General features: G+C 41.9%; 1 protein-coding gene and 1 long non-coding RNA gene across 3 annotated transcripts; one reads left to right on the forward strand and one right to left on the reverse strand.

Annotated features, from left to right (window-relative positions):
* Positions 1–28,329: 28,329 nt before the first annotated feature.
* LOC135579050 (uncharacterized) lies at positions 28,330–36,048 on the reverse strand. The gene is made up of 2 exons (XR_010471356.1): positions 35,912–36,048; positions 28,330–30,094 (listed from the first exon to the last, which is right to left on the reverse strand). It is a non-coding gene; the product is annotated as an uncharacterized LOC135579050 (long non-coding RNA).
* A 25-nt stretch (positions 36,049–36,073) lies between these two features.
* RSPO3 (R-spondin 3) lies at positions 36,074–97,981 on the forward strand. 2 transcript variants are annotated; one of them, XM_005507427.4, is made up of 5 exons: positions 36,074–36,571; positions 72,445–72,636; positions 74,088–74,234; positions 76,619–76,816; positions 96,937–97,981. In XM_005507427.4, the coding sequence occupies exons 1-5, from the start codon at positions 36,475–36,477 to the stop codon at positions 97,128–97,130; spliced, it is 828 nt and encodes a 275-aa protein (XP_005507484.1). In that variant the 5' UTR covers positions 36,074–36,474; the 3' UTR covers positions 97,131–97,981. The 2 variants fall into 2 exon arrangements, with proteins under 2 accessions (XP_005507484.1, XP_021150172.1); XM_021294497.2 differs by lacking the exon at positions 36,074–36,571 and adding an exon at positions 36,613–36,847.
* Positions 97,982–116,486: the final 18,505 nt, after the last annotated feature.

The following is a 116,486-nucleotide window of genomic DNA, read 5'->3' on the forward strand; positions in this document are numbered from 1 at the left end:
ATTGTGCGAGGGGCTCTCGGCGGCCACTCGCAATTGTGCGAGGAAATAATTTATACACGTGCTTATATTGGGCACGGAAAGTTACGCGTGCAAGTGTGCACGGAAGGAAAATACACTCGCGATTGTGTGAGGAAATAATTTAAAGTACGCGTGCAAATGTGCACGGAAAGTTATATGTGCATATGTGCACGAAAAGTATAAATATACTCGCGGTCCTGCGAGAAGTTTTACTCACAGCCATGGTGGCACGGCAAGCGGAGTCCCCATCCCGGGGAGGGGGGCTCTCGGTGGCAGCATCTTGCTCGTGCTCCGAGAGACCCGCGGCAATGGGCGGAGTCTCGACGAGAGTCCAGTTTTTATACTGGCTGATCAGATCTGACTGTAGGCATTCTAGAAGCTTCTCTGCACCCCCACACTGTCTGTGGGTGCCCCTGAAACCTCCAAACATCCCCCACACTGGGCGGGGCTCAGTGTGCCTCGGCACTCCCTTCTCCTAATGGCCCTGGCCAGGGTGCTCTGGGGCCAGACAAAAGAAGCTGTTAGCCTCAAGTAGCAGAGAAAGAGGGAGATGTGCCTACTCCTTCCATACTGAAGGAGGGAGGGGGAGAGAGGGGTGGGGTTGCATTCTGCCACAAGTCATCTGGGGTCAGCTGTTCCAGCTGTGTCCCCTCCCAACCTCTGGTGTACCCCCAGTCTATTCACTGGCGAGTTGGGGTGAGAAGCACAAAAGACCTTCACTCTCATAAGCCCTGCTCAGCAATAACTAAAACATCCCTGTATTATCTGCATTATTTCCAGCACAAATCCAAAGCATAGCCCCATGCTGGCACATATGAAAAAAAATTAACACTATCCCAGCCAAAACCAGCACAAGAAGCTACTACCACCTCCTGTGCTAGCACACACTCCTGGAAGTCCCCTTTCACCATTCCTCCTGCATCTATCTTGTGTTTCAACTTGTTATGAAGATTTTGTGATATATCACCAGGGGTCAAGAAGACTGTGCTAAGACATATAGCTAGAAATAATGAAGTAGAAATAAGAACAAACAAAATAAGTATAAGGAAAAAAAAAGTTTCCTAAAGTTTCCTGACAGTGAACTCTCAACCAGCATAAAAGAGAAGCAGCTCACTACTTAAAGGCATTTTCCTCAGTGTCTTCAAGCCTGACCATCAAAGGCATTATGCAGCAGACAGACACACAGTTCTCTCACAGATTCCCAGACTGTTGTAATCAAAAGGTGTGAGGCCCCTGACACTTCTGAAAATACCCCTGCAGATTATCTGCTTCTTTAGGTGCCTTAATAACTTTAGATATCTAGCACTGTGCTCCACCTTTAAGCTCACTAATGCACCTGCACAACTCTCTTCACAAAATCTCCTGTGAAGCTCCATTAGATTCCTGCTTTCCACAAAGTTACCAAGATCTGAACAAAGATGTCCTAACTCTCATGTTTGCTGACTCTCTGACTTATCCTTCCCTTTTAGGAAAGCTGCCTGACTGAAGCTATTGGTTTAAATTATGTAGACCAAATCTGCTAAGCTTTCAAATAGCATTTTATAAGTAGATGTTGTCTTCCTGCCACTTGGAGAACACCACTTTGATATTTCCCTTGCTTTTTCATCCTGATTGTTAAGGTTAGGCTATGACTTAATAGAGATTTTTTCAGACCATGTAAAAAATTAACTGCATAAAGCCTATGAAGGATGGAGGAGCTCCATTGTAGAATATGATGCTGAACTGACACAGAATAGATTAAAGTCATAGTGGCCAAATCTGGGCTTCTGTGGGCTGCTGTGAGTTATTCAGTAGTTGGCAGTGATTTTCATGTGCACATTACAGCAGCAATGTATCCTACAGGTGAAGTGAGGAGAGAGAAGATCAATCCCATCCTTCTGGGAGCACAAGAGTGCATTGAGGATGGCAAAGTATGGATGGGAGAAATGGGATGGACCCATCAGTCAGGAGTATCAGGAGGTTCAAGCTGCTGGCCCTGCTCCTCATCTCCCCAGCTATATAAGGAATCTGAGATGTTTAGGAAGGAAGGAAAGGAACATCTCAGAACAAAAGAGTCTGCAAAATGTTCACAGATGCCAAAGAAGTCCTTAGGGAAAAAAAGTCTATATTTAAAAAGAAAAATAAAGGTTTTCAGTCTGGTCTGAATGATTAAGCAGCTTTTTCCATCTCTGATTTCTATGACTTCATACTTGTGTGTTGAAATCCAGACTCCACTGAAACTGATGATGAAACTCCCACTGAATTCCAGGAGCCAGGCTTTTATCTGCAGTGTCTGAAGAGAACTTTTGCTTATTCTGAAAGTCCTAAGTGCTATTTGAGGAATTTCCAGCTGCCATAAAAGCTATTGTTGTCTTCCTAGTACTGCAAGCACAATTCCGTTTAAAAAGAGATATGTAGAAATATAAGTATTTGTGTTAGTATAAGGCTCCTTCTCTGTTTCTCATTGTCTTTAACAAAAGATTTTTCCACTGATCAGTCAGAAAGTTGAGAACTAGTTATCTTACAGATAGATAACTAAACCTTAACGAGATCAAAGATTGGGTCTCCAAGTCTATATGGTTTTTATGCTGCCTGTCAGGATTTTTTTATGCTGACAGTTCCTGCTACTCACAGCTGACAACTTGAACTGAATCTCCCAGGCTCCACTGGTCTATAGCAACAAAAGGAATAAGGGAGATTTGCATGGAATTTGGAGAAGCCTATCTGTTCCCCACAGACGTGCCCATTGCAAATACTCCAAAATGTGGGAAACAAGATGATACTTTATATGTATCATCTAGATTCTCTCCTCAGCAACACTGCAGCACACATGTCCTTCTGGGTTTGGTTTCTTCCTCTGACTGAAAAATGGTCATACCATGTCTCCCATGTTCCTGAAATTCATTCATTTTTTTGGAACTAGTGAGGCGAATGCAACATATCATTTCTTTTTAGCTGCAACAGTTTAACTTTTTGTTTTAGAAATTAAGTATTCATGAACACAGTAAGAATGAAACACTGTGATTGCATCTCTGGTTTAGTGCCTCTTCCTTGGTGATGGAAAGTAGAGTGAGAACCTCCTCAGGAGCAGGAGGATATTCAATATTGCTTTCACTTCTTGAATGCTGTCAGTCACAGTATGTTCTCTGAAAAGGGTGAGAAGGTCTTCCAGTTTTCATGAAGGAGAATGGCAAACAACACTGCCTTGCACAGACCTGATTTCTGTATGTATTTTCACGCCTTATGGTGAGGAAGGTAAAACAATGTTCAGCCTGCGGGTACCAGGATCACTCAGAACATCAGTCACTTGGGCTTTCTGGGCTTTCTGACTTTCTCAGGACTCATATCCTTTCATAGTGTTTCCCTTTTCACGATGGCAGCAGGCACTAGAGTATTTCCAGTCCATGCTCTGGGGCTGGAAACGCTCAGGCTTCCAGTTCTGGAATAACTCAGCTGTTGAATGGACCAGCATCAGTCCTGAGAGCGAGGGCGAGCACATGTTTCCTCATCTGTGCCCAGGCTTCTGCCTCCTCCCATGCCACCTGGGCAGCCTTATGTAAATGGCCAATCTCAGTTCCCAAGAACCAGCAAATGCCTAAAGCAAATTAAAAAAAGGTTAGGTGTTCTGAGTCATCCTAGTTTGTAAATAAAGAGAATCAAAAATATATGCATAACAGGAGTGACAGTTTGCCACAGCTCAGCTCAGCACCACATGGTTGTGCTTGCTGTTGGCCTTATCCAGGAATGGTTATTTGGTGGGCCTTCTTTCCACACAATCTCTATGGCAGAACCAATGTCACTTACTGCCATTTCTCACTGTGGTGACTTGGATAGTATCTGCGTAATATAATTCCTACAAAATACTAATGGTTCTCGACATGGATTCTTTGTAAGACACTTTTCCAGGTTCTTTCATTTTTAAGTCATTCTCTTCTCTGACTGCCTTGAATGTTCCCATGTGGTTATAATTGCTTTTAGTGATTCCATGTTCCGTAAAAGAAGCATACAAGTCAGTATGCTTGCGTGGCCCACAACAGACAGATTGCAAAGATGTGTTCAGGTTTGTTGAGGTTTCTTTCATTACTGACAAAACTGGAGAAGGATATATGAAAAGAAAAAACCTAATTTTAGAAAATCCTGGTGACAATTGTTATGTCCAACAAATTTCAATTTAATGTGCCATTTTGATCATCTGATGTGTAAAATGGCAAGAAAAAAACCAGATTTGATCAGAACCATGTGCACAGCAGTATGAATAACAGTTTATATGAATATCATTAATAATCTTCCTATAAAAGGTTTGGGGGCTTTTTTTTCTTCAGTTTTCCGTTTTATATAAATTACCATTATTGCCTGGGTTTGTTTGTTCTGAGTTGTTCTTGCTGTTGTTGTTTTTTTTCCAGACATCAAGGCCTCCTAAAAAATCCTTAGATAAGGACTGAATTTAGCAACCATAAAGTAAAGCAGATACTTATTGATGGTGAGGTAGAAGAAACACTGCTGTGCAGAGAAAAATTTTGTATGGTAACCAGCCTTCCATCTACACTTCCCAAGATAAATAACTGTAAGTCTACATTTTTTGGCACCTCTATATTTATTCCTGGATCTCTCTTCCTTAGATATTAACATGAGACCTATGAATTGATCAAAATGGTACATACACACCAACCTTCCACATGTTGTGAAATAATTAAGCTAAAATGAATCAGATTATCACCATATAAATTAGGAATAAGTCATTGTCTTAGATGAATTCATGTCAATTTCAGTGTGCTGCAAGTCTGGCCAAACAAGCAAAAATTCCCTCCTCTGGGAAGTTCCTTGCCATAGGGTCTACCCATATTCTAAGAATAAGCAATTAGTTGCTTGTGTTTAAAACAGCAAAGAAAAAAATCATAGAAGCAAGTAGATCTTCCCCACAAATGCTTACAGACTGCATATTCTGAGAGAGGATCTTTGAGATCCTAATAGTAAAATAGCATGAGACAGAAGAAATATGTTTGACCAGAAAAGTCAGCAAGAAAACAACCCAGATGAACTCTTGTATTCAACAGAAAGCAGAAGTGCCAGGGAAGTTTTTTGCCATATAACAGACTGGTTTCTAGCAAGAAGGAAGAACTGAAGAATTATAGTTTATGCAAGTCAGTCAAGAAAATAGAAACTAATAAGTTAACTTGCATTAACACAAAGTATAAATATATCCCATGATTATATCTGGATGATGAAAAAAGTACAGACACAGAAATTAAAAAGAGCTTTTCCATTGCTATCAGTACTACAGTACCTTAGCAGATTGCCTAGAAAATCACCCAAACAAGGCAGAAAAGCCTGCTTGTGCTTGCTGAAATAATATCTGCTGGAAAGAACTAGGGTCACAATAATAAAGAGAATAAAAGCTACAATAGAAGGTTTAGTAGCCAAGCAGTAGAGAATATGTTGGAAATGTATAGTGTATTTGTCAGCTAGACTGTGGCTTTCTGAATACTTCCAAACTACAGACGTGGAAAAAAGCTTCCAGGAAATAAGATCTCACTATACTTCCCAAAAAACCCAGACAAAATATGGAAAGACATTTATGAAAGACTTCGATTTCCCTTTTTTGTGTATTAGTGTTTGAACTCCAAACACATGAGAAGCCCCAAAGAATGTATACCTTACAAGCTAATATGCCTTGCTTGCATGCAATGAACTATGATATGAATAATTTTTGCAAATCCCTGTACAAGAAAGTGTGCTGTGATGGAATCAAGGTTGCCTGGGAGAACACTTGGCTTGCTTTCCTGTGAGAACATCCTTAACCTGCAATCTCCTGCCATATTCTGCAGCAAAGGAGCCAGGCAACTCAATGGATAAAACTGTATTCTTACCATATGATTCTGCTTCTGTGTCAGCACATGTATTAGGGCATGCTTAACCTCTTGATCTGGTTTAGCGAAAAGAGCAGGAAGGGAAAGAGGAAAAATGAAACAATGAAATCATGAAATGAAATCAAATGAAATTAAAGAGTAAGGGAAAAATTGGGACTTCAGGTAAATTCACCAGTGCCTTCTTTAACAAGCATCTTATGGAAGAAAGCAGCAACATGTCTGTGAGATGTGGGGATTTTTCTTTCCTTGTTAAACACTTTTGTTTTAATTGAGATAACTTCACAGTAGCTTGGTTTATAGCAGATTTCCTTGGTCTACCTGAAAGACCATGAGCTGCAGTGCAGAATAAGAAGGTGTAATGAGGTAATAGTGTGGGAAAAGAAAATAAGGAATGAATGTAAACGGCCTTTGCCGATGAAGTTGTTGTTGATATGACTGTTGTGAGGAAATACAATATATTCTAACTATACATTTCAGAGATCCTCAAAAATTTTCAGAAAAGGCAGTTGTTTGTGCTGTGATTTCCAGTTCCATTCTCTTGGGGATTTCCAGAGCTACAAGTAAACCCATACACAACCTTCTGGAAAACTTGGAATCACCTATTTTAAATTATTCCCATTCTTGCTCTAATGAACAAAGCTGAGGAAAAAAACCATGGTATTTCAAGACTTCCTATAAAACCTGGAGTTACTTCACTGGTTAAAGGAAAGATAAATACTGAGTTCTGTTCTCAAATATGTTAACACAAATTTGGAATTATTCCAGTTAGAGTCAATCAAATTATTTTAGCTTCCCTAAGAAGTTACACTGTGATACAATTGATATCATCACTTAATTTTCACTCATGCGGAACGTGAGTACTGTCCACAATCTGAAAGCCTCCTCTAAAAAAACTATTAATACAAATCTATACAGAAGTGAAAAGATTTTTAGGCTTGCATTTAATCATTTTGCTCTCTGAATTGTGAAGTTTTCCTGCATTGTTTCATGGCCATGCTTTGCATACCAAGTGATATTAGCAATGGCCATTAAAGTATCCTGTCATTAAAAAAAAAAAAAAAAAAAAATCATCATGACATTTGACAGGATTACCATTTGCAAGAGAATTACACAAATGCAAGAAGCTTTTTTCTTATTTGCTTATTTCTTATTATTTACTTCACTGGATATTAATCTTCCTACTGTGTTTCAAACACAGGGAATTATGTGGGGGAGACTGTCAAAAGTGTTTTCTGTCTGCTATTAATTGGCTTCTGTTGATGCCCATGAATTTAGACATTTACTTTAATAGCAGACTTTGTCCAACATTAAGCATGTTTGAAAAGTGCTTCTGCAAGTTAGTAGTGACTGGGAAAAATGTTTTCCTCAGGCTGAGCCCTTCTTTGGTTAAACAGTCTCAAAATAGATCCCACAGAGGGACAAATGTGTTTGTTGCTTAGATATGGTCTGCCAGATTTTCATGTGGAATATTTCAAGCCGAGGAGGAAGAATGACCTGTATCATGCAAGTTCTTCATGGGTGTTTAACACCCACAGTTTGAAACTCTAGCTCTGTTTATTTTCTCAAATAAAAACCAAGTGCTTGTTTCTGGGTCCTAGGTTTGGACCAGACCTCCCTGCCAGTGAGGCCTGGCAAGAAAGACTGAATAAGAAACTGCTTTGGGTCATGCTAAAGTAACCCTGGGTTACTGGCTGGACAGAGCAGCCAGAACTTGCAGTTGCTCCTGGGCTGGCTGACAAGTGAAGCTTGTTGTTGCTAGCCCTTCCACTGCCCTTCAGCTTGGCGTTTGGCTACTGACTTTGTTTTGGTCCCTGAATCCAGATCTTCATCCTAAACACTGTCTTGGACCACAGACAAACTATTGCTTAAACAAAGGTCATGTGACCTGTTTTTCAAGTGTGGAGAGTAAATCTTAAGTGTCTCATGTCTTCATGGAGTGTTTCAGAATATTCCACCCCTGGTGAATTTAATTTGGGTGCTCCCTTGGCATTAGCTGTGTGCGGATGTAAACAGCTACAGCAGAAAGCCATCCTCTCATTACTGCATCCAGATGTGCACACCTCTCATATGAGGTGCTAGGACTCATAAGGACATATCCTGTGACTCACAGTGCTCTATGAAGTGGCACCACTCTGAATTGTTTTCATTATGTGTTAGGAGAGACCCTGTACCTTTCCAGATGCCTACACTGAAGTGCTCACAGCCCACCAACTCAGTAACATTTCCTTCCTATTTGTTATGCTCCATATTTCTGTGCAGGATTTGTATTCTAACAGATGGCAAGACACAGACTCTGCAGACCTGTTCTAACTGTTGACATTAATCCAGCTTTCATTTTGTAGCCCCGAAGCAGATTTTGTGACGTGAGGTGTATAGTAGAGCAACCTGGCATCTGACAAAGGCAGCTTGGCTTTGTTAAGAACATCACAGAGATTGCAAGTGGATTACAGCAGGTTTTAATAACTACAGCATTTCCTCATGCTGATTGTCAGTATTGGAACACAGCGCCAGGACTGTATCATGGTGCTTCCTGGGGCAGCCTTTAGGAAGTCGCATGAGTGATATGCTCCAACATAGGTAAGGGTACACATATCAGAAAGACCCTATCAAGCCAGAAATTGGTTGTTATCAAACATCTCCCTCTAAATTGACCTTTAAATGGACAAAGGCTTGTGGTTTACAACAGCCTAAAGCTGACAATTAGAGGGATTGTAATGAAAGGTGAACTGTAACTGCAGCATTGGTACTGTCGAAGACATCTAAAATTTCTGGTATTTTCAATGAAATCAAGTATCAGGGCTTCTGTCTGGTTTGCTGAGCTGGGCATGATGAGGGAAGAGAAAAGACATACTGTGGTCTAATAATCTCTTATTAGCCTATAGTGCTAACATATTCTGAGAATGAGGTGGCACTGCAAGAGCTGAATTTAGCTAAGGAGTAGGACCTTGGTAGGAGTATATTTGCCTGTGTTTGTGAACCTTTTTTGAGCTTTGGTGACAGAGTAAGGAAGACTTTGGTGAAGACTAAGGAAATTTGTGTGTTAATAGTAAACACTAGGAGTTCATTCTTCAACACACTGCCTTGAAATTTCTGCTACAAAGGAAATTGCCCTGTACCACTGTGCAAGCAGGGATTGAAATTTGGGCTAATAGGAACAGGATGCTAAGTAAGGTTGCAGGTCCTCTGTTCATGGCAAGCTGTTGTGGGATCTGTGCACTTTGCGAGTGCTTGGGGCTTTAAATTATCTCTGATCAGCCAGTAGACTGAAGTTACACTCTGGGCTTCCAGCTCAAATTTTCTTTGAAAACTCAAGTGAGGTAAAAACAGAACATATGGATCAATACACCTGTGTTTGTGTACCCTGTATTTTCATCCATAAGAACTGCTGGATTTCTATCACTAATGCTTGCATTGTGCTGCATTTTATACTGTAAACCACTTGTGACGTATCTGAAAATGTGATTCCTCTACTTAAAGGCTGTCCTGAGTCACATCTGCTAGGGACCACAAGTGAAATAAATAAAATGCAGGTCCTACCCTCAACTAAAGCTTTATATGAAAAATCTCACTTTAGCTCAGGGAATATTTTACACTCCAACAAATGACTCATCAGTGCTATGCAAAAACTGAACCAGTTAATGACCCCAAAGTACTAGCAAAGACAGCTCTCTCTGGGTTGCTGTGTGGCTGGCTTTTCTCTGTTGTCTGCTCCAGTTTGATCTTCCTTCTTGTCCTTACGGAGGTCAAAGAATCCCAGTTTGGGGCTGGCTGGACTGAAAGCTGCTACTGACTGTTCCTGTTCTTCTTGTCTTTCTGTTCCTAGGTGAGTTTTAGTAGTTCTCATTTTTCAGGAAGAAAATGGTTTTTCTTCTTGGGGAAATGGTAAACAACTGGTTCAGCTTATCACAGTATAGACGGGATCTTAGTGAGCTACCAGACAAAAGCACTAGTCAGGCTTACAAAAATCAAGAATGTCAGGTGTGACAGATTTGCAGGGACATACTGGGGCAATTCCAAGTGCAAGATGGTGCAGACAGATTATTAGGAACAGCTCTGAGAAAGTCTTGGATGAAGTTCAAATGACTGGAATGACTAATGCATTTCAGCTTTGGCCACGAAGCAGCATTAAGCCTTCATTTTCAACAGGAGGGCATCTACCATTAAACGTGTTCTCTCAGACACATCACTTTTTACCAACCTCACCAATGCAGCAATTTAATCACTGGTTACTTTTATTACCAAGGCAAACTGTTATATGAGTTTTGTGTGCAGATAGGATTAGTTTTGTATGTCCAAAATATGTTTGCTGCAGGCTGGGTTTGCTGCTAAGTAGATAAACCACATCTGAAGCACTAATGCTCTCATAAACTGTCTTGTGCTTTCTGATCATTTCTTTTAAACACAGCTTCTACTCAGCATCAAAAAAACATTAGCACTTTTCAGAGAAACCAGATCCCTCAGCTTTGACACATGATTTAGCACTCTGATCATTACACAACACATGGTTTCAAAGTGTCTGTTGCAATTTTAAACATGTGTGATGCTACTTGAACTACACTGTCTTTTTCACAAACTGCCCTGGGGATTTTATTGAACATATTTTCAATCGGGTTTCCTGGCACTTCAAGTACAGTTTTCTCAAATAGCAGGGAACATTGAAGCACTACATGAAACAAAATAATGCAGTGTGGACTAAGCAGGTGTCTTATCCCATTTTGGCATTTGGACAGAGTTTAAAAACAAGTATAACACAAATGCCATGACTGCTGGAAAGCAACAAGAAATTGTTTCCTGCCACTTTAATTTTATCCTTTGGTATCCTGAGCCATTTATGGGAGGCAAACTCCTAACAGAGGCAAATCAAGCTTCCGAGGTAGCACTTGCTTATACCAAGGTGGAGTTTTTCATGGTCACAGGAGTGGATGAAACAGTTTAGTCTGCAGAGGGATACTCTTTGATCCAGCTCACCACAGGCCCACATAAGTGCTAGTGACAGCACTAGGGAGGGCCGTGGGAGTGAAAGACGGAGGCCACAGGGCAGGATGAGACCACCGCTTTCAGCAGCATATTAGATTTATACCAGATTCAAGTGATCCTGGAGGTACAGCATGAGTAGTATCCATTACTCACAGCCACCGAAAAACCCAAATCAGCCCAGGCTATGGTTATTACTGAATCAATTCCTTTCTTACGTCTTCAGAAACACAAGGCTGTGCTGCCTGCCAGCACTAGGAAAGGGCAAAGCAAAAATCAGAAAGTCCAGCCTGCGAGAGGATGAAACAAACTGAAGCTCTCTGTTCTCCCCTGAGCACCACTGACTTCAGCACACCGGGAAGAGGAGGCAAGGCATTAGGACAGATGGGAGCAGAGCTACCTTGTTGATGAGCAAGTGTTTCTGTATTGGCTGTCTTGACTGCTCATCCCTCCTGGTGACAGGTTTTGTGGATCCACAACAGTGTGCAACAACTCCCAGGCTGCAGGCAGCTGGGGCAACAACCTTGCATCCCTGCCCCAGTCAGGGGGGACGATTGGCACAGTGACCCGGTGTTGCCTCCTGGTACGCACCTGCCCCATGGCAATGGCCTGGCTGGAGCTATCGGAAAGGGAGCTGGGTATTTCACAGCTGTGTGTTGGGCTTTTCCAGCAAAAGCTGTGTTCTGTGAAGCCCTTTGACCACGTCAGCCTTGCTCGCTTCAGCCAAAGGAAATGGTGGAACTTCTGCAAAAAACACTTTTCTGTGGGAGTGCATTCAGCTCCCACCAACTTCAGTTCCAAAGTCTGCTCTAAAAAAAGAGGCAGAATTCAGTCCTATCTATGTTAATTTGGGCAGGTGCTATTTCCAGGGCTATTTCAAAGTAAATGGCGTACCTGCCAAAATATGGACCCCTTTCACCTTGTGTTTGGTCCCTGGTGTGTGCCTGTTTCGGAAGGAGCAGGTTATTAAGGTAATGCCTGCTGCATTACCTTAACCAGCTGAAAGAGGGATATGGTGCCCTGGGGGCTAGCTCCAGTCATCTAAGTTTTCCTGCAGACACTAATACTAATTAGTCATGGAAATGAAAGACATATCTATTTTGAAATGTAGCTTATTGAGATGAGTAAATCACCATGGGCTGCTTCAAACCCACTGCTCCAGATCTACAGGCTGATGAAGAAAAACCTCTCCCCTGAAGAAAAAAAAGCAAATCTCGCCTTGTGGGGGAAAGGATGTAATGATATAATTGTCAGTGGAATTATATTTTAGTAGATGGAGAGTTTTGTGTTGTGAACACTCAACTGGAAGACATATACTTGCTTCTTTGGAGTCCAAAAAGATCCATTTTAAAATCACACAAGAATCAAAAGTTTCAGAAAGCTACACAATTAATTAAATCCAAAATTCGCAAACATAGAGAGTTGTTAGTTTGCCTACACAAGTACAACAAAAGGTTTAATCTCAACTGATTTTACCTTTTCTTAGGCAGTACATGTAGATCAGGGATCTGCCACTGTGAAACTTGGACAAAAATTGTATTTTGAGTCATGACAATAAAGATTACTGATCAAGATAAGTTCTGACACTTTCTAAACATGATTGCCTGACCCTTGGAAACAGTCCTTGTCACTCTAAAACTTATCCTACTCGCACTGTTTTATTCTCTTCTGCTATTTGTCAATAAGGCACATATTACTATCACCAGTTCACATACAAGTTGAACTGGCATTTTCTTTCTCACATGGGAGAGATGTTTCATTGTAGGCAGTCAGGGTGATATAAGACGATATGGGGTTCACAAGATAGCAATCAAATCAATGAAATCATCATCTGGTAAATGCAGAAAGCAAAACATATGTGAAATAAATTTTAAGACAGCAGAAAGAAAATCCAGTGCTGTCATCACTCCGGTACTCTATCCCCTGTACAGAAACAGTGCGTTCGTGCTGGGTGTTCTTGGCACCCACCTCCTAAAATCATGTGCATGCTGACCTGTCCTATCATGCTATCATAAAACAGAATTTATGCATGCTACAACAACTGTGGCAAGAGTGCAAAACGTCCCCATCCAACATGCCCTCAGAGAATATGCAGGTGAAACAATCAAAGGCTTTGGAAGGTTTTGGGTAGAATTTCTGAGCAAGCAAGAATCTTTCTTTCATGAGGGAAGCATACTTTGATATAAATAGCTTAATATCTCTGGAGACTGCTTCCCACCTTCATAAACCACTTATCTGCTATTGAGGACTGCTACTGTTCTATGGGAAATCCAACATCTGTGCAATGGGCTTTAATTATGGAAGAACTGCCATGTAATACAGAAGCAGCTATTTTTGTTATGCTTTGGTGTCTTTTTTATTTCTTCTCCCCACAAGGGGTGTCAGAGGATGATTGCAAGGCTGGAATTTCCCCAGTTAATGTAAAAGCCCTGACTGAGTGAGGCAGAGGGCCAGCGGACTGAGCAGCACTGAACTGGAACTGGAGCCAGCTTCTGCTCCTCCATTCCCTTCCAAGCTCCTGGCCATGGGTCCACAGTGATAACACCACATCTGAGCCCTCCCAGCTGATCCAGATACATAAGATACATAAAGTTTGATCTGGATACAATGTGGACACACAACCCTTCTTCCAACACATGAACCAGGCTACATTATATTAAATTTGTTCATTTTATGTTTCCAAAGTAGCAACCACAGAACGGATGATATCAACCTAGCCGATGGAATAATAAGCCAATGCAATTGACTCAACAAATGGGTACTAGTAAAATGAGCTTATTCACTAGCGAAGTTGATGAGTACTTTGCATCATGTTTGTGGTACCTCTTGATCTGGTAGGAAAAGCTCTTCAAATGGAGTTCCTGTAGTGATGAACCCCAGCCTCAAGTAAAGTACTGTGGTGCCCAAGTCATAATAAACCCTTTGAATCCCAGTATGCCAGGAGTGCAAAGCAGACTTTCATTTTGCCCTGCATAGAATCAGAATAAGCTTGTCAGGTTTTATTAGCCTGGACAATATTGGAAAGTGTCTGAGTGGTCTTGGAAGTACCATAGCTGACTTGTGTATTGCAAAGCCTGACTTAGTAAGTCCTGCTAAATTGGAATTAGTGATGCATGAATCTGCCCTGGGGTTTCGGCACCCATGACATGGCTAATTAATACTCTAAATAAACCATCCATAGATAAAGACTAACGAGGTCAGAAGTACATAGTTCAAATGTCTGCTATCTCTACCTTCCTATTTATCAGTTTCCTGACACTTCCTCTCCCTTCCCAGTCTCCTGCATTACCAGTGCAGGCATGTGCAGCATGCAGTGTAATGTCTTTGGAATACTGGAGAAAGAAGTTGAGTGGGAAAAGACAGACAGGCAGCACACGCTTCCTCTCCAGCACACATCTTCCCTGAGAAAAAGGAAAGGATTACTTTGGTACATGCTGTATTGGCTCTGACTACATGCTTCTGGGAGGTGAGATGAAACTTACAGGCCAGATTCTGCCTGTAAACCTCTAGCTAAGTATCCCTGCTCTACATGTTAGAACAGTGCTGAAAAGCAGAAGCTTACTAAATAAAGACTTGGGTTTTATCTAATGAAAAGGAATACAAGAGGAGAAAGGAAACAAATTCCTCTGAATCCTACAGCAAAGATTGTTTGAAGTCCCCTATTGATTTGGCACTGGCAGCGATGATGGCTGTTTCCTCTACAGTTCTGCACTGGGAATGGCTACTTCCAGCCAAACCTTACATCCTTACATTACCTCAGATCACACTTGCAATTCTGCACGGTGCTATGCAGCAGCATATGAAGAGATGAGCAATAACACCAGGAACAAGATAGGCAGTGAGGCGCAACACTGCACCGAACAGCCTCTCCCAGCACAGCTCATTTGCTTGGGTCCTGTGCCATACCCATGTGGTGACATTGTTTCTGTTCCTGGAGCAACCTCATCCAGTACCAGCCCAGACATCTGGCACAAAATCTCATCATACAGGCTTGGGTTAGCTAGTGAAATTTATGAATGGTAATTACCAGTCCGTTTCTAATCCCCCTTACTACTTGTGTCTACTGAAAACCAGGGAGAATTGACCATACACCCTCATGGGAGGGCTGAAGTTGGACTCATATCTCTGAGCCTGGAGTATGATGCATACCATGAAGGTTCACAGCTGTTAATGTCTCTCATATTTATTCTTTATCTCTTCTTCATCTCTTCTTCCTTCTCCCAGCACGTGCTGGCCAGGTGTTCTCACATAGGCACAAAACCACCTCCAAGAGGTGTCATTTGTTGCTGGAATTTGCAAGGCTGGCAGCTTTGTTTGCTTCTAGACACAGCAGTAACAGCAACCAGTATGGTCACTGAAAACCTATACCAGCCTGGACTATCTCAGCAGCTCCTGTTTCTTATGTCTGGGGGCTTAATAACACACACTCATTTTACCAAGACATTTTAGAATCTTTTCTCCACAACACCCACCGAAAATGCGTCTGTGCCCAGTAGGATACTCAGCACCATTGTGCCACAAAACACATCCCTAGGGGGTTTTCACATCAGTAAAGGCTTGAAAGCTGAAAGAACATGCTCCTTACAACACCACCTGTGTGGTAGCCTCCCTGGTTTACTGTCTGAGGAATCCAGAGACTGCACAACAAGCCCAGCTGAAGCAGCAGTGTTGAGGTGGCCTCTGTCACCAGAGCTTGCTTTCCCCTGTTGATGGTAACATGACTCACATGTCCTTGAAGCTGAGGGTAAACAAGCTGTGAAAACCTCTGAGAAATCTGGAAGTGGTGGCAGTGTTTTGTGGCACTGCATGCCAGCACACAAACTCATCTCTGTAAAATGTTTCAACTTCATAACATTTCAGCTACACACTACTAGAAAGCATCTAATATTAAGCCATACATCACTAGGGACAGAGGTTTCTCATTCCTTTGCTGCAAAGGCAAAAGTAGGTAACTTGTGTGTGATTTATAGGGAAAACTCTAACTAGATGAGTGCAACACATACCCTGTGCCAGCAGCAGTAAATCCAAGCCTTCTGTGCTCTCAAGGGAACATTTCATGCAGTAGCCCAAAAAATATGTGCAATGCTTTTGACAGTCCTGCGGTTGAGGTTTGGTAGAAAATTTTTCACCTCCATCCTATATGGCTACCTGCCTGTGCTGAGAAGCTACTGCCACAGTAGCAACTGCAAAAAATGTCTGGTATCAGACTCCCCAAATCACTTTTGCATGTAGTCAGAATGTTTAAAAGTTTATCTATGCTTACAGAGTCTGTCTTGTCAGGAAAAAAAGAAAAAAAAAAGAAAAAAAAAAAGAAAAAAAAAAAAGAAAAAAAAAAAAGAAAAAAAAAGATATTGTTATAACTATCTAGCCTTGAAAAGAAGAACACTCTAATTGCAGGACTGAAGTGTTTAAAAGTGTTTCTCCAGGACTTTGGAAGTAAGTGTCCTGAGAATGTAGGACTGATGAGCAGGCAAAGTGGCTGGAGCAGGCAGTGAAAGACACTTAGGAAGAGGAGGAATTCAACTGGCTGTCATCAGTTTAAAGTTATTTTCCACTTTTATTTCTGGTAATAGGTTAAAAAAAATGGTTTTAATCTCTGCTCAGCCCTGGTTAAGAAAAGGACCTCATCCCTTGCCATATAAATAACACCCACAAAGAGTGGAGGGAAACACGGGAGGTGAATGACTTGCCCAGAGTCAACCTGTGGGATAGCAGAAGAGCCAAGGGGAAAGCAGATCCCCATGGCACAGTGCTGAGCATCCTGATGCAGGATGTGTCTCCACCACTTCCAGCAGCCGGGCTGCAGGTGTGCACGTTGCCCTTGGGATGGGGAGGCAAAAGAGCACCTGCCTCCTAGCCGCCCCAAAGGAAAGGTCTTCAGGTGGACTGATCTTGTTGGGTTCAGAGGCTGCTGTCTGCATCTCCTGCTCCAGAAGTGAGGGTTTATTTCTGTCTCTGCTCAGAGCAGACTGCTCCAGGTACACCCTCCTGGGAAGATAAAATAGACACCAATGTTTAAAGTAATGACATTTGCCCCCACCTGGAGCAATATAATCACTGAAGAGAGGAAGGAAAAATTAAACCACTCTCAGAAATCTGGGAGATGGCAGGTGTTAGCCTCTTTAATAGAGGTAATAAAAATAATGACTTATATTAATATTAGGTGTCTGATTTCCAGTGTTGAGCAAGAAAAGTGCAATACCTGCCATTTTAAATTACTCTGTCATGTTTTCATTCCTTCCTTTCCCCCTGGGATTTCAAAAATCTTGATGAAATGTGTGTGCACTCTTCAAATATTTCCTGAGGCCAGTGGTGTCCATATGTTCTTAGACACAAGTTTTTCACTCTGTGGTTCATTCCCGATGACATTTAGACTTTCTGATTGGTATATATGAGCATCACAGACCTAGATTTGGATTTCCCCTTGCAAATATAATGCAGTATTTTATATAGTTTAAGGGCAGTACAAAAATACTATAGCTTTTTACTAAGATTAAGCAGAACACTTCAGTGTTTGCATGTTGATTACAACCATGGCTCCTAAGTTAGAGTGTCTTTGTCAAAGTAAGAACGATATTTTATTTAAACTGCTGCTGAACATATGGTGTTATTTATGCCTCAGACATCCACAGCAGAAAGAATTTAGTAAGTCTAATTTATGCTGTTAGCGAGTAGCCAGCAAAAAGATGAGACCTCACTGTTTTTACTAGCTAACAGATTGATGGTTTAGATTAAAATAGTTAAGGGATGCATTTTTTTTAAGGAAAAAAAAATTCTACACAGATTTGTACAGAAACCATGACTAATGTAAATGTAGATCTGTATCCTTCCTCTGCTGTCAGATCTTGCCCATGACACCGTCTCTGGTTGTCTTCAACTACCCATTGTACATCATCATATCCTGTGACCTTCCCCTCTATCAATAGTTTTTGATGAAAGTATTATATGAATAGGTTGGGGTGTGTTATGTGTGTCAGGGGATGGACATGTTTGTATTCATCTGTGCACATGCAGAGAATCATTTACTCTTGTGCTTATATGGAAAATGAAGACAAGCTAAAGTCAAGTTTCAGGTCAACTTTACTCCCAAGTAAAGGTTTTGTGAGTCAATGAACTATGAGCATTTTTTTATTCTTTTTTCTTTTTTCTTTTTTTTTTTTTTTATTTTAGCAAAACAGGAAAGAAGAGAGCACTTCAGAAAGAGGCTTATTTTTTATGAACTATTTAAATATATCTCAGTTCTGAGTCCTCTCTCCCTTCTTCACCTCCCAGTACCACAGTAGGACTTGAGCCCATATATTTCACCTTAATACATTTATTTTAACTCAGCTTTATTAGCTGGCCTTTTGAGCTAAAAAAGCTCACTTCATTCAAAGCCTAATTGACCTAATCGCTTCCACCAGAAAACAGATTTATTTTGTTTAAATGTTATCACTTGCTCATATTAGAGAGTTAGATAGGGATCTGCAATACAACAGACCATGCTAAAGAAACACTTGGTGCAAATTTGTGGTATTAATCATTTGAAGGGAGTTGTGAAGGATGCAAACAGGTTGGAAGGGACATGAGAATTTTACTTTTCAGTCAGATTTTCTAAAGTTTATCTGATTTGCTTTTTTTTTTTTTTTTAATTTTAGTTATGTAGGAAACATGTATAATATATATGCATATATTGAAAAAAAAACAAACCACAAAGTTTTAGTTTGGGTTGTCCACCATACCATTCATTTGCATTATGCAGCTGCCACCCCCCTGCAGCAGGTAGAGGCAATGTGTTGAGGAGTCTCCACAAAATGTCCTAGTGTACTGGGGAAGAGATTGGCAGGGGGAGCAGCAACACAGACGTCCCTGAGCCGGCCATGACAGGTGTCCATGAAACCATACCTCCCATGGGGCACATTACAGGTCAAGAGCTGGATGTAGCTCTGTCCTTGTGCTCCCAGACCCCCAGATATGGCCCCAAGCAATGATGTCCAACACTTCCTTACTTGCAGGATCACTGACAGGTCCCAGGGAAGCACCAGCCTTGCAGCAGGACACTGCCACCTCCATTCTTGGCCAGCATGGAGAAAGGTCAGTGGGGACCAGCCAAAATGACCAGTGGAACAAGCAGTTTGAGGTTTCAAAAGTACGTTTTGTCAAGAGAACCTGTTCATAAAAATCAAGCATAGTGTTCTTGCCTGTTGTTTAAAAGAAAACACACGTTATTGTTACTTATTACAGCTAATCTTTGTAAAGTGCTTCAGTTTTCTGTTCAAAGACATTAAGCACATGTTTACAACTAATTCAACACCATTATTAAGAATTTTCAACAGGATACGAGCAGAGTCAATAAATATGGAAAGCAGCCGTTTGACAAGTCCTACAATTTGCAGTAAGGACATCCAGTAAAAACACAAAAAGGGGCTGTGATTCTTTCAAAGGCCGTATACGGTAACACCAGACTGCATCAGTAGGTAGTGTTATTACTCCAACACCCACATGGGCCAGTGTGCTGTCACACAAGCAAGCAGAGATAAGGACTTTATTTCTCAAAGTGCACTGCTGAATGATGTGACTTTGGGCTAAATTCTCCAGTTCATTTCTTAGTAGGCTCCCTGTTCCACGAGAGGTGGTTTTGCTCAGGTACCAGGGCCAAGAAGTGAAGGACTTGACTTCCCATCAGCTCTGAGAATGAATCCAGACCCAAACTTCCTGATGCGTTTTTACATTCTTTTTTCTTTTTCCTGTTTGCCCCTTTATCCTCATAAGTCTTCTTCAAAGCCTTATAAAAGGGTCTTTTGATTTATTCTGAAATCTTCTGTGCAAAATTCTAACGCACAGGATGTTTTTTAAGACATTTATCCTCAAATTTGGTGTGTACAGAGCAAGCGTGAGACCAGATTTGCGCCACTGCATGAAGCATATGTGTGCTTACAGACTCAGCTGGAGTCTCCAAACTGGTATTTCACATACCGTGTTCCTTGTGAACTGGCCAAATTTCATCAGAATCTGCAGTTTAGGCCAAGGCAACTACATTTTAAAATATTTGATTATTTTAAACTCTAGCATTTGATTATATTTTTTGCTCTCATTTATGCTGATGTAAACCCCAAATTACTTCACTGAGTGAGACATTGATGTCAACCTGGGATAGGTCGGATCTGTCACTGACAAACCTCCTTGGCTCTCTCAGTGAGTAACAGTTTAATTCTGTCATGAGATTACGATTCCTCTATTTGTTTCCCTTGCTTTGAAGAGTGAAGATGAATCCAGGGCTTTGTTCTGACAGCAAAGGCCTGATAGTGCTAAAGCCATTTGCAAACAACCCCCGACTTGTAGCCTACAAAAACTGAGTTATTCTCATCATAAACTTCTTCCTGACAGATTCTGCCAATCATGACAAATTGTGTGAAATTCGTGGTGAATTTGTGATGTAGAGAACACTCCACTAGGGACTAATTTGACACCATCAGGTGCAATTTTCTTTTATTACCCTAAGGCAAGATTTAAACTAGTTTCCAGGGGTGAGAGGTTACTCCATTAACCCATGGCACTCTCTCTAGCAGGCTGCCTCCTAGACAGACCAGAGCATCATTAAGAGAATGTATTTCTCCTGTTTCCTCAGTCTGTTCTGGGATTTTCATTTTTGGGTAACATTTTTATTCTTAGTCTTCAGATGCACACCTTTTTTGTAGTCAGACTGATCACCACCAAATCCTTTTTCTGCAGTCTATTTTTGCAGGAGGAAACTAAGATTTAGGCTCAGTTGTTCCAACAGATCTGGTTAACCCTGTGTTATCTGGAGAGTGGAGCGGGGAGTGAGGAGGGCAGGGATGTATAGCCCTGGGTGAAGCTCAGACAGCACAGGGAGGCAGAGATGGAGACATTGGAGACATGAAGCACAGAGCCACCCCAGGTACTGTGGGACACTGCCAGACAACCCAAGCCAGAGCCGGCCCTGCACACACCTATCCTATGAGTAGTTGGCCACTCCACAGGAGACCAGAGCTTTTGTACTGGTTCATGCTTCATCTGAGCATCTGCCTTTGCCTGACCTTGTGCCTGAGGCACCACACTCCTGGTGTCCTGGATCAGTGTGAGGCTCTCCAAGCAGGCTCCCCACAGCACCAGCCCTGGCTCAGCAAGGCTTCCTAGTTTGGGGTTCACCCTCAATCAAAGTAGCTACTTTGCTTCTGGATCCCAGCAGGCCCTGGAAGAGGTACAGCCCTGTTCTTTTGAAATCACCCCCAAGTTACAAATCTTTTGCTTGGTGTTTTCTCCTGTGTCTGTTTGTCATAGAATCGTAGAATCATAGAATCATTTCAGTTGGAAGAGACCTTCAGGATCATTGAGTCCAACCATAACCTAACCTAACCTAACTTTAGCACTAAACCATGTCCCTAAGAACCTCATCTAAATGCTTTTTAAACATCTCCAGGGATGGTGACTCCACCACTTCCCTGGGCAGCCTGTTCCAATGCCTGACAACCCTTTCTGTGAAGACAGTTTCCTAATATCCAATCTAAACCTACCCTGGTGCAACTTGAGGCCTTTTCCTCTTGTCCTATCACTTGCTACTTGGGAGAAGAGATCAACACCCTCCATGCTACAACCTCCTTTCACATAGTTGTAGACAGCGATATATTCATGGCGCAGTTACCCTTCTATCTACATAAAGAGCACACCAATAACAAATAACTGTGCAGATGTTAATGCTAATACCAGTCGAGATTCCAGAATCATGTCTAACACCCATCTTATAGTCATTCAGGACCCAGTTCCACCAAAGTCCACCATAAAAAGTCAATACCATAAATAAGAATGGCATTTGTAAAAGAGCTCAGATTGCATATGCTGTTTTTTTTTTTTCCCCCCCTCTGTGAATTCAGGGTTTTTCCTTCAACTTCAAAAAAGTTGAGTTTAATGTAGTTCTGTGTCTTTGTGCTTCTCCCCTTCACACAGGCTCTGACTACCAGGGGACATGTTGCTTATGTAAGATTTTGCAAAAGACAGAAGGAGAGTTCCTCAGTGTTTTCAGTGATGAGTCAGAAAAGTAAGGACAAAAAATGAGAACTTTCCTCTTTAAGCCTAGACATAAAACAGACTCTTCTTAGGATGATGTGTGTAAGAGGTTTAGTTAAACCACAGAATTCTGGTGTGGCAGAGACATATCCATCCTGAATTTGCAAATATTGTAGTGTTTGTCTTTGGCAATAATTTGGAAAAGGCACTGCAGAGGCAGGAACAAGAATCCCCAAGAGGAGAGATGCAACATTCTCCATGGTTTTAATAAATAATATAAATCCCAAATGGTGAGGTAGTTCTGCCTATTTTAAAATGTCATTTTAATTGTCAAGAAGAGCTGTTATGTGTATTAAAATGAGCTAGTTTTAATAAATGAAATTAAAATATTAATATAGGTGCTTGGATGGGCTTGACTTCCCCTCCTTATCTAAATTAGATGGAGGCAAAATGTTTGGGACTGATGATTATTGCAAAATAATCTGGATAAAGACTGGTTATAAATCTAAAATTAATTAGCTATCCCTACATAGTTTTGTATATACATGGACATTCTTGTCCTGAGGCAGACAACTGGAAAGACTCTGCAGTCTGGATCACCTGAGAGCAGGAATCTGGGCCACAGTACTTCTGCTGACAGCATCGTGTTTCTACCATTAACTAGCACTTCATGGGTCTAATGCTGCTCACTGTCCTTCGAGAACTGCCTGACATCCTTGATTTTTGCCACGTGGCCTCTGCCTTTTCCTGCTCCAAGGCCATGTGGGAGGCAGGCCTTGTTGCCACATAAGAGTGCTTGCAACACACTCCTCCAGGATGGAAAACACAGGCTTGAAGGCATCTGCTTTCAAGATCAACAGGAAAAGCCATTTAAACTGAATTACTGGCACTACTGTTTACACCTCTCCACAACCTAGCCATGACTTACAGAGCATCCTGAGTTAAGAGCTCATAATTCCAGCTGAACATAATGGGAGTATTTACACAAGAATTGTGTTGCAATAGCTAATAGGCTTGGTTGTAGGCAAGTCTGTTTTGCTGTGTCTATACTGATTTTGGTCCAAAGAACATTCCTACTGCTACAGTTCCACCAATAGATAGGAATAATTGTAGCACTACTGTGACTGATCACTGTTAATTCAACAGCCATATCATCTAATAGTGACCCAGGGCAGACTGTAGTGTCTGCACAAACCATGCTGATGGCTGCTGCTGGCTTGTCCACACCAGCTCCCACATCATCACTACCACAACAGAAGTTTTGTTGCTGAGCAATTTATAAGGAAACTGTTATTTCAATCAGGTCCTCTTTGTCTCCGCTTTCTTTATGAGCACAATAGCAGTGATGATATTTCTCAAGGTTACTACAAAGACTAATGAGTAAATATGTATAATGTGCAGTGAATATGAAAAGTGTGAAATATTCTGTTTAGTTATAAATGCATAGATGAGGCAAATGCAGGAGCCAATAATCTAATTTAAATAAAATGTCCTTTTATAACATCTGGTGATGCTGGTTTTTGAATGTGACAGAGGGTAGTCAATCTCTGCACATAAACAATGACATCAGGAGATGCACTTACTCTTCATGAACTTTGGAAAACCCGATCTATCTCATTTAATAATGAAAAGAATAATAAGGGAAGGAGAGAAAAAGAGAGACAGAGAAGGAAAATATGTTCTTTGAGCCAATGTGAGGTGCAGGGCAATGTTTCATATTAACCCCGGCTTCCACTTCATCCAGCTGATTTCTTTGAAAAACACAGCCATAGTTCATCCACTCATCCTATGGCCTGTGTTTTTCCTCAGGGAAGCTCAATGTTATGGTTACAAAGATCTAAAGGAAAAATATTGCTGAAGGAATTTAACTAGATTTTTCAACCCAGCAGCTTTGTAAGAAAATAGGATGCATTGAAGCTGAAGTTTCTAATAGAAGTCGCATTTTTATATTGATACTGTCAGGAAAGTTAGGATAATTTCCAGACGGGACCAGACAGAAACCATTGGATTGCACTGGACTGGATTCAGTTGGATTGGGTTAGGTAGGGTAGGGTAGATAGGTCACCTTCTGAGGATATGGAGAGCTAGAAATCAAACCCCTGTCTCTCCTGGCTCCAAATAGGAATACCAAGGTGACTCTCCCCTGTTGTAAACAGTAATTTATGATAGATTGCTTCTTTTCTCCAAAATCACCTAGGACTTTTCCAACATGGAGACAGTCATGGAGGAAGGGAGATCCTCCAGCCTACAGTGACAGGGATGCTCAGCTGCTATGCAGAGACCTGGTCACTGATCCCTGGTGTTGGTCAGACAAGCAGTGAGAGAAACATGAGTAACGTTCTGAAGCTCAAAAGCTGGGAAGAATATTGATGGTAAACTGCAGATGAAGGGCTGGAAAGCCTGTGTCCACATGATGAAAACTGTTAGGTAAGATGTCCCATTAAGTCTCTTGCTGCAGTGCCCATAGCAAACACAATGGTGAAGAAGGACACAAGCATGGTTTTCCCACAGAACAGACAGATGCCCTCATCACCCTGGGTAGCACTGGCATGAGAGGGGAAGGGAGTAATGCTTTCCAGAGGTTTCTCCAAAATGCCTCAGGCCTCTGTGAAACAAAGCCAACAAGAATAATTTTGGAATTCGGAAATATCAATAAGCTAGGATTTAATTTCCCACACTCTACCAGTTGCCTGACCTTTCCTCTACATGTTTCTTTGTCTATACACAACAGTGCAAAAGAGAAGTTGTTTCATCTAACTTCAGGCATTTACATATTTTAGGAGACAATTCAATTCAGCTTTTAGACATCTATCACAAAACAAATAAATCAGTTATAACGTACTCTTGTCTTTCTACTGACTACAAAAGCAGTCTAGATGACAAGTTCATCTGCAGATATGTGGTCAGATCAATTTTAACCGCATAACTATTCCCCTCACATCCTTCCCATTTCCCCTATGAAAGAATATGTATCCCCTCACAGCACAAGGCTCAGCACAAGCATGGTTCTGCTTGCAGAGTCACACCAGTATGTGCTCATTGATGAGTGAAACCAGGTTGAAATTCAACTACCAGCTCTGGCCTCCCACTCATTATCTCTTTTGGGTGTTTAGATCTTAGGGAATTTGTGGAGTTTCTGGGTTTCCAGATACCAGATAGTCTTTTCAGTGAGGCAGTGGGTGTAATTCCTTCGTTGATTGTGGAGGAATCTCTAGAAGAGAACCTCATGAGTGTTGCTGTCTCTCTGTCTTCTGAGGAAATAAATTCAATGCATGGTTTTCTGATAAATGCTTGTTTTATGCTGTTGTCAGAAAGCCAAGAGACATTTAGCAGCTGTATACAGTAGAAGCTAAAATTTCCACTCTGCTGCTACACTGGGTATGTACGCAAAGCGAGGTTAAAGAGAAGTAGCTCTGCTCCAGGAGAAACTGTCACCCAGAATAATTTTTGAAGTGGCACAGCTCTTCCTCCCCTCCCACCTTGATATATGTTTAATTCTTAAAAAGACATTAAAAAGACAAAGTAAGGATAGTTGCATATTCAAAGAAAAAAAACAGCATTAAAAATAGACTCACTGTTTCAAATAGAATGTGTCCACAGCGTTCATCCAAGATACTAGTGTGTAATTGATGGGATGTTGTATCTGATTTAGAGTTACATTTCTAACATGAAGTTATCATGTAACAGACTCAGTGTGTCACCAGATACTGAAGTCATACTAAGCACTGCGGAAAATTATCTTCAATACAATCAATACCTCCATTTCTTTGGGATGTGAAACTCCTTCACTTTCTTTTCTGCTTTTGTTTCCCAGGGCTCTGTTTCCTTCAAAGCTAAAACTGGTATTTGCTGGTTTCAATGGCTATTTATTGGTGTGACAGTGACACATGGCTCCAGGTAATGCCTCTTAAGTACTGTTAGCACATATCTGATCTGAAAATGTACAAACACATTCAAAAATTCTGTATTAACAGACAGGCCTAAAATAAATCAACCGGAAACTAACAGAACATTTTTCAAAGAAGAAACTGTAGTTGAAATACTTTAAAGATAAATAAACTTTTAGATTTGACTCCCTCTAGAGTACTTTTAAGGAAAAGCTTGATACAGGAGATTCCTGGTTTTTGTTGCAGAAACTCTCTCAGGGCAGTCCCACCGAAATGCACTTCTCTCCAAATGCAATCGTTCCTCTGCGCCCAGCATCCTCTCTTCAGCAGACCTCTCTGGTGGGTGCTGGTCGGACCCAGGCCCTAGCAGGGCCCAGGCCAGAGTGCCTCAGTGCCTCATGGAGACCACAAAACAAAGGAAGATATACTTTTTTAATAAGAGGCCAAAGAGCCATCATGGTGCACACCTGCATTTTCCAGAAAGGGAACAAAATCCTGCCTGTCTTCGTCACCTAAAGGCAGTTAGACAATTTTCATTTGGTCTGTAGTGACGAGTCGGAACACAGCAGATCCCTGTCTGCAGGGACTTGTTGTGGTACAGTTCTGTACTGTAGCACAGTTCTTTTTGACCCTTGGGAATTCAAACAAATTCAGCACAGCGTTGCAACATCTGCAGATCCCAAATGCCTATTTTGGTTTTTTTTCTAGAAGAAGGATCAGTTACCTATTTCAAGATGAGCAGTGCCAATGTAGTCACTGCAGTCTTCATAAATTCTTTCAGTTAAACTCCCTCAGTCCCTCTGTGCACGACACAAGAACCACTGATGTTCAACCATGCACTGTATCCACTAATGCTGCCACTGGCGCCCACGCTGGGGGGAGCCACAAAGGATTCCAAGTAGTGGTGAGATATTGAACAGAAGAAAAGGTAGCACAGAAGCAGCAACAGAATTTTCAAGAAAGAGCCCAGTAGAAACAAGACACAGGGTCTTCCAAAGCATTTGTATCTATGTTTCTAATGAAAACTAAACATAACATCAAATGCATTCTGCAAGTTTCCCACGTAATAACAAAGAAGGAATAAAGGACATGCACAATTTTTCTTCTCCCTTTGTCAGGCAGTGAGATGGAAAGATACCTGGAGGGAAAAAAAAAAAAAAAAGATAAATAAAATAAAATAAAATAAAATAAAATAAAATCATATATATATATATAAACACATACAAATATACTGTAACTGCCTGGATCTGAAAATACAGAAACTGGATTTCTTGCTAACTAGCTCCATCACTCCCTAGTATGTGATGGATTCCCAGTTATTAGTTTTCTAAAGCCACAAAAGAAAGGAAAAAGGAGAAAAAAAAAAAATCTAGTATTTTTTAATTACAGAAATGCGTAGATAAATTCAATCTAACTACAACTCATGTACTGCACTGCAGTCCCTCCAGGAATAAATTTGGATCGCTATGCCATAGACTCCAAAGGGTCAACATGACATATTGCATCATATCCCCCTACACGAAAAAGAATCCACTAACAAACATCACTTCCAAAAGTTTTTCTTTATTCCCCTTTCACATTATAGTTTCTTGTGAAATGTTTTACTGGATTACTTTCATGCTTTGTCACATTTCTCTCAATCTATTTATAAGTGTTTGGTTAGAAAGAAACTGAACATTACAAGACAAATGCTTTATAAACCTTTACTATTTTCAGATAATACTCGAATTGGGATTGGTTTTGCTTTAAAAAAAATCCTGAAGTGCTGTGCAGAACGACAAAATGTCCTACGCTTATTAAAATCCAAAAAGGAAAAAAAAAATCAATAAACTTATTTATATCTCATCTGAGAACACACAAATGGTGTTTTTCATTAAAAAAAAAAAAAAAAAAAACAAAAAAAGGCCGGCCAGGTAATCTCTATCCTGCATAGTATGTAGCTGGTAACAGCCTTCGGGGAAATCGTTGTTTAATTATAAGTAGGATTGACTAACGCGGCACTAGAAAAGCGGCAGCAACGATGAGCGTGTGAGTTGCGCCCCCGCCCCCGCCCCCCCCCCCCCCATCGCTCCAATAATGGATTAAACAAATGTTTCACACTTGAGGGCTATGGCTGCCTTTGGAAAAACACAACTGGTTTCTCCCGGGCAGAAAAGCGCTGGCCGACGTGCACGTTGCCGTAGGGGTGGCTGCTCACCCACCCTTCCCACCCCTCACACCCAGCGACTGGCTGCTTGTTTATTTAAATGACACTGTTGTTTGAAATGATGGGGGCTTCTTATCCTCTTGAGTCATGCATTCTCTGTCTGGGATCCTCTGTTTAGGCACTTTTAGCACCTCATTAATTACTAACTGCAACAAAGTCATGCTGTTTTGCAACTCTATTGCCTTTGTTAAGAAATCTCAATCCTGTGTTAGAATGTGAAAGGGGACTGTTATCTACCATATGCCCTGCTTGACTCCATATTACAAAATTACATATACATGTGCTCTTTGTAGCCGTACCCCATGGTTAAACGGACTGACTTCTGTTAAATAGCCTGCCAGTAACTATTGTAGAAGCTACTGTTGCAGATAAAAAACACTATTAACTCCCCACATTATAAATGAATGTTTTATTCAGGAAGATACATTTCTTAATCGTTAAGTCCTACTATAAAATGCTACTTTAGATGCCTTTTTATGAATCTGAGGGTACTAAAACTCTCTCGAACAATTAATTATTAAAGATAATTAACTAACAGATTAAGCAGTTGGAGATTTTATTTCACTTTTAGTTGACAGGTTGGTGAGACAGTATCATGTAAGGTACCATGAAACTCTTCCCTGCAATGTCCTAAATGTTTATTACTGTATGCAACTCTGCAGGCACATTAAAGCAAGTTAGTATGAGAAGTTTGATCCAAACAGGGACTTTGATGGATGTGTGGAAAGCTATGATCTAAGAATCATATTCAGAGGCAGCTTAGCCTGGAAGCACCTAATTAAATTCAGTATCTTTCCTTGTTTGGGGTGAATGCTCCATGGAGCTCAGCTCCTGCAAAGACCCAGAGCCAGCCCAGGCAGGACTCCTGGAGAAGCAGCTTGTGGGCCAAAGCTGAACTTATCACATTTAAATCCATTGAGGAGCTAGACCCAGCCACCAGCTGGACCAGACCCCTCTCAGTGTGCTATAGTTGCTTTATAAAACAGAGGCAGAAAAAAAGAACTGTTAGTGATAATGCCTTCTCATAGTGATTAGGATATATTCAGCCAGGAGACACCAGTTTCTGCTCATAAATTTCTGTTTAATGTAAAATGTGCAAGCAATCAAAAGGAAAAGAGGCAGAAATTAAGACTTCCCTTCATGTGCCTTAAAATCAGTTCCTTCTTATGGTCTAACACCAAGAATCTGATTTTTGCTAAATGACTACAGCAAGCAGCCCGTGGAGTGACCCCAGATGAAGATTCCCCTAACCAGGAGCCTGGGGCACGGAGTGTGCTTGCACTCTAAATCACACTCTCACTGAAGGTACACATGGATCATAGTCCACACTCTGGCCAAGTTTCATTGCCATTGGGCTTTTATACTAAAGGAGGCTCTGAAAGAAAAGAGAAAGCTGACTCAAGTATTTGAAAGAGAGGATCTTAATTTCTCCCCTGATGGAGGAGGCTGGCTGGCTGTGGCATGGCAGACATTCAGCTGGGATGGGTGATTCCTTCTTATTGCCAGCTCCTGCTGACTCTCAGTTCAGGATGAATGTTGATTCTCACAGCAGTCTGAAGGGGTACACCTATTCCCACATTTTACTTAGGGGGTTCAGGCAGCTAACTGTTGAGTGTCAAATGTCGCTTGCAAAGTCATATGCCTAAAATAAAGGAATTCTTACTCCTAGATTGAAGATGCCACCGTTTATGTCTCAGCTTTCAAGTTGTAGCTGTTTGATGCCTGGCTTGTAGCTTGTTCAGTTAAGTAGAAACGGATACTAGCTCAGCAGAAGCTCCAGATCACTAAATAATCATTGTTCCAATATCAGTCGTAAGCCTCATATGACAAAGAACCCAGTCCTGAATCAAAATGCAGAAGGGTTCTTTTCAGTCATAAATAGTGAGAAATAGTCAGAAATATGCTGGAAAGTACACAAAAATTGTAAGGTTCTGACTGAGGAATACGTGTCTCTTCAGACAAGTGCAAGGGCTTATTTCATCTCTGACGACGTCAGTGCAACATATGCATCTGCTTCACGCTCTCCAGGCATAGGGACTGACATCAGCTTCTACTTAAAAGTTCTCAACAGAAGACCTTGTCTCTGTACCATGGTTAAGCAGAGAACATCCTTCTTCAGGACTACCATTTTGCAGTCTTTCGGGACCTTCATTTATGCCCTGAAATAAGCAACAAGAGCATTTGAGTACAGAAGTGCTTCTTGATTGTTCAGCATCATCTACCTAATACAATTATATGTTACTCAAATACCTCATTGAATAAGTATCGGGGACACATTTACCAATGTTCAGTGAAGGACCATCTGTTGCAACATTTTAAATCACAATGTAGTTGTCTTCACTTGAAAATAATTCTAATTAAGTGCCACAAAGTATGGCCAGTGGAACAACTTTTACTCCTGTGCCAACCTTGACAGCTTGTTTAGGAGGGGCAGTGCTGCTGTTTCACTCTACTGACAGGACACTCAAGACCCTTTTTGTGTAGCTCAGCCAGATTCCTGCTGCACTTCCCCGCTAGCACAGGGCAAAGCACCCCACGCTTGCACATTCTGTGCCTCCTGTTGTGACAGTGACCACCCAGTCTGTCACCAGAGCCCAGCTACTATCAGCTCTATAGTACCTCTTCTGATGCCTTCAGGTCACCAGAGCTGAATTGCTTCAGAACTAACTGGCAAGGGGATGTGGTTGTTGCGGACAGCTGGTACTGCAGTACAAGAACTCCATCCACACTGTGCACCACTGTCCTTCTTCATGCCTGCCTGTCCCTCTATATGCACATGAGACAATCTGCCCTTCACCCATGCTGGGGTGTGAGCACACATATTAAGAAAAAGGTTACTTCTTTACTCCTTGCTTTTGCAAAGGACTCTACATCTGTAATTTCACCTTCAGAAGTGAGAGTGCTTCACTTGTGACACTCTTATTTTACATCAGGCTTTTCATTCTCATTTCCTCATGGTGAACCAGATCAGGGAACTGAATCTGCTGGAAAGAAACATTTGTTTTATCAGGTTTCCATTTTTTCCAGCCCAGTGTTTGCCTAATCCAGTGTACAACTGCTAATGTTTGGACCAGCACAGCCCAAGAAATGGAATGAGCACATCACTCAGGCAAGCACATGATCTACTTAGGGTGATACTGCCACCAAAGAAATTCACAGGAAACACTGCCAAAGTGAGAAAACAGCTTCAAATTTAGTTGTTGTGAATCGCCCTCCCAAATACTCAAGTTGTAGTGAAGTCAATGCCTAGACAAATGGATGTGTCAGAGTCCTGTGAAACATTTGTTGTTGGCTACTCACATCCTCCATCTTTACCCTGTTATATTCTGCCTCATGGGCTATCACCACAGGAGAAGTATACTTGGACAAACTGATGTGTGAATTCAAACCAATGCAGTTATTCTGGTATTGCTTTCTGTATGGTTAAAGTTAGCCTAGATCAAAAGTTTTCTTTTTTTTTTTTTTCTTTTTTTTTTTTTTTGCAACTTAGCATACACTACAAAAATATTTATGCTAATCACTTCTGTTCTAGGTTGAGTATTTACACCCAAAATACACAGATACTTCCATGGCAATGCTGAGATTCTTTCTTGTAGATACAGTTGCTCTAGGCAGAGATTCTGCAAACACAGAACAAAATGTTGGTCTGCATCCCAAAGGTTTTACAATCTGATCTCAAGTCCAAGAGACTGCCAACTGATAGACGAATACAGGGAAACAATGACTTAGTGGGGTTTGATCATCCTCATATTAACTGCTAAAACTTTCTCTGTGCCAAAAAGTTCTCAATTTCATTTTGAGGCTTTCCTGTTGGACTTTCTTAACTGAACTGCATCTGGAAGGCTTGTACTGCAGAATTTACCCATGTGTTTTTCCTGCAAATACGTGCCATTTTTTTTTCTACATAAAATAAAATGATTCAGCTCCCTTCCATTGTGATCCAGAAGACAAGATCCAAACCTCTCTTGGATTGATGTAGGTTCAAGATGACAGCAGCAGGATCTGGACTTGACTCAGGCTGAAGAATAGTCCAGACCAACATGCTAATTTAGGGCCTGATCCTGCAGACTTTGATTAAACTGGGATTTTATTACAATGACAGAATTGCACAAGTCAGAGATGGGAAAAATCTATTAGGTCATCTAGTCTATTTGTTGCCAGTGTAGGATTGTTCCCTACTGCACATTTTGTTAATGTTTGGACATTACGTATTTCAAATATCTGAAGCATAAAGATATTATTAAAGATATTGGGACCAGATCTTTAGGAACCAGTTTATTTTTTTAAAAGTACACATACTGTCATTGGTTCAACTTATTGTGAGTAAAGGAGTTGTCATCACTCCTTTTGGTTTACTTAGGCTATGCAATTATAATCTGTTTGTGACACTAACAGCTTTTGAGAATGCTCATGATGTTACAGGAGATTAACCTAAACTGAACATAACTAAAGCACAAATGGGTTATGGTAGGAAACACAGAGAAATGTAACAACTGTCAGATTTGGAAGTAAGGAAAAGAGTAGCAATACAGGCACACACATATGTAAGTGTGTGTGTGTTAGGTAGTTTATTATAAATTTTTGCCTCTGCATGCCTTACTCACTCTGTGCCTGCTTCTTATTTTGTACAGAAAAAAAAAAAAACAAAGCAAAGCAAAACAAACAAACAAACAACAAAAAAAACACAAACAAAAACTAGTGCAAAGACTTTCATGATTTGGGGTCCTGAGCAGTGCCAAGAATATTGTTGGTGTTTAACAAATAGTAGATGTGTCGTATTGTGCAACTTTTTCTCAGGATGACTGGGTCAGTCACTTCAGTGGACGTTACTGACCCAGCTCTGTAGGGTGCTGCTTTGGATCCCTCCTTGGTGATGAAGTCTGACCTGTGCCGCCTACATCCTGAGCAGCACCCAAAAAATAAGGATATTGTCTCAGACATAGTATGCTTAATTTTCAAGCTATGTATCAGAGGTAAGGCAAGGCCTTTATTTCTTTACTGTGTTTCCCAAGTTGAAAAGGCAAATTAGTGACCCTTTTGTTCACTTACACAAACTATTTCCAGTCTAGAGAAGAATGACAAAGGGTTAGCATTCAGCTGTCCTGTTCACATGGCTAGTTTTTATGGCTAGAGTACCACTTTAAGCAAGCATAATATCACCTATTAATTGAATATTATTATCCTATTTTGGTAATAATCTGAACACCTTGAGCCCATCTCCTTCTTTCCCCTATTTTTTAGCTATTCTGAGAACTGAAATTAACATTTTCTAGCTATGGAAAGTTGCACAGAGAAGTCACTGGGCAGGAATTGCAATAGTAAACCATCACACAGTATTCCTCTTTGATCAATTATTTTCTTTTTTTCTAACTAAAAAAAACACCACAAACCACCTAGCTGATTTTAGTTTCCTGCTGCTGGTTTTAATGTAGTCCAGCAAAACAGAGGGCTCAGACATCTTTGACTTCCCAACGACAATACAGACCATCAGCCATCCTCCCCCTCCATACCCTCTTCAACAAACCCCAAAATAGAGAGGTGCACAAAACCGCCCTGGGAGCTGTTTCTGATTAATGGGTTTCAGTTGCAAGGAAATATTACATCCAGCTCCCTCCGCCGTGTGTGCTGCTGTCAGCTCCTCAAGTCCCTGAGCCTGGCGAGGGGAGGCTTTTTGCCAGCCCAGTCCCCCCAGTGCTGGCAGCCACTGGCCGCAGGGACACGGGCAGCTGTGCAGCCCCGCACAGCCCAGCCCGGCCTCTGGCTCTGCCTCCCTAGGCCTGATGTCAGCCTGAACTTTGCCACCAATATCTCATCAGGATGAGCGACATAAACAGGGAATTGCACACCAGGGTTTTGCTCTGGAACAAGCTCCTTCCACACATTTCAGCAATATAAACCTTATCCTTTTATCTCAGAACAGCAGTAACTGCTTACGGGTTCGGTTTGCTATTGTTTTTTTTTTTTTTTCCCTGGTTTGGGGGAGTAACCTGGCTCTCTGGAGTCCTCTCACCCTGCCTCTTTTCAGAACCTATTTCGAGTGAAGGCACAGCTTTTGTTTTCTCTCTGGTCTATGCCTCTGTCCCTCTTCCACTGCAAATAAGCGACCTCTCCCCACGGCTGCTGGTCGCTCATGCATACCCTGCCATTCTGCTTGGCCCTTGGTCAGCACACACCCCACAAGCTGGTTTTGTCAAGGTTCTTGGGTGACCCATGAGGTTGTCAGGACTGTCTCGCAACACATCTGCCCCACACATCCTTGCTGTAGCAGGGACACATGGAAGGGAACAAGCCGGAGAGGCAGCAAGCAGAGTTTCTCAGCCGTTCTTTGTCAGGGCAAGGAGAGGGAGTGCACTCCCCGTTTGTTTAATGTTTTCCTTATGTTTCTCACGAAGCGTTTATTTTTTGACATGATTTCTCTGCCCACTGGTGCTAATGCTTCTCGAGCAAGCTGGCTGGCTGGCCGCAGGTTGGCTCACACGTGTGTCCCGTCCTTTCTCTGCAGCCTTGTTTATTTATGTCACTCGCCTGCCCTGCTCAGAAATTTCCACACATACACTTAGCACACAAGAAGTCTCAGTCTCCAACAAAACAAAACACTGAGGCGAATGTGCTTTCTTGTTGTCATTGTAGCCCCTCGGCTTGTCTGCTGAATGACTTTTTATTTTATGCCTCTCTGGCAATCCCACCCCATCCGGCTCAAGTATCCTGGATTAGAAAGACTTTCCCCAGAGTCCTTTTCAAAGGGAGCCTCCCACAGACCTTTAAATCCCCCACATTTTATGGTACAGATATTTAACAGTTCTGAGAGGGCAGCGGGGGGAGAGCCTGAGGAAAACAGTTACAAATAGAGTTGCTGCTCCTCACACCACTGAGGTTCCTGATGCGATCAGCACCGTTTTATCCGGCTTTCTCTCTCATCCCAGCGATAGCCACTGAGATAAGAAGCGAAGGAAGAAAAGGTTCAGTGAAGTCGCCGGTTTTCCCCTGAATCAGCCTCACCTCCTCCTTTCTAGCCCTCCCCTTCCCCCAAAAAAAGTAACGCTTGCCGGAGAAAGGAAACGCGATATCCTTCTGTCAAACAGCCTGCTGCTGTGCCTCCCCTAGGTGCAGCAGAGCTGCCCCTTTGCTGCTGGGGAGAGTCCCGGCGGCGGTAGCTGCGGGGACCCCCGGGCGCTGAGGCTAGACTCGGCTCGGCCCCGGTCCGCGGCCCAGCCCCGCGCCTCCCCTGCTGCCAGCCGGCCGTGGAGGCTGCCCCCGGCCCCGACGGGACACGCGGCTTTGCTCTGCCCTGTCCCACCGGAGAAGCCACACCGGAAAATGCCGATCCCACGGTAAAAAGGCAACATTGAAGAAAATCCCGAGGAGAGAGAGAGAGGCTGGAGACCCCCTCACCCCCCTCCCATGTCCCTATCTCCATTTCGAGCAGGGCTGTAGGGGGCAGATTCAGGCAAGGAATGGGGGGTGCTGTGCTGGGGAAGGGGCCGAGCATACCGCCCCGTCCCCCCGGCAAGTGGGGGGGCTGCTCCACACGGAGAGGCCGGGGCGCGGGGCGCAGCGGCCGCTCCGCGGGGGCCCCGGGAAGGTCGGCGGCGGAGGGAAGGCGAGCGGAGACCTCCGGGCGGGGGCTGTCAGCGAGGCTGCAGAGCCCCACCGCCCGCCCCGGCCTCGGTCCCGGCCCCGGCCCCGGCCCCGGCCCGCCCCGCCCCGCCGCGGGTGGCAGCGCAGCCGCGGGACAGGCGCGGAGCGGGCCCCCCGCCTGATCCCGCCGCTGGAGGATGCTCGGGTGCTAATGCCCCGAGGGGGCTCGATCGGGCTCGGGGAGCTTCCCACCACTGTGCTGGGGTACTGGGGCTCGCCTCCTCCCGCCCCGCTCCGCCCCAGGGCTTGTCCCGTGGGGCCCCGCTCCGGAGCAGCTCCCGCATGAAGCCCCGGGACTCCTGGTCGGTGGGAGGGAGAGCCAGGGGTGCTCGGCCCACCTGCGCCCGGCGGCTGGCAGTGCCCGTGGTGCAGAGCGCGGCTGCTCCGGAGCGGCGGCGGCGGGGCTGGGTCCTCCTCCTGCCCCCCCGCCGCTCCCGCCCTCGCACAGTCCTCTCCCACCGCCATCCATCTACCGTTGCTGTCGGCACCTCGCCCGCCCGGCGCACACACGGGCGCGCACAGCCGCACGCACCCCGGCACCCCCACAACATGCTGCCGGCCGCCGGCCCGGCATGGACCCCGGCGGCGGCTGCTCAGCTTCTCTCCGCTGCTGACTCCTCTCTGAGGTTTGCGGCAGGTAGCGGGGCCGACTGTTGGAAAGTGTAATAGCAAAAAAAAAAAAAAAAAAAAAAAAAAAAGAAAAAAAAAAAGAAAAAAAAGAAAAAAAAAGCAAGGAAAAAAAGCCATCAACCCAGCCAAGCCCTGCTTTGGATCTCAGTGCAGGTATTTCTGCTGCTGTGTTCATCCCTTGCCGCCTATCATCCCCGTTTATTTTTTTTTTTTTAAAGGAAAGAAAAAAAAAAAGAACGAAAAGGAGAAGTCGAACTGTCAAAGGGTTACTATGCAATTGCGACTGATTTCTTGTTTTTTTATCACTTTGAACTTTATGGAATACATTGGCAGCCAGCACGCCTCCAGGGTACGGCGACAGGGAAGAAGTAAGTGCGAAGAGATTTATACTTTGATAACTTCTACTTCCTCTCGTTGTGCTGTTCACCTGTCTGGGGGGTTCTTGTGCCTCCGGTGCCTTTGTGAGTGCGCTGGGAAGCAAGTCCCGCGTCCGCAGCGCGGCCGAGCGGATCTGCAGGCAGTTTCACTGAGTTGGAGGGATGAAGGCGACTTTTGATCTCTTTCTGCTCTTCTCTCACCTCACCGGGATGAGCAGACCTGGCTGCGTGAGGACCTGCGTCTGCTCCTTTATATTTTAATGTCTGGTAAAGGGGAACGTTCTTTCTTAACTCTTTCAATTTCCTAAAAGAAAAGCGCGATGACGCGACAGGTAACTTTTTATGCCTTGATGCCCTAAGCGCCTTTCTCCACCCAGGTCAACATTTAGCGCCCTGGGGGAGGACGGAAAGAGAATACCTCACCCCAAGAACCAGCAGTACAGATTATCGCTGTAGTTAAGCCTGGCACCCGCCGATGCGGAGTGAGGGTCTGGGGTGCCGCGGTGCTGCCTAGCCCGCTGACTTCCAGCCTCCACTCGCCACCAGTCATCTCGGTGGCACCGTCCGGGGAGCTCCTGGATCATCCATCGGCACTGCTCCGGGTCTGTGGCCCTTGCTTTTGTTAATGTTGTCTGGTTGGTTGTTTTGTATTTTGTTTTTTAATCTCATGAAATGGAGTTCGTCCCTTCTGACTTGGCCAGCGCCTGACCGATGTAGCCTGGATCTGGGGTGGAGGCAGGAGGGAACCGGGAGGGTCGGGGCATTCTGACAAACGGGGGGGGCGAGGGACAGTACCCGGGGATGGTGGCAGCAGCTCCTTGGGCGCTGCTGTCCGGAGGAGGTGATGTGGGAGACCAGAGGCGAGGAGACCTCCCCGGCATGGAGACAGGAAGCAAAGTGAGGCAGAAGCGGGTCGCCCCTCGGGAAGGCGCTGTCCAGGTCGCCGGGCGCTGCAACGCGCGGACCGGCTCTGGCTCCGGCGTGGAGCTCCGGCGTGGCCGGCAGCACCGGGCAGCTCCGAGGACCCGAGTCCGCGGTGACTCCCCCGGCAGGGTCGCCGAATAGAGCCCCGCCGGGGCGCTGAAAGGAGTCGCCGACGGTGGCGGGATATGGCAGCGGGTGGCACCGGGACGTGCCCGCGGTCCCGCTTCGCCACCCCGCCTGCATCGGCCCCGTCGCCCTTTCTGCAGAGGGGAGGCATTTTCTACGCACCTATCGCGGAGGCGCTGCCCATGCCTGTCCTCTTTCCCTGACAGCTGCAGTTACCGAGGAAATGTCATAAACCACGGCAGCCTGCATTTAATCAGCGAGAAGTAACGAAATTACTTTCCCAGGGAGGGGGCGGGGGGCTACTATTATTTTTTTTTCTTTTTGCTCAGCACTCTGTCTCTTGCCCTGCTTGGCATGGCTAGCCCTTGAAAGCCTCCTTTGTATGGTTTGCCTCCTGCACACAATGTTTGATTCACCTAAAGTGCCCCTAAAGCAGAGGACCAGAGAGACCGGGACTCCAGCCCTCCCATCCCCACGGCCGCGCAGCGAGAGAGCACTGAGGGCTAAGTAAAACATGTCAGGGCATCCGATTTATTATCCTTGGCAAGGGAGGTCTCCACAGCCTCCATCACTTCCCACCCACTCCTTTAACCCCTGGCAGCCGCGGGCCCACAAGCTGCGGCTGCCCACCCCTGTCGGGGCACCCCGACGGAGACGGGTGGAGGGGTTCAGCCCTGGGTCGGGGGCACAGCAGGGGTAGAGGGACAGGATTCCCTCGTGGGGCGAGGGTCGGGGAGCGGGCCACCTCCGCCCGTCCTTGCTCCGGCACCTGGTGCGCGCCGCGGCGGACCAGAGCCGGCCCGGCGGCGACCTCTGCTGTCCTCTGCGGCGGCGGGCAATCCCGGCGGCAGGTGCTCGGCTCGGATCGGCACGGCCGCTGCCCCGTCTTAGGGCGGGAAGCAGGTCGCCCTCCTACCCCCGGCCAGTCTTGGTGCTGGGCGAGGGCAGCCGCGGCTTTCCAGTGTCGGGGCTGCGCCGTGTGAAGGTAGTGTCACTCCCCGTGTATGCGCCGTCCCGGTTCGGTCTTATTTAGACCCCCCATTCAGTAGCCCTATTTTCGGGAAATAGAGGGGGAAGTGTTGGCTGAAAATAATTAGCTGGTTTGTACAGCGTGGAGAAGGTGCTGAGTACTTGCTCAAATTTTCTGGTTAAAGTGCAAGACTTAAGTTATATTCACAGTAGAACAAGCGGCTGAAGCATTACATCTAAACAGAGTCAGAATGGAAATGTCTCGTTATTTTGACAGTGAAGACAAACAACCTTTACAACACTCACCTGGATATGGTCTACATTGTCCACTGGCTGAGGTCTTCAAATCAGGCTGGTTGTAAAACTTGCTTTGGTATAACTAGTGATTATTTGTTGTGAAGCAAGAATTAGAGTCTCTATGAAAACTATCATAAAAGAGGTTATGGTCACCACTTGCACCAATCATTTTGGCTTTAATAAACTAAGAATCGCTCCTAGTGATCGCTCCTGAAAAAGAAAAATGATAGCGTGCAGTTAAAAAGACACCTGTCAAATGTATCTATTGTATGGAATGCTTTCTTTGGATTTCTGTTTCTTTTGTCCAGTCTCTAAGCATAAGCCCTAAACCCGTTGCTACAGAAGTGTTTTCAAATTTCTATTTAACACATGTATTTTTAAATACAGTACAAACCACTCACCAGCAAGCAGTCAGTGAGCCAGTGTTACTTCAATTTGTTTAATATTGGAATCCCTCATTCTATGTATTAAATTGTAGAGTCACACATTTTAAGATAAAGGAATAACAAATCCTGAACTGAGTAATTCAGAATATGCTGGGCCAGACTCTCAGCTGGTATAAATTGAAGTTTCTTTATTAATTTACCCTACCAGAAGGACTCAGTCTTAAAGAATTACTTATTTTGTACCTATGGCCAAAGTAATTTTTAGCAGAAGAAAAGTACAGTCTACAGTCCGTTCACTCTTCAATCTCCTACTGGAGTTTCTAGTTTGAGCTTCCCAAATTTCTATCTCATGATCAGTAGTAAATGCGTATTTGCCTATACAGAGGTAAAACTACCCTGAAGTCCACTATGGAGTGCAGAGGATTGGGTCCATAATTACACATAGCAGGCAAGATAAATAAAAGTTTAAAAGCAAACATATAATTAGCAATGAGATTTGTTTTATTCTGATGACAGCAATCAAGATTAACAAATTAAGTTGCTTCTTCAGGACAAACAAGAGAGATTAATATACAGCCGAGTATAGATTAGCATACCAATAAATAAGAAGGTCTATGTATCTACCAGTGAGTACAGTTTGGTTAGGAAAACTGTAGGATTAAGTCAATAGTTCCAAAATATTTTGGCTCTGCAGACCACCACCAGCCCCCAAAACTTAGTGCTGACAGTTGTGCACCTTTCTCATTGAACTTTTAACTGACGGAAATGAAGTATTTTTTGCTATGGGTCTGTGAACGACCGGCAGACCATTTGCCTTGACCCTGTGGACTACCAGTGAGCCACAGACTAAATCTGGAAATTGTTAGAATAAATAAAGTGACAGAAAATTCTGCATTTGTACAACTCCTACATCCAGGAGTAGAACCATCAGTATGACCTAGTGGAACTGCAATTGGGATGTAGAACTACCATGATGTATATTACTGGTAGCCCCTCGGTATCTGATGTCAGCAACTGCCTCCTGTGTTTTGCTATAATGGCATGTTCACAGCACCCAGCGTTGTTCGTTCCTTCAGTTGCTTCTGTGTCGGTTCCTCTGTTGACACGGGACTGCGGGTCTTTCAGTATCTGCTTCTGGTCACGGTCAGGAGTAGAGGGCTCCACCCTGCAAATACTCTGTCTCTCTGGCTTGGTTTGTGTGCAGCTGCTTACAAATTCAAAATGAAGCAGATGCGTAACAGTCCGTTTGAAAACATAGCTGTATAAAATACAGCAAAAAAGGAGAGTACTGACAAAACACAAATTTGTAAAGTTATGTCTTCATCTTTTTTATACCCTCATGGAGGGTGTCATTTACATGGAGGTAAAATGTCAAGAAAAGAGGAATTACATTATTAGTTAAATTAACACTGCATTTTGGAAGCAAAGTTTTGGTAGTTCACCGCTGATATCTAAAGGTATGCTTAGGCCTGGCATGGCACAGGTGGTAGTTCTACATAGTCTATATATAATATAGGTGGTGTTAGCAATTTTTTAAAGGAAGAAATAATTTTGTATCTGAGTGCAGTGATTTAAAGCAAAAGTTGAACAAGCAAACAGCCATTAAGTAAGATGAATCTGTCCTTGGGTGGGATTAAATTATTCAGCTTTAGTTCTCTTTCAAAGTATTTGTATGCCACTGGTATTTTTTTTTCTGTGATGTTTTCATATTAGTATTGTTGGAGTTCATACTTTGCTAGTGACAAGTGCATCTTTTTTCCAATGCAACTGTATTTTTCATTTTTGGATGAGATCCTCTTTGTTTCAAAATAGACTGCAAAATTCTTATTGTAGTCATTAGAAACAAAAGCAGACTGATAACTGTTTTATCGTATTTCCATAAACCGTGAGCGTATTTCGTTGTAGTGATGTCTTAAATAACTAAATATTAGAAAATCACTACCCCTCACTGAAAGCGTCAGAAGTATTATAGGGGATAGCCTGTTTGCATTGGGTTTTTTATAACTGTATGTGCATGTAGATCTGTGCTTGAAGTATACCAGCTGCATGTGGAAAAATACGTGTTATCCCAAGAGACTAAAGGATGTTATAGACCAGTTCCCATTTCATACGTGGCATCTGAAAGGGTGATAATTTCAAATTGTGTTTCTTTCGGCTGCAGAAGGCATTTCTTGTACTATAGAAAATTCATGTTAGACTGTAAATACATATACTACTACAACTTCTCAAAGCTACTGCTGTAGGATGGTATATCAGCAGATATATAAAAAGTCTCTTTGCAGGAAGAATAAAATATTGCTATTATTATTACTGAGATGGTTTTACGACTTGAACCTGCCTCCTTTGCTTTCAATGGAGAAAGTCCCATGGACTTCTCTGGAGCTGGTGAGGGCTCTATTTCTGCAGGACCTCAGGAAACATTTTGAATTTGGAAGATTTCCTATGCTAGAGTACTTGCAAAACTGCATGATCCAAATATGTACAACCCCTATGCAGGAAAAAACAGAGCTCTGTACCTTTCAAAACTATGACATATAGCCTACTTGGGAGGCAATCTCTTTCTTACACATATGAGAAGAACGGCTATTTTACTACTTTCACCTATTGAGCCATCGGAAGTCAATAAAGTTAATTGAGATTAATTTCTTCTTTTAAGCTTTGTTATTAGTCTATCAAACTTTTTCAAATCCCTGGTCTGCTGCTGCTTCTTGCTGTGAATTTTTCACTGAAGATAATGGAAGTTATGCCGAATAAAATCTGAGCTAGGATTTAAAAATCAGACTTATTCTTCATCTCCTGCTTAGCATGCTCATTTTGCTTTCTGGTTAACAAAGCTAGTGTGCTGGCTTGACCATGGCTGTTTATCGCTAACATTAGTAAGCTGTCTATCATTTCTTATTCAATCATTTATAGACAGCGACTACTAGGAAAACTCAGCTGTTAAAACTATGGAGGTTCTTAAGAATTTTTTCCCCAATAGTAAATAGTATCTTTTGCTCTTGGAATTATATTAAAAGTTGCGAAAGCTTGGTGGAGGAGATATAAAAGCTAATAAAAAAATAATATTTTTGTCTCATTTCTAATTTTGGAGTCTGAACTGCTCAAAATCACTTTGCCAACTTTTTACCAAAATAATTCAAAACAAAGCAATCTTATCAGATGACAAAAGGCAGCTGAAACCATGTACATTTCTACACAAAAGTCTGTCTGTCTACTACTACCACAAACAATGCTGCAGAAAAAAATATTCAGGGAATATTTATTAATGCAAAATACGTTATGGCTCTCAAAAAAAAAAAAAAAAAAGAAGAGCTGCAACTTTTTTATAAATAGTTGAATAACTGAGCTCCTGGTGATGGCAGAATGATTATGATGTTTTGTCATAATCGAATCTAACAGCTTTTATTAATGACTACTTTAACCCTGTTTTTGTTGTTAGCAGTGAGCAGTGCAATGAGCAACACTACTTAAAAAGAAGGAACAATTGTACTACAGTTATACGGCAGCTGATTAATAAACATTTTTTTTCTTTTGATTTATAGACTATGAGCTATAGAACCTGCATTTTAGAATGTTAGTATTTACCTGTGTGATCAAAAATAGCATCCACTGAAGCAAAGGAGCCACGGAATGTATATCCTTCCAGTGCTGTTAGACAAGAACTCGGCTGTGGGGACCAGAGCTGAAACGGGAGAGCCGTGAAGGGGCATCTCGTCTTTGGCTGTGGTGACGGCACTGAGCTCCCCTCGGCTCCAAGCAGCACCCCAGCCTTGAGCTCCACACAACAGAGTAAATATGTGGAAGAGCATAAGGAATGCATATAGTGATACTTTTAAATGAAAGTAAAACCCTGAATCACAGGTCTACACTGAGTTTTGGTAGCGTGCTGCTACAAATGTTGTCCTTCCAAGCTTGTTATTGTGTGTCAGTTTTGCGTCCTGACACGTTTCATTATTAAACTCAAAAGTTCCTAAGGTGGGATTTCAGACCTTTGATAATTCCTTCAGGGTCATGCAGATTTTGGGGCACTGTAAAATAAAACAGGAGCTCATTGATGCATGTTGAAATAGCAACGATGTGTGATTCCTGCGGCTTCCTGTAAAGTGCAAGGGCAGACACAGCAAAGCTCAGATGCAAGAACAGGAGTTAGGTGCCTAAGGTGTGCCTAGGGCAGGATTTAAATACCTGAGTCCCTCACCTTCAAAGCCCTGCTTAATTGCCACCTCACCCTTGACACATGGGCATTTCTCAGAGGTTTTGTTTTTTCTTACATGAGAGTTCAGCTTATTGACATTGAGCGTCCACCTGGCATCGGAGACTTCTGAGCTCGGGTCTCTTCTGCACAGATTTTAAGAGTTTCTTTTAAAGAAACCCTGGGTAAAAAAGGCAATAAATAAATAATAACAAATAGTAAAAATAACAATACAAAATTCTGCCACAGAGAGCACAGGACTCTGCAGGTGATCACTTACTGACACTGGAATATAGTCATGTACATGCCTGCTCCCGTACCCGGGCCCCTCGAGCTCTTTACTCTTCTGTGCTGACTGAAATGGGTGCAACCAAATGACCTGCAATTACGTGTAAATTCAAATGATAAAAAGTCAGTTGATTAGTGCAGATCAACACTGGACAGAGTGATGCTAAGTAGAAGAATTAATTTAACATAGATTTCCAATTCCTGGATGAATATTTTGGCTGCTAATATTTTGGATACATTAAGGGTAGCAAGGCTGCTGCCCCCTTCTTGGAGTGTTTCAAAAGAACAGAGTGAGGTTTCCTTTATTTTGTTAAAAAATACATGGGCTTCCAGGGCTGGATAGCAGTGCCAGACACCTAAATTCCCCAGGAAGCTAGGATTTGAGACCGTTTCTGAACCCAGCATTTCCCCATGACTAGGCTGAGTATCCCGTGTTCAGCATTCTGGTGGTTGTCGGTCCATTTTGAAGGCACCCAACTTTTCCCACCTATTCAAAAGCAACTTAAATGCCTTGCTCAGGGCTGCCAACTGTACTTCGATGGAGGGCATTGCTACACAAAGCAGGGGTGTTCAGAATAGCATAGATCCACTTCTCTCCAAATAGCTCACCTGGTGTGCAGCTTCTCTGATGATAGAATTTTGGTGGGAAGCTACAGCAGAGGTAGGGCTTGTGCCCTTTTTCCTCCCCTCCCCTACAAAGTAAGACTCTGTTTCAAGGGGAAGGAAGATAAGGCTCTTGTGTGAACTAGAAACCTAGGTGCAGCCAGCTGGTGGAACAAGATTTCCATTGCATTTCTGGACTAACATTTACAATCATCCACATGAACCAGAGATACTAAAACCTGACACTTTAATATGTTTACAAAGTTTATATATGTTATCAGCAAATGTAATACTCCCAACAGGATTTATTACAGGTTTCTTTAGCAACATTTTTTATTCATAACAGCTCAACTGGTCAGAGAGAGGAAAACAGCCAGTTTCTTCAGAGCACGCCTCCCACGCACACTTGCCCAGCATTATTGCATTGCTTCTTCATGAAGATTACAAACACCAGTGTCGGCAAGAGTTTCACAAACTTGTTTCCTTTTCCTAGAATGGTCATAATTAATTTCACTTTTTTCTATGACACTGAATAAGGAGTTGCTGGTTTTATTTTACTTTATGTTACACTGCCGAGTGAAGAATTACCCCTCCAAAATAGAACCAAGTGGATATTTATTTAACATGGAAAACAGCAGACATTTAGCAAATAGATGGAGATGGATGAAGATTCCAGAAAGTTTTAGCATAACACAGAACTGCAAATAATCAACTAAGATGAGACCTCCTCATGCTGGGCACAATGGCCACAGATGTCACAAAATCTAGCAGACAAGATCTTGGAGGCAGGAAAGATAAATAAATTACAAGATTTGGTATTTTGCAAAAAAACAGCTTCTGTTTTGTGGTCCAAAATGAAGTCACACATTCTTTTTTTTTTGTTTATGTTTTATGAAGAGTTGAGCAATTAACGAGTTTCAGAGTTGAGGGTGTATTAAAAGTGAAAGTAGAATTCTGTAAGACAGAGTAGATTTTATAACTTGTGCCATGTCCTGGACAAGCATTTTTAAGCCCAAGCACCTGGCTTTAGGAATGAAACATCTTAAATGTGCAATTTCAGCTACCCATTGAGGGGAAACTTCAGTGGTGTAAGAATTTATCAGTAGGATTCAGTTGTGAGTGAATGTCAGCAAGAGGACATCCACGTGGCTGTCTAGGTCACATATTATTTCCTAAAAGAAGAACAAAGTTATTTTGAGGAACAGGTAAATATAAAACAAATTTCCCCTGGCTCTTTTTCTGTTGGCATCTTTCATTTTTGATAACAAGCTATACAGTTAGCATGATTTGAGGACGCTTATTCTCTTCCATGATTGGGTACCATATTCTTTCATCAAGAATTCACTGAAAATAATACTAATAACAATTTAGACCCTCATCTTATGTGAAGTATATGTCTTAGAACAAGTAAGCTGTTATGTTAATAATTCTGAATTAGGTATATTTCAGGAACAAATGTAACAAGTGGTGACATATATTATGGTTGTGTGGTGTTTTAGAGGTCAAAGTGGACTCTGTCACTCCATGGATATGAATACCATGGAGGAGATTTCAAAAAGGCTTTCTTTTACAATTTTTCTATGTACTGTGGCTGATGAACACAAGCCTTCCCAAGCTTTATGGAGGTTAGAAGCACTGTGTGGGGAGTGACCTGAGAGGGGTGTCTTCTTACTCCTATTTGCTAGGATCTGACTGGCCACAAAGGAAACAGTAAACTGTACCCTGTCGAGATGAGGACAGGCTGCTATTCACCGCTTCCTGAAATCACATGATTTCCCAGCTACCCATTCATTTCTTCCTCAGTATAAATCACACCTGAGTCCAGATATAATAGATTAATCAAAAGAGAAGTATTTTCTTGAATTTCCATGCTTCACTGATTATGTAAAAAAGGAGGATTCTAACCTTAACTACCACAACAAGACCACCAAGCATTATGGAAGTCAATCCATAATCCTTTCTGTCACCTTGCATAATTTGTTGAAAAATAAGCTATTCATCTATGGAACTTTCTGGTCAAGCCTTTCACTCTGGTTCCCTGACTGACCATGGTTACTGCTGTGTGTACCAAAAAGGGCCTGGGTTTTTCATCGGGAAATCAGCAGAGACCTTGGACACATCTTGTCCAAAAGAGATCAGACACAGAAATTGCAGTACTACATATAAGAGAGCTTATTCAGAAGAATCTTCCATCTCATACTCCCTGACTCCCACAGGAGCCTTCTCTGGCTTATGCACTTCATACCCTGAAGCCTCCTAAGCCTACAGTTGTAGTCCTAGAGCTGGAAAATCTCCTTTACACACTCTGTGGCCATGATCTACTAAAAAGACCTTTTTTATCATCAGCATATATAACTTGACAAAGGTGTCAGAAAACCATAAACCTACCAAAAGTGCAGGGTGGTATTCAACACTGTTCACAAAATATTGACAAAATTAATAATTTTTACGTAAAATACTATGATATTTTATAAAAAATAAAATTATAAATAGCAAAAACATAAAAAAAGAAATAAAATCATGTAAATGCTCGTACATTTAGTCTTCTCTCCATTCTCCCCTACACATCAATATCTATATCTGTATATACACATTCACATACATAGACAAAAATTCACATAGACACAAGCAAGAATTAAAGGTCTTTTAACTTTGAGGTTGTCTTAAAATATAGGTAAAAAGGATAGTGAAAAGTCCAGGCAGAACAGGTTTTGGTTCAAGCCACACAAAGCCCTTTGGTTTGTCTGAAAACTCCATCTCTTCTCCTAGTGTTCTTATGGTCTGTTTGGTCACGGAAAACAAAATCATCAGTTTTATATAGGTCAAACCAAAACCTAAATTACCAGAAAAAAAAAAAAAGTTATATGGATCTATACATCCTCCCCTTTTTGGTTGTGTACAGGTGAAATCTTTCTGGCATTTCATATGATATGTATCACTAGGCTGGAAATTTTATGTAGCCAATGAAGAGGAAAACAGTGTTCCTTAGGCTGGGCTCTGGGCAGAAGAAATGAGTAGTTCTAGCAGAATAGCATCTTTCCTTTCACCCATGACAACCCAGCAGCACAACTACCAATGTTCCTAGGGGGATGTCTGTGTGTGTGCCCCGTACGTGCGTGTCCGTATGTATGTCCCTGCGGCTGTGCATGTGCTGACGGAACAGCAAGGAGAGTTAATATTCCTGCCTTTTATCAGAGAATAGAAATGTCATGATCATAAGGCACATGCCAAAGCAACATGAGGTTTTCAATTAGAGTCTCTGCATTGTTTTTAGTGGGAGTTGTTTTAGGCAGAATAAACATCTCATAAAGGTTAAGGGACTGATTCTGCTTCTAGTTACAACTCATGTCAGGAAGAAAATAACTCACAGAACTCTGCCAGCATAAAATTTGCATGTGCTTAGAATCCATCCTAAATTCTTATACAGGCTATTTAAAAAAACACGATAGTTGGTGGAGGATTTTTGTTCTCACTCATCAAGAAAAAGAGCAGCAATGCAATCTGCACTACTCTTTATAAGGTGCTGGTAAAGGTTGGGAGTGTATTCTACAGTCTTTTGTAAGAGAACAGCTGTAATTTGCCACTTAAAAGTGTGGGAGGGATAATTTTACTGCTTTGCCCATGCTGTACATATTCACCCTGCCCAGCGCTGTGTGCTCATGAGCTTTCTCCTATTTTGCCATCTGCTCAGTTGTGGTTGTCAAGCTTCCCTCTTCCCTCTCTTTCTACATGTATTGAACTCAGGCACTGTTTCTCAAAGTACTAACTGATGTAATTTGCAGAGTGACAAGATACACCAAACTAGAGCACCTAAATGAGTCAGTACAGGGATAGACCCAAAATCCTACATTGTCTGAAGTGGCAAGTGGTAGAGGAACTCTAGATCAACTCCATCAGCCTGCCTGATGTAATACAGGCATGGTCTATGTCCTTCTCACTGTCCATAATACAGCTGGATCCAACCCAAGCCCACTGAAAACAAGAACTAGCAGGTGAATGCAGTGAACCAGAGCAGACACACCAGAACTAAGTAAGCTGTATGACTGAATTTTTAAAATAACTTTCTTAAATGTTCTTATCACCTTGTCAATTCCTGTTCTTCCTTAGTGTCACCCCAAAAGAACATTCCCATAGTGTTATGTCTTCCTCATTCCCCTAATAGTACCCATAAGCAAGCTTCCTCTTCGGCATACTTTCCCCTTTTGATGCCAAGCCACAGGCTATTGCAACTTATGGTTCTGAGCCCAGGGTATTGAGGAGAAATGGTGGAAAGAGAATAGACGCCTTTGGGCTGTGGTGTGATGACTTGATGATAGCAGTGGGTTTCTTGGTGAGAGAAATGAAGCAGTAATAGTTTCTTTGATTTAGAAAGACAGATTGTAAAAACAAGCTATAAATCTTTGCATATACAGAAAGATGTGAATCCTTGGAGCATTTTTCAGACATGGCCTGGTAGAAGTAAGGATGGAGCTTGAAAAGTTTGTATACTGTAATAGAGTACATAGCCCTGAGGTCTATCGAACATAAGAATACGAAGGGTGGAGTTTGGAAAGTGGTGAACTATTCTGAATATGTCAGTTGACATCAAACATGGCTATTGCTGTTTGACCAAGCACAGACACGAAAATATTCACTGTTTGTCTATTGCTCTCAAAGCAGCAGCACAGGACCCTTCAGGGACCAGCAGAAAAATTTCCCTGTTTGCAAAATATTTGGGGAGAGGAAAGTCCCCTTGATAATGCTTTCCATTTCCCCACACCTTTGCCAGGGAGTGCCATGATGGATGGCAGGGCAACTGGTCTCAGTTTTGTACAATTTACAAAATCATCCTCCTCAGCTGCAGAGCGACTCAGTGTTGCAGAAGGGATCGGCAGCAGAATTCATCAGCCGAACTGCAAGGCACACAGCGCTGCTTGCTGTACTCTATAAGCAATTCCCAGCTGTCATAATGGCTGATTGTCCTAACTTTCCCTATGCCGAGCCCTTTCTCCAACACATTTAATTCCTCAAAGCTCTGCACATCTCTATTCTCTCTTGTGACAACAGTTGAATAATGTCTACAAATGGAAATATGTACTCCTCCTCTTGGCTTGCTGTGGAGCCGTAACCCCCTCCCCCAGTATATTCAGTCTAAGTGGATTTACAGAGTTAGTCTGGCAGCTTCTGAAATAGAAAACCTCTGGTTAACAGCAGAGCTCAAGCACTGCTCTCTTTATAGGCAGGTCAGTGCTTCTTGCTTCTCTCTAAGATGGACTCCCTCTGATGACATGGGGACGGAGGAGATAACACACCCCATCCAGCCATCGGCCTCTTGCTGAGATAGCTATCACAACTGCCAGTTCCTGAAGGTTTTACAATGCATACAGTTTCAAACAAACATCAGATGAAAGCAATTTTGAGTCTAAACGAAGGACAGCCAGGTTTGCATTGGTGATTTATTGGTGAAAGTCATCAGCTCCTATTACCTATTTCTTGAGCCATCCAGTTCTTTGGCTTCCAGCCATTTCTAGGGCCTGATTCTGTTCCTATTGAATTTAATGGGAGGTTTTGTCATTGATTTCAATAGGAGGCATTTAACTTTCCAACTTTCTGTCTTATAGAGGCCTGAAGTGCTTCCAGGTTTCCATCACAGCCTGCGGTTCTCCTCTTTAAGTCAATTGGACATTAACAGATTGCCTGGGCCCACACCTTTGGATATAGGAAAGCTTTAGATCTTATTCAGCTCTCACTCACACACCAGCTTTGTACCTCAGTGGAGTTCCTCCTGATTTATACTGGCAGGAGAGCAAGGTCCAACGTTACTTATGCCTGGGTCATTGCCAGCAGAACATGAAGAGAATTCAAGTCACTTGTTATCCCCTTGCCTGCACCTCTCAATCACAGCATATACGTATGTATATATATGCGGATATATTAGAATCATCTGGACTCTTTTAAGTTATTCACCATCGATACCGACTTCAAATTCAAGTTTTAAAGTTGAAATAACAAAGGAGAAAAAAAGAGCCAGAAGGGAGCCAGCTGCAAGGGTACTCACAATTTTCATCAGTCTATGGGACACTCCTAACAACATATTTTACTACTTTGTAGTGAACTTTCTTTGCTTCTGCCATAAATACATTCCCTATGCTGTAAATGAATAGCTTGCAAGCTCAGTAAAGTTAATATAGAAGAATAAATCTTAACTACCTAATGTCAGGTCAGAAATATAAATCTTATCTAATATGCCAGGTCAGAAGGAAAGAATACTTTTAGCTGAAAATAGCAAATACTTTCCAGTGCAGAGTAGGAACTTATTTTTCTCTTTAAAAAAATATGCTGCCCCTAATAAGATGAGTTGAACAGTCTTCTTTTAGAATCTCCCAAAGAAAAATAAACACATAGAGCAGAGTTAATTTATAAAATGCTCCAAAGTTTATCTTGGCAGAACAGTTTTAGGCAGTGAGATTTCTCTCTCTCTCACACATGCATTCATACACATGCAGACACACACACACAAGTCTCAAAATTAGGACAGGCCCTTACAACAGCAAATACTAGAGAAAACTTCTATATCTGGACAATTTTGCAGATCCTTATTTAGGTAAAGCTCTTGTTTTCATATTAATGGAATTTTTGCCAAAGCAAGACAACAATCTTTCAAGCCTTTTTGTTTAAGTACAGGCCTGCTGTGCCACAGTAGGAGAGAGCGAGCCACGCAAGTGCCTCCTGTCTCAGGTCCCCCTCCCATGTGCTGGCAATTCTGTCAGCTGTAAAGCAGCAATGCAGCCACCGTCCCCTCCTCCCGCCTGTCCAGGGCCCCACTGTTTGGCACAGCTGGATGGCCTGGTGGGCAACCTGCCAGACAGCTGATGATGACACACAGGTCCCTCCCAGGAGCCGCAGACTCCCACTGCTGCTCATCCTTTCGTTCCTGCTCCATACCTCCTTCACACACATCTTGCACATCAAAGCCAAGGCAACTGTGGGGACTGTGGAGATGGAGCCCCCCAAAGGCTTTCTTTCAGCCTCATGGGCTTAGCTTTATTTTTCTTCTATATAGTTCATGTGCCTGCAATCAGTCTGTGCTGGGGAGCCACAACAACAGGGGAACACTTCAGGCTCCAAATGAAACAGCCAAGAGCTGCCCAAGTGCAGGGCATGGTGCAACCAATGGCAAACAGCACCGTGCCCTTTGCTGACACCCCCAAATACTTTGGGGCTGCTCTACCTCTTGCAGCAGCCACTGGCCTTTCAGACACTTTATTTACCTCAGGGTCTGCAAAGCAAACAGTCACTTCCCTCAAGATTAGCAACACAGGCAGATTTTCGTGACTGCAACACAACTCAAGGCTGGTGTATGCACAATTCTCTGGACCATCCTTGCTCAGTGCCACCAAGTTACAGAATGCAGACCCTGACTTACTACAACCCCACAGAAAAATGCAACAATGAGTGGGTTCCTTTTCTCCTCTTTTTTCCTTTTTGGCTGCTGGGAAGTTGCCAGTAGTTTCCAGCATTTGGTCTAACAACTGTTCTACTGTAAATATTTAGAAGAATCCATTAGAGATTAAACAAACTGTAAGTAACTGCTCCTAAGTGATAGCTCTTATTAATGTTTGCAGCAATAGGCGCTTTACAAATGTGTATGAAAGTCCTACCTCTAGGCTGCTTGTAGGAAAGGGCAAGATAGAAGGCAGCAGCCAGAACACAGTGTAATTTGAGCATCAGTATGTTATCATTATAAATAAGCAGTGCAGAGACAGCATTCTGTAATGTGTGCACCATGCTCACAAATCTTCTAGACAGCATCGGGTAGAGTACGCTATCCTGTCCAATGTATATGAAACTATCTGTGTCAGGCTGCAAAAAGTACCCAGAGCTGCAGTTTGGACTTCTTTTCCTTTCTCAGGTCTGCCCCAAAAATATGGAAAACAAGAAAACAAACAAACAAAATCCCACACTGCCTCCCCCTCCAAAATGTAGCGACAATCATCGTGTATTACAGGGAAAAAGACAAGCATTGTTCTGGTGGAATTTGTAACTTTTATTGTATTCGAAAATGATCCTGACTGTAAAGCATCTAAAATGTTCACTGTACAGTGTGACCATAGCAGAGATGAACACTAACACTGTTCTGGGGCTGAAGATGAGATACTTGAGAATTAATGCTGACAGAAGTCACTTTCCAGTGGACTCAGTTTTGAGGATAGAAAAGGCTATATTTACAACAAATAGAGATGAATAAAGATGCAGAAACGCATCTACACTCTAGCCAATTTATTTGCAGAAAAAATACATTGTATTCTAGGAACACATTGAACAGCAGGTATTTGTCTATGCATGTACATACTATAGCATAATTTTCTATCCCAACAAAAGTTGGTGATACTGATTTTTTTTTTCTCATTTAAATTACATTATATACCATCAGTTTGTGGTGAAGTAGAATGTGCCGGTTCCAACAGAGATGAGGTAAAAAATGGATCACAAGACTTGGCTCCAGTGTCCTCCTTGCACTGGTTAGGTTCTGCAAGCAACAAGGCCTGGGGCTTATCCAAGCCAGCCATAATGATTTCCTAGGGTAGTATGTCTGATACTCAGAAATAATGCATGTAAGGTATTAGTCCTCACTTTTTAAACTAGCAGCTCCCTTCTACTTTCTTGTCCCCTACCTTAAGGAAAATGTCTAGATAGTTTCTAGCTTTTATCTGTGTTGTTTATCATTTCATTTTAGTTCCATAGCCACATCTGACTTTTCAAACTTGAGTGAGCATTTTCTGTATGCAAGTTTTGATCTTTACTGAAGAAATATTATAAATGAAAGCGAGCTGTGTAACTGAGAGAGTTGGGTGTAAGCTGCTGAGCAGGAACTTGTTGACTCGTTGGGTACTTCCATCACTGATTGTGATATCTTACAGAGTTGCTGGATTCAGTGTCACAGCAGGGAAGAAGGATTAAACTTGTCAAGGTAAAGCTGGGTGCTGCAGGTTTCCCAGAGAAAGAAAAGGGGAAGATACAGTGCTTGTGATCACCTGAAGCAGGTCTTGGCAAGTTAAACAGACAGGCTGGTGGCAAAAGAAGTTATTAACAGCCTCCTCACTAGTTCAGATGTTGGGCTGGTGTCAAGAATGAAGAGGAGGGTAACATCTGCTCCAGCTTCTCCTCTACATAGTCAATTAGTACCCAGTATGAATGAAGTAAATGTGTTGTTATGACCAGTTCCCAAGCATAAGATGGACTTGAAGCATAGGCTTCAATGTGCCTGCCTCCAGTGGATACAGTACATTTTTCAAGGTCCTGTTGAGGCAGGGCCATCTCTGACGTTCAGCTGAAGTCACATAGTTGTCTGACAGAGAACAGCCGTCACAGGGTGGGTTTGGCTTTGCATTACACATTGTTCATGTCCAAAGCAGGAGATAGAAAGCCATGAAGTCTTCTTTAGGCCTTGGTCTTTCTGAACGGGTTTATAGGCTTCCAGGTGCCGACACTCTTCCACCTCTAGAGCCAGTAGCCAACAGCAGGGAAGGGTGAGGGACCTGTCCTGAGATCCTTGACAGTGTCAAGAATGATAAGCGTCAGGTAGGATGTAAAACAATTTATCTTTTGTACCTCCATGTGTGCATATACGGGAGACTCAGGAAGTCAGGCAGAAGAGGTGCTCATGCTCTAGAAAGGCTACAGAGAGGCATACTATATAGTGTCTTTAAGGAAGTGGAATATTGGTAAGGAGCGTTTCTACGATAGTGAGCTTGGATAGCTCAGAGCAACTGGAGCTATTCTGCACAACAGACCCTTCAGTGATTGTATTCACTTAAACATTATAACGATAAGAACCAACAGCAAAAACGCACCTTTCAAAAACTGTACAAATATAGGTTCATTTTTCATAATTAACCTCTTGACAGGTGTGCAAGAGAGCATTGTCATAATTTTTCAAAAAGTGAAAAGGACACAGATAAGTTATCTTCTAAGACCAGCCAATAGCAGTGATCTCATTTTAAGACACACAGATCACTTGCAAATCTTGCTGAATTCCAGGTGGTCAGACTTCTTACGTACCTAAAGGAACAAATCTTCCACTGTATAATTTGCCAGAGCTCTGTTGATTTTTACAGGGCAGTGACATTTGACCCAAATAAATAATTTGACCATCTGCCTAGACTGAAGGTTTTGAAGGCATAAACACTAACAACTGAGCTAGTCATCAGACTAGCAATTCCAAGGCCACCTCCTTTAAGGCAGAGGTTTAAGAAAGTTCAGATGGACTGAGCCCTAGAAGTTTCTGTTTGTCACCACTGACTACAACATCTGGTGTTCCCAAACCCAGAGGATCTCCTCCTCTTTGTCCATAGAAAAGTTAAACCCAACAAGACCCGTGTTGACACTTGAGGAGCCTGGACAGCTGCTTCAATGATCTTCAGTGTCTACAACCAGGGGAGATGAATCCCAGCATGGGTCGCTAAGTGCAGGCATCCTGATTTTTAAAATTATATAATCTTTCAGAAGTGCTACAATGTAATTGAAAGGGAACTGAACCTCTAGAGCTTGTAATTCCTAGTCTGGAGCCACACTTGAATGTTCAAGGGCAGCAGACATTTTAATTATACAACATTTCACGGGGATTGCTGAAATAATGTTTCCCCTGGAGTTTGTGATGCTGTGGGCCATTCCCACTTATCTTACAATGCAATAATCACCATTAAAACAATTGTTTCTCAAAATTTGTTATTCCATTGCTGTATGGTCCGTTACAGCATAAGCACATGCACTTTGAATGTTAAACAACCAATTGAGAATAGAAGCACTTTACAACCACTTAGCCCAGATGTGAATGGGGAGAAGGGGAATCCAGCCCCACACTTCCAGAACAGGAACCACAGCACAATGGGGCTGAAAGAAAAGTGTAAAAAGAGAGGCTATAATAACAAACGTAATTTTTCTTCTTTTACTCACACCCATGCTGGCTGAGGGAATATGCTGTTTAAGGTAATGTTGTCTCCAAGTTCCACACAAGACAGCATCTTATACACTCTTCTGAGACAATAGTTTGAAGAAACAAAGTGGAATGTATGCTATCGTTCAGAAAACACAGGAGCAGTGAATAATTTGGCTTATTATTCCTTCTTTTTGAAAGAGAAGTATTTCATCATTTCACTCAATTTTTGCATGAAACAACATTCCGTCTTTACATCCTCTTTCAAATACTAACTTATTAGTGCTTTCTTAATTTCCTGTGATATAAAGAATAAACAAACTGAGGAAGATACCACATTGCTGAAGAATTTTAGATACATGTTTAGGTTTTAAAAAATGAAAAGGTACCAATACTTTTTTTCTATTTCTCCACTAATTTCATATGAATGCTAAACTGTGTTAGACAAGTGGCTAAGACACAGACAGAGAAAATTATGTGAAATCAAAAGGATACTTTCTTGAGATTCTCCCCCTCTCTGTCCTGCACAAATATATCATGGTAAAATCAGCAAGTCTCCCACCATCTGTTTGCTTACACTGATGCCTCATCCAGCAGATATGCTACATTGAAACCTTATGAGACATAAAAATCCAATTTTGTTCATAAGGCAACAATGTGGAGTTTGTTTTAAGGAAACTGAAGTTTATTTTATTTCTGAAAACTCCTGTGAAGCAAGTAGTTCTCAAATCACAAAGAAAATATTGGATCATCACCCTATATTAAAAATATGACATTTTTATTTGCCTTTATCTACAATTATTTCATTCCCTTTTTTTATGTCATCAGAATCAGATTCATGAACATAATACATCTCACTGTGAGTAAGAAAACTATGATATTGTGATGCTGTCTTAAGGCAAAATGGTAACAAATGGCTGGCTTGCCAGTGCATGCAGCCCCTAGTCAGGGGTACGGCGGTGTGGGATGTCTAAAGGCACCTGGCAAAAACTGTAGGACCCTCTCAATGGTTGCTTTCTCAGGCACGATAATTTATGGTTAAAATACAGCATGTGTTTAGAAAGATGTTTGGCCTCTTTTTTGAAGCATACATGTGACTGAGATTATACTGCCTCCCTGAGACTGCTGCAGTGATTTAACTATCAAACCTTTCTGAAATTTGCCGTGGATAATGCAGTTGAGACTCACTGATGCCAATTTCCAATCTTTGGTCCATTGCATCTTTACTTCCAGTAGCAGACAGCTTTATAGCGTCTGATATTTTAAGGGGAGCACTAATTACAGACTGACCATTTTTTTTCCATCTGGAGAAAGAGGTGCTGTTGTAGAGTGTGCCTCAGGCAAGTCTGGTTTTGGAGAAAAACTCCACAAAGTTAGATGCACTTTTTACCATGCTTTTCTATCTCTAAAAACAGGCATCACCAAGGCTTTAATGTATCTGATCTTAGCCCTGTTCTATGCCAGTGTAGCTCTTGTGGTGTTAAATTTTAATGGAGTTGTTCTTTGCTTATTAAGTCATAACAAAAGAACTGGAGCAGGGTCTACCACAGTGGTATTTGTATGTTGTGACCAAGCAACTATGTTCCTGGTGGAACTGAAGATCATGAATACATCTCGGTGCCACTTTCCCTCATGCCTGTGCCCCACCTGCTGCCAGCAGTTCTCAGGCATTATGTGGCATCAAAACACTTCAAAGCTTAGAGATCTTCAGAAGAATAAAACAGCAATGAGGTGATGCACTGACCCTTCCGAATTCCCAGTACTTACCTATTGCTTCAGCGTAGGCACTGGGATGGCTGTGTACCCTCCTTGCAGAACAAGACCAATAGCAATCATGCTGGGTTTGCTGGTAAGAGATACTGTTTCAGCCCTAGACGTATCCCAGATTTCTTAGTTCAGACTGGCTATAGGAGCTATCAAACAGGTGGTGCATTCCCTTTTTTCTCCAAATGTCTTGTTAAAGAGCTGCTGCAGTCACCTAAGAGACAGGTAATATGACCCCTAAAGCATTTACTTGCGTCGTGGAGCTGTATCTTACTTGATTGCTATAAAGTGCCCTGAGGACCACAGCGTGAAAGGTCCTACAGAGCTGCACATATATTTGGAGTCTTACTGCTACTGTTCCTATTTGGTTATGTTGTATTGTCAGGGTTTTTTTAAGCATGGCTGAAGTCACAATATAGTTTGCAATAATTATATTTATTGTCTTTTTCACATGTCTGTGAAAAACTTTGTAACCATTTTCTCTGATCATTTGGCCTCCTTTTCACTTGGCTCCCCTTTGAACACCTCTTTCTAATTTTCTGTGAGAACACCTTTGTTGTACTGTCTTTTTTCCATATGGAGTGTTACATATGATGTTGGTATGGAAAGTATTACATAGTAAACAGCAGATTTAAGCTGAAAAGGATACTTCAGAGATTAATGAGCAGGCTTTGAGTCTCCTTATACTGGACACCAGTTCAATCCTTACTGAAATCAAAGCAATCTGTTTTCCTTCCTATTAGGATATAGTTTAGTAGCCTCTTAAAAATTATTTAATAATCTCAAAGTTCAAAATTGTCATATTAAAAAAGCAATGAAATAATAATCTGTGTTGGCTCTCTTGGTGAGACGCAAAGAAATAGGGGTGCTAACTGCAAGCACTCTAGGAATCTTACTCTCAGATATAATGGCAGTGATTTAAAATGAATAAACATTAATTTTAAAAAGTTAATGAATTAAAGTAGCACCAGAATCCTTTCATAAGCCTTTTGAATTCACAAAGCTATCCTTTTCTCTGCAGAACTAGGGAAGAGAATTTATTTTTTAATCTTTTAAATAAGGAGAAAAGAATAATGGTTTTGCTCTGTGGAACACCATGAAAACATAGTCATTATGTTGAAAACATTTGATATTTTATTTTCTCTACTACAAAGTTACCTAAAAATATGGGAAACTTAAAAATCAAAAAAACAGTTTAAATTTTGAAATAGTTAACAGCTAAGAAGTTCAAGGCATTATTTTCAAATTCAGTATGTTAAGAGTTAGGCCTTTGTCTACTTCAGGAAGATATATGTCTGCTACAAGCACAAGAGCCCCTATTCAAGAATGTGTCCTTAATTTTAATCAGGTATTTAAGTCTAATTGAAGTCAAGGGGTCTGTAACACATGTGTGAAGGTATCCATATGCTGATGTGCTTTTTCACATGGGGAGGAATTTAAGCATGGGCTTACATAGTAATTGTTTTGTTTTTTTTTCTTTTGTGTCTGGGTATGCAGAAAGCAGCATAAAAGACAACAACAAGCATTAAAGCTTGTTAACTTGGTACTCCATACAGAGGAGAAAAAGGGCCTTTTATTTCCCTGAAATTTCTGACCTTTTTTGTTATTTTTCTTCTCCCTGTACTCTTTGCTCACCAACTACAGCTCTCATTTGCTGTGGCCAGTTCCCAAAGGGAACATTCCTTCCTGGAGTAACTTACCCAGCTCTTTTCCTTAATTTACAGCGAGTACAGCACCCCGTGCAGAATGCATAGCAGACCCGTTGGCTGCAAGCCAGTGCTAATAGCATGTTTTCCAATAATCTAATCTCTTCAGTCACAGAGCAGAAATCAGAAAGTTAAAAGACCTGGCTTCTCAACTTGTCTCAGTCCGCCTTTGCAATCCATGCATGGAAAAGTTGTGTGAGTGTACAATAAATTGTTACCACACTTGCACCCATGACTTAGGAGTTGGTTCATAACAAACTGACATATATGAGAGAATCTCATACAAAGCAAGGTTGAATGCGGTGCCAGGAACAGAATCACACACAAAAGCTAGTGTGAGCAAAGAAGCCAGGAATTTCAGCCAAAGCTGAGGACATATTGTAAACATCCATGAATTAAACACCTCAACACTCCTAAGAGATAGGTATCATTTCTCCTTTGCAGATGAAGGAACTGAAGCCCAAAAATGACAAGGTCAAAACTTTAAATTTTGGCTCTAGAAATGAAGCGGCAATCCTTTGAGAGGACTGCTAAATAAATAGCTGCATTTTCAGACCTCTGACCATCTGCATCTTCCACAGGCACTCTGAAAAATCAGGTTATGTATGCAGGAATGAAGCAAGAGATTAGTTGTCTCACCGGAGGCCCTGGGTTTGCAAATGTAGATGTCAACACTTTTAACTTTCCAATGCTAGAAGGGGACCATAAGCAGGCAACTTCTGTACTGGACTGTGTATATCACAGAATCATAGAATGTCCTGAGTTGGAAGGGACCATCGAGTCCAACTCCTGTCCCCAAAATTCACACCATGTGTGAGTATGTTTGCTTTGGGGGCGGGGAACTGATACCATCATAATAATTTTTCCCAATTTCTAACATTATGCAGACCTCTGGTGGTCTACAGATTACAGGTTGATAACTAGGTCCATCATTCTACCCCAGGACAGAAACCCCTCTATGTACAATTCTGCTTGCTGTCACTGGGGCTATGTACTTTTGGGGAACTGCTACCTCTTTGTGTGAGCAAACTGCTTGACTTGCTTCATGCAATTCAATGAGGCCGAGGAGTCATTTAAGAAAGATGTTTTCTTACCAGAGCATAGTTCAACCTCTCCTTTCACTTCTTCCTTTTTGGCATCTGCCAGTGTCATTTTTTATCACAATTTTTGCTGCAGCAGCCCAGCATTTGGAGTGGTGTTGTTGCGGTCATCTCATATCCCAGCCCTGTCTCATGGCAGCCCAACGTGATGCCGCAAGCCACTAGCCACCAGTGGAGCTGCCAAATATTCATCATATTGGATGCTTTAAAAATAACTGCTGTGATTTCATGTTTTTCTAATATCTAGGGGATGTTTGGCTTTCACCGAAGCCTGGCTAATTGTTGGTATAACTTATATTAGACAGTTCTATTTCTACCATTTATTCTGCATCAGCTTAATTATTTTACAGCATGACAAAACAGAACTGAATAGTCCTTTCTTCCATATTACTGGAGTTATTAGAAAAATGTTCTCCAATGGAGCACTGTTGCAAAGTGCTAAGGTTATTTTGCAAGCTAGCTAAGGCATCCGACACCTGAAAAAGCAGCTCTCTCAGGCCACGAAACAGCAAACGGATCGTTTTGTTGTGCAGCAGGCTGGATAGGAAGAAGTGTCACACAGATTTGTACTTGCACGTGAAGCGTAAGGTTAAAAATACACCCTCAGGATGCTGCTGTGATTCAGCCTAAGTTATGTGACTCCTACCACTCTTATTGGTGAAATATTATACTTTAGCAAAAGTATATTTTTAAGACCACTTGTTCAATTGTATATAAAAAGTATCAGACACCACTCTGAATGTGCATCGGCAATACTGAATAACATATCAGACAAATAAAAAACAGTCATCCCTAAAAGTTACAGTTAACTATTAATCTTTTAAAATGCTTTTGTCTTCAGTTTAGGTTAAACTGGTTTTAAAGATGCATCAGGCTTTTTCCCATACTTTTTCTCTGTTGTAGAAAAACTTTAAAGTGGTTTCAAAATACTTGACTTTACAGGTTTTAGGATAAAATATTTAATGGCATTTATGACACTAACCTCAAAATTTCCTAAATGTTAAATTCTTAGGTTTATATACACAACTTTGTTTGTTAGTTTGTTTGTTTTAGCCTACTATTGTCAATAGGTGGCCTCAGTTTATTTTTTTACTTCAGAACTTCCTTTTTCTTTTAAATTAAAATGCTATATCACACCATTCCTTATCACTCTTATGTTATTATTTTTATTTCACATTAAAGCAGCTTGGATAATCATTGACAGAATAAAATTCCAATAGACCACATAACTGTAAAGACAGAAGTATTTTGTTAAAAAAGCTTTGGCTTAATTTTGTTTCAGAATAAAAAAGAAGTATTTTGCATAATACTAAAAAAGACCTCTGATAACTTCTGGCACTGATTTTTTAGAGATTTCAACCTGAATTATTTTTTCATCTTGGGTCCTTAATTTTGAATTATTTTATGTAATATGAGTGCTCTTAAACTGAAACCATATATTCCCAAGAAAGTGAAGTGGATTATCTATATTTTAATCTTTTGTGGAATATTTAATATTTTTTCATTTTATGGAAATTTTACATGAATCCTGCTTTCAAAAATCCTTGTGAAACAGCATTCCCATCATCTGCTATAGATGTGATCCTCACAGGCAGACACCAGAGAAGAGCAAAACATTCATAGAGACCTTTAACCAATTCAAACAATGTCCCAGTTGCTGCACATCCTCTCCAGGGCATCCTCAAGAGGCCAAAGGAACCTGGTAGCTTTCAGCCTTAGGTTGCAAGGGAGGTGGTGGCCATGAGGCTCCTCTTGGTGGAAAAAGCATGGGTGAAGGTGCATACAGGGGACCCACCTTCATCCTGTGCTGACCCAACAGCCATGGGGGGTGTCTTCTACACTGGAGGAGATAACAAAGGGGCAAAAGGGCATTTTGTCTTTTGCCCAGATCTCTTTGTACCACTAACACACCCAATAGGATTGCTGTGGGTGAATCAGCTTCAGAGGGAAAGCTGTGATTGACGGGCTCACCCATCGCTGAGGCCATAACAGTTCTGCCTGCCATTTGCCCACACGCCTGCCTGGAGCTCGCCCGGTCTGCGCGATGCCTGGCTGCGACAGTCACCAACAACCCGGCACAGTCTGCAGCCTCTGCTTTCAAATATAGCCTGTGCATAAGCTTTCAATTAATTTAACTGTCTGGAAGGCTTGGTGTGTCAGCGTTATACTGTTAGTTGGTTTTGGGATAACAAACATACTTCTACAGATGTTATATTAAAACAAATAAACAAAACCCCAAACAACAACAACAAAATAAAACAAAACCCCACCAAGCAGTTTTAATTCACTTTATCTTGCAATCAACCGAGCTGATAGGCACTCAAATCCTCTTAGAAGCAGTGGTATACCACCGCACAAAAAATGAATTGTATCCCTGCTTGAGCACAAAATGGATGACAGTCTCGATTTCATCACCACCACCCCAGTAATTCAGCTCAAATACTTCCTAGCGTGGCTTTAGGCTGACTGTAACCTGCCTGCTGTGTATCACTGCAGTGATGCTAGAGGTACTATGGTTTGGCAGAAGTGAACAATGCTTGGTGTAAGCACTAAATTTCTTTCATGTGGGTCAGTGTGTGAGGCAGTGAAGCCAATCAGGAGAGAAGAAGGCTCAGACTTCAAAGGGAGGACAGCAGGCAGAAGGGGTGATGAAACAAGCCCTAACTACGTGCCATTCATAGTTACTTCACAAGAACAGCGAGGCACACAGAGCTGCTGAACTGAGCCAGTTTCTCAGGAATCAGACACCTACTTAAATCTTGCCCATCCTAGTATTTAATCCCAATCAAAACAGGCCATCCAATCACACTGCCTTCTGAAAATCAGATAACTGTAATCCAAACCACAACTACCCTAATGTGGATAAACAACTTGGAGAAATCCTCATCCCATCTCTTCGCATGAGTTTTGCTGTTGACTTTGGTGGGCCAAGACTTCCGTCAGTGGGTCCGAGCTGACTGATGCTGAAGTCTCTTCTCTGTTTTCCATCAGAGCTTAATTCAATTTCATATCATACTGTTCATATTTTGCTCTCAAAACCCTTTGACTACTTTTTTGGGTTTTTTTTTAGATTGGCATGGGTCCTAGTAGCATGAAAGAAATGTGAAAATAGTTGGGTCATCATTTGCTGAGTGTTGACAGCATATGCATCACTGCACAGCACTACAGCGAAGAAGCAGTCACTAGAGCTACTATTTTAATCACTAATCTAAACTTGGAATTTTGAACAATATTTCGTGTCACTGACGGATGGTCCAGTCAGCCTGAGAATTTACCCTTTTTTCCTTTATGGAAATTTGAGATCAGCGTTTCCCCTTGTTACAAACTGTTGAAAAAAATTTTTAGAGACCTTCCAGCACTGTGATACTTCTTAGTTTCTATACTTTGGGTTCAAATCTTGACATGAGACTTGTATTTAAGGAGACAGGTTCTGCTTCAATGTTTGCAGGCATCAGTCTAGAACAGTTCCATTGCAAACAACATATTTCAAGGCTTTCAGTTAGCTTCAGTATGATATTAATTTAATCATTACACAGAAAAAAAAATTATTTCATTCAGGACAAACTTTTGGTCAGTTCCACTTAGGAAAATATACCAAATTGAGAGTATTTTAAGTAGTTGACCAAAAGTGCATCTGGGCAACACCAAGGTAGTGGGCTGGGTGCTGTCTGGCTTATTAATTTTTAACTCCGTAAACACGTTAGTACAAAATCATAGCTTCAACATGGGATTACAGGCTTTTGCTGTCTAAACCCTTCTCTCTAGGCCCCAGCATGGAAAGTAAAATCTGTTACATCCTGCTGTTCTTTCTGTGGTTTCTGAAACAAACTTTGAGAGAAAAACTCTGGTCTCAAAAGACCCTGTGGGAAATGAGAAACTTGCAAATGCTACTGTAGTTGTGTAATGTTGACAGTATAACCCGAGTGATTCTTTTACAGCTTGTAAGTATACGAGCATCTGTGTAACACACAAAAATATAAATCTCCAGTATTTTAAAGTAACAAAAGGGGAGAAGCAAACTGGGGGGACAGGCTGTGCTACCACTAGGACAACCTGAACACCAACAATCTTTGCTAGAAACACACAAATGATAGATGGAATGCTAGTATCTAACAGAAAATCAAGAAGAAAGATGGCATATTTCAGAGAACTACCATATGCAATAAACAGCTGTGCTTTTTTACTTGATAGAAGCATGCGTGTCTTTTATGGAAGAGATTGGGGAGTCATGGGACACTGACAACTTTGTTTTTAGAGTTTTGTGTGCATATGAACAGTGTAAAATCAACTGGGGATCTTCGTTATGGCATCTTGCAGGATTAGAGTATTAAAATACTGTCTAAATATATGTGCATCAAATATAATCTCTTTCCAAATCTCATGCCTCCTTTTTTTATCTCAGCACAGATGCTTTATTTGCAAGTAGCTGAGTCTGACAAGTGTCATGACACATCGGTTATACAACTATTAGATTATACAACTATTAGGTTACTAGTCTTTATAGAACCCATATTTTCCTTTCTACAATAGGTCATTTTATCTAGACAGCAAGGACAAGAGAATATAATTCAGTTTTCCATTTTTAGAGAGGATTCATAATGTATGGTCTTGAAGGCTGAGTATTTGGAAACAACTATAGCTGACTTTAAAAGTAAGATCTATAGTTGCTTATAGGATTTGGAACTCAATGAGAGAAGGTATTGCATGACATTGTCCTACCTTGCCATCACTACCAGGGTGCTTAAGGCACCTTGCCTCAGGGATCCTCTTTGATTCCGATACTGGTTAAACTTCCTGGATCCCCAAATTTGAGGCCAGGCTGGACAGGGCTCTGGGCAACCTGATCTAATTGAAGATGTCCTGGTTTATTGCAGGGGGGTTGGATTAGATGACCTTTGAAGGTCCCTTCCAACCCAAACTATTCTGTGATTCTATGATTCTGTGATTCTGTGATTCTGTTGGTGCTCCATAGCATGCGAGGGGAAAAAAAAAAAAAAAAAAAAAAAAAAAATTCCCTTCTCTCTCCATGAGTTTTATTTATAAAACTCCCTGGAATGAGAAGGAGTCATTTGTGGTTGCTGTGGCTGATTTCTGTTATGCTGAAGATGCTAGGAAACTGCATTAAAACTCTGCACCACTGGTGAGATTTTTAAGACTGTTGATGCTCTTTCTAACCAAATTCAGGGGAAACGTGTTTTGGCAGCCAGTATACTTAATTTTCAGGATGACTTTGCCAGACGTGTTTAATAAAGATGAGGCATTCCCCAGTGAGATTTTGGGCATTTGAGCTACAGGCCTCCTTGCTGAGAGACACCACTACAGATACTGCCTGAGATTGTGGGACAGTCCCATACTCATGTTTCTGTTGCTTTTTAGAACTGTTGACACTTAGTGAACAAAACAGGTTGGTTTCTTTTCCCTCATATGGGAAGTGCCTCTGGAGGTTGAAAATATTCTGTCAAGCCAGGCAAACGTTTGAGGAAATTTTTTTTCAGTCCTTGAGGATCTTCTTTGTTATGTGTTTTGTAGCATAGAAGGTAGCAATGCTCCGAAGGAAAATTTAAGTCAGGCACATCTCTGGAGGAGTTACCATCCTCTTAGAAAGAAATCTTAAGTATTTGTGAAGCACAAATCACTAAGAGAAACAGAAGACATTAAGCCTTTAACATTTGACTTTCAGACTGATTTTTCCTGTTTGCTCCTTTTGCGGCTGCCTCTCCTTTTGAGGTCACCTCAGATTCCCGTAGGTCCAGGGGAGGCTGGAGAGACAGTCCACATCCCTCAGCTATCACTGCTAGTTCAGTTGCACCCCAGAAAACTCATGGCTAATCCAATGTAGCAATTGCTGTGTACAGTTCTACCTTCTCTACAGAGCCCAGCTGATGCCACATCATGACACATCAAGCCCCTTACCTCCCTACGGATGATTTATGGCCAAGCTATCAAGCAGAGCTTAGCTTGCAAGCTTGAGCTCAGGTTTCATATTGGCCCAGCCTGGCAATCTATTTAGCAGAGATAATACGAAATAATCAAACCTATGTTTACTTGCTCTGATAGTGCTGTCTCACCACTCCTGGGTTTTCTCCTTGGTCAGCACTGCATGTTGCCTACACACTGGTTCAGTGTTTTTGCCCCACCATTGTGCATTCAGCTCCTAATGCATTTCCACACAGAGCAACACCGTCCAAGAAAGAGTCTGAGGAAATACACTGTGGTTTGCAAATTGAATTCCTTAATGACTTTCTCATTAGAAGAGCTCACTGCCAAACGCTGTTTGTGTTTGCCTAAAAGACGGTCTGCGTGATTAAAAGTAGTTCTGCGTTACATGAAGTATTGTTTTCAGGCCACTGCCACAGACACTAGGCGAGAGAGAGAGAGAAAGGAACACCAGTGAATGCAGGGAGCAATCAAGTGACATAAGAACCCATGGGATGTGCCCTCCAATCCCCACCACCACAAGGGCTAATGGCCACATGGGTGCTGCGTGGTGGGTATAGCTGTGGTAGGGCTTGGGTGTCGCGACATGGGGCAGTCCACCGGTGGGGCTGAATTCCAGAGCAACTCTGCTGTGAAAATATTTCCTGTGAGAACACGCAAGCTCGAGAAACCAGGATTAACAGCAGCTCTCTAGGAGAGATGGATTTCATTTGTCTAGCACATTCATTTCAAGACTGAGTCGGTAAATGGATGTCTTGTCATTGAAGATTGACGATGAGGCAGTGCACCTTAGCTGCAGCAAATGGGCAAAGAATATTCTTCTACCCCAAGCTTTCCCTCTGGCTGTCAAAACATATGCCCACCTGGATTCCTCCTGTATTTTCTTATTCTGCTTTTTTCATCCCATACATTTTTATATATATACATAAATATATAGATATAAAGTACAACTTGGAGAAAAAATTCATTCCAAAGGTTTTAGAATTTATTTCCTGCATGCCGTGAAAATCTCCTATCGTCTCGTCATTGAAAGTTCAGATTCAAATTCAGCTACTTGTCCCTAACTTTCTATTTTTAACAAAGAGACCACAACTCATTGTTTCCAGAGCAGGGATTTGGAAAATATCCTGAGAAAGAAAAATCCCCAGTGATTTCATTTGCTAATGAGGCTTAAAACTAATATCTGTACAAACAGCTTGCACAAAAAAAATCTCCAAGCCAAAAAGGGCTTAAAGCCAGGCAGGGGAAGAGAATAGTTCAAGATTAACTTAGTGTCTTCTCTGATCTCTGGTATTTAGGTTTTATAAAAAGAAAAATGAAGGGATGGATTTTGGACCTAGAACTAGCCATGAGCCTACACATACGTACTTTGTATCTGATGAATCAGCAGGCCTGGCTGATGCTTGTCTAAGAGATGGGGAAGAGCTTGTCTGTGGGTCTCTGTGCTCCCACCATTTTCTTTGCCCATTGCTGTGCTGTATTTTCCATCCTTGAGAGTCTTGGATTTCACTGTGCTCAATGAATATTTGAATACAAGGGAGTAGACTGCTCGATGGCTGGTAGGGTCATCTGTAAGGGCAGACACTGCTCCTAACAGCCCATGCATAGAATACCTCATCCTCACAGAAGTCAGTTCTGAAGGTTGTGGAGAATTTTTTATGTTTAATTTTATTTGTCTTTATAATGGAGCAGGTTGCACCAAAGACCAGGTGGTTGCAAGCAAGAACATTTCTTGGACCTATCTGCAGTGCTAAAGCCCAGACCTCCTGATCCTGCAGCCAGTACCTAACACACAAGTACACAGCACCTGCCCCTCTGCCAAGAGACTGGACCTCTCTCTACCCCATTTACCATATCTAAAGCCTGTGGCTAACAGGAGTGGTCCATGCTCTCCTAGTGCTTTTTCACCTGTAGACTTCAGAGTATTTCTTGAAGTGGATATACTTTACTTACCCATTTCTACTTTGATCTAAATATAGAAACTTGAAGTAATGCTTATATCAGGTGTTCCATGGCTGGATTTCACCAGAGAGGGTTTCTGGTCCCAGCTTCTTGTGGCACATCACTTAAATTCTGAGCTCACCGTGTCTGATACAGGGAAAAAAGGGTAAATCTTCTGGTTGCTTCCTTGTGGTTATACTGTGCAGTTGCTGGAGCACTTGAGATCTGCAGGCACTACCACCTTGCTGCAACAAGAGAAGAACAGTAAGGGCCAATTGTGTACCCAGCAGTGTTAAGTTCCTTCCCTGTGGCAGATGAATGTTTCAGAGTCTGAGTTTGCCCCGTTTCCTTCTAAAATCCCTTCGAACTCCCTTGGCTTCCACAGCAGGGGAGGGACTGGCCCCAACATTGGCAGGGATCAGGCAAGCACCTGGATCTGAACCAGGGAGGGAGGAGGCAGAAACGTAAAGAGAACGAGATCTTTGGCTGGAGCTTGTAGACAACTTATTTTAAACATGCTATTTCATTTTGTAGACACAAATATTTTCCCTCCACCATTTATTTTCTCCCAGGCTCAATGTCAAAGCCCAGTGCTGGGCTTTCAAACAGTACCAATTTCTGGAGCACTCGGCTGTCCCTACTTTGCTTCTTGCCTGAGCCAGAATAAGGGTCTGCCCAGCATTCAGAGCAAGCAGATGAGAGACAGCTTCATTAAACAGTTACGGCACTCAAAGAAATGCCAGGCACAATAGGAGACAATAAAAAAATGATACTTTTAACAGCTTTTAAGAGAAAAAAAAAGTCTTTATTGATTTAAAATGTCAATTCTGACTTTTCAAGGAGACTTTTGCTTTATGCATATCCAAGAACCAGAGGTTGTTTTGCTTCATACATTGAGTTATAACATGGCAGGAAGTCAACCTTTACATAGAGCTTGACTTACATATTTTAACTTATTTCTTGCTCCATAATACTAACACTATGATTATCCATTTGGAACCACAGACTTTATTTTTTGCCAATTTTGTTGTTGTTGGTGGTGTTTTTTTGTTTTTTGTTTTTGTTTTGTTTTGGTTTGTTTTTTGTATGAGCTTTATGCATGAAAAGAGGTAGAAACCTTGAAAATTACTAGGAGTACATTTTGTCTTATACTTAATATTTCTGGAGTTCAAGGGGAGATGGAAATTTGCCATGTAATGGATATTAGCTATAGAGAATTATCATCTTTCAGTAATAAAGTATTGTCTGTCTCAAGGACTTACACACACAGCTTGACCTCAGAGGAGTTGCACATAATGTTTTCTCTGTCAAGAGAATCTATTCATAATGACATGTCACAGGTGCTCACACATAATATGTTTCCCCTCAAAAGTGATCATCCATATTTTATATGGATGCTTTGATGACAAATATTTTGTACTTCAGCTGCTTTTTTCCCTCTGTCAGACTTAATGAAGGAAAGTCAGATAGTTTTAAAATAATGCCAACTTCAGGTCACGTTACTGTGTCTGCCTTTGAAAGTAGCTTCATGTAAGAGCCACAAGACAGTGGAGAGACAGACAAGGGCATTTTCATTTACTTAACTTTAAAAAGAAAGTATTTTTTTCCAGCTCTTAATTTAAAAATCAATATACTCTGCATCTTTGGAGTCTTCTCAAAAAAATATGTTATACTTATTGAGCACTCAGTATTTTGGGAGTCTAGTAAAAGCAAGTTGAAACCTGATTTGGGGCTGCAGCTTCTCATTATGCATAAAGTCCTTTATTCTAATAGTAGTGGTGTGTCCTGGTTTGCCACCTGGTTTACACATTTCTCCTGGTTGTTCTACAAAGTGAGTACCTCATGGACACTGAAAAAGAAACCAGAAGGCTGAGGGGAGGCTTAATTGCTGTCTACAATTACCTGAAAGGAGGTTGTAGCATGGAGGGTGTTGGTCTCTTCTCCCAAGTAACAAGTGATAGGATGAGCGGAAATGGCCTCAAGTTGCACCAGGGGAGGTTTAGATTCAATATTAGGAAACATTTCTTCACCAAATGGTTGTCAATCATTGGAACAGGCTGCCCATGAAAGTGGTTGAGTCATCATCCCTGGAGGTGTCTAAAAAATGTATAGATGATGTTCTAAAGGATATGATTTAGTGGCGATGTTGGGTTAATGGCTGGACTCAATGTTCTTGAGGGTCTTATCCAACCAACATGATTCTGTGATTCTGTGAAATAGTTTGTCTGCAGCAGGGCCAAAGTTTGCTCTTCTCCTACATGTTCAGCCATACTGAGGGAAACAACCCTCATTCTTCATTCTATTAATGAAAGAAGAAAAGTGAACTTGAATTCCCTTTGAGGTTTCTCAGATTGCAGGACTGGTCATTGAAACCTCAGAGCATAGAGGAGTGCTTTTCTCATTCACGGGACATGTCTTTTCTGCCAAAACTGTAAGTGAACAAAGCACAGATGTATTCTTGAACTTGGGAAGAATATAAGGCTGTTGTCAGAGGATGTAGGGCGGCAACTAGGCAAGCTAAGGCCTCCTTAGAATTAAACCTTGCAAGAGGGGTCAAAGACAACAGAAAGAGCTTCTTCAAATACAAGGCAGATAAAACTAACACTAGAGGCAATGTAGGCCCACTGATGAATGAGGTGGGTGCCCTGTTGACAGAAGATACAGAGAAGGCAGAGATACTGAATGCCTTCTTTGTCTCTGTCTACTCTGCTGGAGTCTATCCTGGGGAGCCTCGTACCACTGAGACCCCAGAGGAAGTCAGGAAAACAGAGGAGTTTGCCTTGGTTGAGGAGGACTGGGTTAGGGACAAATTAAGCAATCTGGACATCCATAAATCTATGGGTCCGAATGGGATGCACCCGTGGGTACTGAGGGAGCTGGCTGAAGTAATTGCTAGGCCACTCTCCATCATCTTTGCTAAGTTGTGGGAAACGGGAGAGGTGCCTGAGGACTGGAAGGAAGCAAGTGTCACTCCAGTCTTCAAAAAGGGCAAGAAGGAGGACCCAGGTAACTATAGACTGATCAGCCTCACCTCCATTCCTGGAAAGGTGATGGAACAACTTATCCTTGGTGCCATCTCAAGGCATATCAAGGATAAGAGGGTCATTAGGGCCAGTCAACATGGCTTAACCAAAGGGAAGTGATGCTTATCCAACCTCATAGCCTTTTATGAGGACATAACCAGTGGATGTGGTCTACCTTGATTTCAGTAAAGCGTTTGACACAGTCTCCCACAGCATCCTCACAGCTAAACTGAGGAACTGTGGACTGGATGATGGGGTAGTGATGTGTACTGGGAACTGGCTGAAGGAAAGAAGCCAGAGAGTTGTGGTCGATAGGCCAGAGTCTAGTTGGAGGCCTGTATCTAGTGGAGTCCCTCAAGGGGTCAGTACTGGGACCAGTACTATTCAATATATTCATCAATTACTTGGATGAGGGAAGAGAGTGCACTGTCAGCAAATTTGCTGATGACACCAAACTGGGAGGAGTGGCTGACACACCAGAAGGCTGTGCTGCCATCCAGCGAGACCTGGACAGGCCGGAGAGTTGGGCAGGGAAAAAATTAATGAAATATAAAAAGGGCAAGTGTAGAGTCTACAAATGTAAACAAGGACTAGATTTCTCTTACGTATGAAATATAACCAGATGTCTCAGGTTGAGAGATGAAATCTTGCACTTGGAAAAAATGTCTGGGTTTTTCATACAAGAGACCAAAAAAGAGAGTACAAGGGGTCTGAAGCTATTTGATGCTTAGTTATTTTTCAGATCCAACTCCTATTTAAGAATGTAACCAAGAAGGAATTAAAAGTAGGTTAGAACTTCTAAAAGTAGGTTAGAACTTCTAAAATACAGAAAGATGCAAAACATTATTCTGTGCCACTAAGAAGTATGACACTGATTAACATCTGCTGCTGAAAAGACAGTCTGCAATAGCATCCTCTTTTCTGCTATGCCCAAGCTCCCAAATAAGAACTGAGTACTTTTAAACAGTGAGTGTAATAAGTTTTCCTTTCCTTGTCTGAAGAATTAGGACAATTCAATTGAAAGGCAAATATAATCCTACCTATGCTCCATGCTGGGACTGCAGAAGGGTAAATGCCACAGTTAAGTCTGAACATCAGGTTGTAATTGTTAGAGATTAAAAACATGCCAGAAAGAACATTCCAGGGAAAGAAGGAGGGTGAGAAGGATGGCTCTCCTGTGTCTTTCTATTAAGGTAAATTAGCATCAGATCTTACAAGGGCATATTCCTGCACAGCAGAACTCAATCAAATGACATTTAGTCAATGAAGGAAATTATACACTTAGTTGTTTTTTAATCATCCAGCTAGGAAAAGCAAAGATAATAAACATGTATTTATCTGCTGAGCCAAGTGCATACAAGGCAGAAAAGCCACTTGAAAATAACTAAAAGAAAAATAACAGTTCTCTAGGATACTGCTGTTGCATAGAATCTATTTAAAATATAATTTGCTGCTAGCTATTTCTGCAAGATGTGAGCACATCAGCTGATCTTCTCATTTTTATGCAGATTAAATAATGGTTGAAATGAAATGTCAAGTCATAAGAGACACAAGAAAAAATTATCCAGTTTTTAAGAGCTGTCCGAGAGGATGTCCACATTCCAAGTACAGAGGAACCATTATTTCCTGGTTTTGTCTAATATCTTGTTCTCTCACCCCTCCCTTTTTTTTTTTTTAATGCTTTTCTTCTCAGTGCATCCTAATGTGAGCCAAGGTTGCCAAGGAGGGTGTGCTACATGTTCGGACTACAACGGATGCCTGTCATGTAAGCCCAGGCTCTTTTTTGTTCTGGAGAGGATTGGCATGAAACAGATCGGAGTATGTCTTTCCTCATGTCCAAGTGGATACTATGGGACACGGTACCCCGACATTAATAAGTGTGCAAGTAAGTGCTGGGGGAAGTGGATGGATTTGTTTTTTCTCTCTTGAATACTGTCTCCCCTTAGGAGTCAAGTCAACAGAAAAGCAGACAGGACAGGCTGTGTCTTTATTTGTTCAGTTCTTTTATAACACTGCAAGAAGTTAAAGTGAAAAGCCATGAAATGGCCTAAAGGAATTACCTGTCTAGGCCCCAGGCAATGGCCTCCTCCAAACGCCCATGCAAAATGGAAGCGCGGGTGGGCACAAGGTGCTGCCCTCCAGCAGTGAGAGGGAGCTGTGGCAGCTCCAAAGACTGTGGGGCTGAGGGACACTGGATGTCAGAGGCTGGAGTCCTTTAACCCACTGCCTTTACCCACCTGTCCCCTGAGACAAGCCACTCTTTGGAGATGCAGCTTGCCCTGGCCTCTTTATGGCTTGTCTCACACCCCGTGTAGTCCGCTACATGCCAGCAGCAGCTGGCTGGGATTCAGCTGGCTAGGTTTTAGCCTGATTTGGGGGAAATTACCCATTCATGCTGCTTCTGGGCTCGAAGACAGAGAACCCAACTCTATTTTTTAGCTTTCAGGCAACGTTTTGACCCTACTTTGTATTTTGAACAATAAATTAGCTGGAAAAGATCGCTATGTCCTCCCTACTCTTTTTTTTTTTGTTGTTGAAATCACTGGTTTTAATCCCACAGGTGATATAAAAACGTAAGAGTAACGGCCAAGCAACTCTCCCAGTTTTCACCTGGTAATAAAAGTTATTTAATGAATGGACCCCAGAGTAAAGTCTTACAAAGTAACTTGACACTGTGAAGCATTTGCTCACTTTTTAGCAGTGTGTGGCCTTGCTTATCAGATATAAGCTGTGCCACACATGAGTTTTTATGCATTTCTTTTAAAAATATCTGAGAACTGGGAAACATACCACTAATGCCAATTCGGGTAGTCATATAGAGAATACATGAAATGCTACAGAACATCTGATCGAACGCCAGGGAGTCATTTAAAAAAAGAAAGAGATGTTGATGCAAAACAATCTCCAGCAGATTCTAAATTCTGGAATATTTTTATTTCTCCTGGATGAACAGAGATAAATAGTGTAGAACTGGCCCAGTACCTGTGGCCTATGGAGTTAATTAATACCTATGCTTTGTCTGTGTAGGGCAGAGGCAGTATATTGTCATTCTGCTGTGCTGTGTGCTCTGTCTTCAGTTTGCATAGGTCTGAAAGAAGACAAGCAGTGCAAGGCCATCCAGCATTAGGCCATCCTTACTAAATCCTCACTCTTGCCAAGGTCACTTGTTGCTGGCCTTCCTGTGTGTATGGTCCATGAAGAAGAACTAAATATAATTGGCTTCCTTTGAAGATTTTTTAACATTGCTAGAATTGCGTGATTCTGGTATATGTGAGAGAGCCTTTGATGTTTCATGGCAAAGATAAATAATATTGTTGTTTACTGTTTGCATTTCAGAATGTAAAGCTGACTGTGATACCTGCTTCACCAGAAACTTCTGCACAAAGTGTAAAAGTGGGTTTTACTTATACAGTGGAAAGTGCCTTGAAAAGTGCCCTGATGGGCTGGAAGCCAACAATCACACGATGGAGTGCACTAGCATCAGTAAGTCTGGTCCCCCCGCATCCTGCATGGTTTTCTCACAGGTGATGGGGAATCTAAGGAGGGCTAGAGTTGCAAGATCAGTTACCACACCAGGGTAATGCAACTTAAAATTGAAATAGTCTGCATCACAAGATGTATGCCCCAGCACCAGCACCCCAGCACAACACACTCAAGGCAGTTCCCAGGTCTGTCATTTCACAAAAGGCAAACACGGTTGTGCCCCACAAACACAGCCTTGATGCTAAGGACAATTCTGCCTCTGGAAATGTGGCCTGTTTCATCTCTCCTGTTTGGTCTGCCCTGAGGTAGAATGACATCCATCTCTTACTTGCTCTGTTACAGTGTTATGCAGCACCACTAACATCAAAGGTTCAAAAACCATGAGCCAGACCCTATGTCTAGTTGAAAGATTAAAATACTAACTGCTTTGCTTTCTCTCCCTTGTACTACTTGAGCCTTCAAAGCACGCGTGCATCAACTTTTTGAAGCTTACCTTTGCAAAAGTGAAGGCTAGAAACTAAAACATAGGAAGAGGAAAAATAAAAAACAAACCCAAACCTCCAAAATGGTATATGCTCATAATCACCTGACTCCAGAAACTGAGGATTAAAATAAGGCACCAAATAGTGTGGCACTGTCACTGAAGGACCAAGATTGGCTACACTGGTCCAGTGATTCACCAGCAGCAGAGACCTGCTTTTGTATCTCTCCAGCCTCTGACTCACAAGCTCCGATTATTCACACTGGGCAATTTTAGATGTCACCACACCTAACTGTCTCCTCCATCCCTTTGCCACTCCTCTGGCTGAACACAGAATGAGCGATATATTTGCCTCTGGGCTGCTGCAGTTGGCATCCCCTGCCATGGGCATGCCAAAGCTGTGGCAAGGTTCAGCTTAATTTAGTAGGCTGGCAGTGAATTGTGGTGGCTGAGGGCTGCAAAATGCAGTGGGAGTGGTAACCTCTCCAGCCACCAGCAACCAGGGAGCCCTTAGGCACAGTCTGGACATGATGGAAATCTCCTCCCCCACAGGCTCATGCACATAGCTCTCCCTGGCATCACGTGTTTTAGAGTGAAAGTGGTGCAGGAATAAAAATAGTGTACAGTAGTTTGGCATTTTCCTTCTCAATTATATATTAGTTCAGGTGGTAGTGATAGTTTTTACGGTTTTATTTTCAAGCAAAGACTTTCATCTCTGAAATAAATTCAAGGGATCATTTTTGTTTCTTTATGGCTGTTTCCAAGTGTTGTAGACGTAGCTGCTTTAACAATGAGTCAGTCTCAACTAGGAAAAGCCATTTAAAGCTACAGAGGAAAAACAGAACCTTTTTGTGCACGTGAAGGACAATTATTTTAACAGGAGAGGTCCAGTGTAATATGAAAAACAAAATTATTCACATAAAAATTGACTGGAGGAGGAGTCAGAGATTGCCTGAGGTCAACTGTAGTTTTAGGTTTTAAAAAATTTGGAAGTAAATTCTGGAGCTGGAAAAATGTTGACTTACAAAGTCCTCCTTATAGAGGGGCTGGAAGTCTTAGCAGTGGTTTATAGTCTTAAGCACACATATTTACATAAAGTAAATATAAATGTTTGCTATCTTTTATCAAGAGACGGCTACTGAGAAGATGACACAAAAGGACAGTTATTAATAGCATTGTTGTTAAGCTTCCAGGATTTCTCCCATTTTTGTATACACTACTAGGACAAGTATCCAGCTGCACACCTTTTGAGTTCCCAATAGTATGGGATAGAAACTGTAACCCACACTTTTCTGAAAAGCTTGCATGTTCCTTGACCCAATTATCCTCTGCTTTGCCTGTTTACAGCTTGTATGTGCTACAGATGATGGCTCTTCCACTATTTAAACTGAATACTAAGCAGCAGGTCACCAAAGACAGTGGATTCTGAATGCAATGCTTTTTGATACCAGTTGGTCCTTTATAACTCTATTGATTTCCAAATTCAATACCTTTGAGGCCAACTGCAGCCACCTGACCCAATGATTTCACTCTCACTTAGGCATGACCAAAGTTTAATTCCACTGAACCTATAAGAATATATACTGCCACAAAACCAAAGTAATCTCAGAACAAACCCTGGTAACTGATTTCATTGAAACCAATTGTGTTGTTGTTGCCGTCCTGTTTTGGACATGGAATTACAAAACAGCAAGTGCAAAATGGTAACTGACATAATTATTTGACATTATTTTATGCAGCATATCCTCAGCAGCCAAATTTCTCTCAATTCACAGCTGCAGATCCTGATTAATTATTCAATTTTGCCACCTTCTGGCTGATGCAGAATAAAAGGAATGTACCATATGCATTGTATGTACAAAAATATATTGGCCAGGCTCAGCTTGTCCTATGTTTATTGCAGTGCACTGTGAAGCTAGTGAGTGGAGTCCATGGAGCCCGTGCACAAAGAAAGGAAAAACATGTGGTTTCAAAAGAGGAAATGAAGTAAGGGTCAGAGAGATCGTACAACATCCGTCAGCAAGGGGCAATCCTTGCCCAGCTACAAGCGAGAGCAGAAAATGTATTGTACAAAGAAAGAGATGTCAGAAGGAAGGAAAAGGTACCATGTTATCATCATCATAATATGAGATTGGTATTGTGCTTGTTTTAATAATTCACATCTGAATTCCCAGGCCTCAGTTGCAGGCTTCACCAAAGCTCCTGTTGATGTGGTGTTCTTTGGGCTGGAGAGAACTGTGCCTTTGCCTGGAGTAAATAAAGTCCTAATGCTGCTCAAAAGATGTGCTCTGTGTGATCTAGAGAAGACAGGGTGGGCTGGATGGGAAAGCACATTCTCAGTTTGCTGAAATTGCTGCCAAGATGAGGGGTTGCATGTGAAGTTCGGGACAAAAAGATCCATCATAAAACATGTCATGGTGAGAGTTGTTTGTTGGCTATCAGGCAGCCAAGCTTCATGCTTCAACCACGGGATTCCTCTAAACCAATTCCTGTTTCATGCTTCCCTACAGGTAAGACCATAACTCTTGCAATCACAGCGCTGTGGTCTCTCTCCCACGCTGAACTCTTTATGCTAGGTCTGGCTGAACAACATGGCCTGATCCTGCCATCTGCATCTGGCTCACAGAGACCCAGCATGGGAGAAAGACCACAATGCTGCATGGCAGATATGGGAAACTCCACTTGGTTTTGCCCAATAAGCAAGAGTGGCAGCAGAACCTTCCTTCCATGAGAGACAGCTTGTTGGACTTATTCCTCATCATGGCACCTAGTGAATGATGTCCCACATGTTAAGAGCGGGAGATGCTTAAGAAATTTATGAAATAACAATTTATACAAATTCCATCCAGTAGAGATTGTTGTTCCATTTGTTTCCGTTTCTCTCCTTTTTGAAGCAGGGAAGTTACTTGCTCTGTCCCCGGTGCAGTTACTCTGTTTGGCACAGGAGTGTTGTTGGAACATTTCCCTTTGCCCATCCCTCTAATTTTCCCTATCCTTCCCATTTCCTCATCACTTCTGTTTACCCCTTCACCCCAACCCAAAAGGAGGACTAGGTCTACTGATTTATGGGAACCTATGGGGTAGATGTCACCCACCTGAGGTTGGTTCAGCCTCTTGTGTCACGCAGTGTCTTGAAGAGGTAGAGGGAGCAGCCAAGGCAAGTTATTTATGGATTTTCCTGTGCTTAGGCTTTATGTCCAAAATGTCCATGCTTGCTTCTGCCTCTGCACAGTGGTACAACCTGAAACACAGCCTCTCATTAGCCCACTGTAGCAGGGGGAAAAGAGTCCTTTTTTTTTTTTTCCTACCAAAGATTATTTTGCCAGAGCTGAAAATACAGGGCTGAACTGTAATTTCAGAACTGTGAAACTGTTTTTTTGAGGTGATAATGGTATTGTGTATTTGCTTCTGGTAATTTGGCAATCCCTTCAGATTGGACATTTCTCTTTGAGAAATGCCTGCTGTTCCTGTGTAGTAAGTACTTTAGAAGAAACTACTCACGTATTTTACTGTCGATTCTTATTTTATAGGATCTGAGCCAAACCATACTTGAAAAATACTGTGCACCACAAGAATTCCTTCACAGTCATGAATCTTTTTATTTCTTTTTCCTTTTTTTTTTTTTTTTTTGCAATGTGCATAAATATGTTTTGTTTTGGTTTCTTTTTGAGCAAGTCACAGACTATATTCTAGCCTGTTTTACACTCAGTAGACAATTCCTTCAAAACCAATGCAGGCAGATGAAATCTGTGTTCTATTTCTACCTGTGCCCTTGGGATTTGTATGTCTATGTCTGAGGGATGTTTTTTTAATGTTCTGAAATCCACTGCTACATACTCCTCTGTAACAGTATCCACAAAAGTCTGTCCCATTAACTTCCATACATCTTCACAGGGAGATTAATTTTTTTAAAAATATTTTTTACTAAAACTGAGGAAATTCACACATAAAACATTCAGTTAAAATAGCTTTAAGAGATGGATTATAGTGAGAAGCCAGAAAAATGAGAAATAAGCTACAAATTTTCCTCTGTTCCTACTAGAATGGGTAAATGTAGCTTTCCAACTTAATCTCCAGGCAACTTATCTTCCCTACTGCCACTGTCACTATTACACAGAGAGAAACCTCTCTTCCCCTTTGAACAACAGAGTAATTGCACAAGAAATCAAGCCAGGCTCTGTTCTTATGGCTAGCTGTATCCAGTCAGTGAGTGCAGAAGGAGATAACAACAAAAGCACTTTGGGAAAGGGAATGGAGAGTAAATATGTTTGAAATATTGAAGACACTCTTGTGTATTGTACAGCTCCCTATTACCGCTCAGACATTGCTTTGGAGTGTAACTTTCACGGGTTCTGCTTTTGACATTTAGTGACAGACCCAGCAGTTACCAACAGTGCTGCTGATCTTTTCTTTGTGGCCACAAAGAGAGATTTAGCCCAGTCAGCCTCTGCCTTTTCCACGCTGAATAGATGGCTGCGGCCAAGGCGAGGGCAAAGACCACACGATGACGGAGTGTGCTCATCACAGATGCCTCAGTGACTTTGCTTGCGATGCCGAGATCAGAGGCAGGATGTTAGTCAGTAAGTTGCTGCTGTCACACAGAAGCAAGGACATGTTTCTGGAGCATTTACATGGAACAAGATAAAACGGATGAAGAGGCTTTTTTTTTTGTTTCCATCTCCTAGTGTATCATTAAAGCTGGTGAGATCTATTGCAACTGTTTTTTTTTTTCCCTTGCTGGCTATAAAATGAAGTTTTACTGGAAGAAGGTGCTAGCGTTTTCAAGATTAATTCAAACAAATGGGAATAATGAGGTTACAAATAGCCCGACTAGCCTAAAAGCTTCTTCTAACTCATTTTAGCACTACATTAGTTGATCCCAGTGTGTTCTGATGTGGCAACTCCCATATGATTCACATACAGACTCCTTTTATAATTTAGTCCCATCCAAACCTCACTGTAATTTATTTAATAATTCTCCTCTTTTAATCCCATGATGGTGAGTTCTTCTTAGTTTGCACAACTATATGATTTTAAGTTCCAGTTTCTACTTTCTTTCCCTCGCACTTTTTGTTTTGTTCCGCTAGTGCAGTGCACTGTTACTCTTAGCTTCCCACACTTAACATCTTCTTGGCTCCTGCCTTTCATTGACAGGCAGACTTTGAGAACCATGTGTTTCCTGTGGCCATGTCCACAAATGGCAAATAGATGTACTGGAAAAGCATAACTTCCAGAGCTCTTCAAACACTGCTAATTATCCATCCATGTTATTTCTTTGCCTATATAAATGTGCTTTGGTCAAACACAAGTCCCTTTGGACTGCTGTCTGCAAATGTGTGAGACTGACCTTTATTGACCAAAAGACAAACATCAGAATTACACGCAAAGGTATTTGTGGGGAAGGAATTGCATGTTTTCATGCATGAGTAATTCTGCCAAGAGAGAACATTCACCGTATGACTTTCTGTTGAGTCCCAACTAAATCCCCCAGAGAGCAGACACTTTTGCGTGCTTTCAGAGAATATGTTCTGATCAGTCTGAAGAGACTGAAAACACTCACCAAAAGACTAAGTGCATAGTTATGAACAAGAAAGACATCTTAGAAAGCTGGGTATTATGCACACCAATAGACAAGCTACATTGGCTACATAGTAGTATTGTTGTAAACAAATAAATAATACATTTCAATTGTTGTTTGTTCATATATTGATTCATTTGCATGCTGATGGCATTTAGATGTTCAAAAGAGAGAAGAAATGTCAATTGTGTCCAGTTCTGTGCAAACACAGACCTGATACAGTTCCTTTTCCTGAGAGTCAAAAATTCAATCATTAGGCATTAAGAAATGGTGGGATGAATGTAGAATAGCATATTTCTTTTTCACTGTGGACTGTAGGAATTGGCACCTTGTAGACTTGGAAAGCACGATACTGTTATGAAAGGAAGAGGGGCCATTTTAGTAAAAATTCACAAGACTGCAACCCACTGGAGGCATGGTAGCTTGTCAGTTTGTAGTGTAAAGTGAGAATAAGAGAGATGAGGGGCTGAATTCTAGATGCAGGTTGATAAACAGAAGGGAACCAAGAAAACAGGATTTGTTGATCACCATAATGAGGAAGTGTATATATATTTTGGGAAACAAGTAAAAATAAATGTTTCTGTCTTGCACTGCATACATGTGAATATAAAAATCCAGGTTTGTTTTGAATAGCTTAGAGATTTGAGACTCAGGTCATTTCTGTTGTTCCTTTGAACTAGTTTCTCCATCCTTTATTGCTATATGTCTGCATAATGCTTCAAACACATTCATCAGATTGTGTCTGAAAATGTCTTCAGCTGGCTATGATGTGAGGAGGGAATCCTATCAGGCATTCATCAGATTCCCAAAACCACCACTCAGCTAAAAATCCCAAGCCATTCATCAAGAATTAACTTTAGCTGAAAACAATGTAATTTGATACTAACAAACTTAAAATATTAGGCAATAAACTAATTTCAGTCACTTAAATGAAACTCCTCGAGTTACGTACCCTAATGTACACACTCTGATGCCATAGGGATCCATGTTACAACAGAGCATAGAGGACTCTGTAGTCTAAACTAAGTCACCCCTTTAGTACCTTTAGTATTCCTCACAAAGAAAAGTTTTCACAGTTGATCTCCGGTTGAGGTGCAATAATTTCATTAGAAGTCAGTTAAGCTGTGCCAGGCAAAACAGTGAAAGAAAAAGAAAGCCCCTGCTAAAATAAGATAAAAGATGCAAGATATCCCAGTCACAGCTCATACCAAAAGTCACATCCTCTCTTCCTTATGTGTAACTCATTGGCATTTAAAAAAAGAAGGCTGAAGCATGTGAGCCAGGGAGACATCTCAGTTCACAGATAGCTCATATAACTGTGAGAGATGGGGTGTCCTGTGTGAAGATCACTACTGTGGTTGTGGTTAATGACCTCACTCCATTACAGGTCACAGGACTTCTGAGGCCTCAAAATGAACACGAAGCTAATTACTGCATCCCTGTGTTTACATACTGCATACACCAATGGGTCATAACTCCGGTCTTTGCAAGCCTGAGTTACTATAATTGAGGAGTCTGTCTTGTGAAGAGTTTGGTTGTTTATTTTCTGTTTGTTGCTGCCAAGAGGACCTCTCATTTCCTTTCCTTGCAGGGGTTTTGACTCTTTAACTTTAACATATTTCCAGACTTCAAGGGTAAGGCTGTTGAGACCAGGAATCCGCGAGTTACTACGCCAAGCGAAATGGCATCCAGGAGATACCTTGAGCAAGGCAGGGCACTAACAGCACAGGGTTGCCCACCGCCATGGGCCAGCAGAGAGATCAGGGTGAGAAGAGTTAAGAGGGAAAAAACGGGACCAGTATGAGTCAGAGAGATATGTGAATCCAAAATAGCTAATAGTAGAGGATATAGTGGGTCTACAACTGAAGGGCTGAAATGGGTGGATAAAGCCATTTTTAAACTTTCTTGATAGCATTTCCAAAATTTAATCACAGGCAGTTTTAAAGTCTAATTAGGTTTCTAACTGCAAACTGAGACCTTAAAATCTGAACTAATTAATAGTAATATTGCATTTTGCCACAGTATGTTTATTTTGATTGTGTTAGAGTGAACATTAAATTCTCTTCTTACCTCCCAGTTCTGACAGAAATGCATGAACCGCACAAGCAGGTAATACATACCTGCTGTGTGCCTCTGCACATATGGTAACCACACATGTAGGCACCCACTGTGTACATGTGTACCGTGCCAAGGTTGTATTCTCTGAATAGAATGCATCTTGATGAACAGTCAGCCTGTAAACGGCTGTGGCTATACACCAACTTCTCAGGCCCTCAGGTATCAAAACTGGTTTTAGCCTTGCAAGGTGTTGGGCTAATGCTGTCTCTGTGCTCCTCAGGAGACAGAATCACAGAATCATTTAGCTCTCCTCTTCCGCTGCCAGCTCCTCTCTTGCCACCTCCCATCTCCTGCCTGTCCTGGGCAACCTGGGAACAGAGGGGAGGTCACTCAACTGCCCTGAGGTCCTCTGGAATGTGCTATAAAAAATGTACTGGACACACTGCTGGTAAACACCATCGACCTCATATTGACAGGAATGGTGTCAAAGCTGAGAAAGAAGCATGTAGTCAATTGCTCCCATAAGGGAAGTGAATCAGAAAAAACAAAATAAAACAAAAACCACAAAGCAACAAAACTCATTGCATTCTTTTTTTAAAATGTGACTGATGTGAGAGTTGTTCTCCTCAGATCACTAGACCAAATAAGGAATAGGAATCAGCTCTTTTTCTCTTTCTGATCTTCCCTTCTGGTGCCTCCCTGTGCTCCAGAACTGGCTGGCTGACTATCTTTTACATGCCTGAGCTCTGCAGGAAAAACAGGAGGGAATACAAACTTCCCACAAACCCATCTTCCACCTCCTTCCAAAGTCCCCATCAGCACCAAATTTCCATCACCTGCCTGACATCTTACATCTTGAATAAAAATGTTTGGGACTGAGAGGAGCAGCTCCAGCTTTAGAAGGTGAAATCCAGAGCTATGTCTATACTGCTAAAGAAAAGCAAGCGAAGGTCCACTCCTTGGCCAGAAGGCCAAGGGCCACGTTCTGCCTTCCAGCCAAACTAGCTGGTGCTATTCCCTCCCCTGGGGAAGAGAGATGGCTATTACAGGCCAGAGTCCTAAAAAGCACTATCAGTGATGCTGTGCGGATATGCAGGGGCGTGCCTGGTCTCTGGCCTTTTTCCCTGATACAAATGTACTTTATTTATCCAGGGCACCTTCACCTTGAAGTGACTTCACATTGTTGAGTTTCAAGGAGAGGCAAATAGGAAACTGTGGCTACTCTCTCCTCTCAGCGCAGGGCAGAGACCATGGATGATACAAAAGAGCGGAGTATTGTCCTCCCTTACTCCACATCACTTCCTTGTCCTGTCTGCACACCCTCACTTACTCATCTTCCTCTCCACATATGCCTTTCTATTGCTTCTCTCAGCTGATGCTTCCAAAGTCCTTGCCCTAACTTCTAGTGCTTTAAGGAGCTCTTTCTGAAGGAGGGACATGTTTGTCACAGCTGGAAGAGGAAAGGAACCTCTTCCAGGCTGTGTGCCAAAGGAGATACCTTGACAACTTCTATCTCTTGACTCTTCAGAAGAGCACAGCAAGCTGTTTTCTCACTTTGGGGCAATATTACCTCGGAGTAAAGTCAAAGGGAAGTGGCTGCTGACAGCAGGGCTCTCTGAGCCATCGCCACCTAGAGATCTAAACCCCTCACTTTTTTGGCCTGTGAGTCCTGGAAAGAAGAACAAATGCAAGAGGGAAGTTTGCTTGTACATATAGCAAATTTAGTCCAAGAATGCAAAACATTTTGGGTATGTGAGCTGCAGAGTAAATCAGGCAATGAATGTTTCAAGCCTAATGGTGACACATGCAGCACTGTTTAATCAGCTAAATCCTGGGCTGTGGAACACTTCCATGTATAGCAATGCTGTTATAACTCTGCCAGTCATGGACAGCAAGGGCACTCATTCACTATTGTATTATAGCTGCTCTTCTTTTAAATGACCTGATCCAACACCCACTGAAATCCCATTGACTTCAGGGTGCTTTGGATCTAGCCATAAAGAAGGGATTTTCAGCATTCCTTTGTAACAAAGTGAAAACAAAGGAGCACTTTTTGGCTGTTGTTTCTCCTGATCTTACTGGATATTTGTCTGCTCTTTCCCACCCAGGCAGCTCTGTTTTCTTTTCTCCACCCAAGTGTCCACATCTCCAGTTTCATCATCTCTTCTCAGCTCTCCCTGCCAGCTCTAACACCTGATGTAGCTTTTGGTCTGCTCAGGCTGCCACCTCCCAGCTCTCTTCTAACCTCAGAGCTTTGAAAAAGAAAACACGTACTGACATAACTTTCCTTTACAAAGGTCCAAAGGATCTTCAGAGTGTTCCCAATCAGATGATAACATCCAATGTTATTATGAGAGATTGCAAAGATCAGGAGAGAGGTTGTGGGAATCTCCATCATGGAAGATTTTTAAGGAGGTTAGACAAACATCCATCAGAGACAGTCTAAGTATAGTAGTTTAGCTTCATAGCCTAGTAAGGGACTACATAATGCTTTGATAAGCATTTCTAAAACTGCTACAAAATTTCCCATTTTTTTTTCTTGCCTCTTGCCTCAAGTAAGACTTTCACAGAGACACAGCATAATGCACATTTACAGAGCACAAATACAAGTATTTCTGCCCATTGACATCAGCATAGGGCCTCCTGCTGTCTTTACCAAGCTCAGACTTGGATTTGGGCCTGAGTCAAGGACCTGAAACCAACTTTCCTTTCATTTTGTCCAGTTTAGTCATTCGCATTGCTGAGGGATTTGTTCTTGTTCCTCTTTGCATCAGCTTTGAGTCATTGTTATAGAAAGTGTATAGGGTTGGATTTTCTTACAAAAAATTCATGGAACTTGTTACGCCAGTTCACCAGAGATAGGAGCTAACACCTCTCTGCCAATGAAACTATGTATATTTTAAGAGCAGATGAAGATGTGGCCCATGAGTGCCATATTGCTGTATCCCTACGTCTAAAAAGAAATGAGCTAGTTTTAAGGGCTGATGCAAATGAACATTATTTTTCAGGAATTTTTGTTGAAGCAATTTTGCAGGGCAAGAAATTAAATGGCAAGGGAAAAAATCATGCAGTGGCCATGCAAAACTGAGAACAAGTATTTCCTACATTTTCTATTTTTAGTCTCTTAAAATCCAAAATGGTAGCAAAAGAATTAACCAGTGGCCCATGAGTGAAATAGATACAGGTGATAGAATTAAATGATAAACTGTAGGGATTTTTTCTATTTATTTTTTGTTTACAATCAAAATGATCCAGTAATGAAATTTTTCAATTCTAATCTGATCCCTCCCAATATCTACAGCAAACAGTAGCCCCAGTATAAAGATTTACAGCTACAGTTACGTCTCTGCTTTGTTCTTAAGCATGTATTTACTTCTGCCCATTTGCTTTCTGAACTTCTCTCTCTCATCTGTCATCTGAAGAACTACATTTGAAAGGAAAACAGGCATCAGACATGAAACACAGCTACATTCCTGAAACATGAGATGAACAACCTTTAATTCACGCAACCTTTCATTTACAGTAATGTTTAATGGATGGGCCACTTTCATTATGGACAATGCCTCTCCCTGTCATTAGTCTGCAGAAAGGTCTAAAACTCTTAAGTATTTAAAGCAACGCTGTTTCAGGGTCCGTAATCTTTTCTTCCTTCCCTCCCCCACTCCCCACCACCCTTGCTGACTGCCCTTATTCTAAGTGCATAATCTAAACACTGTGCTCTGCAAATTGCACTTATTATTGGCTTTGAGATTCGAAGGACCCTTCTGAACACTTTTTATACAAATCCTAACAAGGTCAGAGTTGGAAAAATCTCAGCTGGTGGACTTGGATCCCATGAGCTAGTGACCATTTATAATTAATATTAATGAATGGCAGACGACAGATGTTTATTGCTTAAGTAGAAATGTGCGTTGCTAAACCAGAAGGATTTAGCTTAAATTCAGAGGAACTGACTTTATTTCTTGTATGGGCGTGGGTGGTAGGAGGGAATGCCAGTGGGTGATCCAGCCTCTGCTACCTTTAAGCATGAGCAAGCAGACAATACTCTGTCAAGAAGGATACTGAGCTCTCTATCTGATTGAAGCATGATGTTTGGTCCTTCAACACATTAACTGAAGTAAGGAGGAATCTCCCTGTCCACTTCAATGGATTTGATTTGCACCAGTAGTGGTTTTCATCTGTAGATCCCAAAGTACTTACTGAAATTAAGGAAATGTCATCTCCATTTTACAGTTGTGGAACCTGAGGAAGTCATATGTAGGCTGTATTATAAAGATAAAAAGTTCATCACTGAGATGAAGGATCACATTCCCAGTCATAGTCTATTTTACATGGCTGGGTTTTTTTTTCCCCCAGTGGTCTTAAATCAAACTAAAGCTACGATGGATAAATCTCTTAAGTGCAACACAGTGGAAAGTGCAATATGGAGATGGAAGAGTCTCTGTGAATTCTTCCAAATACTACAAGGAGTATTCAGGCTTAAGGTTGATGGAACCTCTGTTTTCTAACTAAAAGCAACTCTTTTAGAGTACGTAAAATAACTTCCTGGACATAGAGACAATCTTGAGTAACATTTTCAAAGGCACATGAACAATTTTAAGTACCTTCTTAGAGTTTATGGTTGAGGTTGGGGTAAGGGTCTATTTGCTCTGGATTTTTTGGACAAAGCATCCTGCTCCTTTTAGTATCTTACTAGAGTAGGTATGCACAAACCATCTGCTGTTTCCTTGCCCCAGAGATTTCTGTACTTCTGTATGACAGTCTATAAAGTGTTTCTGAGCATGTCATACCAGACCCTTGCAAAATATTATTGGTTTTACAGGATTGGTCTCAGATGTTATAGAAGCGTGCCTAAAGAGTTGCAAGAAAAAGTTGTAGAAACTTCTGCTTCTCAGAGTTGTAGAAAGAGTCAGTAGCTTCTATTTTTGACTAACATGAAGGTTCTTGGAGCAGGCACAAAAGTGATTAGTTTCTCGATTTTGAAGAAAAGCATGAACGTATTAATTGATTAATGTACAGCGGGCTGCTTCATCTGGAGGCAGGAGGCAGCTGGAAAGAGAGATTGCTGGTCACCACTGTCTCAGCTTTAAGAGGCTAGAGAAAGTCCTGACTTGCAATACATTGTAGTACACAAAATATCACTCATTAACTTTATTAACTTTATGAACTTTTATGAACTTTAGCTTTGGGTTCCCTTGAACCCTTTTGCAGCCCTATAATTCAGCTCCTGTAACAAGATGGGCTGCGCACACACCCCACAGGCACACCTGGAAGTGTCAGGCCTAGGATTGCCACCAATTTACCAGCACTGCTGTAGCACTCTGAAGACACAAACACAAAGCAGAAAAATAAAACATGGCTACAGCAAGTTCTGTAGAACTGTCATTGTGTACGGTAGGAACAGTGCTAGACAGGACATAGCAGATTTCCTGGTGGGGTGGCTAAAGTCTTGCAGACTTCCCTTAGTGCTTGGTAGTGCCCTCTGCCATAAGATGCTGCTTCTCACCTCAGTGGGAGCTGCATCTCCTCTAACCTCTGGGCCATCCAACCTCATTCATATCCAATCTACATGGCATGGTGGTCAGTTTGTAGAGTATACTAAGTGAAGTGGATCCCGGTGATGCAGTGTCACATGGCATACTCATTCTTCACATTCCATTTCAACATACTCATGAAGCTGGCTGCTCACTTCAGTGTGCAGAGCCTGTGTTACTACAAACAGCTCTAAATGCACAGTTCATTACCAGAGGGATTTAAAAAGAATAAACTTAACACATTCTTGGGGAAAAAAAAAAAAAAAGAAGAAGAAGACAAGACAGCCTGGATAAAATTTACATGGACAATTTCTATCTGTGATTCATTTTAAACTGAAGACTTACAAGAAATCTTAAAATACTTGCCTTCAAGTTTTTTTCATGCATGTCCTCCATGATCCTTACTTAGAAATCTTTTAAAAAATATTTTATAGGGCTGAATTTTCCAAAGGAAGGGAAAATATCAGGTTATCAAAGTCATCGCATTTCACAGAAACTTAACTGATTTCAATGAAGCCCCAGTGGAAAGGAGGCAGGGTTTGAAACAGCTTTGCCTTTGTGTTGGGTTTCTGCCTAGTGTCCTGCCAGCTTGTCCTTTGGGTTGGCCCTTGGAAACCCACCTGACAGGCTGACAACAACTTGAGAGTCTGAAAACTTGAGATCCCTTTGACAGCATCTTGGTCACCCAAGTTCCCTGAGTTTTCCAGGGCTAAGCCCTGAATCACTTCGGCATAAAAACTTCCTGAGCCTTTTTCAGAGGCAACCCAAGAGACTTGGTCATCCCAATCCCTTTCTCCACAAACAGCTTTCTACTTGGTGAACTGCCAGGTATACTCTCAGTAGGTGAGAAAAACCCTTCAGAAACATAGGGACATGGGCAAAGTGAAATGTCGTGTCACCCTTTCTGAATGGGGACCTTTGGAGTCCTTGAACTCTATGAAATTCAGAAACCTGACCTGCCATTTTGATCAGGATGAAAATGTATTCAGAAATATTAGCACTACCTAGAGAGGGGAAGATCAGTGTTTTGGCAAGCTGAAATAGTACACACACAGTGGAGACCCTAAACAGAAAGAAACAGTCTTTTTTCAACACCTTGTTTTTAAAAGTATCCTTGAAAGCAAAATCTCCCTTCATTTACACCAGAGACCAACCTTGTTGACCTCCATGTGTTCGAGCAAGTACAAGAGAGGGCAGAATTTGGCACCCTGGCTCTGGGCTGACGGGTTTGCTGAGTGGATCCGTCAGGGGCTGCCATTTGCCTACGTGTCAGCTACTGCTGACCGGCTGATCCATCCGTCAGGCTGGTCTGGGTTACCTGTGGGACACGCACGGGCTCTTGTCTACTTGTCAGCACAGGTGTCACCCTGGGCAGCAATGCAAACAAATCATGCCTAGAGCCGAGGGGACAAGTGAACCGTGCAGAGTGGGGCCAGAGGTGCATCCTGTTGACTCCTCATCTTCCTTCACCCTCCTGGCAGATCAGGAAACTTAAGGAGATTTAAGGAGGGGGCTTCAGGGGGAGTGTATAGCTGCACCCATACCAGCAAAGGAAAAGGCGGAAGATGCCCAGGTTCCCTGGCTCTGGTGTCTGGTACTGAGGCAGAACTGCTGTCCTGGACCATGTGTTAGTGCCAGTACTCGCAAATCCCCTCCGGGATCCATAGTCAGTCATTGGTATAGCCCAGCTCCAAGCTGTAGTCGTTTAGGGAAAAAATGCGTTCTTACAGATGCATCCAAATATTTGGGTTGTATGAATATCTTCTGAACTGTCAGGTTACATTAATGCAATTGGTTTAAGTAAAGCCAAGGAAAATGGCTTCTCTCACTTATCCCTCACTTCAGAACACTTGGAGTACAAATTTGAGTATTAAAGAAACAAGTATCTTTGGGTGTTTTCTCCTTTTTACTATTGTACTAGAAAGAGTTCAAATGTCTGCTGAGGCACTAGCATCTGTCTCTTATCATGTATAACTTTTCTTGATTATTTCTAGAGAGGCAGACTAAACATGTGGCTCTGACATAATGCAGCATCACATTTTTATTTCTGGTTTGCTCAAAATTCTGCACCAGCTGAACTAAGTCTCTAAAAAGGACTATATTTATTACCTCAGTCCAGGCTAATAGGAGGGCTTGGGTTATTGGTTATTAAAGGAAAACAAACTATTACAGATTTCTGCCAATATTCTGGCATTCTAACAACAGGGTAAGGTTTTTTTGGTACCAAGGTTTTTTGTAACCTCATCTAGGTGTTCCTGCTCCGGCAGGGGGATTGGACTAGATGATCTTTCAAGGTCCCTTCCAATCCCTAACATTCTGTGATTCTGTGATTCAATCACTGCTATCATCAATCTTTGTATTGGCATCTGATACCATTAGTCTTAAAAGAGGTTTGTACCGTAGATTTGGACATTTATCTACCTTTTAGAAACTCTTAGAAGAGTTGTAAAAATTAAATCCCATTCAGAAGCCATTGTTAAAAATCTCAAAGCAAGCTTGGTGACAAAACGCCACTTTCCTAAATACCAGCATGGTGTATGTCACTACCCGTCCTAAGCAACGTGGAGTGGTTTTCTGCTCTGTTAAATAGTCATTACTTTCCTGTCTTTGGAAGCTGTGTTCAAAGCTTATAAGCTGTGGGATCTTATAAGATGAAAACTGTTATGTAATTATAAAATTACTGTTGTTAGCACATTAGTCCTGATTAAAACAAGGCTGCTAACAAATTCTCTTAGTCCCAACAGACAAGTGCAAAGAAAATAAATCCCCACAGGCTCTAGTTTGAAGAGACAACAGTAAATTACTCCACAAATGGCAAACAGAACTCATTATAGAAATTCTTCTCCTCTGGCTCCTTCTTTGACTGGTGGATATTCTTGTATTTTCAGGCACTGGCAATGCCTTTTCTATGGCACGGGAAAGGCAGGCACAACCCATTCCTATTGCAAAGAGGTCATCACGGGACAGGGACTTTCCATAAGCCTTGCTTATGAGCTCATGAGTGTAGCAGTGTCATTTCCCAAGCAGCCCATGGAAGAAATCATCCCCTCCTACTTCCCATACACCTAATGGGGTACAACTTGTTCTTTATGTGCTGCAGCAGCAAAGCCTGATGTCTCCTGTCCCAACAGAGCTGATCTGCTCAGTTTTCCCTCTTTCCTCTCTGCCTGCTTTATGCAAATGGCTGTAGTGCAGGCCTGATCCATTCCTGTATTTAGACACACTATTCCCGTTCCCCCAAATGTGCTTGCCTCAGCAGTGCCCTTTTCTTGCAAGGACAGCCCAGCACGCATCCCAAAAATAAGAACATTTTCCCAGTGAATGCAATTTGGTAGTCCAGATCCTATTTTAAGAGGTAAATTAAGATCAAGGGCCCCACATATCATGGAAAGACTACAGTAGGCCTCAGGCTCCAACATCATTTGGAGTCTGCAACTAGAGAAGTATTTCCATTTTCAAGAGGAGATAATACGTATGTATAAGTTAGTCACTAAGTCCTCTAATGCAGTTGCTCAAACATAAGTGTTGATATCTTTTGAAATATCTTGGGTTATCCAAGATCACCACATAGGAGTGTGGATATGACACATCTTAAGACCTGTATCCATCTGGACTGGCATGTGGAAGTCGGGTAGGCTGTTCTCACGCATCTCTGTAGCAGGAGAACCTATGTGTGGCCAAATTAATCACTTCTTGAATGCTTTTGGACCTTAGCTCCTATAAATTTTTTACCCAGATTCTCTTCTGCAATTGATGCATCTTCAGGCATAAGGCCAGGAAGTGCACTGAGCTGTGTAGCACTTGGTAATTCTGAACTTGCTGATCTTCACCATTCCGGTCACCTGAAAATTGAGTGATTATAAAATAGGGCCACTATAACTAGGAAAATAATGACTGCTGATAAGAAAGTTATGCTATTTAAACTTCAAAAGAATGTACCAGATGAATCAGCTACTAATGGTTTGTGAATGAAAGGACAATGTCCTTTGCATCACTGGGCAGCTGGTGTTTTGGAGGCTTGCTATCTTGGCAAGTAGTGTGAGTACATGTTACAGTGTGTGTTCCAGAAAAAAATGTGTCACTTTTCTTGAAAATGAGTGATCTACTCATTTGCATACTATGTCATGATTGCATTGTAGATGGACCTGTCATAAGTGGTTTTAGAGCCTGTGGCATGATAACGCTACTGGCATCTTTGCTCGGCATAGCTTCTTCTGGATTGTCCACATTGCATTATGAGGAAAGGGTGACAGATTTTTAGTCTGAGATGACTGAAAAAAGGTCTTGGAGAAGGGTGTGGATGGGTAGGAAGGAGAGAAACACAGAGTGGTGGCACTTAGCCCCTCAGTTTTGTCCCTGTACCTTGTGAGATATAGAGGTGCTGGAGCACTGGTACCAGAGCACCAGTGCTGATGGTGCTACAGTAGCTGGGAAAGTGCTGACAGGTCAGCTCAGGCTATGAGGGGTGTGAAGGATCACTGTGGCATGTTACAGCTGTGGCCTGTGGTCTTTTATTATAGCTCTTTAGTTCATTGCAGTGTAGCAGGGAGGATTTTGTGGTCCGTGCATGCACAATAGAAGCACCATGACCCTTCCAGATAGGGGCCTATTACAACCGGTGCCTGCAACCCCACCAGGTGTAGTTCAGTGACTCCTCTTGCCCCTTCTGCTCTCCCAGGGTAAATTTCTTCATGGGAGAGATCTCTCCAAAAGAAATACGATCACTCCAAATGCCTGATGCCAGATTCGCATCCCTCTGGGCTTCCCATGATACCTACCCTGTGACACCTCCCTCACACACCAAAGCAAAGGAGTTTGCACAATCCAATTTTTATGCCTTCCTATGGCTGTTCGGGGTTTCAGTGCCCACGAAAGGGAGAAGTGAACAAATATGCTGCTTTGAGCTCCCTGTAGTAATTACAGCTGAATATAATAGGGTGGGCTAAGCGACAATGCCTAAAGTAGATGAAATCTGGAACCTGCAGTAGTTAATCCATCTCAGCTGTGATTTTTTTCAGTAAGTAACCATGTCTCAAATAGTACTCTTGAGTACTAAGTTCTCCTAAGTTGTCACCAACCCTTCTTCCCTTTACTCCATAAAACACGGCTATAGGTCTAGTGGAAACACCACCTCTGATGTGATAATGCAAGGACATCTCTGAAATATTCTGGCTTGCATATTTAAAGATGTATTCAGACATGGATTGCATAAATACAGACACAGGGATTTCTTTGACCAGGGGCTATAAATTAGATTAACATGAAACTCAGCACCTTTAAGCTGATTTGACATGTAGTTGTATTGTTCTCTGAATTAATGTCATGTCTGTGTTTAATTTGAACTACTGCACTTCTCAAAACCATGGCATGTCTGTAGATTTTCTTCAATATACAAAGTTGCTATTATTAGAAGTAGTAAAGTATCTCCTGTCTACAAGAAAATTCACTGGACAGTGCCTGCAGACTAATTCTTCCAGTACAGCTGGTCGTATGCAGTTTTGATTCTGGAATAAAAGCTAGTTTAATGCCAAATAATTACTTCACAGAACTATTAGAATCTCGTGAACCCACATCTTCATGAGCAAAACATTCTCTTAGAAAAAGTTTGACTATCTCCTATCCTTAAGAAGACATAAACGTTAAGTAGTGTTAGCGCATCACCATAAGATAATTTCGCACGCCCCTGCGGAGCCCCTGTGTCACCTCCGCCGCGCAGGAGACGCCCCGGCGGCAGCACCCGGGGGGTCCCGCTGTGCCACCCCCTCCCCGCGCTCGCGCGGCACCGCGGCGCCCCCTGACGGGCGCCATCGGGTCGCCGCTCCCCTCCTCGGCCCTTCCCTGCTCCACCGCGCCCCCGTCCGAGGGGCGACCGTCCTTTACATGCTGTGTAGCCCCGTGAAAGGGCACTGATACATGCATAAAACGTTACACGTTCAAACCCACGAGGATTTTCTAACAACAACATTCTTCTTTGTTATTACTGCATCGTTTTCTTCTCTGATGAGCTTCTGTTTTAAAGCTGTTCCTGCCTTTTCTTCTTCTTCAAATGCAAAGTAGTTCAGAGATGAACTTGTAAACATAACGGCCCATGTAGTTTTTGCACTTTTCACTTCACAGATAGTTGAATGACCCAACTTCCAATGAATTTCCACAACTTCTGGCATGCAGTTGAACGTGTTGCTATGAAGTGGGTTTCAGCAAGTAATAAGAAGGAAAAAATAATCAGGAGCAAGTCTCTGGGAGGAAGAGAGCAAGGATGTGAATGGGGAGATGTATGCAATAATGTAGCTACAGCAACACCCCATTCTTAGCAGTAACTGCTGGTAGAATCTTCCTTTGCATCTAAACTGAACCCAGGAACAACTGGAAGTAACGCTATATTGTCATATTAAAACTCTGACTAAAATAGTGGTGAAAGGAGCTAAACAAACAGCCTGGACAAAGGCGACTCTCCTATGCTTTATGGCAGTACCAGGTCTAGAGGGCAGACCCTTTCACAAATGGCAACAGCATGGAGATGATGGCATTAAACCAAGTATAAAATTGCACAGAGGACTCCAAACTGGTTATCCTCAGCCTAGAAGAGAATTAGGACTGAGTTTTAAGTACTTTCCAGAGAACAGTTTTGCTTGTCCTTTATAATGATATCAGTCTGATTAAAACAGAAACAGTAAAGCCATGCCTAGATAAGTCTCTGGCTAGACAGTGTATTCTTAGTATATTCACACAGATACATATAAATGCATACATCTTGATCCGTGACTGAAAGGGAAACCATTAAATGTCATTCTAGCATACTTAAAGAATTGTGGCTAGGAAGTCACAGCTGAAGGATTTTGGCTAATCACCAAGTGAACAATGTCAAACACTGAATGTCTGGACAGTTTCCATTCAAATAACATTTCATCTTGGGCCAACTGTATTTACAAACCACTGGAAGGAAATTCTATACTGTCATTTACCCATTAGTAAGAGACAGCATTACAGCTGGGTAAGATGCAGGCTCACTTCTGCATGGAGCTCTCCCAGCTGTGGTTGCTCTTGTTGAGCCTCACATGTCCATTCTGAAGGTCTCCCCTGCTCAACTCTGTGCATCTCAGATGGCATTGCCAAATTCATAGATGGATTCTGCAGCTTTGTGGGCATATATCAGGGTAATCTCTGACTGGTTATTTAAAATTTGAGAAGTCATTTTACATTTAAAGCCTTATTGCATGTTTCAGAAACAGCAGATGAGGAAGACAGATGTTTGTTCCTGCTTGACCTCAATGTGTATCTAAACCTTCCCTTGCTCTCTGATCCCAGACAGTGATGGTGAGGAATAGAGCAGCTGTAAAATAAGCCCATAGAGCTACAAAACAAGAAGGGGATACAGCATATCCTCTCATCCTAGTCTTACTCCTCACTTTCTGCCTTCTTTTCACCTCCTCTGAATCTCTCTCTCTTTATCTGGCCTACTCTCCTTGGATGGTTGCCTGTTCTCAGAACAAAGGCACTGTCCCTGCACCTACAAGCCTACTGTGAACTACCCCACAGAGCCCATCGAGGCACCAAAAAACTCCCAGCTCTGGTTTTGTGTCCAGAATGGGCACAATTCCCTGCATTCAGCACCCTCAACAGCAAGAGCTATTGCCAGGTTTGTGTAATTCCCCCAGAACTGGTGTAGGAAAGCCTGGATTATCTCTGCCAATATTTAAAAGCAAAAAGTGTTTTTGCTGTAACAAAGAAGGACAGATTGCTTTCAGCAATATTGTTACGAGGACATCATAAAACAGAATTTGGCTAGATGTTTTTCAATACTTGTCCATACATTTCTCCAAGTAAGGAGGCGTACAGGTCATTATGACATTGTACCATGGAAGTCTCAAGCAAGGCTGCTTTTGAAGACATCATTGTGATTCATCTAAGTACAGGTGAATTTCAGCTGCATAGCTCAGCAGATGAACCAGTTTCACACAGAAAAAATCTAATCTGTTTTAGGCTTGTGTGTACATACATGTCATATTGTACTGGCTTGTAAAGCAAATAGAATGAACAGAATCCTAGAATTGTTTGGGTTGGAAGGGACCTTTGAAGACCATCTAGTCCAACTGTCCCATGCCATGGGCAGGGACATCTTTCAGTAGATCAGGTTGCTCAAAGCCCCACTCAGCCTGACCTTGAACACCTCCAGTGATGAGGAATCCACAACTTCTCCGGGCAGCCTGTTCCATTGTCTCACCAAGATCAGAATAAAAAATTTCTTCCTTATGTTCAAGCATAAATGCATTATACCATATTATCCACAGGCAATACACAAAGTTTTAATGATCCTAAGGAGACAGGTAGCTTTATGGGAGAGGTCTGTAGCAGCAACAAAATCAACATCTTACCTTCAGAAGTATTTAAAGCAATAAAGCACTTGAATACCTAATTTTGTAACAATGGTCCAAAGCTTGACTTGAGACTTGGAACACCACCTTTTAGTCTGTAAAGGGTCACACACCTGTGCTGGAGCTGACACTTGGTGGTGGGATTCATGTTGTAATACCAAGAATTCCCTGGGATGTGGGTGTGGTTGGGGTTAAGGGAGGGGAGGAGAATTTTTAAAAGACGTAGATGCTGAGCATTGGCAGTGAAGGGGAGTGACATGATGGCTAATATCCTCTCACTATATGCTCTGGGTCCTCACTCAAGATAAATTTAGACCAGTCAATAGCTAATGCTACCTTGCTTCAGCCATAGATGTCCCCAAACCATCTGTGTTTTAGTGGAGTACATGGAGCTGTCCCCCTGGCTGAGGGAGAGAGGCTATGAGTATGTGAGATATTTATACCAGCTCTAAAGCACTGGGACTCCCCAGGGAGTTCTCAGCTCTTTGCTTAGAGTCAAACTGATGGGAGGTGCTAGTCCAGTGGCCGAATTTAGTAGTTTGATGAAGAGCTGGAGACTTCCAAACACTAGAATTAGTGTCCAGCTTCTAATGGGAGGTGCGAATCCAGAATTGGTTTTACAGTCACAAATTGCATCAGCCTGAGTAAATCTTCTAATGTGCCATCATTTTTGTTTCAGGGAAAAAAAATAGGGAGGAGAAAAGAAAAAAGTCCAACAAAGACGAAAGCAAGGAGACAAGACAGGAAAACAAAGGGCGAGCAGCCCGAAGACAAAACCGAGAACAGAGGGAAAACAACAACAAAACGCAGCTGAAGAAAAGAAAAGCCCCAAATAAAGAACAGAACCTGGCACCCATCGACACTGCACATTAACAGCTCTCCATAATTGTTTAAGTCTTATGATGCTGCTATCTCTACCAGATCGCCCTGACAGGTGCTCCAACCGTTCAGGCCGCAAATGGACAATGCTACCAGTTATTATTAAACTTTAAACAACATTCCAAATACTTCCTATATTCTCCAAGCAACCATAGTTTATTAAAGAGATTGACATGAGCCAAGAAAAAGAAATCTAAAAATGGGATCCTTTAAAACTGTTATATTATATGCTTCCATGCATCTGTAAAAGGCAATTAAGAAATTTTGTATATATTAATAATAGGGTATAAAATATAGCAATATAATAATGAATGACATTCAGATGAACAATGTTCTTTTTTCTTTGTAAAATATTTTTCAAGTTATTGTTTGAGGCAAGAGATATGTCTAAATCAAAGACGCAAATTGTATCCCTTCATATATTGTACATAAATATTAACAAAAGGAGGAAAACGTTTCTGAAGAGCCAGTAGGAATCCCAGGTTTTATAACCTTTGATGGAGTAGGATGGGATTGCCATGTGGTTCCGTGGTCTGTGCAACAGAGGCAGGTGAGAAACACCAGAGGAAAGCCAGCAGGGCTTCACAGGCTGAGGGGAAAGAAGCAGAAGCATCTGCAGCTTTGAAGACTGGATCCCTGAGGCAGAAAGCGACAGAGCTGAGCTTGAACAGCGCTCTTATCTGTGGGACAACACAATGTTTTCTGGTCTAAACAGTGGTACTGTGTGTGCTGTTTTATGCTTTTTATAACTATGTGTAACTTAAGTCTACATTTCAAATCTTCTGGTGAACGACAAATCGTATTTGTAGGAGACAATGTTGAGTTAATAAAAACCAGAAAAAATAGATCATGTAACTATGTGTTTTTCACAGTGATCGTGTCACCTTTTCTACTGGGAGAGAGAATAATTTCACAGTTTCACAGGCAGAAGAGCATACAATTTACATCCACAACGTGCATCTAGTGAAAGAGTATCCCTGTTGCTAAATTTATTGAAGCATAGAAATGACAGATTCCTTTCCAATTTTACTTAAATTTTTGTTCTAGTTCTTCTATGACACAGCAGAGATGAAAATCTCCACTACTCGGAGGACAAACCAAACCCCTGAGTACCATTCTGGCTATATTAATGGCCACGAGTGAAGCACAGGTTATGAAATACGCTGTCTCTGCTCAGGAAGGGATTTACCTTTTACAGAAACACACTGAGGAAACAACACGCTTCACAGAATGTGTTCTGTTGCTGTGCTTTCCCCAAGGGCAGTTGTCACAGGTGTAACAGCCTGCCCAGGGTGCTGCATGGACTAGAAAATGGGGCAGGCAAGACTTCCCAGCCAGTTTCCACCCCTGTTTACTGCATGTTTCTCACAGTGAGTTTCACCTTAAAAAAGATTCTTCCCAGCACTGAAGCCTGGCTCTCCAGCTGAGGAAGCCTCAGCGACAGGCTTCAGTGACTTTTGGAGGAATATCATGATCATCCAGACAGAGATGTAGGATGGTTTCCTACATTTTGCTTTGTAAGAGCTTTATCTCTTAATGACAGGCATATAGATGCAGCAGTCTAATAAGAGGGGTGTTTGAGTGTCCCACAGCTTGCCTCCAAATTTCATGAGAATTAGCCAGTCCCTGATTATATGCACATAATATTTTTGCTGGTAAGAAGACCTACATGCTAAAGGCTGAATTTTGCAGAGATGCATATTACACATGGATATCACCCATCAGATACAATTAAGTCTGAAGGGGTCAGAAGGAAAAGCAGAGTGTGCTGAATGTCTGCGAGAGGCACCTAACAGTGGGAAACTGGAGTGGGGGTGGTGATCTGTGGGCTCCCAGCTCCATCATATAACTTGTCTACACCCTTCTCCAGAGTGAGCTGGTCTCAGTTTCCCACTACTAATCCTGGCAGCAGCAGCCATCTTTCTCCAGCAGCATCTTCCCACATTCTTGACAGCAGCAACCGAGGACAAGCAACCGACGACGAGGTGCAGGGCACAGGACCTGTGCTCAGGGCTAAGGCTCTGGGTGATGCTGAAGGGAGACAGAGAGAAGAAGGGAGAAATCCTGCTGCTGCCAGACTCAGAGGCTGGCACCAAATATGAGGTGCAACCAGCAGCTGGGGGCTGAGGTGTTGGTACCACCACAGAAAGCAGCACTCAGTGCTTCAAACCCTCTCCTGCAGCTGCAGTCACCCATCTGTCTGAGGTGCTGGAGAGCAGATGGGGATGTTCAGCTGCTCGGGAAGAATTTAGTGCTCCATTGACTTTCTCCAGTGACAGGTTGTTGGCCAGTTGAAGTATTCACCATTGGATTCAGCAAACTAGACCACCAGCTGGACCACATGGATAACTGAACCCAGGGGAGCTTTGTCAACAATTCTTAAAACTAACCGGTAGGATTGTGTCTTTTCCCTGCCTTAATTAAATATAGGAGTTAAATAGCAAGGGGTTTTCAGATGGGAGATCGTTCTTGATAAAAGCACAGGCAAAAACTATAAAAATGAACAAGAGCATTCAGAGGAGAATTCAAAAGAGGAAAAAGCAAAACAAGGATCTAAATCCAGAATGTCCCTGATGTCAGTTATTCTCCACTACAACACTTGGAGGAGTCAAAGGAATGCCATTTATTTGGCAAAGACAGACAGAAGGCTGGGAAAGCAGTATGAAGTAGTTCAAGAGCTACAGATTGAAGGAAAATCAAGAGGGTGAAAGGAAAATAAGATTTTAGGATACAAATGTGAGCTTTGTTATACACTTTCACATAAACCTTTATTACAAACTTCAGTGTGCCTCTCCCTGCTTACACAAGTGGCAGTGACAAGAGAGACGGTTTGTCTTACCAAGAGCAGGACTTGGAATACTATCACCTTTTAGCAAGGGATAAAAATGTAAAAGGAATTTGGCTTGTGGCAGTAATAATTCACAGCAATAATACCTGAGAAATCACAATACAACTTTCCCTGGAAACAAACAAGAAAGCTGCCACCATGTTTTTCCTTCCCACACAGGATAATATTTAATATTTCCTGTAGCCATGGTGAAGCACTACAAAGTCCAGTTAACTCATCTGGACAACTAAAATTGTCCCCAGTCCTGGCACTGAATGTAGACTGCCCTGATGGCAGGTGACCTACTCCATTGGGACTCCCAAGAAACTGAAGAAGGATATGGACATTTGTAGGTCAAATATAAAGTATTTAGTAATAAATGTGTAAAATTAGGAGTCAATGATCTCACACACTAACTGAGTAGGAGCTAATGGGGACTCATATGACCTTATTGGAGAAGATCTTATTTTGCACTGCAAGTAGCTGTGACTAAAGTTGTGTGAAACTTCTTTCCTGACAATTGCTTCCCAGCTACAAAATACCTCAAAACCTTAAGAGTCAATTCAAGTAATTTCCCGAGGATTATGAGCAGAGTAGGATTATGAACAACTTTTCTTAAAATGGGAGCTAAATTGAATGGACGTTAATTGTCAGCCAAATTCATCTTGTGTTAAAGAACACGTCTGGACTAAATATCAGTTATAGTCAGTAAATAAACACAAACGATGTGCTATTCCTGACCATTAAGCTGCTCAAGGAATTATGAGCGGTAACAAAGAGGTAGAAAAACGCAAGAAAAGCAATTGTTATGGCCCAGGCTTCAGATCTGTCTGACAAAGCTGTAGCTTTTTCTCTCACCTGGCTTCATGTCAGTGAAGACCTGAACAAGGGAATCCAGTGTCAAGGATCAGTTTAAGCTCTAACTGCTGAACACTCAGTTGAAATTGTCCCAGCAGTCTTATTCTGAGCCACCAGAGCAGAATTGTCAGGCTGATCATTGCACTAAATAAATGACAGGTTTTGCTGTACCCTGGGGCAAAGTGGCTGCAGAAGGGGACCATCATCATCACCAGTCATTCCCAAGAGTGAAGGTCTTGTGTTATACCCTCTACCAGCTGCCTCTGGATACTTGTGGTTGATATGCTGATGGGAAAGCAGCACACGAACATTGCTATGAATTCAGAAGTATTCCTCTGTAGCCCTCATGAGTCACTGACAATTATTTTTTTGTTTCTATGGTTTTAGGCTCCGAAACTTACTGAAGGCTTAACTTTATGGTGCAGTGTGAATGTACCATGACTCTTGCACTTAATTGCTATGCACTGCTGTTTTCAGAGGCAGCACTGGGTTTCGTTCATGTGGTTCACATGAAGTTGTAAGAATTTCAATGAAAAAATCTGCACAGCATGATAGAACAGCTGATCATGGAAGCCACTCCTCACAGCAACCTTCTGCAAGTGTCAGCTGAAGCTGGGGTTTCAGGCTTGCCTAAGTCCAGCAGGGAGGGCTTCAACAGTGCAGTCACATTTCCAGGCCCAAATTTGCTACTTCATTGCCTTTATTTAGCACAAAACTTACACGGTAAATATCTTGCACTCTTATGTGGCAGCTGGACTCTGCAGTTACACAGCCCTAAATAATTCTTCCATACTGCCTCTTGTTAGGCGGGAATTAGATTTTTCCTACTATTTTGTAATAAACTGGCGTAATTTAAAGAGAAGTCAGCATGCTTGTTCACCATTATAATAACCCATTTGTCCCTTATATCTTCATCTCCTAACTTAGCTTTGAATCCTAGTGGATTTAGGCTTGCTATTTCAGACTCAGAATGCTAATTGCATTTGCCTTGGAGAAAGAGGAGTACTCCTTGATTGGTTTGGCACAGAAATTTCTCATTTTTCATGGGTGGACAAAATTTTGGCTGATACTGTTCTCTAGAGCATTTCAGAGTACTAATAATGTCCATACCAATCCCTCATACACAAGACAGTCTTTCAATTTCTTAAAATCTACTCTCCGCACTCCTGCAGAAGGCCGGTTGGAAGTGCATCTTTCCTAAAGAACATTTGTTAAACATCATTTTGGATATAAAGCTGTCTGAGAATTGTCATGTATGTGTCAGCAAGAAAACAGACTTTAAGGATCTCTGAAATTGGCCATGTGGTGCTGCTAGTTAGAATTTACAAAGTAGTGCCCAGGAGTAGTCTTAAGACATATTTCAACACCTTTTGGCTCTGTTTCCATCTCAAACTTACCTCATCCAGTCTGGGCTGTTCACGGAAAGGTGAATAACAGATACAGCACTCTCTACCTTCCTCTCAATGCACATGAATGTCTGCACTTAAAATTGTGTATACATCTAAATTATTCTGTCCTCCTTAGCTCACATAGATGCTGTAGATGCATTTGGTTTTGAGCCATTAGTCATTCTCCTTTCTGACTGGCTTTTCTTCAGTTAGGTACACACATCTTCTGAATTTCCTGCCCCTAGCTGAACTTTTGGAGCTCTGGTCATTGCCGTCACACATAGAAGGAAAGAGTGGTCTCACATTCACCTCTGTTCTTGCTTCTTCCTCCTGTCCTCTCCACTTTCCATTTAAGATATGCTTGTAATCACGGAGGCTCGGCCTGGGGAAAGGATGGTGGGATAAGCATCTTCTCTTGGATGAAATTGCCAGCACAATTTTTTTTCTGTAATCAGTGCTATGGAGGCAGAAGAAAATCTGCAGGTATCACAAAAAGTAGGATGCAATGGACACGGATATGGACAGGAGGGAAAAAGTTTCTTAGCTGGTCTGCCACCTTTAAAAGGGTGACATGAATAACATTAAACTAGCAACAGCAACTGCTTTTTCTTGTATAAAGGGAATAAAGCACTAATGATCCCAGATTGAAACCAATGGGTTTCAACGTATTTAATTCTTGATGTGCCTATAAGAGGAAACCAGAGATGAGACAGATTAATGCAAAGATGGAAACAGAGGGATGGTTGGCTGCAGTTAAGCAAGAAGCTGAAAAACATACTGTCACTATTACTTAATCTGTGCACAAAATAATCTCTATACTCATTCATAGTCTACTCCAGTGCATCTCTGGCTAAACAGCTTAACAAAGTTCTACAGATGTTTGTTCAGACATTACCCAGGGGCAGCCAGTACAGCAACCAATACCTTGCGCTAGTGAAACACGTATTTTCCCAGAGCATGAGAATAAGGAATTTTTGTGAGTTTTTGGTTTGGTTTGGGTTTTTTTTGTGACTGAAAAACAGGAGGGCAGCTCCCCTTTCTACTTCACGCTATAGAACAAAATACCCGGTTCCACAAATGGTTTGATCCTCATTATATTATCAATGCACTGTATAAATATGCATCAGTCCATAAAATAGGCTTCTATGAAAAAGGAAAATGTGGATAAAACTTCTTAGGCAAATCAATATAACCTGCTCACAAGCACGTTCCTTTTTTATAAAAAATTACATATTGTTTAAATCTGCTGCCAAAGTTGAACAATGGACTTGGAAAAACATCTTACAGCAAAAGCATAATTCAAAATTATAAAGTTATTTTTCATTGTGATGCTTTGTTCATAAAAGAAACCTCCAGTGAGTAAATTACAACAAAATCTGTCACATAGTTATCCTAATAATTCTGTTCTCTGGAAACAGGATTTATGGTTTCAGAGAGCAGGAGAGCATTAAAAATGGGTAAGTTATCTCCACATGACACTGACAGATATCAGTGTACCACTGCTAGTTATTGGAAAATTAATGTTCAAAATAATAAATAAACCCAAGGTCATCCTTTTACTACCCCCTTCTTCCCAGTGTAAATCCCCAACTAGCTGATAGGAGATCATCTGGTTTTGCAAGTCAGAGACTGAATAGCTGAGCAAGGAGCTGTCACTCACTCTGTTTTCTTGAACAGTAGGCAAAGTGCACAATTCTGTCAGTTTGGGTGATGACGCCTCCATGTCCGATGCTTGAGTCTTGCTGTCACGCTACTCTCTAACAGTACCTGAGATATTACTGCTCTTCCAGTGTTTTGCTTCCACTGAAGAGTGACTTCGACTGTTCCCAGAGTGTGATGAACTTCTATTTTTTCCAGATTCTAGTTACTTCTTTCTGAAACACATTTCTACCCATCAGCCCCTGCCTCCTGTTCCGTAGATGGGCCGTATGTAGGATACCTAACCCAGTTCTGCTGAGAACAAGATTGTGAGATTTGAACATTCCACGTGCTTGTGTATGTGCATTTGGGTCAGCAGTGGAAGGACTGAGGGAGACTGGATTGAGGATCAAACCCCTCTAAAAGGGGGAGAAAATTATATGAGTCACCATTTTAGTTTTAAGCACCTTGAAATCTTGGGAGAGAGCATTCACACATCTTAGTCTCGTAGCCATCCCTGAAATGAATCCCAAGTGCACAGTCTCACCCTTCAGACTACAGGTTTGACCCATTTCTATGTTCACAACATGCCATGTTATTTCTGTATCATTCTCCTCACCATGGAAGCTCATCTCACTTCCTAATGGGATTTGTAATAAATGAACAGTCTTCCTGAATGTTAATTAAGTTGTTTGCATTGTTGTTAATGAATAGTGAGAGCTGAGCCACTCACTGTTCTCCATCTTGACAAATCCTCTTTGGAGCATCTTTTGGTGAGAGCTCTTCAGATCATCTTAAGTACAAGTATATATTCTACTCTACATGAGCCCTTTTACCTTGCTAGTGTTATGTGAGCTCCAGTAGTGCATCAAATGATGTAATTAGCATCTCTCATCTGTGGTTTCTTTTCACATCTTGTTCCCTATGGCCTTACATGTGCATTACTATTATTCAGTAATACATGAGAGTGGAATTCTCATGGGAGTGGAAATAATGCTTGAGAGATCAATTTCTTGTTTTGGTTTGTTTTGCTTTTTCATACAAGGGAGAAATGTCAACATAAGAGAATTTCTTCAGCTCAGGCACCCCAAGACATTTTCAAAATTAATCCCAGGGGAAAGAAAAGAACGATAATTAAAAGTATTTGAAAGTCAGCTGGGAACCTTAAGCTGAGATTCTAGCACACCATTAGGGGGCCGTCTCAATATAAGATCTTAAGAATGAAGCTTTTAGAAAGACTTAGAAGTTTTATTCAGCCGAGAAACACTTGCTCAGGGATAACTAAGAATTCTTTGCAATTTTCTCAAGGGTCCTGCAGAATCCTAGGAGCAATTTCATACATTAGGAAATGCAGGTCCCCTGCACTTTAGTGAATGTCAGTGGGTGGCTAAAAAGCACAATGTCTGCATTGTACCTAAGCTGTAATTAAAGAGGTATCAACTATTTTTCAATATAGAAAGCTTTGTCTTCTGACTACAAGAATAAATAAGTCATTGCTCAGGAATGCTGGATAGTCATAATTTCAGGCCTATAAATCATACTTAGTGTGTTTTGTAACCAGCTTCTACTGAAATGTTTCTTCATAAAAAATCACACTGGCAGCACCATGCACTTTACTATTTATTACTACAAGTGGGAGCTGCAGAAGCATCTTCTTTATCCCTCATCTGTCTCCCCGTGGGGGAGAGCGCAATAACTGCCATGTTTTGAAAAATAGTTGACAGTATATATGAGGAATTTCAGTATTAATTTGAAAAGTGGACATTCTTGGCTTGCTATAAGGCAACAGGCAATACAAAGCATCTAGATAAAGTGGCTTATTTGGAGGCTGCATTGACACCACTGTGCATATTCTTAAACAGTTTTTAACTTGATTTTTTAATACAGTGACACAGATTTGTAGTCAAGGTGTCTTTGCATTTCATTTTTTGTGTAAGCAAGAGCAGTGACTCATAATTCCATACGAAGCTGTCAGCACAAACACGTGTTCCTTTGCATGAGCGCTGCTGAAGTTGGTCTGAAGCTCACGCAGTCTCTTTGCTCAGCTGAGCACAAGAACGAGTCTCTCAGAAGGCTGAAGCCAAAGGCTGAGAAGGTTCCTATGGGCTTCAGTGAAGCAGCAAGATGAAATTCAAAGGAGAGAATGGAGAGCACTGCACAAAGTCAGGAATATACAAATTCACGGAGTAATAAGGAAAAGCCCCTTAGGCAGCAGTGGTAATTCACAGCTGAATGCAAACAGTGTCATAATATCACAAAGAAAGCAAACATCATACTGGGACACACACGCAGGAATATAGCCTGTAATATATATGAAGCAATTCTTCTGTTCTACTCAGTACTGCTAGAAGTCTCAGCTGAAGTACAGTGTCCCCTTAAGGTACTGCAGTTAACAAAAGAGGTGGCCTAACTAGGAATAGTTCAGCCAAAAATACGGAGAATGGTCAAAGTTGCAGAAAAATGAGCTCCAGGAAAATGTTCCCACACTTAACTGCATCTACAAAGAATGTAGCAGGTGTACAGCAACACTACCAAGGGTGAGAGGGATATGGCCATAAATGGGAATCAGCTGAAGGAAACAGAATTAAGGAATTCTTTATATGTATAAGTTTTCCCTTTTCCAGATATAATAAGCAAGAACACTCACTGAGGGAAGGTAGCAAAAAAACACAACCAATCAACCAAACACAACAAAAAACCCACCAGCAGCATATGGCAAACACACTGATAAATCTAGGTAGGTAAAACTAAAATATTACCTCCATCCCATCTCTAGCCGGTTCATAATTTTAGCCTTTCTCAGGACATGCAGTGCTTGCATTCCTACCTCCCATATTCATACATTTAGACAAGAATAACACCCTACCTATTATTTTCTAAACAAAATTTACCCTCCTCATTTCCCAGTGACTCAAACAAACACTGAAGCCTCCAAATTCAGAAGAAAAATACAAAACCTAAACTTCATAATCTCCTTTCTCAAAGGAATAAAACATGTGCTGCCATATTAGCCACCTGGCAGCTGGCTGTCCCAGCAACTGCTCAGCTTGCTGGCCAGTTTCACTCTGATTTGGAAAAAAAAAAAATCCAAGAAAATTAAATTGGTACAAGATAGGCATTTGACAGACATCCTGGACTGCCATTCAGCAGGTATGGACTTCCAGACCTGTCTGCAAGGGTGCTGTGGGGAACATGCAGCAGAGGCAGGGCCACTGGGGGAAAGAAGGAAGGGCTGGGGCCAGAAGACACAAATCCAAAGGAAAAATGGCTTCTTTATTTTTGCTGTTCACTGAGTGACTTGTTTTCTTTTTTAAACGTAAAAGTTTTAATTCATCATCATGATTTTGGGGGGAAGAAGAGCACAGGCAAAGAACTTATGATTTCTCAAATCCTCGGTAGGACAGCGCTGTTTCTGTACAGAAGATGTTCCAGTGGTACCTGTTAGGAGCCAGGACTGAAGCTTGACATCGCACCTGAAGGATGACACTTGGAAGAGCAGAGCTCCCTCTAACATTACACACGAGCCTATCCCCATATTCAGCAACAGGGAGCAATCTCTGGAGGACCCCGCTAATGGCCAAAGCAGGTGAACTGTACATAGCACACATGTTGCCACCTTATATAGCTCAGGGAAAGCTTCTCCAGCATGGACTTGTGCCCAGAAAGTAGCTCAGCGCTGCAGGTCACTCCCGCCAGCATGTGAGGGAAGAGACAAGAGAGGGAGGACGCTCACATCACCGCTCCCCTGGATGGCCACCTTGGTGCACAGTCCCCCCAGTGCTGTTTGGTGGAGGAGCTGATGGGGTACGACAATGTGGAGCCACCCCAGTAGTCCCCCTTTAGGGAAACAGATGAGATTTTGAGAACTGTTGATTCTGCCACCTTCAGATATACATACATAAAATAAACCTAAAATTAATGAAAATGAAGGACTGTCTTCCATTTCTTGAAAGCCTCAAAGCTAGATTAGAAATCTAACTCCTTCTTTCCCTGTCACATATGGCACTTCTCAATATTGAGATGGTTTCCCCTGTCACAGTTTATCCTGAAAGCAAAATTTCTACTGAGATCATCAGAAAGCGAAAAGCTGTCTAACACAGTGAGAATTAAAAAGCAAATTTGGGGATGGAATCCCCAGCTGGGTGCATCAATAGCTATGTTTGCCCAAGCAGGTGTGTAATTTCATGCATATGTTGTGGTCTGGAAGTCAAATAAACACATGGAAAGGGACAGGGAGAGACCTCTACTCCAAATACCAAGATTCAGGACAGTGGCATTTCCCTGGACCAGCAGACAGCTGGGTTCATAGCTGAGTGTCCCAGTTTGGAGCGGAGATGGGAGAGAGCAGCATTCCTACTGTGCAGCTGTCCCAGTTTAGGCCATGCAAGCTAAAGCAAGTAGGATCACACAGCCAGGAAGTGAAGGAACATCTTAAAAAATAAAATCTGTTTCAAGATCTTTTGTACACGTGGGTGGCCCCAGTGCCTGAGCAGCGTTACATGTGCTCACTGGCAAAACACGGGTGTGCAGGGCAGAGAGCGATGTGCCTGGACAACTGATCAGGGCACAAGTAAGGGGCAGTTTTTGAGGAAGGCAGTGTTTAAAGGAGACACTTGAGAGGTGCTACAGGAGGTAAAAAAGAGCCCAGTTACTGGTTTCAAGGCTGTGTTGTTCACAACTCACCACAAAAGCTTCTAGATGTTGGCAATGCACAGTGTTAATCTGAGGCAGTGGAGCTGAGGGACGGACGTGTTTATGCACTTGAGCAATCACTGAATTTCCACAGCACTCTTGAAAGTGTTGTGCTTCTCTAGCACAACAAACTTGCCGGTAATACACCCTCTGCCAAAAGACATTTCCTGACATCATAACTGAAGGATATGAATCACAGGAGAGAGCCAGTGTCCCAGATCAACACTTACCAGCTCTTTGGCTGGAGGAATTATCAAGGAAGAATGAAGCCACATGAGTAACAGATGGGATAGAAAATTTTGTAATGATAATATGCCAGTAAAACATATTTTACCTGGAATTTCTTTACTGCTTGCTCTGGATCACGTTTTCTCCTCAAAGTTTCTTTTTCAAAACCAAAAAAACCTTAGTCATCTTGCCTTTCTTTTGATCCTACCCATGCAGGGTATTCCACACTCTTTGCTCATTCAGTTTCAGCTTTAAACCTGGAGATGGGATGTGAGTGAGTCACGTTAACCATGTTCTCTATATTTTCTGACTCGCTGTGTTTTTGCATTTTAAAATTTGAAGTTGTTTTTGCACCATCTTAGATAATGTAGCAAATTCCTTACCTACAGCATTCTCACTCATTTATTTTCTGTAGAAGCTTAGGTGATACCAAAGACCTACCAAAGGACATCTTGCTAACTTTTACTATTTGTCACTATGTCCACATGATCTGAACAATGTATTTTTTTAAAATGCAGTGATGCATTAATAACATGCATGAAACATAAGATTTATTAAGATGTTGGCCTTAACACCTGGTGAGAATAAGGCTGTGGACAAATACATCCATACACACACACACACCTGTATATTCTCAATTGTAATTTTGAGGGCCTGCTTTGTTGTAGAAACATTGAAAGATCATCTTTGTCTTTTTTTACTCTGTTTTCCGTTATTCCATTTAGACACAATGACCAAGACCAAGATTCCCAGCTGCACCCAAAGGAAAGTACAATGCGACCCTGAAGAAGGGCATGAGAAGTGATTCCACCCCTATTTTATTAGCTCAAAAAAAAACCTGTGACCACTGTTTACCAGTCAGAGGGCTCCTGTACAGTTTTCAGTTGTTTCCAGTAACTAACAGAGCCTATGTCACCTCCCAGGGTATTTGAAGCACATCCCAAGGAGTCTTTCCTGGCAATAAACTGCTTGGCAGGTGGGTGGTGAGAGAAGTGTTACAGTGACTGAGCCAGCCCATGGGCTGATGCCTCCATAACCAACAGAGAGCCAGGCGAAGCAATCCTGATGTGGGAAAAATTTGAAGCACTTACTTATGGGTTGCTAATTGGGGATGTGAGACTCAGAGGGGCCTAACAGTATCATTTTCTTCATTGTTGTGTTGTGGACTCATAATAATAGCTTAATTGTGGTTTTAATTTTGAAAATATAGATTATTGTTTTTCCAACGCACGGGCCAGACAGATAATGATTTCTTTGTTGCAAGTCTGGCAGAACACAATGCTTCTTGCTTATAACAGCAACTGGATAATTTATTTGCATGCAGGAGATAGTTTGTTCCACTGGATACCCTCTAGCCTTTACTTCTCTATTGTTCAGAAATAACACAGTATATTACAATTACAATTATATTACAATAAGCCTTCAATCATTGGATAAACCAATTTAATCAAAGAAGAGCTCATACATAGTTGCAATTACCTGTAAAGGCATGGGTACTGACAGTTAACAATACTGTTTTTCACTGTATTGTGAGAAATGGCATCTCCTAATTTAAATATGCTCAACTATCAGCAAGACTCCCATTGTTAAAGAATATGATGGTAATTATTCTATTACGGTGCTATTCTACCTTACTTCCCACAGAGGGGCAGTAGAAAGACAAAAACTTTATCATCCCTTGTATATGTTGTACAGTTCCCTCACTGTCAACATACAGCAGAAATGTTTATGTATAGCTCACAACATACAAAAAAAGATGACAAGCGTAAGCTCATATGATGCAATACTTCAGCATCTGCTGTCAGGGCAAAAAAGCCTTGGCAGCCTTGACCAGGGCAGCAGCTGCAATCAGCCCCATTAGCAACAGCCTCTCTTGCGCTCACAGCTGTCCTGAAGAACTTTGGTTTCTACCAGGCATGCAATGCTCGGGTATGGGCAAGTGTAGCTGCCAGCAAGAAAGGACAGTCCCAGGAACAGGAGTTGGTGACTTACCAGGGCACAACCCACTGGCCTCTGTGCAGGACCTGTCTGGTTCAGTGCTGAAGGAAAGGATGAAGCTCAGTCTGAGATGGAAACGCATAATTTTCACCATCTCCATGGAGATGTCTGCACAGATGAAGTGTCTAAACTCCTGTTACTGTGAAGGGAGAACCGATGAATACAGCCAGTGCAGCCTGGAGGGTGATTCAGTTGCCCAAAGGCAGATGCCCAGGGCCATTTTGCATTCCCTTTCATATCATTCCCATTCCCATCTGACTTCCAGACAGCACTCCAGAAACGACATGGGTCTCCTCTAAGGTTTGTGTCGTATCTGCAATGATGCATGGTTCTCACATACCATCTGTAATGCCATTAGATATCACAGCAACTGTTTCCACCTTTGGTGTCTACAGTAAACTGAACTGATTCAAATACTCTTTGGACTGTACCACTCAGGAGCTCAGTGCAGCCAAACACCACATGAAATGCTAACTCCAATGCCCTGGGACAGCCTGCCTGGAGTCCAGCTACCACTGCAGAGGGATAAAGGCCCAAAGGCCCTGTGCCATACCTGCCAGCTGCCAGTGGGTGTCTCAGAAACGCTACAGCATCTCCAAAGCCACAAGACATCTGTACATGGGCATCTGAATCCTACATCTCCATAGACTTTAATGGGTGGCTAGATATGCAGTGTATCTATAGACACATATGCATAAAGGCTGAAGTGTGTTTAAGGCTCATATTGAATCTCATCTGGTGTCATTTAGCTTTGACCTACTTCCTTCTTACATAAAGACAATTCTGGGCACTCAAATGACAGCATCAGCTCTTAGGCTGTCATAACCGAACTGTGTGTCTAACGAGTTGAAACCAAATTAACAATTTTAAATGAGTTTAAAAGAAAAGTCTTCACTGTCCTACCCTTCTCACTCTACTGTTGCCACAGGTGCTTCTGCAATATGACCTTTTATATTTTCCAGAGAGATCTTGACTGTTATTGCATCTTAACTGGGTGATCAGGTAAAGAATGTTCCCTTATGAATTCTTGCTCTAAGTAAAGCTGGCTCTCTCACACTCTTACTTTAGCTACAAGAGTTTTCCATCCCATTGTTGGAGATGATAATCAAAAAGCAGCAGAAATATCCACTTTCCACACTTATCAAGTAATCCCAAACTGTCCACCACATCTGTCCAGATACCTTGAGTCCCCAATACTCCTCTGCAGAGCTGACATAGGTTTCTGCTTCTCCTGCAGATTCCTGTAATTTATCCCTCCTGACACCATTTTACAGTAAACTAGAAACTGAAGTGGGAGTAATGAGGTATAGTAAGCTAGATACTGCAAAGAATTGCTTCATCAACATAATTATTCAACATCACATCAAGCTGAACCAAAACCACTAGTGCTAATTTAGCGGAACCTACACAGAATGCCTGCTTTGCTGGGCCTGAGCATCACAGAAACTTTGCCACAGAAAACAAAGCATGAAGTATCCACAGCTGTATACATGAGGATGTACACAACTGCACATACTATAGAAAAGCAAATGAAAGTGCAGGTCCGTTCATCATCTTCTCTCAAACCAACTTCACTATGTCTCCTATAAAATGTACTGCTTAATCTCTGAAATCTATAGCCTTGCAGAGTCTGTAATATGAATCAGAAGTAAGTTAACTCATCCATCCATGTCTGATTACTTCTTCTATAGCCTTACTGCTCACTCTTAAGACATTATAGTCTGATTCAACTTTGGTTTACTACATAATTGTGTTGGAGTCTTGGATGAAATCATAGGAATTAATCTGTGGCAGGTGTAACCCAGTGTCACTTCACTGGAACTCAAAGAATTACATGTCCTTACAACAACAATTACTTTAATCCATGCTCAGTGGAACAACATACTTGCAGCATACTGCTCAAAATGAATAATGGGGGCAGCTTTGAGCCCCCAGGCAAATAGATGTAATAAATTCAGCCCTTGTGTAAATCCAGGCGTTTATACCGGGAATGGATGCAACCTAGTCATCTTGCTGTTCACATGCTCTGTAGTTTAAAGGCTACACATTATTAATTGCTGACGTGAGTAGCTGAAGCTTGCTAAACTCCACGGAATTGCAGTGAGCTATGCTAGCTCTCAGTGTGTCCCTACGGCATGATTCAACACACAGCTAAGTCAGCAGTGCCAAACAGTGACACAAAATGGAGACATGCAAAATGAGACTTTTCAGAGTTATTTTCAAAGTTAATGGAAATTGCGTAGCCATTTCCTTTACCTGAATTTAAAGAAGCCCATCACAACTCCCCTGGAGAGAGGACAACAGCAGTGGAAGAAGTGATCACTGTATGTCTGAACGAATTAAGTGAAATTGGTGAAACTAATTCTAGAGTAAAGTGCTATCCAGCAAGAACAAGGGCCAGAACTGAGCCCAGAGTAACATCTTACTCAAAACCAGGAACGGTGGTGAACTGGGACTCTTCATCTGTTTCTAATAGAAAGCCTTCATGGCTTTTGTCAGCACTGCTGGAAGTCAAGAAGCAGGAGCACCTTATTTTATTGCTCTTTCCCTCAGCGTTCAATGCTCCACATCATTGGAACACTCCTAAAAATGTAGCTCATGTGAGAACAAAATACCTAATCTATTTACTTACCCCTTCAAAAGCATACACATTCTTGCACGTTAATGACGCACTGACACATCAGAAGCTTTCTAGGATTACTAAAACGGACCTAAAACCACAAAAAAACCCCACAAAAAACATCAAAAACCCCCTCCAAGCTAACATTACAGATCCACTAAGAGACCTAATTCACACAAGAAGCCCTGGAATAGTACTCTTTATCTCACTTCAATTCCAGCGAGATCAGTAATTATGAACTGATGCACTCAAAGGCCAAGGGTTGGGAGTAGCAATCCCCAGGGCAGCCTCACCACAAACTGAACAAATGAATTTCATCCTCTCAACACAACTGAAAAAAAAAAAAAGGCAGTAAAGAAAATCCAAGCAGATATAAACTCGAGCAAATATAATAGACAATAAATGGTAAGTAGCTGCAGTTCAGAAACAACTGCTTTCCTCAGAGGGTCCCCTGATGACATTTAGGAATCCAGAGAGGATTATGGTGCCAGTAGAATACTACCACTTTGCACCCTCCATCTTCAAAGGATTGTAACTAATGAATAATCCTCACAAAGCCCCTGTGAGACAGGTAAATATGGCAATCCATCTCACAGGTAGATAAACTGACTACTGACTTGGTAAAACTTATGCCAAAGCAGAGATTAGAAATCTGTGCTTCCTGACCTTGGAATCCCAATGGTACTCTCACCCTTCTCTGAATTTTCCTCCTCTGCCTTCTGCTTTCTTTTGCCTGCCCTTTTCTCTGGGTCCAGAGAGAGAATTCAGCCTTGATGCAGCTAATTTTTGTCATCTTGTGAAATCCACTAAACTGATGTGAACCCCATCAGAACAATTAAGACTACTAGAGCAAAAACAATGAGCAGGAAATAGCCAAAGTTAAGGCGTTAGGCTTACAGAAGAAAAGGGTATTGCACTCTAGGCTGCAGAAAACGCATCCCTTCCCTTGAGATTACAAGTAATTTATCTTCTACTGGGGTACCTCTTCCTGATAAATGGTGCCTGCTCATGCCATTTTAAAACCAGTTTGTCAGAAAACTCAACCAGGATGTAGATTTGTCCCTCTCTTCCCCTTGGGGAAGATCTACAAAGGCTTTAATTGCACCCATGTTTTCAAACCCTTCTATAGGAGAAGGCACAAAACTCTTCATACCTGTCTTGGGCCAACCCAAGCAGCTTGCGAGGCAGCAGGCAGTTAAACACGCACAGATATTCACTTGGGCAGTCTGTCCTGCTGGATCTAATGAAACTACTCACAAGCGTAAATGTCAGCTTGTGTGCAAGCAAGTACTGGCTTGGGGGTTGTGTGAGTAATGAGAAATCTTAACATTTGACTTTATTCTTTTTAACATTCATGTGGTTATTTTGCAAGCTATGCTGAACATCCTGTTATCATTGTTTATGGATGCTATTTCCCTCCACTGAATTTGCTAATTAAAGTCTAACATATAACAGGCAGTGCAGCATTACTGTTCAATGTGTACCTCAAATATTCAATGAACTCCTGTCAGCCCAGAGTTCATACCACTGAGAAATGCACTTTTCTGTGCTATGATGTCATACTGTCTGAGATAATTTTATAAAATAGATGTGAAATTAAGTACTACTGTGCTATTTCTATCTGCAGCATCATCTTTGTGTTAACTGTTCCATCCTGTGTGGATCTTTGAGGTGATAGTCATTAAAACTGCAACTATAATATTGAAGATGGTCTGATTATTGGAATCATTAATTGACATTAATTTCCTTCTAAGATTTTGTCATAACAACTCCATATTCCTTTCCTTCTCTAATGGAGAAAAGGCTGGTGAAGCCATCGAAAGAAACACCTCACAGACATTTATTTAGTCCACATTATTGGCAGTTAAAGATTCAAATAATGTTAAGAAGTGTTTCTCCACAGCAGCACTACTTTAATTGCAAAGCTGAAAAGTGCATTACGAGTCTGATCTACTCCTGCATTCTTTGTAATATCAGCCATGATAGGTATCTCACTGGGAGATGTGAATGCACAAAGAAACAAAGATGAGACTTCAAACAGGAACATTTACCCCAGTTATTTCCTTAACATCTATGTTTTTATTCCTTTCTTAAGAATCAAAGAGATGCTATCACACTACATGGCTACCTGTCACAGCCCAGATGAAGGCTTCTTTTGGGTGGCACAGCTATTTACTCTTTTGTACCATGGCTCTATACATCTTTAAAAAACATACTCTCTTGCTGATCTTAACTACTGCAAAAATGGATCTGTTCCCTGTGCCTGGAAACTGAAACTCGCTTTTGGGGGAATTCCTATTCTGCCGTGGAGATTGTAATGGATAGTGCTGCGTGTCTGAGACTTCTCCTCATTCACTGCTTCAGTGCGATGCTGGGGGAGCACACAGCGCGGTTCCAGTTCTCCCTCCCTCAATCCACTTCGTCCTACTCTTTCTCTCCACTACGGGGGCAGAAAGGACACACCATCCCCTGCCAAACTCTGGGGAGGAGACTGGAGGAAGCAAAGGCAGGGAGGCCTTAGGTTGTGCAGAACAGCGCCCTGCAGGCAGAGTCCTACACAATGTTTCATGCTACTGTGGAAACTGATGACACTGTGAGAGCAGTTACGAAAGCTTCAGATGAAGCAGCAGCCCACCATAATGAAAGGGTCTCTCACCCTCATCCACAAGAGTCTAAGCATAGGAGAGACCTAGGCAATGCAAAAAGCACAAACCACCAAACTAGCTTCTGAAAACTGGGTGCTTTTTTTCTAAAATGCACTAAGAAAATTTTGGCTCCTACATGGAACAGGAGAAATAAGATGGAACTGTGGAATTGCGTCCATAAATCTTGCTCATGTGAGTAAAGCCTAGAGGACAGAGTAATCTCAAGATGTTTTAATTTTGAATTGAAAACTTTCAAACTAAAATGTCATTACCGTAATCGGAAAGTGGAAATAGCTCCATTCAAGTGGTTGAACTGTTCATGCAAATGGAACAGCACAAAATGCTCTTGCCTCTTTTATAAAATAAAACTATCTCACTTGTTAATCAAAATACTGGAGTGCTTGTTAGTTCGTGTCTTATGTTAGAAGACTTTTACATCCTAAGGCTGCAGTGTTA

This window comes from Columba livia, chromosome 3 (genome assembly GCF_036013475.1).
Source record: "Columba livia isolate bColLiv1 breed racing homer chromosome 3, bColLiv1.pat.W.v2, whole genome shotgun sequence".
Classification (NCBI taxonomy): domain Eukaryota; kingdom Metazoa; phylum Chordata; class Aves; order Columbiformes; family Columbidae; genus Columba; species Columba livia.

Excerpts from the sequence above, each read along its gene's own strand:
- RSPO3 (XM_005507427.4), top strand. The coding sequence starts at position 36,475 with ATGCAATTGCGACTGATTTCTTGTTTTTTTATCACTTTGAACTTTATG. Across the intron at positions 36,572-72,444 it reads GGTACGGCGACAGGGAAGAA|TGCATCCTAATGTGAGCCAA; the intron begins GTAAGTGCGAAG and ends TTTTCTTCTCAG. Across the intron at positions 74,235-76,618 it reads GATGGAGTGCACTAGCATCA|TGCACTGTGAAGCTAGTGAG; the intron begins GTAAGTCTGGTC and ends TGTTTATTGCAG.